This window comes from Punica granatum, chromosome 2 (genome assembly GCF_007655135.1).
Source record: "Punica granatum isolate Tunisia-2019 chromosome 2, ASM765513v2, whole genome shotgun sequence".
In the NCBI taxonomy this organism is placed as follows: Eukaryota; Viridiplantae; Streptophyta; class Magnoliopsida; order Myrtales; family Lythraceae; genus Punica; species Punica granatum.
The window spans coordinates 34,066,151-34,177,899 of NC_045128.1; the positions used below are offsets into that span (position 1 = coordinate 34,066,151).

The window sequence follows — 111,749 nt, forward strand, 5'->3', positions numbered from 1 at the left end:
TTTTCGCATAGATGGATGGACATGATGAAATTGCTAGACTACATAATAAGAGAATACTTTGATTGGTGTAGGAGCGATGTCACTGATGGAAAAAATACTAAAATAAAATTGCTGAAAAGCATCTTTCATAATCATCTATTAATACTCAATTAATACTTAAAATACATAATGAGCAAAAAGAAATTTTTTTGATATGCCGGAAAAAATCATATTACAACTTTTAATTTTAACATAAACTATATATTATTTGAAAGATTTTCACCAAATATTGTTTTCGCTTAAAATACATTTAATAAAAAAAAAGTGCACTTGAGACCTTTACTACACTCCTGAATATTGAACTCTCTCAGAGTCCATATTTGTTGCCTTCCCTACCACATGTTACCGGTGCAAGTCATTGCATCGAGAACGAGTACATAAATTTGTGTCCTTACGGTCAATTTTACACATCAGGGGTACAATTTTCACATGTAAGGATCATTTTCGCCATTTAAAATTGACTATCATATGCAATATGCATGCATGTGCCATGCCTCGAAGGCCATGGGCGATGGCCTCTCAAGGCCTTCATTTTTTATTAGCATATATACATATATAAAGAGATATTTCTTCCCGCCCGCTGTCACGAACATGTCATCGACCCTTTTGACTATCGGAAATGCGTGCATATAGTTGACTCTTCAGTAATGGAAATGCTACATATGGAAGATTACAAATCCAACATGCTATCTTCAAGTTAACCTCCGAGGGATGGCATCACCCATATATTGCATCATCATTTGTCCAATCTTCTTCTAATTTAATAATACTAGATAGCAGCCAATTTATATCCCAATTAAAATAAGCCGACCATTTAATAACAACAATAAAAAAAGACTCCAAACTTTTTAATTCTTATCTTCGTGGAAACCAGAATATTGGAGTGGTTGCTCCACAACCTTTTATATATTTCGTCATCATCCGAGAGGACAGTGAGGTATAAGCTAAAGCCAGTACCGATAACGTCTCCCAAAAGAAAAGTTCTTCCGGCACGCCGCCAAGGAGAGGATGATATAGAATGACGTTATCGATGCAAAGGTGAATTCAACGACCACCGAACCTTCCAATCCAAAGTATGCGTTCCCTTTCCTTTCCGAGAAGCGCTGCCCCGAATTTCCAGGAAGCATGTGGCTGACTTCAACTGGGCATTTTGTATGAGGAAATATTTCACTATCACCCCCGTATATGGACAAGTACGATAACAAATTAAATGAGTAAAATATCAGGGGGTCAAGCATGGAGGCTGAAACATACATGAAGACATTTGAGACCGTTTGGATTCAGAGTTAAATTTATTTTAATTTTGATTGTGAAAAAAGACAAATGAGATGTGATTATAAATTTGACTTGAGAAACGTGTGTTTTTGTTATGTAGTGTGTTGAGTTAAAATTAAAATTAAAATTTTTAAATTGAGAAATGTGTATTTTTGTTGTGTAGTGTGTTGAGTTAAAGTTAAAGTTAAAATCAATTAACTCTGAATTCAAACGGGACAGTATCTCCCTCTTTTTTTTAAAATTATTATTATTACAAAAGAGGGTTGTAGTTTAAAATAATGAAAAAAAATCTTTAATAACTAATAAAGGGCATAGATAATCTCACTAAATATTAAATCTATAACCTTTAGGTCAATAGACGAGAACGTGCGTCACTGCCCTACATTTTCTTTTAAACATTTAAATCTCCTAAATACGTTTGCTGTGCATTACGAGAAGATAAGGACACCTGTCCTTTATTTTTAATTTCTTCTATGTTTACCGTTTTTTTTCCCATTTTTAACATTTTCTCAGTAAACTTTAATTTTTTTATAATTTATGTCAATTTTTTTAATTTCTTCTCACATCCTCATAGAAAATTTCAAAGTTAACATATCTTAACTACATCTAGATTTATCTAAACATATCATATCCTGTAAAAGTGGAGTAGAATACCATTTTGATACTCAAGCGCATATTTATTTTTCTCAAAATGATACATGTGTAACATTTGTCTACATAATATTGGTGGAGAATATTTTCAATTATGATGTCTTAGGTTTTTACTGATCTTGCAATTCTTTATTCTATTTTTCTTTATTTAAGAAAAAATTATCATCATTAGATCCTTCTCTCTCTCTCTCTCTCTATATATATATATATATTTCTAGCGTTATAAGTAATAAATTTATAATATCTGTACTAATCAACAGTGTTATCAGAACCGGATCGGACGTTGAACTGGTCAAGATATGGGTTCATAGGTTCGATGGGTTCAACCGGATTCGATGGTCGGACCGCAAATTTAATTAAAAATTATATAATAAATAATTACTATAAAATCAGACCCAATTTTTTTAAAATTTTGCAAAAATAACCCCTCTCTCTCTCTCCCCGCAACTTCCTTTCTCTCCTCGTCTCTCTCTGATGTGTTCTGTCCGTCCACCCTCGATCCACTCATTTTCCCACCGCCTTGAATCACAGCAACAATCGAAGCCTCTCTGCATTAGATCATTGTAGCAAGCCTTCGATCGAAGCCTTGTTTCTTCGATTCGGCAAATGGACAATAGAAGTCACCATTCACCAGTTCAATTGAAGCTAGATCGAGAAGAGGAAGCTCGAAGCTGCAAACGATTGCATTTTAGTTGCAGAGCCACTTACCAACGTTTCAATTTTTGATGTGATTTCGATTGTCGTGAGCCAGGTCTTAGGGTCCCCAATTCCTTTACCAATTGCATCTTTATTCATTCAGCGAAAAAAATTGCATCTTTATTTATCAGTTCAGATCTAGAGGGTTCTGAATCCGCTCTGATAGATGCTATGGGGCTGTGTTCTAACGAGAGAACTTGAACAGAGGCGTAGAAGCATTGGCTTGGTGGGCGAAGAGATACTGGCCCAAGATGCCCTTCAGGTTCAATTTCTCCCGCTGAGGCCATTTTATAGAGGTGAAATTGCTGCATGGCGGATACAAAATGGAGAAAAGTTGAGATATGGTCGTTCAACAGAGACAGTGAGAGAAGGCGGGTGCTCAGGAAGCTCAAAGCTGTTGATGGTCGAAGGAGAAGAGGAAGCTCGAATCGAAGCCATTTGCAGTAGAGACTCTGCCCGATCAGTTCTAGTCTTCAACAGATTGATGCAAGCTGCTCTGCGGCAGAGACTTTCCTCTAAGGTTTCTTCTTTGAGCCTTCAGTCCAGAATCGATCGATGAAGAACAAAAGAAGACTCTAGGGTTTCAAGATTCAATTCTGCCAAATTTTGATTCGGGTTGGGGGGATTCGGGTCAGATCTCCTTTAAAAATTCTGAACCCATGCAACCGGCTGGTTGGAATGGGTTTGATGGGTTTATTTTAAAACCGGCTGGTTTTTTGGGTTCGCAGGTCTGTTTGTGCATTTTCGATTTTTAAACTAACTGGACCGGATATAGGTCCTGTTCCCGGTTCGATCGGTCGAACCAGCCGGTCCGGTCCGATTCTGATAACACTGCTAATCAATCCTAAAAAAAGAATAATTTAATAAAATTGGTTAATTTCATTAAATTTATTGATGAACTCAAGCATCAGTATATTTTGGATTAATATTGTCGAAGTAAATTTTGGTTTTGTATATTACATTTGGTACTTTATATAATAGTATAGATGTTTCGCGAAAACATTAAAGAATAATATATTTACATAGTTCCTTTCTTCTCTTTCCCTTTCTCTAACTTATTTTCTCTATTTAATCCTTCCACCTCTCAATAAAGAAAGCATAACTAAGAAATTAAATTTGTTTAAATAGATATCTACCCACTACTTAAAAATACAAATTTGCAATATTTTTAGTATTCACATTTTGTTAATATATAATCAAAGAGGGTGTAGCGCAGTACAACACGCTTTTGCTTGGTAACCAAGATGTTCCAAATTCTATACTAATTGGGACTACATGTGCCCTTTTATTAACTATTAGAATTTCTATTTTATTGTTTTATACCGACAAGCCTCCCTAATAACAAAAGAAATTTGTTAATATATAGATATATATGTAAATCTTTAATATTTCATGTGTTATATCCAATCATTGGAAGTTTTATTCAATAAACTAATGTATCGTACTTAAAACTAATTGAAATTGTTGAATTAGCTTTTGATTTTAGGGTAATTGAATATTTCATGCTTAACACAACATAATGGTGTTTAACAAAAGTAATGTAATATAACAATATTAGAAATAATACAAATATATAATATATCACTCCTGCATTGTAATCGAGCTACCATAGTGAAGCATGACCTCGCCTCTAGTACTAATGGTAATGCTCGCGTGTGGAAATTGTAAGATGAGATCCTAGTTAGGCTCCGTTTATTTCAATGAATCACTTTCCAGGAAAATGTTTTCAACAATTTTCGATATTTGGAAACACAAGAAACTGAAGAAAGTTTGGTAAATCGGGAAAACATTTTCGGTTAAGTAAAAAGACAGAACAACTTTAGAAAATGAATTCATTTCAAAATTTTGGGAGTTCATTTTCTTATCCTTCTCGTGTCTGCCCTCGCACGATCTCTATCATCTTGGGTGTGTTTGGAAAATGAAAAATGTTCAACTCTGCTCTGTTCAATTTGGTATAAGACAAAACTGGCCGCAACATTTGAAAAGCAGTGGGTCCCGCATGGGTGTGTTTGACTAGTCGTTACTAGTCCCGCATGGGTGTGTTTGCTGAAATAAGCTTCAATCGGATTTGACCGTGCCCATGTGCTGCAGCTGGGTCCCACATAAAGGGAAAATTCTCCCCTTCAGTTGTCGGGTAGTAAACAGAGTTGAACAAAGTTGAACAACTTTCATTTTCCAAACAGGCCCCAAGTCACGTCTGCTCTTTTCTCTGTCCTACTTTTCACCACAATTAATCAGATATATTTCTTTTTAAGGTTAATTGTGTTTTTTTAATAATTTTTTGAAGGTCGGGAATTTATTTTCTGTTGTCTATCAAACGGATAGAATTAATTTCCATAATATGATTTCAAACACTTGAACGTAAACTATTTTTCCTAAAGATACTTTATGAATGAATGATTTTCCCTCGCCAAACAAACGGAGCCTTAGTTCAATATCCATTGAACTTTCTAATACTAGTTAGGTAATGCACACAAAAGGGAAAAAACAAAAAAAAGAAAGACCTGTCAATTATTCAATGGAATCATAATCAACACACATCCATCATTAATAAGGAAATCCTTTTATCTTTATAGAGAGTTTCCTTCCAACTTTTATGACATGAAATCATATACCTGAGAAATAGCCGGTTATTAAGTGCATATTTTCATAAGCACGTCAATCTTTAAGTTCTAAATGGAATGCTAACTATCCCATTTAAAGCTTACCAATTATTATAGTTCTCATGGTTTTCAACTCACAATAGAATATGCAGAGTACATCTACAGTACTTAATATGCTCTATGATCACTTTTTTCCGTTTACAAGCTCCACGATCATTTTTTCTCTTGAGAAAGTGTTGTTAAGATTTAATTCTATGTAATGAAGATTCAGTGGCTATATTGGAGTAAAGGTCCTACCAACAGAAATTTCAATATACATTAATATATATCTACGACTAATATAAGTAAATTCTTATGTTATTACGCCAGGAAAATTCCAAAAATTGACCTTATTGTAAACCTATGTGTATTATTTCATTTCTTAACCAAAAATTCGACCAAAATCTATCAATGAGAAAAAACTTTTCTACATTAAATCATGTCATAGCATCAAAGATGGTATAGTGCAGTGGTGTACGCCCTCGCCTAATAACTTAAAAGTTCCTGATTCAATACTCAATGAGACTATCCGTGTCTTTTTATTAGCTATTAGAATTTATATTTCATTATTCTGGGTCTGCATAATTCCCAATGTAACCGAAAAAATCACGTATAGAAGTTGGGAAATGTATTAAAAAAGGAAAATCTATCTATAATCACAAATCGTTGCTCATGGTGGTCAAATCACTGCAATATTTTTTAATAAGCGGTGAATTCTGTTGATAAAAAACCTATTTACAAGTACATTGCATCTTAAAGAAATTTAAATTAAACAACCACCTACTATTCCACTTGTTCTCGAATCAACCCTGTTTCTTCTTCATCTTCATTTGCCATCTCACCACGTTCTCGAAGAAGCACAAGGGAGTCGAGAACAAGTGGTAGAGACCCATCCCTTCATATTCCCATGTAAGTATTTTCCTCATAACCTTGAAATCCTTATGATTTGTTTGGATCTAAAGGGAAAATGAGGCTACAAAATCCCTCTCCTCTCCTCTCTCCTCCCTTCCCCTTTCATTTCTTTCGGTCCAAACAAAGGGAGGTTATTACACTTGTTGAGGGTTAATCCCACACGAAAAAATAAAATATAAAAATATGGGTTAATAAGAGATTGTATTTCACAACTACGAACTCGAACTTTTGGATTAGAGATGAGTCCAATAGCTTATAGAGAAGTGTCAGAATTGATTATACTTTTGTGCGTTTGTGTGGGCTCACACCACACCAAATCTCTTGCTGACTTTTAGTAATCGAGCGTCTTATAAGAAAATGGATTTCACAATCTATCAGCTCGAATTTTTTAGTTAGAGATGGGTCCAATCGCTACTTTAAGATTTATGTGCATGAACCTTATGATTTTAAATACTTTTGGTTATCAGGCGAAAAGTATGAGCCACTACGTGATGCCCTCTATCTCAATAGTAGTTTATTTTGATCGCAGGGTGCAACCGATTGCACCATAGAACTTTCCATATATACTTAACACAAATTGTAAGCCTCTCGGTATTTTCCTGCTAAGAGCATGAGAAAGTCTTGTATGTAACGGGAATATTACGTGGTAATGTGACAAACCGATAGGGTTTCCCAATTCTTCTTGGTTTTAATAATATCACCAAAAAAATTACTGTTGATGGCAAAAATATATATATTTTTGTATATGATAACACAACGCGATGTGATATATATATATATATATATTTAAAAAAGCACATGAGTCCACTCGCAAATATAATATTGAGTAAAGAAGTAAATTCAATGACTTGATGAGCAAGTTGTGGACTTCATTAGATCGGTTCTCTGTTTGCTTGCTGGTCTCCCCCTCCCTACATATAGAGCAAGCAACTGGAGGACAAATACTCAAAGCTTCGAAGTTAAATAATCTCGAAGATATACTAAGACCGCAGGGAGAAAATACGATCATGCAAGACCTTTTTATACAACTGAGCTCAGCGGTCGGGGGTCTGATGATAATCATGGCCCTCTTCCGAGACCATTTCCCGCCTCAACTTCGTGACCTTCTCGAGAAATACACCAGCAAACTCGTTAGATTGTTGTATCCCTACATCGAGATCACCTTCCCTGAGTACACGGGCGAGTGGTTCAAGAAGAGTGACGTCTACACCGCCATCCAGAACTACCTAACCGAGAAGGCGACCATGAGAGCTAAGAAGCTAAAGGCTGATACCATCAAAGGCAGCCAATCCTTGATCCTAACTATGGCAGACAACGAGGAGGTCACGGACAAGTTCCAGGGCGCCAAGCTCTGGTGGTCCTCCAACAAGATAGTTCCCCGGGGCATGTCCCTGTCGTTCTATCCTGCCACGGAAGAGAGGAGGTTCTACAGGCTCACCTTCCATAAACGTCACCGGGACTTGATCACGGATACGTATATCAAGCATGTTGTGAATGAGGGGAAGGCAATCGCAATGAAGAATCGGCAGAGGAAGCTCTTCACCAATACCCCAAGCGGAAACTGGTAATGTTAAAATTTTCACATATCATGGTAATAGTCTGGTCTAAAAGCTAAATTATAAGGCTTTTATTAAAAGAATTGATTGGTTAATTGCAGGTCTGGTTACAAGTCAACCAAGTGGAACCACGTGGTTTTCGAGCACCCCGCGACCTTCGATACCCTGGCAATGGAGCCAAAGAAGAAGCAGGAGATCATGAGCGACCTAAAGAAGTTCAGCGAAGGGAAGGAATACTACAAAAAGATCGGGAAGGCCTGGAAACGAGGGTACCTCCTCTATGGCCCGCCAGGGACAGGCAAGTCCACGATGATTGCTGCTATGGCGAATTTCATGAGTTACGATGTGTACGATTTGGAGCTGACAACGGTCAAGGACAACTCGGAGTTGAGGAAGCTGCTGATTGATACTTCGGGCAAGTCCATAATTGTGATCGAGGATATTGACTGCTCACTCGACCTCACAGGACAGAGGAAGAAGGCAAAGAAGAAGAAAGAGGATGACAAGGATGAGGAAGGTAAGGACCCTGCTAAAAAGATGAAGGAGGAAGAGGAGACCAAAGAGAGCAAGGTCACTCTATCTGGACTTTTGAACTTCATCGATGGGATCTGGTCAGCCTGTGGGGGGGAGAGGATCATCATCTTCACAACTAATTTCTTCGATAAGCTTGACCCAGCACTCATCAGGAGAGGTAGGATGGACAAGCACATTGAGATGTCCTACTGCTGCCTTGAAGCTTTCAAGGTGCTTGCGAACAACTATTTGGATGTGGAGTCTCATCCTCTGTTCGGGACGATAGAGGCGATGCTGAAGGAGACAAACATGACTCCAGCTGATGTGGCGGAGAACTTGATGCCCAAGTCGAGCACAGAAACTCCAGAGACTTGCTTGAGGAGCTTGATCAATGCTCTCGAGGAGGCGAAGGAGGAAGCAGCGAGAAAGAAGGCTGAGGAGGAAGAGGAAGCGAAGAAGAAGGCCGAGGAGGAGGAAGAAGCGAAGAAGAAGTCCTAAGAAGAAGAGAAAGCGAAGGAATCGGAGGATAAAGATGCTGCAAAATCGATCGAGGAAGCCAAGGAAAATGGGTTGGTAGCAAATGGGAAATTGGAAGAAGAGAAAGTAAAAGAGTGGTATCCTTGACGGGATTCGTTAGTATTGGCATTACGTTTTCATGACATTTCATGGAATTCAAACACTTCAGAAATTTGTGGCATATCCGTACCGCGTGTAAAGTATCTTACCATGGCTTTCTCAGAAATTGCATCGTATGATTGATTTTCAGTATATACAAATTCTACATGTTAGGGTGGTTGTCGGCGTCTAAATCAACTTTTAATATGTGCGCAATCTATATTGCGCACAGAATACCAAAATCACTATCGGTAATAATATAACTTGCCCGTTTAAGATTTTGTCCATTGGAGTTAAGTCCAATCTCAGTATCTAATGAACGAGTGGACTTAAACGATTTTTTTTTGCTAATCTAGGGCGTTCACACTTCGCCCGACTAATCTCCATGGCTCTGTGAACTCCCGGCGACGCACGGAGCGGATAATCACGCCAGAAGCGCTCCGGTAACTCTAAGAAATTTTGAGCTCGGGATCGGGTGGATACTTTGTAAGATTAATATTTAATCTAATAACAATAAATTATGCAGCGGAATAAACTGACCTCCAGTCATTGCTTTGATGACGTCGATGATTTTCCACTCGTCATACGATAGACCTGCAAATAAAACCGAGAGTGTCTTCTAACTCCTAACCTCTCCGTATAGGATGTCTAGATGGAGACACATGCCATTTTAATGAAGTAGAGTTATGGACCCCTCAGAATATTATTTCCTTATATATCCTCCCATCAAAAGGATATTAACTGTAATCCACAAAATATGGAATATCTCACTCAAATAACCGAATATTTTGTAACATGAGGGCCACATAAATAAGACATTATTTCTTAATTATGTAAATACATAATATATTCTTACATTCTCCAACTTGGCCCCATGACACATATCTATGAGTGATAAACTTTATTTGGCCAAACTTGATATTCCCTGAACTGTGGAAACCTCCCACTTACCCTGAGAATGCTACACACGAACCATGGCGGTGATAACTGGTGAGAGAGTACTTCCCATCCATGTGTCACGATGTACAATACTCCCAAAATAAGCACTAAAGGGAAAATTTTGTAACTTAAAATAAGTTACATGAGTCTTACTTTATATTCCAATGAATTCAATACTTTATTTGTGCAACTGATGGGAAATATAATTCAACTTTATTCTCTAAAATAACAAAAGTAATACATAATTGTCCAAAACATATCAAGAAAAAACTACATTGCGTATAGACCCATACATCCAACATGACCAATGAACTGTTTTACGGGTAAACCTTTGGTCATTGGATCCGCAATCATAGCACCTGTATTGGTGTGTTCAATAATCACCACGCCTTTCTTGATATACTCCCTCACACTGAGGTACTTGATATCGATATGCTTACTTCTGCTGCCACTTTTGTTATTCTTAGAGAAGAACACAGCAGCTGTGTTATTACAATAGATCTGGATTGGTCTCTGTATGATATCAATAACTTGAAGACCACTTATGAAATTCTTTAACCATAGTGCTTGTGTCGCGACTTCATAGCACGTAATAAACTCTGCCTCCATAGTAGATGTAGCCACCATAGATTGCTTGATACTCCTCCAGGAAATGGCTCCTCCAGCAAGAAGAAACACATATCCTGAAGTAGACTTTATGGAATCTACACATCCGGCAAAGTCAGCATCCAAATAACCAACCACCCTCAAATGGTCGGTATGTCTGTAGGTCAATCGGTAGTCCTTGGTTCCCAGAAGATACCTCATCACTTTCTTTGCAGCAACCCAATGTTGGATCCTATGATTACTCTGGTAACGTCCTAGCAATCCAACTGCCAGACATATGTCAGGTCTCGTGCAGACCTGAGCATACATTAAACTTTCAACTGCGGATGCATATGGGATGTTCTTCATCTGCTCAAGTTCCAACTAATCCTTAGGTGACCGGTCATTATTGAATTTATCCCCTTTGATTACAGGGGTTAGAGAGGCCCGACAGTCTTTCATACCGAATCTCTGCAATATCTTATCAATGTAGGCTTTCAGAGACAGTCCTAAAGTTCTTTGTTTCCTATCTCTATGAATCTCTATGCTAATAACATAAGAGGCTTCACCTATATCCTTCATTTTAAAATTAGCAGAGAGAAACTACTTAGTCTCTTCCAGCAAACCCAAGTCATTGCTTGCAAGGAGTATGTCATCTACATATAGGACTAAGAAAATAAACTTACTCCCACTGACCTTAAAGTATATACATTGATCAACAAGGTTCTTAGAAAATCCGAATGAGGTGATGACCTTGTGAAACTTTAGATACCATTGGCGGGATGCTTGTTTTAGTTCATATATAGATTTCTTTAACTTGCACACTTTATGACTATCATCATTAAACCCTTCAGGTTGCTTCGCGTACACCTCCTCATCAAGATCCCCATTAAGAAAAGCCGTTTTCACATCCATCTGGTGTAACTCTAAGTCCATATGAGCCACCAATGCCATAATAATCCTGAGCGAGTCCTTTTTAGAAACCGGAGAGAAGGTCTCGTGGTCATCTATACCTTTCTGTTGAGTAAAACCCTTGGCGACAAGTCTAGCCTTATATCGTTCGACATTACCAGAAGCATCTCTTTTGGTTTTATATACCCATTTGCAGCCAATTGCTACCGCCCCTTCTGGTAATTCGACGAAATCTCAGACTCCATTCTTAGCCATAGAATCTAACTCATCCTTCATGGCATCTAACCAAAATGAAGAGTTATCCTCACTCATGGCCTGTGAAAACGTTGTGGGGGTCTTCCTTAGGTCCAACATCGAAGTCGGACTCCACAAAGTATACAAGATAGTCATCAGAAATAACAGGTCTCCTAGTTCTTGAGGATCTCCTTAAATCAACTTGTTTAGTGCCCTGAATAGTACAAGTTGGCTTTTCTGGTTGAGCCATAACTTCAGCAGGAGCAGTTTGTTCCTGATTTGGTTGCTCTCTATGATCGACCGATCGATTATGCTTTAATGAAACCAAAGGTATTGTAGGTACCAAAACATCTTCTTGAGTTTCTTCAAACTCAATAGTTCGAGTACCATTACTCCTACTAGGTTCAACATCCTCAAGAAACCTTGCATTATTTGATTCGACAATTCGGGGACTGTGTGAAAGGCAATAGAATTTGAAACCCTTCGAATTAACGGAGTAGCCAATGAAAAAAACCGCTAATAGTCCTTGTGTCCAATTTCTTTATGTAAGGATTATACACCCTTACTTCAGCAGGACAACCCCATATGTGTAAATGATTCAGACTAGGTTTCCAACCGCACTGGATCTCAAACGGTGTTTTAAGAACTGCCTTGATAGGAACCCTATTTAATATATACACAGCGGTCTTTAAAGCTTTACTCCATAATGACAGTGGCAACTCAGAATGGGCAATCATGCTTCTTACCATATCCATAAGCGTTCTATTCCTCCTTTCAGCAACACCATTTTGTTGTGGTGTGCCAGGCATTGTGTATTGAGAAACTATACCTTATCTTTCGAGGAATTTCGCAAATGGACCACTCATTTGTCCATTCTCTATGTACTGTCCGTAGTACTCCCAACCTCTATCAGATCTAACGATCTTAATTTTCTTATCTTTCTGTTTCTCTACTTCTGCCTTAAATGATTTGAAAGCATCAAGAGCTTCCGCCTTTTCATTTAGAAGATAGAGATACATATATTTGGAATGGTCATTGTACGGACCCGAATGTGGATTCTCGTCGGGGCCCGCATTGCGCGCTTTTGGATCGCGCGGCTTGGGAGTGTCCACCTTCCCGTGGGGACGCGTGACGGACACGCGTGAGAGAAGGAGTCGCCACTTATCATTTTACGATCCGTAGGTCGAGGGCGGATAAGTTACCCGAGTCTAGGGGTATGGAACACCTAGTTTGTCGTTAAGGCATTGATCTGTGCGGAACCGGAAAATCCGTGTTCGGGGGTTCATGTTACGTGCGGGCCTATATCCCGCACGCCCTTTCGGTACTCTGGTTTGCTAGGCTTGCATTTTGTTTTATTTACAAATATGGAGCCGGAGATGTCCTAGGAGGCCGAAACTGGATTTCTCAGATTGCTTTCTGAGTTTCTTGGGCGATCCGGAGATTACTGCGATCTCTGTTTGCTGAGATTGGGCCTCTAAGGATATGAAAAGTGCATCTGAGACCCTTAAAGCACTGCTCGAGGGGTCTAGATGAGTTGTGTGATTCATTCCGACAATTCCACATTGAGCCTTGAGAAGGCTAGCATTGTGTAAGGTAAGCATCCGGCGTCAAGTTTCCCCAAAGAGGACCTCCGGATATGGATTTTCACTGAAAATGGCCTTTTGTGCCCCTCGGAGGTTACTCGGGAAACCGTGAAGGGTTTTGCTGTCTGTTTTGCCCAATTGCGAATGTCCGCTGGAGTTTTCAGGGCAATGTAGTGTGAACTTCGTTTGCCGTAATTCCATCAGACCACTCTCCGGTTACGCTCTTCCGAAGAAGGGTATGCCCGTTTTGTCATTCGGAAGTTATTCAGAGTGTCTGTATGGCTTCTAAAATACAATATGAAGCATTGCTCGTGCTCTGTATGATTGAGGGGCATGGCCGCATCTGATATTTGGAATTAACTTTTCTTCGAAAAACCGGCATTTTTGGACTTCCACTGAAAAGTTGTCTATATACAGAAAGTTGTTCTGTATAGAGCAGATGATTTGCAAAATGCCTTTGGGGACACTTTTCATCTGTTTGGCATTGGAGTGGATTTTTGGGGTCCAATATTGGCTGTCTTCCGATGATCGAGCGAACTATCGGAAAATAGAACTGTCCGTGTGATATACTGAAAATGCCGGTTTTGGATATTGCTGAGCTCTCTAGTCACTCTATTACCCTTTGGTGACCCCTGGAGTCCTTCTGTCATATGCATGTGTCATTTGCCCGATTTTGCCGACTTGAGGATGAATAGTGATTTTCTGCTCCGTTAAGTCGTTTTTCTGTATTCTGCTCAGGTTGTGGCTTGGATCATTGCTGATATCATCGTTTGGAAAGGTGAGCCAAAATGGGGTGCTGACAGTCATCAATGAAGGAGATAAAATATCTTTGACTATTAAACAAGAAGTAGGAAATAGACCGCAGATATTAGTATGTATGATTTCGAGAAGCTCAGAACTCCTTCGAGAACCCTTGGATGTCTTGTTGGTCTGCTTTCCCTTTATGCAATCCACACAAGTCTTAAAATCGGTGTCGTCCAGAGTCTTTATGACTCCTTCTTTTACCAATCTCTTAATCCTTTCTAAAGAGATGTGTCTCAACCTCTTATGCCAAAGTAGAGAGGAATTTTCATCCACAGTATTTCTCTTAATACCAGCAATTGCATGCAAACATAAATAATTCTGCTCAAAGTCGGGATGTAAATCAACTTTAAAGAGATTATCAATCATGGTACCACTACCAATTTCAGAATTATTTCTAAAGATTATCAATTTATTCTCAAATAAAAATTTGTAGTCAAATACAACCAGTCTGGAAATAGAAATCAAGTTTCTAGAAAAGTCTGGAATGTAAAAGTCATTATTCAAGTCTAAAACATATCTCGAAGACAGAATTATCCTAAATGTCCAAACTCCAACGACTTGAGAGCTTCTCTTATTTCCTGAGTAGACGAATCTCTCACTTTCCATCGGATTCCTTAGGTTGAGAAAGCCCTGCATGGTGTTCGCAATATGGATTGAAGAACCAGAGTCAATCCACCATGTATTCTTAGGAGTTTCAACAAAAAATGATTCATGACATACTAAAGAAATTGAGATACCTCTCTTTTCAAGCCACTTCTTATATTTTGGGCAATCTTTCTTTACATGCCCATCTTTCCTGCAGTAGAAGCACTTCACCTTACTGCCATCCGTTTTGAATGGCACCTTATAATGCCTCTTCCCATGATCTTTCTTGCCCTTACCCTTCGGACGGGTAGCCAGATGGGCAACTTCAGGCTTGTCATGCTTCATCCTCTCCTCCTCTTGAACACACATGGTCAAGAGTTCTGTAATGAACCACTCTTCTTTATGTGTGTTGTAGGAGATCTTGAAAGGTCCATACTCGACTGGTAAGGAGTTGAGAATGAAGTCAACCAAGAATGGCTCAGAGATATCAATCTTCAGTGTCTTGAGTTGAGCTGCCAAGTCTCTCATTTTCGTAATGTGTGCATGCACACCCTTTGAACTGTTGAAGGTCTTGCTAGTCAATCTCTTCATCAGGGTACTTGCCAAGGCCTTATCTGATTTGGCAAATTGTTCCTTAATTGCCTTCAGAAAATACTTAGCTCTAGTCACCTCACCAACAACTCTCTGTATGCTTTTACTTACAGGAGACTTCATGAGCATGAGGCTTAAGCGGTTGAATTTCTCCCACCACTCATACTTCTCCTTGACCTCAGGCGCATCTGTATCCGTGGAGCAGGTGGCTCCTCCTCACGGAGCGCATAGTCCAGGTCAATGTACCCCAGAGTGAAAAGAACCGACTCCTCCTAGTCAGAAATATTTTGTCCATCACGTATAGGAACATAAGCAATATTTTCAAGAATAGATTGAGGAAGTGCTGCAAAGATCAATGACATCAATTAAGTGCTATGCAAAATAAGAAATAACCATATATAGTAAATTTCTCCTCCCTTTGTGAATAGGCCGCAAAAATACATGAATTTACTAGTGAGACAAGCGAATTTGATAATTACGATGAAACATTCATTAATCCTTTGGGCATAGAACAATCCCACCATAATACCAAAATTTACTTTATCAGACTAATCTAAGTCCCAAGACTAATAACTACCCTTTGGGGCAAAGCGATTAATCTCACGACTCGATTATAATTTGATACTAATAACTATATTGTAATTTAACTAAAAGTGATTTGCCTTATATAAGGTGCTTTGGCTGCTCCTATATCCTTAAAACCATACTACATAGCATCATAACCGGACCAGAAAATAATTGAACCAGTCTGAACCGGGCAGAGTTACACGAACCAGTCAAACTGGTCATTGGACCGATCAAAATGAGTCAACTGGGCTGAGTTTGACCTAATGGGCTTGAGCCCAAGCCCAGCCCAAGAGAACTAAAACTGGTGCGGGTCGAGATTGGATTGGGCGAGACCAAAAACTGAAACGGGTCAGGTTCGGGTTTCATCTTCCCGCCCGACTTCTCCTCAACCTCGAAAAACCCTAGCACCGCCAACTCCCGTGGAACCTGAGAGCCACCATGCCTGCCGATCACGGCCACCTTGAAAACGACGACGCACGCGCGTTGCTGGCCGCAACTTTCGTTGGCTAGGCTTAGGCTCAGGAGAGCGACAGTGACCGAAAAGGGGGATGGGATCGAGGAGGACCGGGGTGGCTCGGGATTGAGAATCGGCTAGGACTCCGATTGGATTGACCACCACAGACGCGGCTCGCGACTCGATCCGACTCATTGACGGCTGCGACCGAGGGCCCAAGACCTATAAGGCGTGACCCGCAACCCTCGCTTGGCCGCAACTGCATCGCCTTGACTGTGGCGTCGATGGCAGGCCACTAAACGAGGTTGCGGGTCAGGAATGGTTTTGATCTTGGGTTCGATTCCCTCTGCCCGCTCGAGCCACAGTTGGAACCACGGCCTCTATCGATTCTGGGACTAGTGTGACCCTTTGGCCGTCACTTTTGGCCGCCCTAAGGCTGACCGCGGCCACCTGAGGCCCTTAAACCCTTAATCTGACCATAATTTGCTTTAATTAACCCTAATCCGGCATGATTAAGGTCGAATTCAAATCATTTATAGAAAACAAGCAACAATTGCTATAATTGAAACCCTAATTGCAAGAATCAGATCTAATCAACCTTAATCGGCAGGAAAATCATAAACCCTAATTGCATGATAAAATCATCAAGCACGACTATAGCATCAAGCATGGCATGAAGGTTGGCTCTGATACCAACTGTAAGATTAATATTTAATCTAATAGTAATAAATTATGCAGCGGAATAAACTGACCTCCAGCCATTGCTTTGATGACGTCGATGATTTTCCACTCGTCACACGATAGACTTGTAAATAAAACTGAGAGTGTCTTCTAACTCCTAACCTCTCCGTATGGGACGTCTAGATGGAGACACAGGCCCTTTTAATGAGGCGGAACTAGGGACCCCTCAGAATATTATTTCCTTATATATCCTCCCATCAAAAGGATATTAACTGTAATACACAAGATATGAAATATCTCACTCAAATAACCGAATATTTTGTGACATGAGGGCCACATAAATAAGAGATTATTTCCTTAATTATGTAAATACATAATATATTCTTACATATTTAAATTTCTCTTTATCACTAATCCAAATCCCTTGGAGTTAGATTTAAATGGGCTGGGTAGAATATAGAGTAGCATATAAGACCGACAAATATCCTTTTTACTTTTGTTTACTAAGTTTGACTGGCTGTACACAGTAGGCAATGACCCGACAGGGGTTTTCGCTCGGCATGCACATGCATGCAATCTACCTTTCAGAAAAAAGTTACTGTCCTGGAAAAAGTATGTTACTGTCCTGGAAAAAGTTACGAGTATTTCCTATCGTAATGCGTTTTCATACGAGTGCTCTACTATCACACATTATGCCCAAGTTTTGTCGAAAACGCTTCATCACTTCTCAATGAGGCATCTCACATAATTACAGACATATTTGGGATTTTTTTTTTCCGGTGACACCACGTGATAGTTGCATCTTACTGCTGAGGACCCGAGGTTAATCTCCGGTCAATTGTTGAATTGGGCTTGCGCGAAATCTGGTCCGAACTGGCCCATTTTGAGGTGATCTGGGCTTTCATTCAAATGGACTTAGCCTGAGTTGGATTTTGAGCTTCTGGAGTCAAACCAGCCATTAGGCCCACTTGGAGTTCAGGTTCTGGGTCATTTTCCCTAGCAATATCTTTTTTATTTTTTATTTTTTATTTTTTTATAGATAAAATTCTGGAAAATATTGCTCCAACAATTTCGAAGGATGAAACAATCCTAGTGACATATGATCTAGGCCCGTAAATCTCATTTATGTGGATGCCATCAACTTTTACTTTATCCGACAACGCATAACAATTTTTTGACCAACTATATATTGGAGTGAGAATTTGTTTTTTTTCCCCTAATAAAAGAAAAAAAGAAAGTATCTACTGTCGTCCTGGTGCAATATACAATGTGTCATTTGTCCTCTCTTCTGTCAGTTATTCTTCTTCCTTTTCACAAATTGTTTGGATAGGAGGCCATGGAAAGGAGGGCCGTGTATGGGATTTTCGCATAGATTGTGGGACACGATGAAATTGCTAGACTACATAATAAGAGAATAATTTGATTGTTGCAGGAGCGATGTCACTGATGGGAAAATACTGAAATAAAATTGTCGAAAAGCATCTTTCATAATAATCTATTAATACTCGATTAATACTTAAAATACATAATAAGCAAAAGCAATTTTTTTGATATGCAAGAGAAAATCACATTACAATTGCTAATTTTAACCTAAACTATATATTACTTGAAAGATTTTCACTAAATACTGTTTTCGTTTAAAATACATTTAATAAAAAGAAAGTGCACTTGAGACTTTTGTCGTATTCCTGAATATTGAACTCTCTCAGAGTCCATATTTGTTGCCTTCCCTACCACATGTTACCGGTACAAGTTATTGCGTCGAGAACGAGTACATAAATTTGTGTCCTTACCCTCAATTTTACACATCAGGGGTACAATTTTCACATGTTAGGATCATTTCCGCCATTTAAAATTGACTATCATATGCAATATGCATGCATGTGCCATGCCTCGAAGGCCATGGGCGATGGCCTCTCAAGGCCTTCATTTTTTATTAGCATATATACATATATAAAGAGAGATTTCTTCCCGCCCGCTGTCACGAACATGTCATCGACCCTTTTGACTATCGGAAATGCGGGCATATATTTGACTCTTCAGTAATGGAAATGCTACATATGGAAGATTACAAATCCAACATGCTATCTTCAAGTTAACCTCCGAGGGATGGCATCATCATTTGTCCAATCTTCTTCTAATTTAATAATACTAGATAGCAGCCAATTTATATCCCAATTAAAATAAGCCGACCATTTAATAACAACAATAAAAAAAGACTCCAAACTTTTTAATTCTTATCTTCGTGGAAATCAGAATATTGGAGTGGTTGCTCCCCAACCTTTTATATATTTCGTCATCATCCGAGAGGACAGTGAGGTATAAGCTAAAACCAGTACCGATAACGTCTCCGAAAAGAAAAGTTCTTCCGGCACGCCGCCTAGGAGAGGATGATATAGAATGACGTTATCGATGCTAAGGTGAATTCAACGACCACCGAACCTTCCAATCCAAAGCATGCGTTCCCTTTCCTTTCCGAGAAGCGCTGCCCTGAATTTCCAGGAAGCATGTGGCTGACTTCAACTGGGCATTTGTATGAGGAAAAATTTCACTATCACCCCGAATATGGGTAAGTACGATAAAAAATTAAATGAGTAAAATATCAGGGGTCAAACATGGAGGCCGAAACATACATAAAGACATTTACATATCTCCCTCTTTTTTTTAATTATTATTATTACAAAAGAGGGTTGTAATCTAAAATAATGAAAAAGAATATTTAATAATTAATAAAGGGCACATATAATCTCACTACGTATTAAATCTGTAATTTCTAGGTCAACAGACGAGAACGTGCGTCACTGCACTATACTCTCTTCTAAACATTTAAAGGGCCGTTTGGATTCAGAGTTAAAGTTATTTTGATTTTGATTTTGATTGTGAAAAAGGACAAATGAGATGTGATTATAAATTTGACTTGGGAAACGTGTATTTTTATTGTGTAGTGTGTTGAGTTAAAATTAAAGTTAAAATTAAAGTTAAAATTAAATTTCTCTCTATCCAAACGGGGTTTAATCTCTTAAATATACTATAACTGTTGTTTGCTGTGCATTACGAGAAGATAAGGACACCTGTCCTTTATTCTTAATTTCTTCTATGTTTACCCTTTTCTTTCCCATTTTTAACATTTTCTCAGTAAACTTTAATTTTTTTTAGATTTATGTCAATTTTTTTAATTTCTTCTCACATCCTCCAAGAAAATTTCAAAGTTAACATATCTTACCTACATCTAGATTTATCTAAATATATCATATCCTGTAAAAGTGGAGTAGAATACCATTTTGATACTCACACGCATATTTATTTTTCTCAAAATAATATCATGCGTAACATTTATTTACATAATATTGGTGGAGAATATTTTCAATTATGATGTCTTAGGTTCTTATTGATCTTGCAATTCTTTATTCTATTTTTCTTTATTTAAGAAAAAATTATTGTCATTAGATCATTCCGTTTCTCTCTCTCTATATATATAGCGTCATAAGTAATAAATATCTGTACTAATCAATCCAAAAAAAAGAATAATTTAATAAAATTGGTTAATTTCATTAAATTTACCGATGAACTCAAGCATCAGTATATTTTGGATTAATATTTTCGAAGTAAATTTTGGTTTTGTATATTACATTTGGTACTTTATATAATAGTATAGATGTTTCGCGAAAACATTATAGAATAATATATTTACATAGTTCCTTTCTTCTCTTTCCCTTTCTCTAACTTATTTTCTCTATTTAATCCTTCCACCTCTCAATAAAGAAAGCATAACTAAGAAATTAAATTTGTTTAAATAGATATCTACCCACTACTTAAAAATACAAATTTGCAATATTTTTAGTATTCAAATTTTGATAATATATAATCAAAGAGGGTATAGCGCAGTACAATACGCTCTTGCTTGATAACCAGATGTTCCAAATTTTATACTAATTGGGACTACATGTGCCTTTCTATTAGCTATTAGAATTTATATTTCATTGTATTATATCGACAAGCCTCACTAATAACAAAAGAAATTCGTTAATATATAGATATATATGTAAATCTTTAATATTTCATGTGTTATATCCAATCATTGGAAGTTTTATTCAATAAACTAAAGTATCATACTTAAACTAATTGAAATAGACCGAATGTCACACACCACAGAAAACAATCGAGGAGGAAAGGTCGAATCTGCAATGACATTTATTCCTTCTACTATGCGATATGATCGTCATATAATAATTTGCTGGAAAAATAAGCAGAAAAACAGAACAAAAACCCTCTATAAACTTCTCTACTTGGGAAAATGATAGAAAAATATTAAAATTTATGCAATCGTCCTTTTTGGTTACAAAATTTATTGTCAAAAGATGTCAGTGTCAAGTACATCGATCTCACCTAATAATCATAAGTTGCAGTAACAGCAAGCATGCATGTCACTCCACTATTTATCCCATAAAATTTTTAATCGCGTAATACGAATATTGTTTCAATTAGGATCAAGTTGTTACTCTATCATGCCAAAACCACGTAAATAAAGTTCTCATTGATGCCAGCACCGAAAGTGTGTGGTAATGGCCAACGTGCAGGAAGACCCGATAATGTAAAAATTTGCCACTTCATAGTCCATCGTTGAAGGCGCAGCACAATAATAGTTGGAGTAGATGTTAGGTGTCCAAATTATATCATGTGAATGGGATGTTACATTTTGCGCGTGTACAATCAGAAGATTCATATAAGAGAATAAATAACGGAAACTGATTAGGTAAATGGTCTGACCACCTAACCGGATAGAGATTTTAGGGACATGGTTTATTTGTTTATAGAGGGTATAGCAGATTCAATCAAACGTGCTTTAAAAAGCAATTGACAACAATGTGCCCGCCATATGGAAATGCAAATTTATATATTTGTTCATGAGTAGCAGCTAATCTATATATAATGTATATAGTCTACTGCATATTTTGTTTCCTTGTATATATTATACTGTGCTATATGAATATAACATATATATTAATTAATGATAAAAGAATATAAAAAATTTCCTTAATCCATTAGTGATAACGTGGCAGCGTGAGAATTCAGCTCGAGACTCCATTTTTATTTTGATAATGTGACAGTGTGAAAATTTAATTTGAAGCTTTTTCTCCATATATATATATATATATGCTCTAAAATGCAAGACATGAAAACTCTATTTGATAACCCTTAGTTCGTGATTGAATGTAGGGCGAGTCAAGAAGTTCCAATTGCTAACCCTCAACTCATTTTCTTGACTATTAATATTTGAATATTTAAAATTTGATTCGATCATGACAATTAATTTTATATTAAAAATCGCGAATAAATATTAGAAGATTTTTCTATGAAGTTAGAAATTATTTTTAATTTTTCCATGGATATTAAAAATTCTTTTCTAAAAATATATAATATGATCTCGAGAAATTATATTATATATCAAATAATTATATGTTATCAATTTTTTTAAAGCACCTACGTAGCGCGCGGTACTTTACCTAGTTTGTGCTAATTTTCATGCTAGTCTCGTTTTGAATACCGATATCTAAGCTGATCAGCATTTTACTATGCTATCATCACAAAGAAAGGAGAATACATATGTATAGAAAATAAAAGAGAATTTAGCATGTGGCAGTAGGTAGGACAATCCCACTTAACAATATCTCCAAAAAGAAAAGCTTATGGAGCCCGGAGGATGGCGATAACAAGCACGTATGAAATTTTTTGGGACAAGCACGTATGAAAAAGCGTCAGGGTCAAGCACGCAGGCTAAGACATGACATATATTGACATATGCATATATACATATTGCGTGACATATGCATACATACATGTAGTTATACATACATACATACTTACCTGAAAGTGAAACCCACTGGCACTGGGTATTTTCCTGCCAACTGCAAATATCATTGGACGAAAACAGATACACCGCATGCTGATTCATCCTACTTAATCACACAGAGAAGATATTAATTAATTAAGTAAAATAAAATATGAATAAAAATCATGACTTGATGAGCACGCTGTAGACTTTTGATTGGCTGTCTTATTGCTTGCTTGTCCTTCTCCTCTATATATGAAGCACGCAGTAGAAGGGCAAATGCATCGGATAACTTTGAAGTTACTAATCTCGACTATTTCAGATCGCCGGGAGGAAAGATGATCATGCGAGACCTCTTAATGCACTTGAGCTCTGCGGTCGGGGGTCTGATGATAATCATGACCCTCTTCCGAGACCATTTCCCCCCTCATCTTCGTGACCTTCTCGAGAAATACACCAGCAAACTCGTTAGATTGTTGTATCCCTACATCCAGATCACTTTCCCCGAGTACACCGGGGAGCGGCTCAAGAAGAGCGACGTCTACACCGCCATCCAGAACTACCTGACCGAGAAGGCAACCACAGGAGCTAAGAAGCTTAAGGCCGATACGCTCAAAGACAGCCAATCCTTAATCCTAAGTATGGACGACAACGAGGAGGTCACAGACGAGTTCCAAGGCGCCAAGCTCTGGTGGTCCTCCAACAAGATAATTCCCAAGAGCATGTCCATGTCGTTCTATCCCGCATCGGAAGAGAGGAGGCTCTACAGGCTCGTGTTCCATAAGCACCACCGGGACCTGATCACAGGTACGTATATCAAGCATGTCATGAACGAGGGGAAGGCAATTGCGCTGAAGAATCGGCAGAGGAAGCTCTTCACCAACAACCCAAGCAACAACTGGTAGTGGTGCAAATTTTAATATATCATTATATATATAATCCGGCCAAAAGCTAATATAGAAGTTTTTAATTAAAAAAATTGATCACTTACAGGTATGGTTACAAGTTGACCAAGTGGAGCCATGTGGTTTTCGAGCACCCCGCGACGTTCGATACCCTGGCAATGGAGCCGAAGAAGAAGCAGGAGATAATGAGCGACCTCAAGAAGTTCAGTGAAGGGAAGGAGTACTACAAGAAGATTGGGAAGGCCTGGAAACGAGGGTACCTCCTCTATGGCCCGCCAGGGACGGGCAAGTCCACAATGATCGCTGCCATGGCGAATTTCATGAATTATGACGTGTATGATTTGGAGCTGACGGCAGTGAAGGACAACTCGGAGTTGAGGAAGCTGCTGATTGATACTTCGAGCAAGTCCATAATTGTGATCGAGGACATTGACTGCTCACTCGACCTCACAGGACAGAGGAAGAAGGCAAAGAAGAAGAAAGATGATGACGAGGATGATGAAGGTAAGGGTGATCCTGCTAAAAAGATGAAGGAGGAAGAGGAGACCAAAGCGAGCAAGGTCACTCTATCGGGTCTTTTGAACTTCATCGATGGGATCTGGTCAGCCTGTGGGGGGGAGAGGATCATTATCTTCACAACTAATTTCATCGATAAGCTTGACCCGGCACTTATCAGGAGAGGTAGGATGGATAAGCACATCGAGATGTCCTACTGCTGCTTCGAAGCTTTCAAGGTGCTCGCAAACAACTATTTGGATGTGGAGTCTCATACTCTGTTCGGGACGATAGAGGCGATGCTGAAGGAGACAAACATGACCCCAGCTGATGTGGCGGAGAACTTGATGCCCAAGTCGAGCACAGAAACTCCAGAGACTTGCTTGAGGAGCTTGATCAAAGCTCTCGAGGAGGCGAAGGAGGAAACAGCGAAGAAGAAGGCCGAGGAGGAGGAGGAGGAAGCGAAGAAGAAGGCCGAGGAGGAAGAGAAAGCGAAGGAATCGGAGGCTAAAGATGCTGTAAATTCGATCAAGGAAGCCAAGGAAAATGGGGTGGTAGCAAATGGGAAATTGGAAGAAGAGAAAGTAAATGTGAAAGAGAATGGTGTCGCAAACTAAAAAACAAAAGTAATAGTTGGTATGGATAATTGCGTTAGATTGGGGACGAAGGACATTAATGGAGAAACATTGTATTAGTGGATTTGATTGTTATTTGTTTGATTCCTATGATGAACTTTGTATGGAGCAAATTTCATTGTCTTCCTTTGACATGTCATAGAAAGTTTCAATTCCATGGACTTTCGTATGATGGACTTGGTATGGAGCAAATTTCATTGCTGCATATGGGTCATCTCTTACTCTGGGAAAATTCTATGACACATTGAATGTATAGTACATACATGTATTCAATGGCTGAGATTTAATCCTGAGATTTTAAAAATAAAAATTCAAAAAGTTTCAATGATTAAGATTTTAAATGTATGGTACGTATACCTCCAATTGCATGAATTGCAGACCAATCCCTTACTCTGTCTTTTACTTATCAACTTAATATAGAATTTATGAAGACTCAAGTCCGTCAATGCTCCAATTAGATTATACATTTCTAGGGAGCATCTAACGTTCTCTTCCCAAGAAAACAGGTAGGGACAAATTGAAATTCTTTGTTTATGTATTGGGTCGGTAATGGTTGGTCTATGAACAAGTTAAGATCCGTCGCATTGGCTCATCCGATCTTTGGAATTAAAGAAAGCATAAAAGTGACTGAATTCCTCACTTGTCATGTGAAGTGACTTTTATTATAATATATAGTCATATATAATGTTTTATGTGTGAAAATTATCTATACATGACTAAAATACGTAATCTATACAAGGTAACCTATAATGACAAACATTCCTAAAATACAATATATGATAAGATATGCTAAGATTTCGTATAATCTTCTCTATTACTCCCCCGCAAGGTGACCCGAGACTTCTCCACGTGAATCTTGGACCGAATGTCAGCAAAGCGAGAAGAAGATAAGTCCTTAGTAAGTGCATCAGCAAGCTAATCATCAGAGTTAATGAAGTGAGCAAAAAGTTGCTTATCCATGAAACGCTCCCGCACAAAATGATAATCAATCTCAATATGCCTGGCTCAAGCATAAAAGATAGGGTTCGCCGTAAGATAAACCGCAAAGATATTGTCACACCAAAAAGTTGGGGGATGACATTGCGAAATTTTAAGTTCCCGAAGTAGAGACTGGAGCCATAGAATCTCAGCAATGGCATTAGCAAGACTCTCGTACTCAAATTCAGTACTCTACTGCACAAATGTCCTCTGCTTTTTGGAGCTTTGAGAGACGGGATTGGAGTCAAGAAAAACAATAAAGCCACTGAAAGAGCGACGATTATCAGGATTACTAGCTCAATCAGCATCAGAGAAACCATGATCATATGATATAGAGCCTGGGCAAATATGACCATAAGTAATTGTACCCTTGAAATATCGTAGGATACATTTCACTGCCATCCACTGAGCAATAGTTGGACAATGCATGTACTGACAGACCTGATATACCGCACAGACAATGTCAGGTCTAGTGAGTGAGAGATACTGGAGATTGCCGACCACACTCCTATAGAGAGAAGGATCTTGAAATAGATCCCCAACATGCAGAGCAAGCCCGGATCCTGATGAGACTTGAGAGTTATAGGCTTGCACTCCAACATAAAAGTACGAACTACGATATCATGAATGTACTTGGACCGTGTGAGATAGAGTACAGTATCATCAGTGTGAGCCTCCATCCCAAGAAAGAAGTGAAAGGGACCGAATGAAAAGGTGCACCTAAGGTTCCCGTCAGGATGATATCATCAATATAGACAAGAAGATAGACAAGACAATTAGGTCCCTGAAAAATAAATAACGAGGGATCAGCTTTGGAATTTGAAAATCCAAGTCTCTGAAGATAAGTATTGAGACACTGGAACTAGGCTTGGGGGCTTGTTTGAGCCCATAGAGTGATCGACGGAGTTGACAAACATAATCAGAACAAGAAGCATCGATGAAACCAGGAAGTTGAGATATATAAACCTCCTCAGTAAGATGTCTATGAATAAATGCATTATTCACGTCCAGTTGTTAAATCGGCCATTGGGTGGAGACAACAATAGATAGAACTGTCCGAATAGTAATCGGTTTGATGATTGGATTAAACGTCTCTAAATAATCAACCCTTCCCTCTGATTAAAACCCTTTGTTACTAGTCGAGCCTTATAACGAGCAATAGTGCCATCGAACATTCTGTTTAATGAAGTAGACTGAAAAAACAGAACTAAGGAACAATTGTATCTGTTAATTCGCGCACGAATACCAGAAAATAATCTTCTATAACTTGTTGCTTCTACGAGTACCAGGGAATAGGCATCGAATTCGGTGATTCAATCAATGTCGAATTTGAGGAAATAGAAAATATTCTCTCGAAATTTTATTTATCCAAAAAACTCAACTCTCTTCAGCCCTAGGGCTTACATCGCTTAAATAGGAAGAAACGAAATTGCAACAAAAGAAATAAACTATTTTAGGACAGAGGAAATAAAATATTTTAGGGAATTGCAAAGAAAGAAATTTTTTTCCCTAAAATATGCAAAAACGCCTAAATAACATAAAATTGCATGTTTGAGGTCCCAAAATTTCCCATTTGGCTCCAGATGCTGTTTCCCTCGAGACAGGGTTGTCAGAACCCATTTTTCTCGAGATAACAATTTGCCACGTCTTCTGCCGCATCATTCTCCTATGGGTGGAAAGAATTCGCCATCGAATTCGCCTTAGGAGTCCAGAGATAAAATTATCCACACAAATATACACATCTTCCATACTTGACCGGAAACCGATGTCAACCCATACTCCAGAACGGATGATTGGAAAAAATTCTTATTGAAAATACTCTGCCGCAGTGATTGGTTCGATAGAAACATTTGATATCCTCGTCCTCATCTATTGATTCGAGACACAGTACTTCTCAATTTCCTACTTCAGCCTCGCTTCTCTTCTATCTTTTCTTTGCGAGTCCATCATCTTGTCGATGGCCTCCCAAACCGCATCAGCCTCCTCATCGTCCTCATCATACTTCACGGAAGCAAAGACACCCACATCATTCCTCTCAAATTCATCGAATTTCCAGTTCTTGTCATAACCCTCGTCATCTCCCTCATCATCCTCGTCGAACTCGGGCTCTCCATCGCCTCCCGCTAAAAAAAATGCATCATCAGACAGATCCTCTTCGATAAATATACTCGCGTCACCTTCAGAATAGGAATCATACTTGACATCCTCCAAGTCGGTAGTCGGATTAGGGACTCGTTTGCGCCTCGGGTCGACCTTACGTCGGGCCTCCATTAGCGCTCCCATCCTCTCGGCTAGGTGATCCACAACCACGTCCAGCCTACACTCCAGTGCCACCACCAGCAGGGTATCAATGATATGCCCGATCCTCCGATCCAGTTCGATCTCTTCCGCAACATGACGTTGATTAGCCGTTCTTTCGAGCGGCATCGCTGATCCAAAAATGAATGCGGCTCTAATACCAACTGATGCAGCATACATGCGAATAACTGTCACAGATCCGTTGATTCCGCAGAATATCGAAATTACGACATTCAATCCCTATTGATTATACGAATTTCTAGGAAATCGGCATCCAACTCGAATTGAATCCGAGAATGGGCGAAAGAGCACGGTAGCTCCAAAACTTTATTGATGATAAAAAAAAACCGTCCTTAGCTTTAGGACTTACACATCTTAAATAGGAAAAACGAAATTATAACGAAGGAAATAAAAATATTCTCTAAGATAAACTATTTCCTAAAAATTGTAAAAACGCCCAAATTACATAAAATTGCCATGTCTACTGCCGCATTATTCTTCCATGGATGGAGAGAATTCGCTCTCGAATCATCATCGTCCGAGCTATTACCTTGATCTTCACGAATAGAGAGATTAATACGCTTCTGCTGCTTTCTCACTTGTCAATTGGATGCCTTCTTCTCTTTGCGAACTCTTTCTCTTAATTCTTCGTACATAAAATTCCATACACCTCTTAGCCAATAAACACTTTCATTGAATCTTTGCTTTCTTAATTGAGTCACGTGCACTTCAACCAATTTTGGCAACTGAATAACCTCCGAAATCGGCACCGTAAGCATCCATGCATCTTTCTTTGCATTGGAAATTTCTTCATCTAGAATATCCTCAATCTGAGCACAATAATTAAAAAGTTTATCACCTCCAATATCCTTTAATCCGGATTTGTTGACAATGAACTAGGAGTGGCAATTCGTGTTGTGTCATGTTTATATGTGTCGTGTCTAAACGGGTTCGTGTCATCGAAGTCATAATCCGTACACGACATGATTATTAAACGAGTCAGGTTTTGGAAACCCATACACGACACATTTATATCCGTGTCAACCCGTTGAGACACGTTTAAACCCGTTTATCGAAACGTGTTATAATAGGTACATGTATACACAACACGATTATAAACGTTATCCGAACACGTTAACACGACTTGTTTATCCGATCAACTCGGTTACCCGGACACATTAACACGACTTGTTTATTTGATTAACTCGTTTACCCAAACAAGTTAACACGACATGTTTACACGTTAACACGGAGATTGAGATCGAGGGGAAGGGAATGTGGACGAGGAAGAGACGGGAGCTGCATCCGAGGGAGGCAGCGATGGCGAGGATGAGATCGAGCTGTGAGGCACATTGGTAGGAGTGGGAGTCGGCGAAGCGATGGGCTTTGAAGGGGAAATGGTGGTAGTGGAGTCGGCGGTGAGCTTGGGAGCAAGGGAGGGCGAGATTTGTGTCGGATTTGCGGACAATGCGAGGTGCACGGAGATGAGAGCAATGAGAGTGAAGAAGCAGAACTTTGCCATTGATGAATGAGAAGAAGGAAATCAAATCGTAGATGAGATATGAGGGAGGGTAGTAGAGAAGTAGAAGTAGAAGTGGAAGTGCGGTTGTACTGTGTTGGATTGGGTGAAGAAAGGAAAAGAAAATAGGTTAGGGACTTACGGACTTAGGAACTTAGGGTTACATAAGAATATTTTGGTAAATCCAGATACATAAACGAGTTAACGGGTTATACGATTATAGTAACACGATTAAACATGTCTAAATAAACAAGTTTAATCGTGTATAATCGGGTTACACGGGTTCAATCCGGTAAGACATGCTTATTAACCGTATTTAAATGGATTAGACCCATTTAGACCGATTATCAAAAACGTCCAACCCAAACCCGTTTAATTCCATGTCGTATTCGTGTCGTGTTATCGTATCGTGTGAAATGTTATCAGCCCTACAACAAACGTTGATTTTCCTTGATCATCAAATACAAATTATGTAACTTATTCTTAATTTTCATCTGGGTATATATCGAAAACTGGATTGGCTCATCATATGATATGTCTTCGATCCTCCAATCCAATTCGTCATCCTCCGCATCACGATATTGATTAGTCGTTCTTTGGGGCGGCATCGCTAATCCAAGAGCGAACGCGGCTCTGATACCAATTGACGCAGCGGAACTAAGGAACAATTGTAATCTGCTGATTCGCACACGAATGCCAGAAAATAATCTTCTATAACCTGTTGATTCTACGAATACCAGGGAATAGGCATCAAATTCGTTGATTCAATCAATGCCGAATTTGAAAAAATAGAGAAAATATTCTCTAGAAATTTTATTCATCCAAAAAAACTCAAATTTCTTTAGTCCTAAGGATTACATCGCTTAAATAGGAAGAAACTAAATTGCAACAGAGGAAATAAACTATTTTAGGACAAAGAAAATAAACCATTTTAGGGAATTGCAATGAAAGAAATAAACTTTTTCCTAAAATATGCAAAAACGCCTAAATAACATAAAATTGCCAGTTTGAGGCCCCAAAATTTCCCATTTGCTCCAGATGTTGTTTTCCTTGAGACAGGATCGTTAAAACATGTTTTTATCGAGATATCAATTTGCCACATTTTCTGCCGCATCATAGACCCATTTGCAGCTAACAACATTTTGTGTATGAGATGATGGGACAAGATTCCAGATATGATTTTGGAGTAATGCCAGATATTCCTCTTCCATGCCAGATATTCCTCTTCCATTGTTGCCTGCCAACTAGAGTGTTTACGGGCCTGAGCAAAGGTCTGAGGTTCTTTCAAAGTAGTAGAAATGAGAAAGCAGAAGGATGGCGAGATATAGTGAATCGACGAGGAGGTATAGTACCATCTTTAGACCGCGTTGTCATATGTGAGTGTTATGAGTGACATGTGCAACATCATTACCCGTAGTATCCTCAGCTGGAACTGCAAAATCAGTGGATCGGTCATGATTCTCAGGAGTAGAGACATGCAACTCAATAGGTAAGGTGGCGGGACCACTGGACTCATGAAATGGTATAGAAATAGAAGAGGGAATAGGAATATAAGTGATGGTGATATTTGAAGAAGAGGGAGTAGACATACCAATAGCAAGTATGGGGCTAGAGGAGGACCGACTAGTATCCACCGAGATAGGCGCATGTCATTAAATGAAAGGAATGTTCATCGAAAACAACTTGAGTAGATAGGAAGATGCGACCAGTTGTAGGATTCAGACATCGATATCCTTGATAGTAATAAGGATATCCAAGGAAGGCACAGGGTTGAGATTGAGATTTTAACTTATGGCGCGTATAAGGTCGTAAATAAGGATAGCAAAGACACCCAAATACTCGTAAGTTAGAATAATAAGGTGGACTACCATGAAGTACCTGAAAAGAAGATTTGAAACTGCATGATTTTGTAAGTAACTTGTTTATAAAGTACACTGTTGTTTCAAAGGCATAATCTCAAAATTTTGCTGGAATGGAAGAATGAGAAAGTAAGGTGAGGCCCATGTTAACCATATGATGGTATTTGCATTTACCATAACCGTTCTGTTGAGGAACATAGGTACATGAGATACGGTGAAAGATACCGTTGTTTTGCAGTTCAAACTGGAAATCTGTATAGAAAAGCTCTTTTGCACCATCTGATTGAAAATACTTGATTCTATATCCATGAAGATTTTTAATTTGAAGACGAAATGCTAAAAAAACATTGAGTACATCAGACCGAAACTTGAGAACATAAAACCAAGAGTATTTACTATAATCATCAAAGAAGTGAATACAATAATGATGACTAGTATGAGAAGTGATTGATGTAGCACATCAAATGTCAATATAAACAAGTTCAAAAGGAGATGTGGCTTTATGAATAGTAGGTGAAAAATAGTTATTTATTATTTTTTCTTCTTGACAAGTAGAACATATATGACCAATATAATCGTTATTAAGAGAATATGAAGTGCGTAATGCGCGACGAACAATGGGAAAAGATGTGTGGCCAAGACGTTGATGCCATTAGACATTGGACCCAAACATAGATAGATGACTCTGAGGATGGTTGATGTGCCTGCCTCTCTAGTGGAAATAGTAGAGTCCATTTTTCACAATGCCACGCATAAGCTCATGGGGTATGACGATCTTTCACAATGAAACAATATAGATAAAGTTAAGAGAAATAAGTATTGTTTTTGGTGAATTTAGATATAAAAATAAAATTCTTGGAAGTATGTGGAGCATAAAAAATTTGATTCAAGTGTAAAAGACGCTGAGTGAGTTTAAGAGTTGATGAACCAGAAGCAAGAACTGGAATTGATTTACCATCATCCACGAAGATGTGATCCGAGTGAAAGCTATCATCATGAAGATTGAGGTTGGATAAGTCAGATGTAACATGGTGTGTTGCCCCTGAGTCCATGTACCAGTCAGGATAAAGAAGTCCCGAAGAAACACTATGGGTCAAATGGGCTTATGCCCTAGAATACTAACAAAATGGAGCAATTTGGCCTGGGTGATTGCAAGTTTGGCAAATAACTATTGAATTGGGCTAGAAAGTAGAATTCCCAAAAAAGGGTGGGTTTCGGGCTAGATTATGTGTTGAATGGGGCTGGCCTAGAGCAAAAGACCAAGGTTACCTGAACGCTCAAATGATACTGCTCGGTTCAGTCACGGGTCCTGGGTCCGAGTGATATTGACCCAATTGATATTGCTGCCCGTAACCTCTTTGCTAGAAGCTTTCCCCAAAATTAAAATTAGGATTTAAAATCCCGCTCTGCCTGAAGCTTCCACATTGGCCTAGATCGGTATAACTCCCCAAGTGTCTAGACCCTCCTCCTCCTTTGCCATCGAAATTCTTGCTTTTACTGCCGTTATTTTTCCCCAAGCCGTTCTTTCCACCATTACCACTCTTCTGGCTGTCCGTGTAGAGGACTTTCGCGGGTCCTGCGCCAAGCAATCTCGACAGCGGAGCACCTGCAGTGGCTTTCGTCTGAGGTCCCTAAGCGTAAAGGCGACGCTTTTTAAGATTGAAAAAAAGAGATTGAAGCTCATTGGTACTCATGGTAAGCATCCGCTCTGATTGTGCTAGGACAATCGGCTCCCAATTGGGACCATGGTCCGTGTAAATTCGGTGATTGATGTCCGTCGGAGTTTTGGATTTTCCGATTTGGGCATATCGTAGAGCTTGTTCTTTCACCGTTTTGATGAATTTCGCCATTAACTGATTATCTTTTTTTGAGGTCACGCCACTACTAGTCGAGAAGGTCCTCCTGTGTGGCGGTCTGAGTGAGGAACGAGGTTGTAAGGGATGTCCACACCTCTTGCAAAGTCTTGGCAGCAAGGATGGTCACCCTATTTCCTCTGTGACTGCAAGCATCACACATGTTAGTGCAAAATTGTCTATGGATTCTCACCTTAGATAGTTAGGATTAGGTGTTGTAACTCCATCTGCTCCAGTGATGGTTTTGTTTGGTGTAATGGCTCAACCTTCAACATGGTCAAGCAATCTATAAGTAGCAAGTAAAAGTGTCATAAAACCTTTCCGGTAGAAATAGTTTCTGCATTAAGTTTGACGGGGATGGTTGGGATACTTGATGGAGTTTGAATAACGATGGATGAAGATGAAAAGGGAATGAGTGAGGAAATATTAGTGTCGGCCATGAATGTAGAAGTGAGGACGAGAGAAACTATGAGAAGGGCTGAGAAAAGACCACAAGTGAGGACCAAGAGAGATTTAGGAGCAATACGAGTATTGTTCCGATTTACTGCTTTGATGCTATAAAGAAAGTATAAAAGAATAATAATGGCTGAATACCTCACTTGTCATGTGAGGTGACTTTCATTACAATATAAAGTTATGTGTAATATTCTATGTGTGGAAATTATTTATACATGACTAAAATACGTACCCTATACAAGGTAAGCTATAATGACAAGCATTCCTAAAATACAATATATGATAAGATATGCTAAGATTTCGTATAATCTTCTCTATTAAGAATCACGTGTCCTAAAGATCCTAAAAGTTCATCTGCCATAGTTCTCCGAGAAGTTAGGAGCGAAATCTAATAGCAATCCGACAATCATATCAGAAGATCGTTGGAATTTGGTCACTGGGACGGAGCCGGCATCATCTTCGAACGCGGAAGGATGAGTATCTTCTCGAATTTTCAGTGTGTTTGATTTTAGAGTTAAGTAGAGTTGAGTTTTGATTTTAATTGAATTGTAATAATTGTGTTATTGAATTATGAAGAAAAGTGTGAAAAAGTAATAAATAGTTGAAAAAAGTAATGATTGTATTTTTGAATTGTGAAAAAAGTAATTGATAGTTGGTAGAATTTAGTATTAAAAATTGAATTGAATGGTTAAAAAAATTGAAAAAAAATGAAAAGTAATAATTTTATTATTAATTTTTGTTGTATAGTGAGTAGAGTTAAAATTAATATTAAAATTTTAAAAATATAATTATAAAATTAAATGTGACTTTAAATTCTCCATATGATTCTGAGATGTCCAAATTAGAAGCTCCCGGAAGGAGCCCTACCTTCTTAGCATGCTAAAACTGTGACGTCATTGCTGGCATAACATGCTGACAGAGATACAACGATGTCGATTGTGATTTGCCAAATCCTTTCAAGTTGACGAGGAGTCAACCTCATGTCAGAAGCCCTAATTTACTTAGCTAGGAAGGCTAGCTATCGTCATTTTACCCTCCATGCCGACACAACAAAACCTTGAAAAGACAGAACCACAGGCAAATTATTTCCATAAGCTCACAGAGGAACAACAGAGGACCCAGGAGGCAGGATATTTTCCTAGATACTTTCTTTGTAATTTATAATAACCTTCCGTTACTTGGACTCTTAGATTTCATACATGTATATTCGTTTTTGAGTAGCAGCTAATCTACATATAATGTATTTATTCTACTGCATATATTGTTTCCTTGTATATATTATATTACACTATATGAATATAATCTATATATTAAAAAAAAAGAATATAAAAAATTTCTTTAATCCATAAATAATGACGTGACGACGTAAAAACTTAACTTGAGACTCCATTTATATATTTGATGATGTGACAGTATGAAAATTCAATTTGAGACTTTGTTTTCATGTATATATATAAATATATAAAAGTTGAAATGCAAGACATGTAAACTCTATTTGATAATCTTTAGTTCGTGGTTGAACGTAGAGTGAATCTGAAAGCTCCAATTGCTAAATCTTAACTCATCTTCTCGACTATTAATATTTGAATATTTAAAATTTAATACGATCATGACAATTAATTTTATATTAAAAATCACGAACTATAAAGTATTTTTTAATTTTCAATGGATATTAAAAATTCTTTTTTAAACAAATATAATATGATCTCGAGAAATTATATTATATATCAAATAATTATATGTTATTAATTTTTTTAAAGTACCTACTTAGCGCGCGGTGCAATATCTAGTTTATGCTAATTTTTATGCTAGTCTCGTTCTGAATACCGATATCTAAACTGATCAGCATTTTACTATGCTGTTATCCCAAAGAAAGGAGAATACATATGTACAGAAAATAAAAGAGAATTTAGCATGTGGCCGTAGGTAGGACAATCCCACTAAACAATATCTCCAAAAAGAAAAGCTTATCGAGCCCGGAGGAAGGCTCGTCGAAGCGGGACAGGCCTCGTCGAAGCTGGACAAGCGCGTATGAAAATGACATTAAGTGTTAGGGTCAAGCATGTAGGCTAAAACGTTATACTGACATATGCATATATGTATATATGCATAAGTCACTGAAAGTGGAACCCACTGGCACTGGGTATTTTCCTGCCAACAGCAAATATTATTGGACGAAAACAGATACACCACATGCCGATTCATCCCACTTATTCACACAGAGAGGATATTAATTAATTAAGTAAAATAAAATATGATTAAAATCATGACTTGAGTAGACTTTTGATTGATTGTCTTATCGCTAGCTTGTCCTCTCCCTCTATCTATCTATATATATATATATATGGAGCGCGCAATAGAAGGGCAAATGCCTCGGATAACTTCGAAGTTACTAATCTCGACTATTTCAGATCGCCGGGAGGAAAGATGATCATGCGAGACCTCTTAATGCACTTGAGCTCCGCGGTCGGAGGTCTGATGATAATCTTGACCCTCTTCCAAACCCATTTCCCCCCTCATCTTCGTGACCTTCTCGAAAAATACACCAGCAAACTCGTGAGATTGTGGTATCCCTACATCCAGATCACCTTCCCCGAGTACACCGGGGAGCGGCTCAAGAAGAGCGACGTCTACATCGCCATCCAGAGCTACCTGACCGAGAAGGCGACCACGAGAGCTAAGAAGCTTAGGGCCGATACGCTCAAAGACAGCCAATCCTTAATTCTAAGTATAGACGACAACGAGGAGGTCACAGACGAGTTCCAGGGCGCCAAGCTCTGGTGGTCCTCCAACAAGATAGTTCCCAGGAGCATGTCCATGTCGTTCTATCCCGAAACGGAAGAGAGGAGGTTCTACAGGCTCACGTTCCATAAGCACCACCGGGACCTGATCACAGGTACGTATATCAAGCACGTCATGAACGAGGGGAAGACAATTGCGCTGAAGAATCGGCAAAGGAAGCTCTTCACCAACAACCCAAGCAACAACTGGTAGTGTGCAAATTTTAATATATCATGATATATATACTCCCGCCAAAAGCTAATATAGAAGTTTTTAATTAAGAAAATTGATCATTTACAGGTACGGTTACAAGTCGACCAAGTGGAGCCATGTGGTTTTCGAGCACCCTGCGACGTTCGATACCCTGGCAATGGAGCCGAAGAAGAAGCAGGAGGTCATGAGCGACCTCAAGAAGTTCAGTGAAGGGAAGGAGTACTACAAGAAGATCGGGAAGGCCTGGAAACGAGGGTACCTCCTCTATGGCCCGCCTGGGACGGGCAAGTCCACAATGATCGCTGCCATGGCGAATTTCATGAATTACGACGTGTATGATTTGGAGCTGACGACAGTGAAGGACAACTCGGAGTTGAGGAAGCTGCTGATTGATACTTCGAGCAAGTCCATAATTGTGATCGAGGACATTGACTGCTCACTTGACCTCACGGGACAGAGGAAGAAGGCAAAGAAGAAAGACGATGACGAGGATGAGAAAGGTAAGGGTGATCCTGCTAAAAAGATGAAGAAGGAAGAGGAAACCAAAGAGAGCAAGGTCACTCTATCGGGTCTTTTGAACTTCATCGATGGGATCTGGTCGGCCTGTGGCGGAGAGAGGATCATTATCTTCACGACTAATTTTGTTGATAAGCTTGACCCGGCACTTATCAGGAGAGGTAGGATGGACAAGCACATCGAGATGTCCTACTGCTGCTTCGAAGCTTTCAAGGTGCTCGCGAACAACTATCTGGATGTCGAGTCTCATCCTCTATTCGGGACGATCGAGGCGCTGCTGAAGGAAACAAACATGACACCAGCTGATGTGGCGGAGAACTTGATGCCCAAGTCGATCACGGAAACTCCGGATACTTGCTTGAGGAGCTTGATCAAAGCTCTCGAGGAGGCAAAGGAGGAAGCAGCGAGAAAGAAGGCTGAGGTGGTAGAGGAAGCGAAGAAGAAGGCCGAGGAGGAGGAGGAAGCGAAGAAGAAGGCCAAGGCCAAAGATGATGCAAAATCGATCAAGGAAGCCAAGGAAAATGGGGTGGGAGCATATGGGAAATTGGAAGAAGAGAAAGAAAATGTGAAAGAGAATGGTGTCAAAAACTAAACAAAAGTAATAGTTGGTATGAATAATTGCGTTAGATTGGGGAAGAAGGACATTAATGGAGAAACGTTGTGTTAGTGGATTCGATTGTTGTTTGTTTGATTCCTAGGATGAACTTTGTATAGAGCAAATTTCATTATCTTCCCCTTTTGTGTGATGGACTTTGTATGGAGCAAATTTCATTGCTGCATGTTGGTCATCTCTTACTCAGGGAAAATTCTATGACACATTGAATGTATAGTATCTCTATGTATTCAATGGCTGAGATTAAATTCAGAAATTTTTAAAATAAAAATTCAAAAAAATTCAACGATTAAGATTTTAAATGTATGGTACATACACCTCCAATTGCATTTATTGCGGACCAATTCCTTACTCTGTCTTTTCCTTATCAACTTCATATAGAATTTATGAAGACTCAAGTTCGTCACTGCTCCTATTAAATTATAAATTTATAGGGGGCATCTAACTTTCTTTTCCCAAGAAAATAAGTAGGGACAAATTGAAATTCTTAGGGCCTGTTTGGTTTCATAGCAATATTTTAAAATTGTGATTTTGATTTTGAATGATTGTAATTTTGACCGTTTGTTGGGAACATGTGGACCCCACATTTCAGTAAAATCGTTTGACCGAAAGTTAGGGTTTTACCCGGCCCCTACACAGCTTCTTCCTTCACGAGCATGCTCTGTTCGCCATTTCTGAGTCGGCTCCCCTCCTTCCCCCCACCCCTCTTCCTTCTTTGATCGACAACGAAGCTGTGCATCCGTAAATCTCGGTACACCCGTCAGCTTCGCGTGCAATCGTGCTCGCTCCCCCAACTGCACCCACTCCTTTCCTGTCAGTTTGAGCAGCAAACGAATTCGGCAAAATTCGGGCCCCTACCACTGCCATCTCGTAATTAAAAGGGTCGATTGCGGTTTCACGGTTCCATACCCAAATCCAAGGTAATTTCTCCGCCACATTTTGCTGCCAATCGAGTCATTGCAATTCGTTTTGTCTTCTCTGTGAGGGTTAGGGTTGCATTTCACTTCTGTGCCGTGAGTAGAGGTCACCCTGTTTTTGGCCGACTTTTGACAAGGAAATTTGAGGCGTAGTGAGTTTGAATGGTTCTGCAATTGTGCATACTTACTGTGTTGATGTGGCCAGTGTTTGTCGAAATTTTTCATAAAAATTGGGACAGTAGGCAGATGGTAATCCGAACGCTTTCTGCATTGTTGTCTGAGTTGATGTCCAAATGTGTGTTGGTCGATTTTCCTTGGGCAACTGATATTTGTGTTTGGAAAATATGGACGGTGCAATTTACTGGTGCCTGCCTGGTATCTGTTAATCAATGCCCTGAGTTGATCGCTTTTGTGGCAAAAAATTTGGGACTAATGCCTCTATCGCCAACTCTTAGAAGCTTACTGCACCCACTTCATTACATCTTGCATCAGCTGAGTTAAGGGTAGATAAAGGTTTTAGCTTTGATTTGCCTAGATACGATTGTCCTCCTGATGAAAAGAAGTAAAATCAGTTATGCTTTTGTATGAGTTAGCAGCCCAGTTGCAGCAATACGTAGTCACTTACATATTGAGAAGTTTCTGTCATGATCAGTAGTAGCAGATGCTCACTAGTTTGATATCAGTACTAGTTTGCAGCTTGTTGAAGGATCATGAACTCTGGAGCCTGTCCATGGTCTCTCTGTCTCCTTCTCTCTATCCGTGTCTGTGCTTTCTTCGGCTGTCAAGAAGTGCATAAATTTCTCTATGAAGTGTCATTTTGGTGGACTGAGTACAGTCCCGAGCCATAAGGGCCTTGTTGCTAAAAAGGAGAGTACAGTGAAAGGACTCCAGAAGAGAAATAACGTTTATGATCATATGGTGTTGATTGGAAAAGGAACTCGAAACAGAAGAAACTTTCATGAATAAATGCCCTTCACGACATCCCTTAATAACTAAATTAAGACCTTCAGATTGTACTGGCATCATTTAAATGTTCCATCATTTTGCTCTCGATGAGGTTTTTAATGCTGATGATTTCTGCAGAATTTATATGTGTAAAAACTCTGATTCTTTCTCTGCCCTGAGATTTCAATTCTTTACAAAGTCTGGGGCTCCTATAGAAAAGAGTGTATCCATCTCTTTTGTGGTGTGGCGTGCAATATTTCTATGCTTTCACATGCATTTACTAGTACTCTTCTAAGTATTTCAATGCCATAAATAGTGTTTATACTGTGTAACAGGAGGGCGGCATCGACGTAGTTACCACAATTAAGAGTGCTCGGTTCTAGCGCCGCAGGAAGACCCTCGACGACATAGCAGACTACTTGCCACCGACCTACTCTGAGTTTATAAAGCAATTTGAATCAAGCAGGTAGGTATTTTCATCGATGGAGATTCAGTATTTCTTTTTAAGTTTACATTTTGAACAACACTTTATGTTGTTAGATGGGTAATGCTCATTTCACTATTTTAACTAGTTTTGCAATTTGGTGGCTTTTGTGCCGACTTTTCTGTCGAGTTTTTATCAGGTCATCTTCCTCGCTGACTGTGTATATGTTGCCTGTGCTGCTCGATTTTTTGCTAGAGGATTTGGCACAAAAATTTCCTTCGAATGGTTGTACATCGAAATTTCTGGTGCCTTTGTTTGTTGGTTGCTGGCTGCCATTTCTGTTTCTTACGCTAAACTGCATATTATTCTTTACATTGGTTCCTTTGATTAATGATATTGTTGCTGCATTGGAACATAATGTGCTTGTGGCCTCGCTGTGGCATTCTTTACTTGCATTTATCTATCAATGCCTCTAGTCCGTAATACACTTTCAACTCATAGCTTCTACATGTCTTGCATGTATGAGGGTGTATTTGCCTAGTTAACCTTTACTGTTGTATGTGCATTATTAAGTTATCGGTACTTCTCTGCAACTGAGATGGCTCCCAAGGGTGATGGCATAGTTGAGTGGACAGACGAGCTTGAGAGTGCATTCGTTGACATTTTGGTCGATAAATTCCAAAGGACGCATACATCAAGTTGGAGAATGAAGGACTGGGAACAGATAAGTAAGGAATTGGAAGAGAAATTCCCAGGTGTGATTCTTGGCGGCGACAAGGTCAAAACAAAAGCACAAAGGATGAAGACACAATACACACAATTCACAGAGTTGATTCAGCACACAGGAGTTGGTTGGGATGGGCCGACTAACACCGTGAAAGCGAATCCTGATATTTGGGACAAGTTTATCAAGGTACTGTACCGCTTACTCTTTCTTTAAAGTTGCATATTTAACGCAAACTCGTTGTAACTAAGTATTGCATGTTTATAACATGTAGAGGAACAGTAACTTCAGGACTTTTCGGTCAAAAGGATGCAAGCATTATGAGGCCTTGAAACTGATATACAAAACATCGTCAGCAACAGGGGGACTACAAATTTCGTCAACCGACCCATCTCATAGCCCCCGATCCTATGAACGCATAGAAGAGGAATTTCTAGCATTACGGAACAGCCGTGGCAAAGAGCCTATCGATCTTGCAGAGGGATCCGGCGACAGTAATGATCCAATTGATGAAGCTGAGGAACCTGTCGTCACAGGGTCGCGGCGACGCGTGAGAAAGAGAGGTTCAAACAACAAGTCGCAGTTGCAGGAGTTGATCGACTTGTACAAGGAAAGTAAGGTGAAGAAGGACAAAGCGAAAAAATCTACCCCTCCGGAATCAAAGAAGAGCAAGTCAGTGACGAGCCCAGAGAAACCAGCACAGAACAGCATCGGAGAAGCCATGGTAATCCTCAATCAAATGAGGGGAACAATTTCTGTACGGGAGTATCTGGCCGGTATAGCACGTATTACGGAGGATGAACGATGGCGACAGGCGTTTGTTTGGATGTACGAAGAAGCTAGGCGCGAATGGTTGCACAACCTTGTTCATCCTTGAACAACCGACATTTTCTCCTCATATGTGTTTGTTACTTTCGATTTTTTCTGTTATGACATTAACCAGACCCTTATTTTCCTTTACTGTTATGTTTGAACATGATTGTCTTTGATAATGCATTGACTATGTCTTTGAAATGTTATTCCCTTCGGCAATTGTTGATATTTGTTGATAATCTATCATGTTAACGTTTGTTTATTCAGCTTGTCACCTTCAACGGAAGAGGATTATGGCAAGGTATGCGAACTCAATGCGATATGATAATTCATCCAGCGATGATGACGACAGCAGCGTAGATGATTTGCCCGTCTTTTTGGCAATCCACGATGCAATGTCTGAACAGCAAGTCCCCCGTGCACGTCCTTGTAGAACGTCGGCACTACGAGGCAGTGAGTACATTAACGAAGTGCTTTCAAATGACACAAGATGTTACGAGAATTTCAGGATGGACCCTCACGTATTTCATAATTTGTGCGACACATTAAGAGCAAACTGTGGCATTCGAAATACAAGGAAAGGTATGACCGTCGAGGAGATGCTTGGAATGTTCTTATTGGTAGTTGCACATAGCACTCGATATGCCGTTGTTGCCGAACGCTTTCAGCATTCTAAGGAGACGGTCTCACAAGCATTCAATTTAATACTTCAAGGACTTCATTCGTTAGTGCCAACGTACATAAGACCGAGGAACGTTGAGGAGCAGCCAGAAATTCGCGGATGCCGACAATGGTATCCATTTTTTAAGGTAATTATCATACAGCTGTCGAAATTAACTTCTATTCTTCTATTACATGTACTGTAATTCGTATCGATTTTTATTATTACTGCAGCATTGCATCGGGGCAATTGATGGGACTCATGTTAAATCTATTATGCCAGCTTCGGTGAGAGGCGCGTATCACGATCGAAACGGTGACATAACGCAAAATGTTCTTGCTGTTTGTTCCCATCAAATGATATTCACTTATGTCATGACCGGATGGGAGGGTTCGGCACACGACTCTAGAATTCTTGCTGATGCCGCAACGTTACCGACATTCCCTGCACCACAAGACGGTAAGTTGTTACTTTCCATATACCATGTTCCCTTGTTAAGCTCTTCTGTATTTCGATAAACATATGGAACATCATATATATACATTATTTGTACATGTCTGCACGCAGAACAATATTATGTAGTTGATGCGGGCTTCCCAAATGTTCCCGGTTATTTGGCCCCTTATAAAGGACAACGGTATCACCGCAGTGACTTCAATAAGGACAATCCTCCAACGACGATGGAAGAGTTGTTTAATCAGCGTCACGCATCCGTTCGTAACGTAATAGAACGGTGCTTCGGTGTCGTGAAGAACAGATTTGGAATATTGCGGGAAATGTCAAATTTCAGACCGCGTCGTCAAGGACAAATTGCGCTTGCCTGCTTTATGTTGCATAATTTCATTCGGATCAATAGTTATCGCGATAGCTTATTTGAGGAGTATGGTGATGCGTGGCAATATTATGATGAATTTCGTAATCCGCCTCAACAAAATGGAATCCGAAATGATATTGACATGAGCAGTAGGGAGATGGATATAGTACGTGACCGTATTGTATATCAAATTTGGCACGTTGAAAGAGGACGAGCCTATTAGTTTGTACAAGAACGGGTGGAGTTGAGAATTAATAGTAATGAAATTGTATTATAAAGGAGTGAAATGTAATGGTTATGTGTGGGTCCCACCTTTATTGACTTTTGATGTGTTGTTTTGTTTTGTAGTGGGTAGAGTTGAGTTAAAATTGTGATTTTAAGATTGTATCCTAAAACCAAACACCACCTCAGAGTCCGTTTGTTTTTTAAAATTTTTTTAATTCAACTCAATTCAATTCAATTCAACTCCACTTATCTTCAATTCAACAACTTAAATCATTACTTTTAAAATTTTTTAATTTTTTTAATCATTCAATTTAATTTTTAATATTAAATTCTCTCAACTATTCATTATTTTTTCATAGTTCAACAACACAATCATTACTTAATCATTACTTCCTCTCAATTATTTATTACTTTTTCACACTTTTTCTCATAATTCAACAATACAATCATTACAAACCAATTAAAACCAAAATTCAACTCAACTCAACTCTAAATTCAAACACACTATTAAATTGAGTAGATGAATTTTCTCTTAAATTCGGTTTGTTACCCTGTGTATATGATCCCATTTAATCTTTTTTTTTTATATGTATTGATTTTTCCACTATTGACATACGTAAGTAGAAAATATATCCTCACATAAACATCTCAATTCCCAACTACATATATTCATTTAATCAAAAATAAAAATGATACAATTAAGTAGAAGATACATGCTTACATAAACATCTCTCAACTATATATTTTCACATCAAATTCAATGGGACGGAAAGGTCATGCTTACCTCTGCTCATGTTTGCACTTCAGATTGTAGTTCTCCTCTAAAAAATCGACACTCTATGCCTCATATTAATTACCCATGTCATTCATGCTATATATATATATATATATATATATATATAACCCGCACTATTATTGGAGATATATTGATTCATATTAAAATCGCGAAATTGTATATTTGCACATGGATATATAAAATTTATATATGCACACGTATATAAATTGAAATGGCAGCTTATTGTATGGAAATTTTGAGATACTAAGCTCATTACTTTATATTACTTTCTACCTAGATAGTTTCTTTGTAATTTATAGTAACGTCGCTTTACTCACTCTCTGAATATTTAGATTTCATACGTGTATATTCGTTCTTGCGTAGCAGTTAATATATATAGAATGTATATAGTCTACTGTATATTTTGTTTCCTTGTATATATTATGTTGTGTTATATGTATTTAATCTATATATTAATGATAAAAGAACATACTTTTTTTCTTAATTCATAAGTGATAACGTGACAGCATGAGAATTTAGCCGACACTCCATTTATATTTTTGATGATACGGCAGGGTGAAAAATTAATTTGAGACTTTGTTTTTAGATATATGTATATATATATATGCTGAAACGCAAGACATGGAAACTATATTTGATAGGGCCAGCAATATTTGACACGACACGGAGTTAAACGGATTCATGTTGGGCATTTTTGGTATTTGGTCTAAATGGATCTAACTCGTTTAGACACGATTAACAAGCGTGTCTTACGGGGTTAAACCCCTGTAACCTGATTATACACGATTAAATCTGTTTATTTAGACGTGTTTAATCGTGTTATTTAATTGCGTAACCTGTTAACTCGTTTATCTAACTGAATTTATCAAAATACCCTTCCACTCATCGTAATTTTGAATGGTTAACCGGGTTGGATAAGCAGGTCATGTATAAACAGGTTATGTTAACGTGTCCGGATAACCGGGTATAATTGTGTCGTGTATGGATACGTGTACCTATTATAACACGTTTCGATAAACAGGTTTAAACCTGTCGTGTACAGGTTGATACGGATTTAAACGTGTCGTGTTCGTGTATATGAAACCTGACCCATTTAATAATCGTGTCGTGTACGGATACTAACTTCAATGACACGAACTCGTTTAGACACGACACGATACGAATTGCCACCCTTACTATTTGATAACCCTTAGTCGGTAGTTGAATGTAGCGCGAGTCTAGAAGCTTCAATTGCTAACCCTCAACTCATCTTTTTGGCTTTAAATATTTGAAAATTTAAAATTTGATAAGATCATGACAATTAATTTTATATTAAAAATTGCGAATAAATATTAGAATATTTTCTATAAAGTTAGAAAGTATTTTAAATTTTTCAATGGATATTAAAAATTCATTTCTAAAAAAATATAATATGATCTCAAGAAATTATATTATATATCAAATAATTATATATTATTAATTTTTTTAAAAATACCTACGTAGCGCGCTGTACTATACCTAGTTTATGCTAATTTTCATGCTAGTCTCGTTCTGAATACTGATATCTAAGCTGATCAGCATTTTACTATGCTATTATCTCAAAGAAAGGAGAATACATATGTATAGAAAATAAAAGAGAATTTAGCATGTGGCAGTAGGTAGGACAAACCCAATTAACAATTATCTCCAAAAGGAAAAGCATATGCAGCCCGGAGGAAGGCGATAACAATACAGCCTCGTCCAAGGCAAAAAAAAAAAAAGAGAGAGTTGTGACGGACATCAACTGGGCATTTGCATATCAATTTGGACAAGCATGAAGGCTAAAACACGACATATATTGGCTTATGCATATATACATATTGTGTTTCTTATGCATACATACATGTAATTATATATACATACATATTTACCTGAAAGTGGAACCCACTGGCACTGGGTATTTTCCTGCCAACAGCAAATATCATTGGACGAAAACAGATACACCGCATGCTGATTCATCCTACTTAATCACACAGAGAAGATATTAATTAATTAAGTAAAATAAAATATGAATAAAAATCATGACTTGATGAGCACGAAGTAGACTTTTGATTGGTTGTCTTATTGCTTGCTTGTCCTTCTCCTCTATATATGGAGCACGCAGTAGAAGGGCAAATGCCTCGGATAAGTTACTAATCTCGACTATTTTTTAGATCGCCGGGAGGAAAGATGATCAGGCGAGACCTCTTAATGCCCTTGAGCTCCTCGGTTGGGGGTCTGATGATAATCGCGACCCTCTTCCGTAACCATATCCCCCTTCATCTTCGTAACCTTCTCGAGAAATACACCCGCAAACTCTTTAGATTGTTGTCTCCCTACATCCAGATCACTTTCCCCGAGCACACCGGGGAGCGGCTCAAGAAGAGCGACGTCTACACCGCCATCCAGAACTACCTGATCAAGAAGGCAACCACGGGAGCTAAGAAGCTTAAGGCCGATACGCTCAAAGACAACCAATCCTTAATCCTAAGTATGGATGACAACGAGGAGGTCACAGACGAGTTCCAAGGCGCCAACCTTTGGTGGTCCTCCAACAAGATAGTTTCCCGGGGCATGTCCCTGTCGATCTATCCTTCCACGGAAGAGAAGAGGTTCTACAGGCTCACCTTCCATAAACGTCACCGGGACTTGATTACAGATACGTATATCAAGCATGTCATGAACGACGGGAAGGCAATAGCGCTGAAGAATCGGCAGAGGAAGCTCTTCACCAACAACCCAAGCCATAACTGGTAGTGTGCAAATTTTAATATATCATGATATATACAGTCCGGCCAAAAGCCAATATAGAAGTTTTTAATTAAGAAAATTGATCACTTGCAGGTATAGGTATAAGTCGACCAAGTGGAGCCATGTGGTTTTCGAGCACCCCGCAACGTTCGATACCCTGGCAATGGAGCCGAAGAAGAAGCAGGAGATCGTGAGCGACCTTGAGAAGTTCAGTGAAGGGAAGGAGTACTACAAGAAGATCGGGAAGGCCTGGAAACGAGGGTACCTCCTCTATGGCCCGCCTGGGACGGGCAAGTCCACAATGATCGCTGCCATGGCGAATTTCATGAATTACGACGTGTATGATTTGGAGCTGACGACAGTGAAGGACAACTCAGAGTTGAGGAGGCTGCTGATTGATACTTCGAGCAAGTCCATAATTGTGATCGAGGACATTGACTGCTCACTCGACCTCACAGGACAGAGGAAGAAGGCAAAGAAGAAAGACGATGACGAGAATGAGGAAGGTAAGGGTGATCCTACTAAAAAGATGAAGAAGGAAGAGGAAACCAAAGAGAGCAAGGTCACTCTATCAGGTCTTTTGAACTTCATCGATGGGATCTGGTCGGCCTGTGGCGGAGAGAGGATCATTATCTTCACGACTAATTTCGTCGATAAGCTTGACCCGGCACTTATCAGGAAAGGTAGGATGGACAAGCACATCGAGATGTCCTACTGCTGCTTCGAAGCTTTCAAGGTGCTCGCGAACAACTATTTGGATGTCGAGTCTCATCCTCTATTCGGCACGATCGAGGCAATGCTGAAGGAAACAAACATGACACCAGCTGATGTGGCGGAGAACTTGATGCCCAAGTCGAGCATGGAAACTCCGGATACTTGCCTGAGGAGCCTGATTGAAGCTCTCGAGGAAGTGAAGGAGGAAGCAGCGAGAAAGAAGGCCGAGGAGGAAGAGGAAGCGAAGAAGAAGGCCGAGGAGGAGGAGGAAGCGAAGAAGAAGGCCGAGGCTAAAGATGCTGCAAAATCGATCGAGGAAGCCAAGGAAAATGGGGTGGGAGCAAATGGGAAATTGGAAGAAGAGAAAGTAAATATGAAAGAGAATGGTGTCACAAACTAAACAAAAGTAATAGTTGGTATGAATAATTGCGTTAGATTGGGGAAGAAGGACATTAGTGGAGAAACATTGTGTTAGTGGATTTGATAGGGGTTTGTTTGAATCCTATGATGAACTTTGTATGGAGCAAATTTCATTGTCTTCCTTTGACATGTCATAGAAAGTTTCAATTCCATGAACTTTTGTATGATGGACTTTGTACGGAGCAAATTTCATTGCTGCGTATGGGTCATCTCTTACTCTGGGAAAATTCTATGACACATCGAATGTTGTAGTCCATACACGCATTCAACGGCTGAGATTTAATCCTGAAATTTTAAAAATAAAATTCAAAAAATTTCAGTGATTAAGATTTTTATAAATGTATGGTACATATACCTCTAATTGCATGTATTGCAGACCAATCCCTTACTCTTGTCTTTTCCTTATCAACTTAATATAGAATTTATGAAGACTCAAGTTCGTCAATGCTCCAATTAAATTATAAATTTCTAGGGAACATCTGACGTTCTTTTTCCAAGAAAACAAGTGGGGACAAATTGAAATTCTTTGTTTATGTATTAGGTCGGTAGCTGGGAAGTCACTATCCCTGACATCATTGTACATCCAATCGTCGTCGGTAATGGTCGGTCTATGAACAAGTTAAGATCAGTTGCATTGACTCGTCCGATCTTCAGAATCATTTGTCCCAAAGATCCCAAAAGTTAGAATGGATTTGAATTGAGAGTAGAGTTGAGTTGAGTTTTGATTTTAATTGGGTTGTAATGATTATATGGTTGAATTATGAGAAAAATTGTGAAAAAATAATAAATAATTGAGAGAAAATAATGATTAAGTAATGATTGTGTTGTTAAATTGTGAAAAATTAATGAATAGTTGAGAGAATTTAATATTAAAAATTGAATTAAATGGTTAAAAAAAATTTAAAATAAAAAAAGTAATGATTGTGATGTTGAATTGAAGATAAGTGGAGTTGAATAGAGTTAAATATTTTTCCGAAAACAAATACACTCAGTTTTCTGAGAAGTTAAGAGCAAAATCTGATGGCAGTCTGAGAACCATATCAAAATATTATTGGATTTTGGTCACTGGGACGGAGCCGGCATCATCTTCGAATGCGGAGGGATGAGTATCTTCTCCATTCTCGGATTTAAATTCTCCATATGATTCTGAGTTGTCCAAATTAAAAGCTCCGGGAAGGAGTCTTGGACTGTTGGCATGCTAAAACTGTGACGTCACTGCTGGCCAACGATGTCGATTGTGATTTGGCAAATCCTCAGTGGACAAGGAGACAACCACATGTCACAAGCCCTAATTTACTTAGCTAGGAAGGCTAGCTATCGTCATTTTATCCTCCATGTCGACTCCACAAGACTTTAAAAAGACAGAACCATATGCCAATTATTTCCATAGGCTCATATTTTTATTAACACTTCTTCGGAATCTTTTTCTTAAGCACGTGTCGAGGCTAATAATACTACGACGTCATTGGTCCGACATGCTTTCTTCAAGTTTACCTCTTTATGGCGGGATTCACATTACGTCATCATTGGTCCTATAAATAAACCAGAAATAAAAACATCTCGAAGCAGTCTTCGTCCAATTTAATAATACTAACGGCCAATCCATATCCCAATAATTGTCTACCTCAAACTGCAATTAAACAAAAACATAAACATCTCAATTCTCAATTACATATATTCATATATTCAAAAATAAAATTGACACAATTAAGTAGAAGATACATGCTTATATAAACATCTCAACTATATATTTTCACAGCAAATTCAATGGGAAAGAAGTCATGCTTACCTCTACTCACGTTGCGCTTCAGATTATAATTCTCCTCTAAAAGATTGGCATACTATGCCTCATATTAATTACCCATGCCATTCATGCTATATAATAACCGCACTATTATTGGGGATATATTGATTCATATTAAAATCGGGAAACTGTATATATGCACGTGGATATATAAAATTTATATACGCACACGTATATAAATTGAAATGGCGACTTATTGTATGGAAATTCTGAGATACTAATCTCATTGCTTTATATTACTTCCTACCTACATAGTTTCTTTGTAATTTATAATAACGTTCTTTACTCGAACTCTGAGAATATTTAGATTTCAAACGTGTATATTCATTCTTGAGTAGCAGCCAATCTATATATAAGGTATATAGTCTACCATATATTTTGTTTCCTCGTAAGAAAACAGATACACCGCATGTTGATTCATCCGACTTGATGAATACGCAACTAGAATTCTGATGGATTGTCTTGTTGCTTGCTTATCCTCTCCCTCTATACATGGAGCACGCAATAGAAGAGCAAGTGCCTCGGATATCTTCGAAGTTACTATTCTCGACTATTTCAGATTGCCGGGAGGAAAGATGATCATGCGAGACCTCTTAATGCACTTGAGCTCCACGGTTGGTGGTCTGATGATAATTGTGACCCTCTTCCAAAACAATTTCCCCCCTCATCTTGGTGACCTTCTCCAGAAATACACCAGCAAACTCGTTAGATTGTTGTATCCCTACATCCAGATCACTTTCCCCGAGTACACCGGGGAGCGGCTCAAGAAGAGTGACGTCTACACTGCCATCCAGAACTACCTGACCGAGAAGGCAACCACGGGAGCTAAGAAGCTTAGGGCCGATACGCTCAAAGACAGCCAATCCTTAGTCCTAAGTATGGACGACAACGAGGAGGTCACAGACGAGTTCCAAGGCACCAAGCTCTGGTGGTCGTCCAACAAGATAATTCCCTGCAGCATGTCCATGTCGGTCTATCCTGCCACGGAAGAGAGGAGGTTCTACAGGCTGATGTTCCATAAGCACCACCGGGACCTGATCACAGGTACGTATATCAAGCACGTCATGAGTGAGGGGAAGGCAATTGCACTGAAGAATCGGCAGAGGAAGCTCTACACCAACAACCCAAGCGACAACTGGTAGTGTGCAAATTTTAATATATCATGATATATACAGTCCGGCCAAAAGCTAATATAGAAGTTTTTAATGAGGAAAATTGATCGCTTACAGGTATGGTTACAAGTCGAACAAATGGAGCCATGTGGTTTTCGAGCATCCCGCGACGTTCGATACCCTGGCAATGGAGCCGAAGAAGAAGCAGGAGATCATGAGCGACCTCAAGAAGTTCAGTGAAGGGAAGGAGTACTACAAGAAGATCGGGAAGGCCTGGAAACGAGGGTACCTCCTCTATGGCCCGCCTGGGACGGGCAAGTCCACAATGATCGCTGCCATGGCGAATTTCATGAATTACGACGTGTATGATTTGGAGCTGACGGCAGTGAAGGACAACTTGGAGTTGAGGAAGCTGCTGATTGATACTTCGAGCAAGTCCATAATTGTGATCGAGGACATTGACTGCTCACTCGACCTCACTGGACAGAGGAAGAAGGAAAAGAAGAAAGACGATGACGAGGATGAGGAAGGGAAGGGTGATCCTGCTAAAAAGATGAAGGAGGAAGAGGAAACCAAAGCGAGCAAGGTCACTCTATCCGGACTTTTGAACTTCATCGATGGGATCTGGTCAGCCTGTGGGGGGGAGAGGATCATTATCTTCACAACTAATTTCATCGATAAGCTTGACCCGGCACTTATCAGGAGAGGTAGGATGGACAAGCACATCGAGATGTCCTACTGCTTCTTCGAAGCTTTCAAGGTGCTAGCGTACAACTATTTGGATGTGGAGTCTCATCCTCTGTTCGGGACGATAGAGGCGATGCTGAAGGAGACAAACATGACTCCAGCTGATGTGGCGGAGAACTTGATGCCCAAGTCGAGCACAGAAACTCCAGAGACTTGCTTGAGGAGCTTGATCAAAGCTCTCGAGGAGGCAAAGGAGGAAGCAGCGAGAAAGAAGGCTGAGGAGGAAGAGGAAGCGAAGAAGAAGGCCGAGGAGGAGGAGGAGGAAGCGAAGAAGGCTGAGGAGGAAGAGAAAGCGAAGGAATCGGAGGCTAAACATGCTGCAAAATCGATCGAGGAAGCCAAGGAAAATGGGTTGGTAGCAAATGGGAAATTGGAAGAAGAGAAAGTAAATGTGAAAGGGAATGGTGTCACAAACTAAAAAACAAAAGTAATAGTTGGTATGGATAATTGCGTTAGATTGGGGACGAAGGATATTAATGGAGAAACATTGTATTAGTGGATTTGATTGTTATTTGTTTGAATCCTATGATGAACTTTGTATGGAGCAAATTCCATTGTCTTCCTTTGACATGTCATGGAAAGTTTCAATTCCATGAACTTTTGTATGATGGACTTTGTAAGGAGCAAATTTCATGGCTGCATATGGGTCATCTCTTACTCTGGGAAAATTCTATGACACACTGAATGTATAGTACATACATGTCTTTTCGTTATCAACTTAATATAGAATTTATGACGACTCAAGTTCGTCAATGCTCCAATTAAATTATAAATTTCTAGGGAGCATCTGACGTTCTTTTTCCAAGAAAACAGGTAGGGACAAATTGAAATTCTTTGCTTATGTATTAGGTCGGTACTGGGATGTCACTATCCCTGACGTCATTATACATCCAGTCGTCGTTGGTAATTGTCGGTCTATGAACAGGTTAAGAATCTGTTGCATTGACTCGGCCGGTCTTCAAAATCATGTGTCCAAAAGATTCCAAAAGTTCATTTGCCGTAATTCTCTGAGAAGTTAGGAGCGAAATCTGATGGCAATACGACAATCATATCAGAAGATCGTTCGAATTTGGTAACTGGAACAGAGTCGGCATCATCTTCGAACGCGGAGGGATGAGTATCTTCTCGGATTTAAATTCTCCATATGATTCTGAGTTGTCCAAATAACAAGCTCCAGGAAGGAGTCCCGATTCTTAGCATGCTAGAGCTGTGACGTCACCGCTGGCCTAAGATGCTGATAGAGATACAACGATGTCGATTGTGATTTGCCAAATCCTTTCAGTGGACAAGGAGACAACCACGTCGCAAAATTTACTTAGCTAGGAAGGCTAGCTATCGTCGCTTTATCCTCCATGCCGACTCCACAAAACCTTAAAAAGACAGAACTGCAAACCAATTATTTCCATACGCTAACGTGGGAGAAACAGAGGACCCAGGATATTTTCCTAGAGGCCGAGCATTGCCTTTCTCCGCAAAGTGTAAAAGGTAATCGAAGGATCAATTAGGAGCCAAGCGACGAGACCAAAACATGGATCCTAAAATCATGTTTGCCAACCTGGGATCGGTGCTGGCGAGCGCGATGTTCCTCTGGGCAGTTTTCCAGCAGTACTTCCCAACACACCACATCCGTGGGCAAATCGAGAAGTACTCCCAGCGGGCGTTCAATTTCTTCTACCCGTACGTCCAGGTCACGTTCAACGAGCACACGGGGGAGAGGTTCATGAGGAGTGAGGCCTACTCGGCCATCGAGAACTACCTCAGCATCAAGTCCTCCACCCAGGCGAAGCGGCTAAAAGCTGATATAGGGAAGAACAACCAGTCCCTCGTCCTGAGCATGGACGACTACGAAGAGGTTGCTGATGAGTTCCGAGGGCTCAGGCTGTGGTGGGCTTTCGGGAAGAATGTGTCCAAGCCACAGGCATTTTCTTTCTTCTCCCACACAGATGAGAAACGGTAATATATATTATCTTGTTCGATATACATACACTGCTAGTGCTATGCTCAATATTAGTTAGGATTCCGGTAATGAGTCATGGTTAACCGGAAATAGAATTAATACACTCCCGCTTATTTCGTTACTTTGTTTGCACACATCCAACTTAGATTTCACCTGAGGAAAGCATCACAACTAAATTAAAATAAAAGAGGACGTAGAGCAGCGGCGCATGTTCTTGCTTATGATTTAAAGATCACATGTTTGTTATCAGTATCTAGTGGGATTTCTCTTGCCCTTTATTAGTTGCCTTGAGCCTTTCTTTGTTTAGAATAATTGCAGTCCAAGTCACTATTACGGCGTTCAAGTTAATCCGTCTTTAGCACTATCAATCTGTCTAACAGGTACTATAAGCTCACATTCCACAAGAAACATAGAGATGTCATCCTAGGGCCCTACTTGAACCACGTCTTGAAAGAAGGGAAGGCGATGAAGGTCCGAAACCAGCAGCGGAGACTATTCACCAACAATGGCTCGTCCTGGAGCCATGTGGTCTTTGAGCACCCGGCAACATTCCAGACCCTCGCGATGGAGCCCGAGAGAAAGAAGGAAATCATGGACGACCTGATTGAATTCAGCAAGGCGGAGGACTTCTACGCAAGGACCGGTCGAGCCTGGAAGCGCGGATACCTCCTCTACGGCCCGCCTGGGACGGGCAAGTCCACAATGATTGCTGCCATGGCGAACCTTTTAGGCTATGATCTGTATGATTTGGAACTTATGGCGGTGAAGGACAACACGGAGCTGAGGAAGCTCCTGATCGAGACGTCGAGCAAGTCCATAATCGTGATCGAGGACATTGATTGCTCACTCGACCTGACAGGTCAGAGGAAGGAGAAGCCAAAGGAAAAGGACGAGGATGAGAAGAACCCAATGAATAAGCTAGCAACGGACGACCGGGAGGCGAAGCCCAGCAAGGTTACACTATCAGGCCTCCTGAATTTTATCGATGGCCTTTGGTCAGCCTGTCGCGGGGAGAGACTGATAGTCTTCACGACGAATCACGTGGATAAACTCGACTCAGCTCTTATCCGAAAAGGCCGAATGGATAAACACATTGAGTTGTCTTATTGCGGGTTCGAAGCATTCAAGGTGCTCGTGAAGAACTACTTGGGGATCGAATCACACAGTCTGTTCGGGACTATCGAGGCATTGTTGGCGGAAACAAACATGAGTCCAGCCGATGTAGCGGAGCATTTGATACCGAAAGCCAAGTCCCGTAACATCGAGAACCACTTGAAGAGCCTGATCCGCGCTCTAGAACAGGCCAAAGGGGGAGCAACGCTGAAGAATGACCAGTCGGCGAAAGAAGCAATCAAGGATCAATGACAGGGACCATTCGAGTACAGCCCACCTGCCAACTGCCCAAATGTTCTAACAAGGTTATTGAGATGACTGGGCCTGCAGCATCGGTCCTTGTCATTAAATTGGCCAGTAGGATGTGTCCGAAATCCAAAAGATTGACCAGCAGGGTGATGAAACCACCATGCCATACATATGATTAATTTGGAACTAATTTTATATATTAGCGAGATCGCACTATCCAGCGAATATTTATGTGAGAATTAGAAATTCTCCTCAAAATTGCGTGGCATGTGCACGTTTACTTTATGTGGAGGGCAGGAAATGAAAAACTCCATGCCCATGCCCATGGTGAAGAGCCTAAGGCTCGACTGCCTGCTCGGGGCGTCAATGCTGTTCTGTGATTTGTTTTTAGTTTGTTAAAAGTGCTGTTGGTACTTTTATTTTGGGGCTTGTTTGCTCTTTTGTGATTTTCGGCCTTGAGCCTTCCGCTGATGTTGGATTGGGTCCCCTTCGGCTTTGTATTTGGGTTTATTCGTTATCAATAAAGAGCATGACCCCCCCCCCCCCCCCCCCCAAACAAAAAAAAAAAAGAAAAAAAAAGAAATTCATGGGGTGCACAATCGGGAGCGGGAGGGACCACCGCACAGATATGAGGCTGCTCAGGTTGCAGTCTCATGACAATTTCTCAATCTCCATGCGCATAACGTATTATAGTTACGAAAACACAGGAGCTCAACTTTGGACGTCGAATATATTGAGATAGGTTATCCCATATGAAAAAATTGAGAAAGAAATTATAAATTTATATGAAGTTTGAGTCTAATAATCTATTAATTTAAGCTTTTAGATTGTAGATGGCTCAAGTCCGTATAGGTCTAGTGAGTATTTCACAAAATACATGGTTTTAGTATTCGATACACGATTACTCTATTTGGTTAAGTAATTGGATTTTATAATTTTAACTCTAACTTTAACTTTACCTACTACATAATAAAAATTAACTCTTCAAAGTAAAAATATGGAGTCCATACATAAATTCACATATATCTCTATTATATTTAATTCAATTTTTAATATTAAATTTTCTCAACTTGTCATTATTTTTTCGTATAATTCAACAACGCAATTATTACAATTCAATTAAAATCAAAACTGAACTCAACTTTAATTCTAAAACCAAACACATCACTCTATATATCTTGGTTTGCTGGGGGTTGTGTGAGATTGTCACCGACAAGTGACAGGCCCTAGCAGCTATGCATAATAGAAAGCAGGTCAATGCATGCATATCTAGGTCAGCTTGTTTTAATTGATGTGTGAAATTTATGAGTTCTATGTGAACGAAAGACTGTCTGCTCGATTGAATCCAAATTGATCAAAAAAGCATGCTTTTTATAGTCAAACAAGGTCCTCCAATGATACTTGTTTTGTTTCAATCATTTGGTTTTGTTAATTTTAGGAGACCTCGACATAACAAAAAAGTAAGAAGAGAATCATTAATGTGAAAATTGGAAGAGGGTGTAGCATGATAAAATATGCTATCACCTATTGATTTAGAAGTCACATTTAATATATCGTGAAATCATCTATCTATTTATTAATAATTTAATATTTCTCTTTTATTGTATTAAATTTTGGGAGTCATTTATAATCGAAAATTGAAAGTTGAAGGTTCTCTAGAAGGGGTAAGTTCCATGAATGAAGTAATTTTTGGTACTTTGAATGCCTACTTGAAAAAGATCGCACTTTCTGATATTCAACATCGGATATTGGAAAATTCTATAAAAATTATTCAAATAATACCTTCATCTATCAACCGGTTTGTAAGTTATAATGTTTTTGCAACCGTATTTATACTTATTTGATATGTTTTTATCATATTATTCTTCACTTATAGTAATCTTGGTAAATCTGCTGTACGCGCTTGTAATCTTTTTCTTGATCATTTAATTTAATTATGTACTCGTGTTTGTCGTTAATGAATATTCACTGATTGTTGTGAAAAAAACAAAGTTAAAAAAAGAAAGTAAATTACAATAGAAGGATTCCATTTTTCAAGTTTAGGTATCGGCATACAAATTTTAGCCAGGTAGACCAATAAATCAATTTCAGTACAGTAAAGTTGCGTTTTGAGCGAAACGTCTCTAATCTTGACCTAACTAAATTACATCATGGAATGCCCGTAGGGAAAGGATATGTGAATAGTAAATTAATCTCATATTGAGGTTCAATTTCGATCGAGATGCACCTTTGTAATGTTTGATATTTTTTGCAATAAACTCGGGCTTCAGCCCATAATTCACCGAAAAAACGGGACTATATATCATGGAAAAATAAGCAAAGTGCCCGCTCGGTGAAATTCAGCTAATTTTTCCAGCCAATTCAGGTCATGTACCCCTCACATGCCTCTTTGAAAGGGCAAAATGGTCTTCCAATATCATTTTCCACAGAAAAAAAAATAAATAAATTAGGGGACGAAGGGTGTGTTTGTGGTTTATTTGTCGGTGTAGTGCTGATGGGAAAGAACTGTACAGAGTTAGAGTTAACCCTGCAAAAGAAGGCCTGTCTTCTTTCTCATATTCGGTGTTTAGATTCTAATGAAATTTATGGTTAGGGATTTTGCCCCCAGATTTCATCACGCCACTACCCTCCCTCTTAATCAATCTCTTCACTCAGGGGAAGTGCAAGCAATCAAGTCATAATTCAGTCAACAATATCTTACAGAGTATACTTCCAGACATCAGAAAGCACAACAACGGGAGAGATGGAGGGAGGACTCCCCGTTCTTGTTCGGCAGTGTCCTTGTCTGGAGCAGGGAGGGGTCCGTCGAAGTGGTGCTTTGAACGGAGGATGTGGTGGGAGGTCTGCAGTCGGTGGAGGGCGGAGAGGTGGAGAGAGGGGTCTGGGAACTTCGAACGGAGGATGGGGTGGGAGGTCTGCAGTCGGTGGAGGGCAGAGAGGAGGAGGGAGGGGTCAGCGATTTACTGAGTAGGAGGGTGCGGACGGCGACGCCGGTGCCAACGAGGACGTCCTTGCACCAGCTGTGCTTAGACCGCACAGTCATGGACTCTCAAGCCCGTTTAGGGCTCACGTTTCCCCTAGTTTAATTTTTTTCTTTTTCTGTGAAAGGAAGAAGATGAGTGTGGAAGACTGCCCTTTCAAAGAGGCATGTGAGGTGCACATGACACGAATTGACCGGAAAAATGACCAGAATTCCACCAAGTGGGCACTTTGCTTATTTTCCGATGAACTTGTGGGTAAAGCGAAAAAATTTAACGGCCAAGGGTAGAGCTAACTTGCCCCCTTAGGACAGGGGGCAAATTACTTTTTCCTCTATATTTAATTACATCATCTGGTACTAGCAATAGTTAGTTAAGATTTCCCGGAGGTTTTTGCATATTAATTATGACCCTATCCTATTTATGATCCGTCAATTTTTGTGATAATTATGCCCATTTTTGGTCTAAATTTAAGAATGTTCAATTAATCAATGTCTTAATCATCTAGCCTCAGTTGGCAGACATCACTCTCTGATGAGAGAGAATGCACTCAAAATTAAGGTTAGAGTTGACCAAGGAAAACCCCTGAAAAAAATTCAGTTATCTCATACAACAGCTGCTTCATTGGTTTAGATCATTTGACACGAACAATATGAATGGCGATGGCAAATTAACCTAGCTCGAGATAACGAGGATGCGTTACTGATCATAAAATTTCTGATCCGGAAAGAGGTATCAAGAGAGAAATATTTACATAGGTACACGTCTTTGAGTTGCATCAGCTAGCTATAAAATCTTTGTTACCGGATGCAGTCATCCTTGATTCCTCGCTCAGATGGTTCCGGCAAGAGGTTTTATCTTCTTTCTCGGACTGGTGAGCACAGGTCTTCGATGTACTGATTGTTTATGGAGCTGCTTCAAGTCCATGGCAGGTCACATACATTAAAGAAGGGGGCCTTCAGGAGTCGAAATTTGATGTGTCACCGCATCCCAAACAGAGTCATCCTCGATCAACAATGTCGAATACTGCATACAAACGAAAACAGAGGATGGAGAGTTAGCTACAAAAGTTTGATGGACATAAATCCTTGGCATGGAACTTTGTATAAAGAAGGAAGGAAGGTGGATATATTCGATATATAATCATTGAATCTAATAGAGGAATATCGTGATTATATTCAGCTTCGGCTTTAGAATCGAGTGACAGCAGAGGGATGGCACCTGTGGGGAGGCTTTTCCTCCTGCCACGGATTTCACCGGGCGGAGCAGCCATAATGGTGCAGGTGCCATCTCTCCTGCGACGAGAGGCCCTCAGCCCCTTTATCGATGTTAGTTGATACGAAGCTCTTCGATCCTCCATGTCCATGGGGCTTCGTTGCTCCGTCTGTGAATATGTCTGTATATATAGAGACGTCGCCCTCTCATTAGTTATGAGCTGGAACTAATTCTATGTTGAATGAAGAAGTCTGATTCTGTGCCCTCGTGCTCGACGAGGTCAATATTCTCCCTTCAGACACCAAGTTGATTGGTTTTGGTTCACATTAATATTCTCCTTTCCAACTTGGATTAGTCAGAATCAATTTAAATTCGGATACTGAGTGGTCCACACCAAAAAAATATTATACTTTTTTCGGTGTACACCCTAGTATCTGGAGTCCCAATTGGACTCTGACTAATCTAGTCGAACTATGTCAGCCTACTAAAAAGTAAAACTCTCTCAACGTGAATTTTCTCTATTTATAAGACTCAAACCCAAGACATTGTTTAAGTGGAACAAGTGCCAAACTGCTTGAACCAAGCCACGCTGGTATAAAAAAAATTCTGCTTTGAGAGACAAGGAAACCTTATTTATATGATTTTTTTGGGTGTGAATCCTGGTGTCCAGAAACCCAATTGAATCTCAACTAATCCAGTCGAACCGAATCAGTTCACTAAGAGGTAAAACTCTTCCAGTGTGGATTTTCTGCATTTATAAAGACTCAAACTCGAGAACCTAATTAAGCGGAATAAACGTCAAACCGCTTGAAGTAACCCACGTTGGTTATATTGATGATTTTAAGTAATAAAACATAAGACTTGTTAATTAATGTTTCATTCATGATCTCTTTTATCCTCAGAAATTAGGTCCGTGGGTATGAGACATCATGGGCATAGGCAACAACTTCTTAGTCATTAATTAATTGAATCACAAATTGTAATTATGTGTTATAGTTTTTCTATATGATAATTCCAAAAAAAAAGGTCTTCTAAATAAATTTAATGAAATGATGAATATTAATAAGTTCTGATGGATCTTTTGGTAGATTATAAGTCCGTGGGTACGAGACCAAGAATCAGTTGATCATGGTCAAGTTCTACATTAAAGTCTAATTTCATGATTTCCCTTTTTGTTTGGTTCTTTTATATTTCATTTGTCTTGCTAAGCAAAATGATTGCCTTGATCCATCCAGTTTAACCTCATATATATATATATATATATATATAATTTTATAAGCTCTTACACATTATTCAAATGTAAATAATAAATTGCTTTCAACGGGAAGAAGATTCTGAGAAGGACCTCGGTAATTAAGGGGAAGACTAATTAGTCGACTTCTTAGGTCTCTCCTGGGATGGAGCTGGGGTCTTCACCATAACATAACAGGTCAATATTTCAAAGAATTATTCCGCCTTGAAAAGACAAGATTAAAAGATTCTCCCAATACCCAAATACTTATTTTGTTAAATGGTCAAATCACGAGATGTTCACAATCTATTTATTAAGTCTAAGTCTGACTATTTATTAAATTGACTATGGTATCACAGGATAAACAGTACAGTGCAATTCGAATCTCAAGTAAAGTGCAATTTACCAAAGACGGCACTTTATGATTAAAAATTGGCATTAACTAATATGAAAATTAAAATGTCCGGGGAATATTATGATGAGAAAGTCATCCTGAAAATCGCCGGGAACCTTCAAATTAATTAAATCCTAATTAAATACTTAACCTTCGGCGCAAGAAATTATTACGTATGATGGTTCTTTCTTCCTCTTCATTTCGTGGATGTGCAATTTACGTTGATTGACGAGAGTTGTTAATTCTAATGATTACTAATCTACGGTGCACAATATTGCAACAATGACACTAATCCTCCAAACAGAGCGATATTAACCATTATTGAATGCAATCATCAGCCAGAATATGAATTGGTACAGGCGATTCGACACTTATTTTCCTTAAATAAGATTTCAGATTCGAGTCTTATGAATGAAGAAAATTCAACCTGAAAAAGTTTTACCTCTTAGGGAACCAATACAGTTTGAATTGGATTGATCGAAATTTTCAAAAATCAAGATAAACACGGAAAAAAAAGACGTCATCAGCCGTGATCATCGACATCGTAAAACGCTGGTCCGTGGTCCAAAAATCATCATATCATCAATTCGAGCCCTCTTGACCTTCTAGTAAAAGGAAAAACAACAATCTATATATCATTACAATGATGACTAATAATATCTTGTTCTATCAACTTTTGACCCAAAATGTCAGAAACAGAAACAGTTAAGAAGTTGGCAAGCGTGGTCTACAGCCAGGCTTCGTGGAAGCCAAGGATGAATATGTATATGATCATAATATAGACATATATGTAGATTTCTAACCTCGTTCAACATGTAAATTTCCCATTTACTTGTTATCACCGAAAGAATTCTACCGGAAGGGATGGATCAGTTTCAGAGCAATTTACTCGAAATATCCCATGTTCACACATTGTGAGGGGGCAGACAGCCACTTACAATGGTCTCACACCTGATTATAGTTTCACTATATAAGTATAGAGGGGTAGAGGCACCATAAGATGTATAGCAATATATTTGTATAACAATATATTTGAATATGTTCGAAAGAGGAGAGGCCGATCGTGTATCATCAAATTGCATAGGGGTTGAGAGAGTCATGTCGCAGGAGAGATGGCACGCATGCAACGCAGTATTGTCGACTCGGATATATATGCCGGGGGTCGGTGGTGACAGAGCCATGGTGCGCGCCATCCTCCTGTGACACGATTCCCTTGCAAACCTCGACGTCCGTTGTCATGTGCCTACAAGAGCCTACTGTCGTCCTGCAAATACTATTCCTCGCGCTGTGGTGAGAATTTAATCAGCTTTTGTTTAACTGTTCCTCTCTTTATAAGCATATTTTTCCTCTATCTATTGTTAATTTGCAGTCTCGACTTTAAGCCTGGTGGGATAGAATTCTACCAACGCGAGCTGAAAACCTGCCATGGGGCCATGAGGCACAGGTACAGCTAAATTTATCGATTTTCAATGTGAGACGATATAAAATAACCTTAATTATTCCAGTGGTTTTTACATTCTCTTTTCACATTTTACTCTCTTTTCCATTCAACCTTCATCTTTAAATTTTTTCGGATATCTGAAAATTCAATGGGTCCCGACTAATTAAGAGTTCAAGCTGAATCGGCTCAATAAGAGATAAAACTCTTCAAAATCATGATTTTTTTCACCCAAAGTTTCGATGGATTGGAGCAGGCGGTCCAGGTGCTACGAATACTTTTGGACTTAAGCCCAACCCACCACTCCATGCAAGTATATCAAACATTTTTGGACATATAGCACGAGTTGGGTTCACGCTACGTAAAGGATGCAATTGATGTGTGGTTTGGCAGTAATGCGGATAAAAAGAAAATTTTACTGGAATAAGATTGCTATATATATATATATATTTCTTTGATATGAATTAAAGTATTTGGAGACACTAATTTGACCCCAAACTGAAACAGAAAGAAAAATAAACATCAAAGGGCTGTTGATGTCACAATATCGATGGTAGAAGGTCGCTATTACAGCAGATCATACGTGGGAGAGACATTGATGCCAATTACTATACTGAATTAAATTAATTGATCGACAACTTTATATCAGTAGATGAAAGGTTTTATTTCATATAGCTGGAATATAGTAAAATGTGACGACATATATCATTTTGAGACGTATGGCAAGCGACATAAGGCAATTGCATGAGAATATCGATCGAGGTAGAAAAAAAGACTATCCACGAGACAAGTGAAGATGAGATTGCACAACACACCGAGCATTATTGACAAGAATATTGCAGAATAACTAACTAACTAGACATTCCTGATCAATTCTTTACTCGAATCTTTTATTCCGATCGATCTGCAGTTGCACCATGATACTGGCAAACCATAACATGAGAAATGTACCAACATTTCTAATGGAAAACCCTATCCAGGAAGAACTAAAGAATGAACGGATAAATGTGTTCATTTGATAAACCAAATCCCACACCGATCTGCGTATACTTTCTACTCAATTTTCTGTCGAAAAACATCCGCTGGTTTTTACTTCTATGCAGCTGATGCGCAGTACGTATAGTATCCAGGGACTGTCAATTATGATGAAATTGCAGAAAATGACATGAATCTATCCATCTACTCTACCCTTGAAAGCTTGATCGATAACTTGGGTGAAAATTTGCACTTTGTAACCAATCCCTATTACTGCCTCTGAACACGGTGTAATTCATGCGACCATGAAATCGTACGTCTTTTCAGTGGACGCGATGGTTCATCATCATGGTGCTTAGTTTCCATTAATATCAGAGTGCGTAGTTTCCATTAATGGACGCGATGGTTCATCTTCATGGTTCGCAATTTCTTTCTCTAACGCTCTTGGAAGTTGTTGGGCTACGGCGTACCTTTGGTCACTCTGGATGAGAGGATTTTGATTGCCAAGATTTCTTTCGGTGTATCGTGGCCATTCATCGATCACTGGATCAAGATTGGAACGGTGGGTCCGTTCATTGACCATCGAAGCCTCAAGATTGCATCGGTGCGGCTGTTCATTGACCACTGAAGATTCTCGATCTTGATTGCGTGACTGTTGATTCACCATCGATGATTTCATGATCTCCAGAGATGCTGCGGCATCTGATTGAATCACAGTGTCATGACCATGAGTGTACTCCACCCAAAAATTCGAAGGCAAGGATAGAGGGTGACATCGATGATCATGATCATCCGGCTGCTCAGACAATCTCCTAAAGGAAGCGATCCAGGAGTTGATCGCCTTCAGCTCTTGCTCAGCCCTGGCCACCTGCTGCTGGAGTTTTATTAAAGCCCCATAGCACCCGTAAACCGAGTCCTCAGCATGCCTGTTCACCTCATATATAATGGAGGTCATGGTGTCCTCGTACTGCTCGGGTTGGACCTTCGCCATTAGCTTCTTCAAATTGGCCACGCCAAACAGTCGGATTGCGTTTCGGTACAATTCAGGTTGGTCGACTGGGAAGTACGGCCGGAACGGGCAGTCCTGTGGGCACCTTTTTCTCTGGTGGTGGCAAAGACCACAGGCTCGGCCTTTTACCATTCTTTTACCCATACCGTTACTTCACGAGACTGCAAGCAAAGCGAAAAGATAAACGAAGTAAGAACCTTGATGGGGAGTTCCTCCTTTTAATTTTTCCTTCTTGTTTTGTAGTGTCAGAAAACTTGATTAATTCTCTCCATTTTCAGTGATATAATAAGAAATATTCTCAGTCTATTGATTAGTTATATGTTGGTACTCCAGAACTGTTTCAACCGTCGGTGATTTTGGTTTCTCTACTGCTATGACTTTATATAGGTAATGACTTCTTGATTACTAAGTTCAAATCTTCATCTTGACTGAAAAATTAATCTTTTCAAGTGATTTAATGGCTGATATCACAAGACTGTTGTTACTAATTTTTTTTTTCGATTGTATGAGTAATAAGCCACGGCATGCCTGACAAAAGAACTCTTAAAGCAAATTTTATTAGATACAATGTGATTTTTTACTTTATAGATATAGGAACATATGGTGATATATAGTTGATGATTTAGGATGTGTTTGTTTCAAGTTAATCAAATAAGTGCTTATAAGTTAATTACCAATTAGTTATAAGAGAAAACAAATAGAAGAAAGAGAAAAAGATGAGAGGTCAATGTCTAAATTATATATTAATCATTAAATTAAAAATTACTCAATAAATATATTTGACTTAATAAAATAAGTCATTTTTCACTTATTGATACTTTTGCTCTTAATTCCTCACAAAATATATTCTCATCCTTATCATTTCCCTCCACTTCTTATACATTTCTCATATTAATTAATTAAATGTTTAGTTTTTAATCACTTAATTTATCAAACAATGCCATAATAGTGATAAACATAAGCATGTTTAATGCCTAAAGGGAACGATCATATGCGCGAAGCTGCATGTGAAAATTCGATATGTAATAATTTTCAGCAAAAAAAAAAGAGCGTTAAGCAATATCATTCCCATTACTATAAGTATGAATTTTGGGAACGACACTCATTAGAGGAGGAAACTGGAATTTTTTTTTGTAATAGCAAAAACATTTCCTATAATTAAAAAATTATTAAATTTGAAAATCAAATATCACCTATATACGGTTTATTACAATCTTTTTTTTTTTTGCTGAATCGGTTTATTACAATCATAATCAACTGTGCGCAATCAAATGACTTTTTCCTACCAAAAGAAAAAACAGTCAAATGACTTTTAGGGGCATTTATTTGACGTAAAGTTCAAAGTTTACAAGAAAAATTGGAATTTTGCAGCATAGTTTACAGCAATTTGGTTGTAAGCTAAACATTATAGTTCTTTTCTCGAATTATAATTTAATAATTGTGACCAATAAATACTTTCCATTTGAATCACATGAAATTCCTAGATTGTAACGAGATTACTAACATGGGGCCCTCATCTTATCTCCATGGAAGAAGAATTTAAAGCAGTAGAGCTTAACGATAAGTTTCAATGCAGAGGTCGGCATGATCGGGGTGACCCATCTCAATTATTCAAATATCTTAATTTGAGAGTTCAGTGCCAAAAAGTAAATAATAAGTGAGAGTCTCGTTTTAGAAAGGTTTGAATCTCTAGGCTTTTTCCACAAGAATCGAAATGTCGGGACATTTTTTACAATTACCTATAATTCTTATAGGTGGAATTTCATTCCCTTCGGTAAGTACTTTGGCCATAAAGGTCCAGCAGAGAAAAGAAAAAAGAAATAAAGGTGCTCGGAAAATAGAATCTTTAATTTTTGGTTAATTAAGAACAAGTAAAACCTCACTAAATCAAGATCTTAGGACCTGTTTGGCTCGAGACATAGAAACATAACAGAAACGGAATCCAAATGAGCTGGAATTAGATGGATTTCGAAACGAAAAAATTAATTTTTCTTTTTTACATTTGGTTTAATAAGGAATTGAAATTCAATTTTATTTTTTGTTTGGTTCATTGTTTATGGAATCGGATTCAATTTTAAATATTTGATGATCATTTGTAATATTTCAGATGAACAACCAAGAAGTATGCATGTGACTCAATAATTATTCATATAACATATATAAAGAATGCAAAAAAATTAACAAGTATCCATGCGGCTAAATAATTAATTTATAAAACATATATAAAGAACTCTTTCACCGAAAAAGATCTAAAAAATAAATGTATCAAACTTATTCAATAACACTATGATCTTGTTCATTGACCGTTGACAAGATTTTCTTTTCAATAATTAGTTGAATTTTTAATCCATAATTTTCTAAAAACAGAATAAAATAAAATTTATTTTGATTCTCCATTTCTCATTCCCAGAATGATAAATCTCTCACAATGTTGATTTTTAATATTTACAAAAACTTAAATCCGGGATTCTCCCCTTATTTTACATGAACCAAGTGGGGCCTTAGTTTCAATAGTATTTAGCTCAAGAAATCCATGAGTCTATACAAGCTTTTTTATTCCATATATACGGCTAAAAGCCCACATAATATAAGGTCCCTAAGGATCAGTTATTATCTGTATCGTTTGATCATACTTTTTATGATATTGCGTGGTATCCAAGTGACAAGTTTATAATTATTGATTTTGTTTCAAACTTAAACGAACTCGAGCTCATCCGAGCCTATATGAGTCAGAACTTTTATATTTCACTAGGTTGGGTCTTGTCAAGCCCAAGGCCGAACTCACGAGCCAAGCTCGAGTTTGGATATATAGGCTCGACCAACCCCAAGCCCAATCCCGAATTGACGAGCTAATAAACAAGCCAAGCTCGACCCTTCTAGATTTAAGCTTGGCTCAGCTCGTTTACCCTCCTAGACTTCCTTGTTCAATGTTACAAGCCTAATCAATTAATGTTATAATATCTACCGCTATAAAATAATCTCACTCTCTCCACCTTTATTCATTTGTGCCTTCTTCTCCATTGCTTTATATCAGTACACCTTTAAAAGGATAGAAATGCTTTCTTGCTCAACAAAAGTGAGAATTGCAATATGATAAATCTAAATCTTGGAATTCAATAGGTTCTTGACCTTCAATATTAATATTAGATCAAGTGCAAGTATTTTTCTCTCTCTCTCCCTTTTTTTTTTTTTTTTTTCTTTTGGAGCTGTGTTTTACTTTTCCATCTGCATATATATAGTCATTGCTATATATGTAATGAGGCATCATGAATCGATGTGGATTTTCACGCAGATGATCTCTTTTGTAATGGTTTCGATTAAGAAGAACTCTACACCTTCACTTTCATGGTTCATTATCGTCTTTAAATCAATAGCACTAAAACGACATAGATAGATTACAAGAAAGGAAAATAATTATTAGGGTATCATTTTGCGAAAATTTCCCTCAATTATTTAATTCGTCAAGTCTAATGCATTAATTGTGCTGACAATGGTTCTGGGTCACTTCTATCTCTGTTGGAATCTGAAAAATCGTACTAGTTTCGGCTATAAAATTGGATCGATTGTTTTTTATGGTCGGAAACAATGAGCTAGTTCATTTATTAAACAATTCAGGATGGAATATATTACTTCGACGTATATTCCTAAACTTGCTTCAAGAATGGATACATTGGGAGCCAAATACACCCTGGACTAATCGTATAATTAAAATAAACCAGACACATGTAATTAGTATATTTTATTATTTAATTAAAATGAATTAACTTTTAAAGATGTAGTTATTATTATATACTTTAGTTTTGGATAATGTTTAAATTACATATGAATAGAAAATATTAAATTGACGTGTATTCCCCACTAAAAATCTTTTTTTAGCTAATAAAGTACTTTATTTATATGAAATTAATATTAAATTTATACTTTTTGTGAAGAAGAATAGTAAAATCAGGTTCGATAAATTTTTTAAACTAAAATTAGCGTAAATAATTTATTTTTTTATGATAAAAGAATTTAAAGTTAACATCGTGATTGTAAAAAAAAAAAAATTTTAAGTATGAAACTTAATATTCTATCATAAAGGAATATGGTACTTGTTGAAAAACAAAATACTTTCATCATAAACAGATCCATTCTCAATGTAAAATTTTATGTTATGCTCGAACGAGCATTACTAATACTTACATTATTAACATTAATATGAATATTATTAATTATTTTTTAGTGAGATCACAACTATTCTCAATTTATTAGATGAATCTACGGAATTACAACTCGCCTAAAAAATTTTAAATAAATGATCCTCGTCGAAATTATCTGACTTTAAAAAGAAACCTTAAATTTCAATTGCAAAATGTTCAGAAAAAGAAAATATCCTTAACCTCTTATCGTAAGATAATATATATTTATTATTTTCCTTGATATATATTTTATCAAAATTTTGGATTTTAACAAATTCTTCGAGCATATTAAGTTATTTTTTGTTAGGAGAAATTGCCGAGACTTCTCTACCTCATCTTTGTATTGCTTAATTTACGTTTTATTTAGACTTCAACATGTTTATCCACCAAAAAGAAGTCATTAATAAAATTTCTTATTGTAAAACAACTATAATAACTAAATATCAAATGGTAATTATGCAACCTATTCTATAATCAAATTAAATTTCCATTGGATCCTCAATAGCAGATGCATAAACGTTATCCTCCCGATATATGTCCTCTCTTTTCATATACAAATATGAAAATCGGTCGTGTAAATGGGTACCCCTAAAGATCGATAGGTTAATATGCATATCCTTTTACTTTGGCTAAATAAGCTTGAAAATCATAATTAAATTCGTCCAAAATAGATCATTGACTTGATTAATTGCAATTTAAGCTCACCTGCGATGGGCTAACCATAGGCACAAAGCATGATGCTTAATATATGCTACTAAGGCCGCGAATTTTCTCCAATTTAGCTCCCATTTATTGAATATTATTATTATCCCCAAATGAAAATAATAATATTCACAATTTTTTTGGTTGAATGTACTTTTCCACATTCCAAGACCCAAGAAAATGACAGACGGCAACTACGGGGCAAGAGGAGCACGACCTGGGGGCCCCACACAGCGTATGCGCCTCCCCACGTCCTCGTGCCTATGCCTATCCCCTGGTGGTGAACTTCATCATAAACCCGGTGCATAGACCCACTAGGGCGCCACATCTACTGGGACCCGCTTTACCGATCTGGGCTCACATGCACCTGGTCTAGCACAAAAAATACAATTTGTATATTCCGGAATCTTATGATACTATATCTGGGCCTTTATCAACTCCCCTTCATTCGTTCAGCGTATAAATACAAGCCCCGGCTCGCTCTGGCCATTTGCTCCGGTCGTCCTCTTCGCCCGGGCTCGAGCTGATATCTCCCTCTCCCTCTCTCTCTCTCTCTCTCTCTCTCTCTCTCTCTGGCAATTCGGTTGTGCTGCTGCTTTTTCGAGTCGGCGACCCGCGTTTTTGCTTGGGTGAACCGCGTCCTCCACGTGACTCTCGCTTCTCGCGGCGATTTGATGCTCCGTGAAGCTATCTCCTCTCTCCGCTCGCCAGCTGTGACCCGGCGGTTTTGATCCTGTGCTGCTTCCCGTGCCGCGCGGATTTGACATTCCCGCGGGCTTCTATACGGTTTTCCTGCTGCGAGCGTTGAGGTCTCGCCCTGACAGTGAGGGAAATGGAGAGGAAGATAACGATTGGTGTATGTGTACTGGAAAAGAAGGTGAAATGTGGCTCCGAGGTTTCGTTTCTTATCGCTTCACTCAGCTAATATTGTGCCGAAATAGAGCTCATGTTCATGACGGAGATTTGTTCGCGTGAATCAACGGCTTGTTCACGTGATTTTTGCAGGCTTTTTCTGCTCCGATGGGACAGATACTTGACAGGCTGCAGGCATTCGGTGAATTTGAGGTGAATATCTTGACTCGTTCGATCGGTCGGGTTGGGTTGTGTCTCTGTGATGTGGATGGCTGAGTTGCTTGATCAGATGATTAGCCTCCGTACTTGATTCTTCCTGTTTGATGGGATCACTTCGTAAATGCGGCTGATTCTGTTGCAAAAGCGTATGAGAAGATCCAGTGTGCTCGATAGCCAGAATATCGAGTTTAGAGTTACGTACTTATGCATGTAGTTCGCTTAAGGAGCGGCATCTGAGCATCAATCCTAGCAAAGTGCTATTAAAAGTATTCTGAGGGAATATGCTGTTTGGATTCCATTCTTATTCTGGACAAAGAGTAGTCTTTGGTCTTTTGCTTTCCTTGATCAGAAAGTTCCGCATAAAGACTGTCTCTCTGAGGTTTCGACGATTGATATTGCCTTTTCTTCTTATGAATCTTCACTCCTTACGTTGTAGGTAGTGATATTTGGAGACAAGGTTATTCTTGAAGATCCAGTAGAGAGGTATAGTATTACAGTGATGTTGAACTGGTTAACGTTGGACTCTGCAATAGCCATATTCAATATATGAACATGGCCACTGCTTGAAGTTTCTACATTTTTTGTAAATAACTAAATCACTTACGGTTGTGTGCTGGGCTGGCAATCCCACTGTACTCATTTGTTTTGAACCCAAAATGCCGCTGGATGCTATTTTTATTTTCTGCCTAAGCAGCATCTTTTCAAATGTTCCGGATGAGCCTGGAGAAAAGAAATAGAAGGAAATACCCTGTTAATTTGAATGGGATGCTGTAAGGTTGTCAAATGCAGAGCTAGGTTGCACTAAGCAGAAGACTTCATCGTACTTGCTGCAAACCTCCGTTCAATAAGATTATAATTACAGTAGTGATAGATGTAATACAATACCATTGTATCTCCTTTCTTAAGCTCATACATGAATGAAGTTTTTGATACATCTAACTCGTCACGACCTGCATGTTCCAGCTGGCCAACATGCGATTGCTTGATTGCATTCTATTCCAATGGGTATCCCCTTGAAAAGGCAGAGGCATATGCAGCTTTGAGAAAGTAAGTCTTTTACTTCTTAAAAGAAGGGGAAAAGGCAGAAACCCATTCCTGTAATTTTCAAACCAAATAGTTTTTTTTTTTTGGGTAAAGCTTCAAACCAAATAGTTACCGATACACACAACTAGTAAACACCACTCTGTAATAAACCCTTGGCTAACACATTGTTCAAATTCTTGTCATTTCTAATTTCTTTCCTGATGTTGCCGTTTCAAAAGTATTTATTTCAACCCAACTGAAAAAATAGATGTATCCAGTAACATGTCGCTTTCATATCCATTGTCCCTTAACTTAATAATTATATGGCATCACCCCAGGTTCTGCCTTCTTATGTGCAAGGACCAACATGCTGGTTAACTTCTTAGGTTACTACTTTTAATATTATCATTGTTGACTGAATCCTGTCATTCAGGCCTTTCTTAATTAATGAATTGGAACAACAGCACCTTCTTCATGATCGAAGGAAAGTATACGAGGTAAGTTCAAACACTTTTTACTAATGTATGATTTTCCTAAGGCATTAGTCAACATGCATTGAAGAAACACTTATTAAAATACGAAAAGAATGAGTTTATGAAAATTACTGTTGTCTAGACTATGGGAACTTGAGAGATACCTGTAATGCTTCTGATGAGGGGAAACAGATAGGAGAAGGGAATTTGAGTTAATGGATTTCCCGAAAATCTGACAGTTGTCATAGTCAAAGGTTGTATCAGCTGATTTTGTTCCTCTCTAAAAAGAAAGGTCTTAGTGCCCAGACTGGGCATCCAAAAGTTCATAGTATACTCGACATTTTATAACTGTCACTATATATTCAAATAATTTATGGTGAGATAAGGAAGAGCGATCAGGAATCATGGAAGCATCATCTGATACGCTCTTAGGTTTATGCCAAAATATTGGAAAAATTAACGTTGACCAATCATCAAAATGTGGTCCTTGTTGATGATACAACTGAAAATCTGAATATGAGACATTAACATCTAATGAGTTGTCTGAATTTTTTGCATGATAAGATGAAATCAAAACATGTAAAAACTGCCACAATCTGGTAAGTTGTGCAATCTTATATCATTTGTTAATCAGCCTTTGGACTGGTCAGTTCGTTTTTAGTCAATGGTGTCTGGTGTCTTATAGAACTTGAAACTTTAAGATATCTACCTTGAAATGGCTGTTTCTATTCAGAATGTGTTAGGAAAATATTAATGGCAGTACATTCAGTGGGTCATTGCCAAGTTTGGGCATCACAACCTTTGGGGCATTTGCTTGCTTACATTCAATTTAGGTAAAATGTGTAGAAATTTAAGCGCTTATCATTCAGCCACCATTAAGCTGTCTTTTCCTATCAATGCCATCTAACAAATTACTTTGTTGATTTTAGCGTCTCGAAATATTTGGAATTCCTGTTCCAAGATATGCTTTGGTTAATAGGGAAGTACCGAATCAAGAATTGGATTATTTTGTTGAGGAAGAAGATTACGTTGAGGTTCATGGTAATCGGTTTTGGAAGCCATTCGTGGAGAAGCCTGTTGATGGTAAGTCAACCCTAAGATTATGCCACTACCAGTCTACGTTGAAGGTGATCACTTTGGACAGTCATTCCTATTAGTCCTAGGTGGAGCATTTCTTTTTATTGTATAATTGCATTCCTATTACTGTCTTGGGTTCTTAAATTGTGCTTACCCGTTTTATGATGTTGTCTTACGTCTGAACTTTGGGAAGCCTAAAAACAGTTTCCCATGAATTATAACAAAATTACTCTTCTCTGTGGTAAATATACTCTGTCCTTGGCTGGGTGAAAACTTTTTCTTTGTAAATTATCTTCTGACTGAGTTGCTATCAATTTGGTATGTGGGATTATGTTTGTTGACTTCTAAATAATTATAGTTTAGCACCTTGAATATCGATACCTGCACACTTAATATTTGAACAATTCTCTTCCACATATTGCTTTTGTAGGTGATAATCATAGTATAATGATATATTATCCAAGTTCAGCAGGTGGTGGTATGAAGGAATTATTCAGGAAGGTCAGATTTTACTTTTATCCCCCTTATATTATGGGAGTATATAGAAAATCATTTTTGTGGGAATGATAAAAGATCCATTTATGTTAATTTAGGTTGGAAATCGTTCAAGTGAGTTCCATCCAGAGGTTAGACGGGTTAGGCGTGAAGGCTCATACATATACGAGGAATTCATGCCTACTGGAGGAACAGATGTGAAGGTTGTCCAGCTGAATTGATAAAATTTTCTGTGATTTGATTGTTCATATGAAGTGCTGAGAAAAATCATTTTGTCCATAATTTTTTGCATATACTCTTGCTTCATGGCAAGACTCCTTGGGAAGTTAGACCCTGGCCTAAAAAATTTCGAGAAGCCCATAAGTCGTCTAATTTTGTGCCTCTGGGTGAATCCCATCTGAGTGATATGAAACATTAAACGAGGGGCAGGGAGGCAAAAGCTGAGTTTAGCTGCCATGTCTCAATTTTCTCTTAAGCCACTTTACAGGCTCGCAAGATTTCTGGTGCAAGTTATTTTGTTTAGCCAACTATGTTAGATGCCGGTATCAAGTATGTCTTTTACCACCTTCTCATTCTGAGAATCTTGTGTATCTCCTCTTGATAGTAGAAGGTTTAGACATAATATTATGCACCACATTATGTCTTTCAATTGTTTGTAGATCTCATGTTTGCCAATATGTGCTTTTGAATTTCGAGTAATCACTTGGACATTTGATTAAATCATTATAGGTGTATACTGTTGGTCCTGAATATGCTCATGCTGAAGCAAGGAAGTCACCGGTTGTAGACGGCGTTGTTATGAGAAACCCTGATGGCAAGGAAGTAAGTATTACATGCAAAATCTTTGTCATTAGACCATCCATCTAGGTGCTGTGCTAGTCCCTCTTGCATTGACTTTCCTTTTATGGAATCCCATGCTTTAGATTACTCATTCAAAAAAAAAAAAAAGTAATGGAAGATTCAATTTGGTTACAGGTAAGGTATCCTGTGCTACTGACCCCTGCTGAGAAGCAAATGGCAAGAGAAGTATGCATTGCTTTTAGGCAATCGGTATGGCATATGGATTCTTCTGAGGATTTTACATTGAGAGAGAGCAATATCTTGCAATTAATGCCATAACTTTGCATCCTTCTCTGTTCTATTATCATATTCTGTCAGGATTTTTATCATCTGGAGCAACAAATATTGTGCTTCCAGTATAGTTGCTTTTGATGTGTTTGTACTTTTTCCTTTCTATAGAATGCTAAGATTAGAGTTTCTCCTTGCATCTGGTTTTATGACCCTTCTTAAGTAAATTTCATGATTTCAAAATGAATCTTAACAAAGGAGTTCTTGTATATATTTTTCCAAAAGAGAGATCCGTTAATAAGCTGTTCTTTTCTAGATTCTCTCAGTCAATGTCTTTTAAAAACGAAGTCTTCTCTTCTGTCTAGATTAGTACGATATGGCTTATGATCAGATTATGTTAATTGGTGGATCAAAAGGTGCCACTGTATTTTATGACTGCATCACTGAGAATTGATGTTAAATGATTCCAAAGGCTACAGGTCTTTTGCTTCCTGGTTAAAATATCATTATTGAATCAACTATCAATGGCTTTCCAGGTTTGTGGGTTTGATCTCTTGCGCTCTGAAGGACGCTCATATGTTTGCGATGTGAATGGATGGAGTTTCGTAAAAAACTCTTACAAGTAAGTTTGTTGGTTCTCCGAGTTTGTAACTTTTCTTTCCAGCTGCAAGTTTTCCCTGCAACTGAGATTGGCAGTTTTGTACCAATATAGGCTTCACGTGAAACTCTGCTGAACTGATAATGCTCTTTAGCAATCCCATCAGAGCTTTCCTGTGGTGTATGCTTGCTCCTTCCTATTCTAATTGGGATTGCAATGATCTCACTTTTTTGTAAAGAACAGATATTACGATGACGCTGCTTGTGTTTTAAGGAAGATGTTTCTGGAGGCAAAAGCCCCCCATCTTTCTTCGACAATTCCACCAGTACTACCTTGGAAGATCAATGAACCAGTTCAGCCTTCTGAGGGACTGACACGTCAGGGAAGTGGTATAATTGGGACATTCGGTCAAGCTGAAGAGCTACGCTGTGTTATTGCTATTATTCGGCAGTAAGTCGTATTCCAGTAGGCCTACTATTTTGAAGATGGGATCTATTTTTTCTACTCATGTCAATGTTTAATATGCGCAGTGGTGATAGAACTCCTAAACAGAAAGTAAAGCTTAAAGTCACTGAGGAAAAGCTGCTGAACTTGATGTTGAAGTACAACGGGGGGAGGCCTAGATCCGAGGTGTCAATTTTCATAGATGACTCCTTTGTCATGGTCATCTTTGTTTTAAACTGTTGATTGATTGGAAACTTTTTGTTGGTTGACTTTGTTATAGACAAAGCTTAAAAGTGCCGTCCAGCTTCAAGATTTACTGGATGCAACAAGAATCCTAGTGCCTCGAGCCAGGTATCAATAATCCGAAGTTTCCATCTCTGAAGCTTGTTCGGCTTGGACTCTCTCTCATATTTGCGTCCTGATTATCAGTTTCCACTATATCTATATTCAATCATGAATATGTCTGATGGGGTTGGTGAATAATATACCCCTGTTTCACAATAGGTCAGATGCAATTCACTATTGGATGGTGAATAATCATTATTATCAGTTTCCACTATCTCTATATTCACTCTCTGATAGTGCTGTATTGTTCTTCTTTTGTTGCGCTGATATTTCTTTTGTTTTTTTCAATATATAGTGATAGTTCTGCACGATTTACTATTTTCTTCTGTGATTACAAGCCAGGAATTCTAATTTTCCTGGCTTGAAAAGATTTTCTATTCCACTTACTTTTCCACTTCATTAAGTTGTAAGCACTTCAATATATCATGGATTGCTTGTTTGTTCTCATGTATTTACCCCTAAATTTCACCTCTCTCTGTTCATACTGAATTATGTAGTGTCTCTTCAGTATGCTTCCAGATGGATGTCTTGCTTTAATGCTTTAACTGCCTGAATTTTTTCTTATGGGACATTGATTCTTTGCTTCGTTTATACTTCAGCTGGCCATATTTCATTCTTTACTAGTTCTTGTGCCATAGCAATGAGTCTGTGATCTGTATTTTCCAGAAATTTCTGAATAGTAGTAATTGGAAAGAGTGGGGAATGTCTTTTGAACTAACTATGTTATTTGCATTATTCAGATCTGATCGTGAAAGCGATAGTGAGGCAGAAGACATAGAACATGCTGAGAAGCTTCGTCAAGTCAAAGCAGTATTAGAAGAGGTTGTGTTGTTAGCTAGTGTATTGCACAATATCTTGTTCTCAACTTTTATGAAGAAATACATATTATGCATCACGGATTTCAGTGGCATGAATACTTTATCAATTACTATTTTTCTTATCCATGTAGAGATTTGCATTACCGTAACTTTAGAGATACCATGCATCCCTTTGCTGGATCTATCTGTTGGTTGATGATGATGCCCTTTTCCACTTTTTCTGTCCAATTCAATTTTAAGATAAAATTTTAAGTGCTTATTCTAGCTCTTTGTGCGCTAGGTCATTGTTTTTGTAGTTGAATAGATTATCATATGAAAAACGTCGAAGCAAGTTTCAAATATTTCTTTCTATCAGACTTGTGATTAAAATTATGTTGTGGTTATGTCTTGCACAATGACCTCTAATTCTTGTTCTTAGCAAAGCGATGAGATTGTCTGCTCATGTTGATCAGTTAGACAAGATCTCTGGCAGACATACTAGTTTTTCTGCTTTGACATTGATGATTTGTTATGTCAATAGACTAGTTACAGCTTGCTTAACTTACGTTGGCCATACTTCTTCAATTGAGTGGTTTTGACTCATTTAGATAAAACATCCCCTGTGCTTTGTATGCTTGTCTATGTAGGGCGGACATTTTTCAGGTATTTATAGGAAGGTTCAATTGAAACCTCTGAAATGGATCAAAGTTGCAAAAGCCAATGGTGAGGGGGAAGAAGAGCGGCCCGTTGAAGCTCTCATGGTTCTTAAATATGGGGGTGTCCTTACACATGCTGGCAGAAAACAGGTTTGCATTATTCTGTCTATCCCATACATCTATATACTGTTTTCTTCTGTCTAAATATTAGGACTCTCACAGCTCAGTGCCTTTGAGAAAGTTTTCCTTTTTTCTTCTGGGTGAAAGTACCAGAAATTGGTGTCATTGCAATTGAACTTATTCTATATGTGCTTTATAAGACTTATTACCTATATTGAACCAAAACTTTTCGAACTATGTACAGGCAGAAGAACTTGGTAGATATTTCCGGAATAATATGTACCCAGGTCATCATTTGATCATTGTCTTTTTGAAGCCAATACTATGCAGTCACAGATCCTCATGAACTTTTATCCATTTTCTCAGGAGAAGGTACCGGTTTGCTCCGCCTACATAGTACATATCGTCATGATCTGAAAATTTACAGCTCTGATGAGGGTCGAGTGCAGGTATAGCTTTGCTAGGACAATATTGTTTTGGCTTGTATATAGCTCTCTGATGTGGTTCTATGGAATGGAAACTTCTTTGAATTCAAGATTTTGGTTCCGCAACCTTAGAGCGATTTTCATCTGCAGATGTCTGCCGCTGCATTTGCAAAGGGACTACTTGATTTGGAAGGGCAATTAACCCCTATTCTGGTTGGTAATTTGTTCATGAGAGAATTTGAGAGTTTGCTGTGGAATCTGTGTATGACTTCCTGAGTGATCTTTTTGAAGGTTTCCCTTGTTAGTAAGGATTCCTCAATGTTGGATGGACTTGATAGCGCCAGTATCGAGATAGAAGCAGCTAAGGTCTCTAGTTTCTCTTGTTCATTCTTTTGCACTTGCATTTGATTTGAAGCGTGAAATCAAAGAGCCACCTTGCCCATTTTTGGGATACTTTGCTTGGGAGATAATGTAAGAATGTGTCTTGCATCTTCTTTACTAAGCAGGCTATGTTGAATGAGATCATAACTTTGGGTGCGAAGATAGGCCATTGCATTGGGTCCTCAGATTGCCCCTGGATGGCTGATGGAGCTGGGCTTCCTGATAATGCATCAGATCTTCTACCTAAATTAGTAAGTCTCATATATGGCTGTACCAATCGGCTACTACTTCGGGGGAGTAGCAAGAAGCTTTAAGTAAATGGTTACAGGAAATGGTTTGCTTTACCATGGCTCATTTACCTCTTAATGGCACTGGCTCAATTCAGTCCTTTCCATTTCTTTTAACTCCCTTATTTTAGCAATTGTCACTCTTAGGGGGTCGGACGCCATATTGAAGCTTTCACTATGATGCCACAGGAGAACTTATCCGGCTTTTCTAGCTTTAACATTTCATCTGAGAAAACTAAATCTCATTGTTGATCAAACCCAACTTTTCTTGAGCAATCAACAAAAATGCATTTCCAGATAAGGTTTTTCTTTTTTCTTTTTTTTTGCCCCCCTTTATGGAAGTTAATAAATGGTCTTTGAAGCTTTGCATAAAACATTAGTTTGCAAGTCATCGTTTACTTTGTTTGCCTCATGAACAGGTTGAGTTGACCAAAAAGGTGACTGAACAAGTAAAACTACTAGCAATGGAGGAAGATGAGAAACTCACAGAGACAAATGTCTATGATGTAATTCCTCCCTATGATCAAGCAAAAGCTCTTGGTAAGACCAACATCGATGTTGATCGCATTGCTGCTGGATTACCGTGTGGCAGTGAGGGATTTCTATTGATGTTTGCACGTTGGAGAAAACTTGAAAGGGATTTATACAATGAACGCAAAGAGTGAGTAATCTCTTCTTAATGACTAACACTTTTCAGTTTCTAAGTATTATTACATCAATATTTTTTTTCCCTGATTATGTCATGTTGAACTTTAGTTAGCCTTTTATATCTTTGCTTATGTCGTTTTCTTATCTTTTGTGTATGCGCTTGGAGTTTGAAACTAGATGGGCTCTTGACATCAGTTTTCATGATGAGTGGAAATAACTATGATCATACATGTGTAGCACATGGACATTATATCGCTATCATAATCCAGTGATTTGGTTGACATCTGAACACTTGCAGGCGGTTTGATATAACACAAATACCGGATGTTTATGACTCATGCAAGTATGTCATTCTATCCCATATATTAGTTGCTTCCCGCATTTGGCTTTTGGTTAGACAGCTCGTACTTGTGCTAGTAATAGGAATTATGCCACTGGTTATTCGCTCTCTTGATTTCAACTCGAGTTGAAGGTTTATTTGTTTTGCCTACTTCTATTCAGGAAAGCCCTTTTTTTCTGGTGGCTACTTTATTTAGACTAGTTCATCTCATGTTGTATGAAATAATGTCAAAAAGAAAGAAGAAAGGGCCTGATGAACCGATAATTCATTAATAATAAATGGCAGAATTTCTCTGAAAACTTTGTGAAATATAGAACTCTAAATATCTGGTATTTAAAGGCTAGTGGATGTATGATCCCCAGCTTGAAACTCCATTCAAGATGCTGTTAACTTATCTTCTTCATCGTACTTTATTAGATTTTCTCAAGGCCTTAGCAAGCTTGGTTAATATGACCTGTGGTATCTTGAATCTTGATTAAAATAATTGAACTCTTACAGAACGAAGGGATCATGTTGTTTTTGTTCCTGCTAAGTTTTATATCATTGTTAGCAGATTCAGTCAGATTACAGAGACCAATATCACACACACATGGGTTACAAGAATTTATTTCTACTCTCAGTATCATTTGTAGGTTTACTTCCTTTGTTGCTCGACAGGTATGATCTTTTGCATAATGCACACCTTAATCTTGATGGATTGGATGAGCTCTTCAAAGTCGCTCAGGTATAAACTCAATCTACTAAAACAATAATTGCAGGAAAGAATATGTATATCTATTTGCATATAAGCATTGGTTCATCAGCTGTTTCTGACTAATTGCTGCTATTCATGTGAGAAATAACATAACTTTCTTCTTTATGTATAAATTCCCTGTTCATATCTTTGTTCTCCTGTGACTTGTATATCCTTCAATATGGAAATTTCTCCTCTCAGGCAAGGGAATTAACTGCCTAGATACTTCCTAGATAGATTATTGAAAAAGTGACACCATGCCATGACATTTTAAGCTGTAAATTGTATAGCTTGAGCTACTTTGTAATGGGTATGCCATCTACATTCTCTTATTGCAGCTACTTGCAGATGGTGTAATACCCAATGAATATGGTATCAACCCAAAGCAGAAGTTGAAAATTGGCTCTAAGGTTAAGACTATTTTCACGTTTCTTTATTTCCATTTGTGTTAATGGATTATAATTTGATACCATGCTACATACTTACAGAGTGGCAAATAATATAATTCTCAGTAATACGGCATCCAAAATGAAAGTGGGTCGAATATTATTAAGATTATGAATACTATGTTTTTTGCTTCTGTAACCAAACAACCCTTTCCTCCGTGATCATTTGTCTGCACACGGCAATGAAGTGCCAAGGTTGCAGCAAATAGGAGTGGCCCATTTAGCAGATGGATGTTTGGTGATATTGCCTAACACTAGGAATCTTCTTGTTTCCCTTACCACATCACTGTGAGGAGAATCATTGAAGTTTCTCTCTCTAACCTAGAGAAACAAGGATATTGGTTATAATTAGACACCCCTACAACAGCGAACCTGGTGCGTCATCTGAGTATGGAAAGTAAACTGGAGTATTTTTGTAGTGCAATGGTCTTACAGGAGGATGAATTAGAATCTAAGCTTTTTATTAGTGAAGTTTGTGAATATCTAGTTTTATCGTTCTTCTGTGTTGACATGGAAATTCCACATTGTGCATATCAGGACAGCAAGTATTATTTTAGATTCTGAATGTTCTCCACCTTGCCTTTTATTGACAATTGCCTGTGTTTCATTGTTCTAATTGCAGATTGCTCGGCGATTGTTGGGGAAGATTTTAATTGATCTTCGAAATACTCGTGAAGAGGCAATCTATGTTGCAGGTCTTAAGAGCAAGCAAGAACAACAGTCAAAACTGAGTGATGCAGAAAAGGATGAATCAGATGATCCTTTAAAACATCACACATGTTATGAAGAGTTCCGGAGATGTAGCTCTAATGGCGAGAAGGCGCTGGATCAGGATGATGAGGATGATAGAGAAACCAAATATCGTTTGGATCCAAAGTAATTATAAAGCCTGTTATCTGAATCTTTCCGATATGCCAAATAAGGTCATCTAACCCTTACCCTGTTGCTTCTACTAGGTATGCAAATGTCAGGACTCCAGACCGTCATGTCCGCACTCGGCTTTACTTCACATCAGTGAGTTCAATCGGCTACCTCAATAATTACAGCTCACATCGGGCATTTGGCACAGGCTACTTAGATTTGCTGCTCTCTATTAGAGTACAATTGCTAGATAATTGAAATATATCAACTTGGATTTTCTTCATAATCATCATAGTGCAAGATCCCATTTCATATAGTTGGTCATGTATATTTCATTGTACCTTATATATGGAATCACATGCTTACAGAATTCTTCCAATTCTTTCATGGTGGATGTTTTCACAAGTTGCTCAGAAAGAAATGGATTTATTTGTTTGCTTGAATTCTGAACAAGAGAAGTTCTTAGTATGGTGGAAGAACCACGAATGTTTCATCGTGCAATTTTTTGTCTCATGCTCATAGTATATGGCATATGAAGTTTCATTAGTCTTATCTCAAAAAATGTATATTCATTGTTGCATGTGACAAGCTCCCAATTTGTCAGTTCTGTCTCAACGTTGTCATGGATGACAGGAATCTCATATCCATTCCCTGATGAATGTTCTCCGATACTGCAACTTGGACGACTCTCTTCAGGGGGAGGACAGCCTTGTCTGCCATAGTGGTCTGGAGCGATTGTACAAGACAAAGGAGCTGGACTACATGAGTTACATTGTCTTGAGAATGTTTGAGAACACAGAGGTTTGTGGGTCTTATTCATCTGTTTCCTTGACAGTACGTGTCCTAAAGCAAACTAGCAAAGCATTGTTGGACATAATATATATATATATATATAGTGCACTTGGTAGCAAACTATACGGTGAGTTGGGATTGCATTGTGAATATTGCAAAATTCTGCAGGTGGCTTTGGAGGATCCGAAAAGGTTCCGGATGGAGATGACCTTTAGCCGTGGTGCTGATTTATCCCCACTAGAGGTGATGGAACTAAGGAACTTGCGCGTGATTTGAGAAAGTGCAATTCCTCCCCACCCAACCCCCCCCCCCCCCCCCCCCCCCCCCCCCCCCCCCCCCCCCCCCCTCCCCAATTCTCTGTTTTCTTTTGGAGCTAAAACATGATATTGTTTGTTGGTTCTTGCTTTTCCGCAGATGAACGACAGTGAGGCTGCTTCGTTACACCAGGAGCACACGCTTCCGATAATGGGTCCAGAAAGGCTGCAAGAAGTAGGATCATATCTGACGCTGGAGAAGATGGAGAAGATGGTACGCCCATTCGCGATGCCAGCAGAGGATTTCCCTCCACCGTCAACCCCTCAGGGATTCTCGGGTTACTTCTCCAAGAGCGCTGCTGTTCTTGAGCGATTGGTAAATCTTTGGCCTTTCAATAAGCACGGCTACGCCAATGGAGGTAAGAAGTAGAGATTTTTTGAGATTTTTTGATGTAAGTAGGAATAATACTACGTCCACAGAGTTAAGTCCTTTCAGAAGAAATTTTGGCATCACTCGCGAACGGCATACGAATTCGATTTCTTATTGTTTCCTTTGTGGGCGGTTTCAAAAATCTGACTCGAGAACTGCTTTACGAGCAAAATCATGCTTTCCCTGTGAATCACCGGACAGAGGTACACTGTGGACATTGCATGTATTGAGGTAAAAGCCCAACTTTTGTGGTATGGGTTACTCTGGAAACATGTGGAAACTCGATCTCACTGATCAACTTGACTATATTACTTCCAAGTTCTTTTGGACAATATAACTCTGTTGGCGACTGTTATCCGCGAAGGATGTGCGGCTGGCTCCAGTGATCACGAACCAAATACATACCCGTCGTTAATGGGATGGGCTGCTTGTTAAATGTGGCAGGGCTCCTATCGGGCTTCCGTCCTACTAGGGAAAGCAACATCGCCGAGTTAACATGAGCGAGTGAGTTGTCGTTTAAGCATGTGAGCTCGATGGCTGATGCCGCTGCAATGGACAAGAAGACGACGACCAAGGACGGCGATGCCACAGCGAGGACTAGTAACAATAATGGCAATGATATTAAGAGCCAAGTGAAAAGGATAAAGAAGGGGCTCGAGAGGACGAGACCGGCGAGCATTAGGATACAGCCTATGGTGAACGTCCCGATCTGCACGCCAGTCAGCAGGGGCGGTGCTCTGCCTCCCCTGTTTCGATCACTGCCTCCTGTTAATTTTTTTTGTAGTTCCCTTTTAATTTTTGATGTTTTTCTGCATGTTGGAATTTTTTTTAATCATTTTTAGATGAAAGTTGGTTACGGAAGATCAGAAAAAATCTAGACATGTACATGCTGACTTTTGTTCATCTCATGAAATCTATAACATGATTGATTTCGTTTCCATTCTCTCTTCTCGCAATCACTTCCTCGATTTTCCATTTTCAGCAGTCTGTAAGTGTTAAGCACGTCCAGAAATGCTCGTCATTTCAATCGAGAAATGACGAGTCGAATGAGGTTCCATGAATGTTCCTTACCACTTAGCACCTCGCCGAGCAAATATAAAATCATGGTGTAGATATTCCAACAATTATTAAAGACAACCCTACCGCGTCACAAGGATCTCACAGAACATAAAATAAATGAAAGAACTAAGTTTAAAACCTTTATTATTATTATTTTATGCGATCTTTAAATAAGATATAACACAATAATTGTTGTTGGTCTGGAGCAGAGTGTTCGCAGGACATTATAAATGACCCTATTGTGTAATAATCTAGTATATATTTACGGACATATGATAAAAACCAGAACAGTTATGGAGGACTCATCTTCGAGATTACGGATATTGGAACTTTGACTTGCTTGAATTTATAATAGATTCTTCAGGAAAAGGCGAAGCAGAACGTCTTCGCTCCCTTACTATGAGCAGGATGGTTGGACCACCGTGCTTGAAAGTTGAGATGCTGAAACGATTAGCATAAATCCTGACAAGAGAAACAACCCGACTACCGGTTAAAATACCGAGCATGCAGTCTACAGAATGAATGGACCCGACCTCACTCGCCAACTGAACACGAGGGAAAGTCTCGCTTTCTGACCTTACGCTTCAAGAAATTATCGGTTCAATTGCCAGCTATGATTGTCTGCCTACTCCTCTGTTAGGCACTCAAATCTAGTTCTGCCAATAGCAGCGAGGATCCTCTCCCTGAGGCAATTCGAGTGGCAGCGTCTCGGTGCCTGATGGTGCTCATACAGATCCAAATCCCGAGCCTATGCTGCCAGATCAGATCGGGGAAGATGTCAGTACAACTGAGCCATCTTTGGATAAAAGTGCTAGTGATGCTGCTCGGTCAACGTTGGTGAGGAGGCTCAGCATTGTGGCCCTCTGATCTCCTCATAGTCGAATTTCTGGCTGACTACGTCTCATGTCAAAACTATTTTCAAGCATTGAAGTTATCTACCGTATATTACATGTTTGGCTGGTGTTTTATTTAGTATTGCGAGTTTAGCAGAACCAGTCCATTGTGTCTTGGTGTTAAGTCCATAAGCAGCATCACTCAATCTTTGCACGAGTTCTTTTGTATTGCTCTTTCTTGGGTAACCTTTGTCATTACCGCATCTTCTGTTATCCTCTTTTTTTTTTTCTTTTTGCGGTGAGGGTGTTATGTCACTCTACCGTAATTCTCACTTTTATGTTATCTTTGAAAATAAAATAACGAAGTTGTGTTTCGTATGTTTTCTAATTATCTATTTTCATAGTGGGATGACTTCATACCCCCTAATGGACGAAGATATAAAGCTTGGAGGAAGAAGATACTTCGAGGACTGGTGTGGACAGGTAAATGTATCTTAATGTTGAAGATACAGGAGAAAATTATCTGCATTTGCTGTGTGATCATCTTCACTACCATACGTATATTTTCCTTTTTCGTAATATAGATTTGGCCAGGAAATTGGAAGCTTATACGCAGCAGTTACAGTCATATTTTCGAACAAAGAAAATATGATGCCTAGGGAAAGGGTCATTACTTGTACTTCTCCATTCGTTGGATTGTACTATATTCTGATGGTTAGCGTATGTGCAGGTTGATCGAAAGACAAGTGGAGGAATACAATTCGGTAAATGCCTGAGAAGCTGGAATCTCCAGTTTATCTTCGGTTGTTGGACCACCTCAAAGGTGTGACGGAGGGAGGCACCATCAAACTCTGGAGAAAGAATCCAGAGAAAACACAGTCATCAAGGGATCTCTTGACCACTCAATGTGTAAGGCACTGACAAATAAATTCACGGCGTGGCCGGTCAGACCCATGGCTGATAAGATAGGCACTTTCTGCAACTGAGAAATATAGAAAACCAGAGAACGAGAGGACTACCCAAGCCTTGGCCATTGGGCACTGGTACCTTGTGCTGTAGTCTTTTTTTTCCCCCTCTTTTGATAAGTGTTATGTAGTCATTCCTAGCAACAAACTGTAGGTAAACCAGAAATTGCTTTACTTAGAGCTTAGGCGATGCCTAGCAACAAACTGTAAGTATACTGCTCGTACAAACTTCTTGGCTTAATTGACTACGAAAGATCACAACTGCAGCTACACGATAACTGATCAGCAGAAATACAAAGAACAAAAGACTTATTTGCCGACGAAACACATGAGAGACGCTCTCACTTGCTTGCAGTGCACTTGCTAGTCTTCATAGATGAACCGTCTCCTCACTTCAGACTTCTTTTATCTCTGAATATCAGATATGAGATTTTAGTAGTGAGTACATTTCCGGCGACTGGAAATATCTTAAGCTCTTAATGCATCCATGTAAAGAAGAGAAAACGCCTATGGTTGCAATCACATTTATGTCCAAAGGCCCCTGGGATCAGTCGAGACTTTGAGATACTGGACAAACCAAGCTTTTAAAATGAATAAATTCCAATTTCAATGCACATTACCCAGATCTACATCACGAAGATTTAACTATGGATGCTTTCAATACATGGTCAGGCATCCGCAATAACTCGTAGAGTAAATATCAGTGCAAGTCTTAAACTACACACGGAATGCAAAAATAGCTTGGTTTTAGACCACTGGGCCTTCACTGTGATTTTTCCCGAACTAAGAAGATTTCAAACTTCAAACTTTATAGTTGAGCTAAACTAAGAAGCCATGAGTATGACATTTTAAAGGTTTATTGCAGCAGAGAAAGCCCCCAATGAGAAAAGTTTATAACCAAAAAACTGGAAAAGGATTTAAAAAAAAAAAGCAGCAGTACTCGAAGGTACCTTTGCAATAGCTATCGTTGCAAGTGCTTCTCATTGTTGGATCTTGTCAGTTGTCATCTGCAACATGCCCCGAAGGGTCGGTATAAGATCAAAACTGCTAAGGATTTGGCAATGGCGCTGGGGGGAGTGATGAAGAGGCAAAGACTCACCTGATTGGATTCATTTTGCGTTTTCGGGTAACTTTTGGCAGCTTAATCTCTACCATCACCAGCAATTGGGAGATAATTTTGTCTGACCAAAGAAAGAAGGACCGCCTCCAAGAATGCTTGAAGTATAATGAGCAACAAACTCCCAAGAATCCTGTGGCAAAGCCCGGTGCAATGCCTGCATATAACCAAAGAGCATAGGACTCGTCTTTACCTTCTGAAACATCACCATGCTGCTTGTGAATATCGTTAGATTGGCCATGATTTCCCGAGCAATTCTTTGAAAGTGGAGGTCCGCAGAGTGCATCATTACCAAGATATGATTCATTTGTAAATGTACTCAGCTGGGCACTAGAGGGAATGGGACCGGACAATTGATTAAACGAAAGGTTCAAGTAACTCAGGAAGTTTAATTCAGATAAGCTCCGTGGTATGGGGCCTGAGAGTTGGTTGATGGACAAATCAAGGGACTCCAGCTTCTTTAGATTGGCAATCTCTGGAGGGATTCTTCCCCAGAGATCATTCTGTGACAGGTTCAGATTTTCAAGGTTGCAGAGCCGTGTCAACTCGGGCGGAATATCTCCATTTAATATGTTGTTTGAAAGGTCAATGGAGAAAAGATACTGGATTGCGCTGGTGTATACTTGGGTTATGCTCTTCATTTGAACCTCAACTCCTAACGAAGAAGACATGCTTGTCTCGGGAAGGTACTTTGGATCGGACATGGTGGTTAAGTTGTCAAAGCAAAGGGGGATGCTTCCAGAAAGGTTGTTGTGCGCAAGGTTTAAAACTCGAAGGTATCCGAGTTTGCATATGCTCATGGGAATCTCCCCATAGAAGGAATTAAACTGAAGATTCAACACCCTGAGCTGAACCATGCGACCAATCCAGGAGGGGATTCGACCAGCCAATTTATTTCGACTCAGATCAAGCACATTAAGATAAGTCATAGTGCTTAAGCATTTGGGGATACTCCCACTGAAGGCATTGCCGTGTAGCCCCAGAAAGGACATATCTTTCATAGAGCATAAGAATGTTGGAACCAGGCCACTGAACTGGTTGTTCCCCAAGTTTATTGCTTGCAGTTGACGTAACCTTTTCCAACACTTCATATTGCACAAAGAAATTTCTCCACTCAACTCATTGCTAGACAGATCCAGGAGCTCGATGTTAAAAGAGATGTTGTAAAACCAATCAGGGATGATACCTGATATGCTTGCATTGGACAAATCCAGGTAACCGATGTTCCTCTGTGCTCGAAGCCATGTGGGAAATTGAGGCCCAACTTTGCAGTTTGACATGCGAATGGTATAGAGTTGAAATGGAGCAACCACTTTTGGGTTAATCTTGACCGCCAACTCATTTGACGAAATGTCCAAATGAGTCAAGCTCGTGAGATTAGCCAAGTGAAGTTCGGTCACCACTCTTTCCAAGAGATTGTTGGACAAGTCTAATTCAACTAGATTTGACAGCAGCCCGATGCTTTTTGGGATTCTACCCGTCAATTTATTGTGCCCAAGATCCAAGCATTTCAAAGAGGATAGCTGAGGCAGAGACTCTGGAATTGGACCCTCGATTGAGTTTCCCCAAAGGTCAATATACTCTAGGTTTGACAGCTGCCCGATGTTTTCTGGGATTCTACCCGTCAATTTGTTGACCTTGAGATCCAATTGCTTCAAAGAGGATAGTTGAAACAGAGACTCTGGAATTGGACCCACGATTGAGTTTTTCGAAAGGTCAATAAACTCGAGATTCGACAGCTGCCCGATGCTTTCTGGGATTCCCGTCAATTTGTTGTCCGAAAGGCCAATATACTCTAGATTCTTGAAGTACCCAATTTCATCCCCCAAACGACCGCTGATTTTATTCTCCTCGAGATCTAAATATCTCAACGTATTCTGGAGGCAGCTGAAAGGATTGCCTAATGCAGCAGAAATATCTCTAGTCAAGTCGTTACGTCCCAATTTCAACGCAACCAGGTGGCAGAGATTGCTGAGATTCTTCGGCAGCTCACCTCTCATGGAATTATGTCGGAGACCAAGGAAGGCGAGCTGTTTGTTATTATTGATGATCTCAGTGGGAAAGGAGACGGCTCCTCCAGCAAAACTAGAAGAGAGATCGAGGTGTGTGATGGAGCTTAAATTGAGCAACCAATTAGGAATGACGGAGCCTAAATTATTACCACTCAGATCAAGAAATTCCAGCGAAGTACTGAAATTCACTTGCAAGGCTGCTGGATCAACCTTTGGAAGGTGACAGTCTGCTAATCCCAAGAATTGAAGAGAAGAAAGCATGGTCATTGACTGCAACCAGCCTTGGGCATTCCTGACGGAGATGCCAGACAAGTCGAGGTGCTTCAAGGAAGGAAGATCCGATGCCCATTCAAGGTTATTGACTTGAAGATAAAAGTCATTGAGATCAAGATACTGCAGATTGGAGAGGTTCCCGAGGCGAAGGGGAATGTCCTCAGCGAAGCATGCACGGGAGAGGTTAAGATACACCAAATTAGAGAGTGAGCCTAGGAACTCTGGAATTTTTGTGTATGAAAAGTTGTTCCAGCTCAGGTCGAGGTAATTCAAATGCTGTAGCTCGATTAGAGAAGGATTTATGTGACCTGTCAAAGTGCAGTTCCCGTGCTCCAAATATGGGTCGAGCGGTTCATCACTATAGTAGGTGGACACAACACATGGACTTCGAAGGTTGAGCTTCAGGATGCGGCCCGTCCGTTTGCTGCATCTGACTCCCTTCCAGAGTTAAGTCACATGATGACTTAAAATATCTGTAAGACTTTTTCGTAGGCAAAAGTGCCATTGTTTGATATAGTACGTACCATCCCGACTTCAAGTTCACGGCATGAATTCAATCATCACTAGCAGCCAAGAAGGACAGACTTCTTCTCAGGGGTCTAATAATGTCTCCTTTAAATTTGTGTGGCAGAGAATGTATCTGAGTTAGTCTTCTTTCGTTGATGATTCTCCCCAAACTCCGTGTCTTGTGGGTGGTGGAAGAGATTGTGAACCCCATAGATCAACCTTATCGTTGGGGGTGTTTAATTTGTCCTAAACTTGAAGAAGAACTGCATAACGTTCAAATTGACAGAAAGAAAACTTTGGAGGACTGACTAACTGTAAACTTGTTCACGTCCTAAAATCAATTGTGTGGCAGCATCACAAGTCAATCACTAGCATCCAAGAAGGAAAGACTTCATAAGGTCTAGTCTTCTTTATAGATGACATGCTCAATCAAACGACCTAATGATCCATCGGATGATCCACCCTCCATCACAGTCGTCTGGCTCATTTTGCTCATCTCCTTGACCTTTCTTCTCACATCACCATCACCTTCCATCAGAGCCCGAACCCCTCTCTCTACCTCCTCGGCTCGCACCAGATCGCTGCCCTCCCTGTAATCCAACCTGATCTCTACTGCTAATCCTAGTTCCCTCACCATCTCAAACGCATTCATTTGCTGCTCCGCATAGACTGGCCACGTGGCGATTGGGACCCCGTGCCACAGGCTCTCGAGAATCGAGTTCCAGCCGCAATGGGAGACGAACCCTCCTATTGCCGGATGTGCCAATACTGTCACCTGCGGGACCCATCCACACACTAGACCAATCTCAGCTGTCCGCTCCAGGAAGTCCTTAGATAATACATCATTGAAGTTCGAGTAATCAGTTGGAAGGTGGATTTTGCCTTTTGGTGGTTCTCGCAAGGACCATAAGAACCGCTGCCCCGACTGTTCCAGTCCGGCTGCAATCTCTCTCACCTGCGGCACACTGAGGCTCCCCATGCTCCCGAAGCACAGGAACACAACCCTCGACCGCGGCTGCTGGTCAAGCCACTGCATTATCGCCACTTGTTGGGCCCGGTTCGGGTGCCACTGGATTGGTCCATTGAGGTCGAGAACTGGCCCGATTGCATATACCGGCGGAGATAGGCTCCTCAACAATGAGCTGAGCGCAAAGGGTTCAAGTTCTTGGAACGTATTTATGACAATACCCTCCAGTTCTCTGTATCTGCACCAAATATCATAATTAAAACATTAGCAATCCAACAAAATTTCGGATATCCTCGGATTCAGTCCCTCCCCCGACCACATAAGAGTCCTATAATTTCATAAGCTGCCCCTAAAAGGAGAGGATAAAAGAGATTCTATAGGACAGGACATATACCTGCGAGCATGGTGGATGAGCCACGTGTGCCCATCTCTACCCTTAAGAACAGCCGACGGCAAAACTCCCTTAGGCACTTTGTTGACGAAACCCGGGATGGACAACTCAGTGTCATAGGCCGACTCCCCCGAATCGGACCCCGTCTGGCCCTCCGACTCCGACAGGTGGACCATGAACCCGAGAAAACTCGCTGGAGAAGCGAAGAAGAGGTAGCAGGGGATGCTGAGCTCATCAGCTACATCGGCCAGGGGAGTACAGAACATGTCCACGAACAAGGCGGCGACTCGGGGTGACTCGGCCCCGAGATTCGCCAGGGCCTGCTTCACGAGGGGCTTGAGCTTCTGTATGTAGACGGAGATGTAGCCGATGGATGACAGGAACTGGTCCGGCGTCGGCGGGTCCACAGCGGGGAGGTGGACGAAGCGGACGCCGGGGATAGCTGTGGCGGCGCATGATTGCACATAGGCGGAGACTATGGGACGCTGGGGCAGGGTGACGATGAGTATGGCGGCAGACAGTCGGGGGTCTCGGCTGGTGAGGCGGACGGCGAACTCGACGATAGGGACGAGGTTTCCGACTGCGGGGTTTGAGATGAATGCCAACTGGGCTTTCGCCATTGGTCTGAAGGCCGATAATATTCGCCCCAGGGTTAGTAATCCTATCGTTCGGCTTTTTTCCACCAAACTATCTTCATGTCCCAAAAGTTCAATGGGCGAGTGCGAAAATTTAATTTGAACCTGACCGACTCATTAAGCATTAATATTTTTTAAGCATAATTTTTTTTTTCATTTATAAAAATTAAATCTAAGATCTAAGAGTAAGTGCGAAATCATTTGAATCAAGCTATATTGATATCGATCACTTTTTTTACCGTCATCAATCATTTGAAAGGAAAAGAAAAAAAAAACTCAGGCGGTATGTGTAACAGAAAACTTATATAACACATAGATTTGAAATCTATATCGCGGTCCGTCCATTCTTCTTTATGTTGTTGTGGCAGAGAATGTCTTCACATCAATCCCTTTTCTTCTTTTTTATGATTCTCCCTAAACTCCGTGCCTTGTGGGGTGGAGGGAATTGTGAACCCCTAATTATGTTACGTAAAACTTTAGCTAGCCTTTTATATCTTTGCTTATGTGGTTTTCTCATCTTTTGTGTATGCGCTTGGAGTTTGAAATTACATGAGCTCTTGATATCAATTTCATGATGAGCGGAGATAACTATGATCATACATGTTTAGTATATGGACATTATATCGTTATCATAATCCAATGATTTGGTTGACATCTGAACGCTTGCAGGCGATTTGATATAACACAATTATCGGATGTTTATGGCTCATGCAAGTATGCCATTCTATCTCATATATTAGTTGCTTCCTGCATTTGACTTTTAGTTAGACAGGTCATACTTGTGCTAGTAATGGAAATTATGCCCTGGTTAACCGCTCTCTTGATTTCAACTCGATCTCGTGTAGTTATTGATTAAATTAGAAGACTCTAGTTTTTGTAGTGTATGCACAAATCGGGTGGATAAGGAACCTTTCCCTCATAAACCAAGAGGCCACTTTTAAATAACTTCGCATATGTTTCTCCTCCCAAGGAAAAATAATGAAAGGGAAAATAAAGAAAAGTTATATAATTAGGTTAATGCGCATATATGGTAAGCGAGTCTTTTTATTTTTATTTTTATTTTTGCAAATATTGAAGGTTAAGTCTCGTAAACTAACATAAATTCGTTCGAGTAATTTGATACTTGTTCCTTTATTAAACGAGATCTCGAGGTTAAGTTTTGTGAAAAAAAAAAGTAAAATAATTGAGAGAGTTTTATCTTCACAGTTTAAACTGGATTAGTAAGAGGAATTAGACATGATTTTAAGTTTTAAAAAACTAATCTTATTTTTAAAAAAAAAAGTAGCGGTAGCTTTTCTATTATTTGGAAAAAAAATTTAAGTAATGGATGAAAATGATTCTAGGGAATGTTGGGGAAGGTAGTAGGGGTCTATAGAGAAAAGTGAAGTCATACTTTTGGGGTTATGGTTTCAAAGCATTAGAAAGGGGAATGTATTCTTCCCATCATGAAACAAAAGAATCACTATATAGTATAGCCCCCCCCCCCCCCCCCCCCCCCCCCCATTATTATAATTGTGATACTACGCGAATAATTATGCATTTCATATCGTAAGTAATAAACTAAATTTTATCCATATGGCCAGCATTTATGGTTTCATCGATCCTGTTGAGATTTTTATATGTGGAAATTCAACTGCACGCTTGTAGCCTTGTCCTTCTCGTTCTTTTATTCTCTTCGATCAACCCTATTCACCTTGGCTTTGTCCCACGTTCAACTTAAAAGTTTAAAAATATTTGCTTGGGATTGGAGAAATTAATTGAACCAAATGATAAAAATATTTGGAATTTAAGGAAGGAAAAAGAAAAGTAAAATGGCAAGGCTCTTGGTTTACGATCTCCTGGTTTACAAACCTGGCAACATAGTCTACAGTGTACTTCAGTATCCAAAAGACTAATGAATCATGATTAATTCAGTTCGAGTCGAGTCGATTTACTAAGAGATAAAACTCTCTAAATCAATGATTTTTTTTATCACAAGATTCAAACTTAAAACCTTAATTAAAAAAAAAAGTGCTAATATGTTTGAATCAAGTCTTTTTGGTACTCACCAAACATATTCTAGCTGGAAATATGCTTTTTGGACAATTTTATCCGCTTACATTGATTGTACTAGATGTTTGGAGTTTGCATTCTGGCCGGAAAGGTCGTAGTTTGGTAATTTCAAGCTTACTCTTATATAATTTGATAATGTCAAATTTCGAGATTCGAATCCGTTCTCCGACTTTGTCTCAACAAGTATTTGCTAGAAATGTGTAATTCGGGTCTAACTTGTAAATGACTCGTACATTTACTAGCTTATGAGAATTATACTAGGGCTTCCATGGGACTGCATTAATTGGTTTAATGCTTTTGTTAGTTAGTTCAGTCCTTTGATATGTACACACGGTCAAACAAGCTAAGGCTTATGAATGTACTCGTGATTCTTCTAAAGCTGATGGTCTCTTTCTTTTCACTTTGCTTGATGCCCATTTTATGCTGCTCATCAGTATTGTCACCTTTTTGCCAGGGAAAAAGATATATGGATGGGCTTATGGTTATATATGGAATCCCCTAAATTTGTTAATATTCCATTAACACACTTCGAGATTTGAGTAATTATGAAGTCATCCACTCCACATTTCTCCAAGCTCATCATGTGCTAATGCATGCCTTCGATTTGTGTAATTAATTATGAATAAGCCTTATACATTTTTTAAATTTTTTTACATAAGAGAGGCCGGCTTCATCAATTTTAGTGATCATGATTGCTAAAATTACATGCTCTCCCTTTTGAAAATGCGAACACGGTCTCATTTTGCTTCCAAACGATTTCATGTCTGTCAGAAGCATGCAACAACATTAATCATATCACAGTACAACAATGCTATATTATCTTACATAGTCTCAGAACAGGACCCCTTTTACATATATAGTATATAATTTGATATTGTTGTTCTTAGGTCTCTGTTCTCTATTTTGCCTCTTTGAAAACCACATGCACATGGATCTGTTGGACCGTGCAATGATGCCAAGAGAAAGAAACTACAGAAGCCTTTTGAGCTCCGGCTTTCGATATCTGAATCGGGAAAGAGAAAGCAATGTATACTGAGCTTCGAGATTACATTTTTCGGATCAGATGTCCCCAACTTGCTCCCCAAACACACCAAATTTACCTTTGCAATTTCTTGATCTTCAGTTGATTTTTCTGCCCGATCGAAGCCAGTACATTAATGAGCCATTAATGGACTCGAAAAGAGCAGCAAACTACAAATTGCAATTTATAGATTAATTAATACTTTGGCACTCAAAAAGAGAAATTGACAGAGAAAAATTAAAGCGGGTGCACAAACAAATTCTGCTCCATGTTACAGCTGATCCCTTCTGATTCCAGCTGGGGTAAGAGTCCCTTTAACTTTTACATTTTACCCACCTCTCTCGTGAAGGATTAATGTAGAACAATTAGTAAAACATTATTATCTCTTTGTACTTCTGCACGCATGAAAAATGCTTCCCTTCCCTATACTTTATCAAGACTTTACAGTTCAAAAGCCGCATGATTTCTAAGTTACAATAAAATTTGCTTCTTTTGTTCAATCTGCGCTCTTCTTCGTTTAATTTTACCTACAATGTAAGAGTTTGAAATCCCTACATCATAGTTAAAATCAAGCTGATATCCGAGAGCGAATAATTTCACCTTTAATAATTAATATAGACTAGGAATACCCATGATATTATTGGAAAGATGAGCAAGGGTTTCGAATTCTCTGGCTAGCTCTGTGCGTCAATTTCAAGGCTAGAGGGAGAGAAGTTGAGATGAGAGATGAGAATGGTAATGTAGACAAGGGAAGGGAAATTGTTGGCGATTGGTAGTGTCATTATTCTCATAAACAGTTACCTATTGAGTTGGGCTTGTCCCCGAAACGTCCTGAGCTATGTCCCTCGTATGGAGGAGAAGTCCAAAGATGTCTTTGGACAAGGACAACATTAGATTGGATTTATAACCCAAAAACCAAAAAACAAAAAAAAAAAAAAGGAACAAAGACAGAATAGCTAGCTAGCTTCTGCTGCTTAATTAGCTTATATAGCTTATATAGCTTAGGGGGGGCTCTCCTTCGTCTGCTCTTCATCTTCTCTGCGTGGATTCTTGCATCTTAATTGCTACCCTATAAGTGTGTCATTAGGATTCGCCAAATGTACCTCTCATGCCCCATAAATGGCAACTTATTGAGAGTTGTGGGATCCAGCCGAATTTGGCACACATGGGGCATCAAATCAACCCCCTCTATTACCTCGACCAATATACTTCAATCACAGCTTGCTAAAACAACGACGTAGAATTTACTCATCGATTCCATTAATCATGATGGGAAGCCCATCCGCATTTCGCAGCAACAACTCTACATATATTAAGTGCTCATGAAGGGCCAAAGATATTGCCCGCGACATGTATACTTTCTACTATGAGCCCCCAAGTGGGTTACCAATATGTGAAGGTAATGGGAGCAACGATGTGACTGATACAACAACATGTATAAGCTATGTATTGAGGATGGCGAAGAAAACATGGGTGTTAAGACTCCGAATGAAGGTACGAATTTTACTATACATGCGGTGATTATCTCGGGTTATTACTAATTATCATTTGGGAGTAAGACAGGACGACCATCATGAGGGGAGGGAGTATTTTCAAAAGCATGTGCTCATTGCGGATAAAGACTTCCAAGATAATGGGCATAAACTAGCTAGGGCCCAAGTGGTGTGCAACCATGCACAAATCATTCCCCCTACTTCCTCCCCTTTGCTTCATAAGAAGGTAAAATTAGAAAAAAATCATCAAAGGACAACGGCAGAAAATAAAAAATAAAAAATAAAAACAAATTATCTTTTCTTGTCATTTTTTTTTTATTCATTGGGGGGAAGTGTGTTGTGTCCCCATCATCGTTGCTAAGAACTCAAAATTATTACACATTGATTACATATCAATTCCTTGTTACCGCGAAAAGGAACATGCTTTGTGTGAGTAACTCGTTTGTACTTGAAAGAGTAACCTTATAAACTCTCAACGAATCATCTTCTGTATAGGCGAAAATTCAATCATTTCAAACTGTTATTTTTCGACAATTGAGGGGGAAAAAAATAATGAAGATATATATCGTGACAATAAAAGATAAATGTCTGCATCAAAAGGCACCCCCACGACAAAGAAAACTTTCACTATCATTCAAACATTACATGCATTCACTCCCCTAAAAAGCAAAAGTGGATCAGGAATCGAAAGGCACAAAGTACTTTCACATCCCTCCTCCCCTTTAATCATCATCCCACCCAGTGCTTTTCTGTCAAAAGCCACAAAGGGCTGTCAAGAGCCGGAATTGAAAGGGAAGATAATATTGACCAAGAGAAGATTTGGTCAGAAAAGCTTGGCTTTGTTATTCAGAAAATACAGTATGTATATACTCAAGGTTAATGAAATAAAGGAAAGAATAATCTACGGCTAAAACTAAGGCAATCCTAGTAAAGTATGTAAAGATATATACATATTTACAATAGGAATAAAATCTTCTCATAATACTCCCCCTCAAGTTGGAGAATGACGATTACGAATTCCCAACTTGCTGAGGAGAAGACAAAATTGATCACGTCCTAGTGCCTTAGTGAAGATATCTATCAATTGAAAACGCGTAGACACATGGGATGTTTCGATAGCTCCAGAGCGCAGATGTTGCCGAATGAAGTGGCAATCTATCTCAATGTGTTTTGTTCGCTCGTGAAAAACAAGGTTGGAGGCGATGTGAATAGCCGCTTGATTGTCATAGAATAAACGCATCGGGCCTGCATGATAAATGCCAAGAGAATTGAGTAGACAACGAAGCCATAGTAGTTCACTGACAGTAGCTACCATAGCTCGATATTCGGCCTCGACAGAAGATTTGGAAACCATCGTTTGCTTTTTGGTCTTCCAAGAGATGGTGCTACCTCCCAAAGTGATGAAATATCCAATCAAAGACCTTCGAGTCATGGGACAACTAGCCCAATCCGCATCACAGTAAGCTGTTAAAGACAGAGATATCGGCCAAAGAAAAATTCATTGTCCTGGAGATTGTTTGAGATAACGAAGCACTCGCATGGCAGCGTCCCACTGTCCTTGACGAGGATCTTGCAAGAACTGGGATAGAATATGAACAGGATAACAAAGTTCAGGCCTGGTGATGGTGAGATACAAAAGGCGACCAATGAGACGGTGATACTGTCTTGGATCAGAAATTGGATCACCACTGTCTTGAGATAACTGGTGTTGTTGTTCCATGGGAAAATATGCAGGTTGAGATCCCAACATGCCAGCCTAAGTTAGAATATCTAGAGCATACTTCCGCTGATTGAGGAAGAGACCGGAACTGCTGCTGATAATCTCTATTCCCAAAAAATAGACAAAGGACCTAGATCCTTAATATGGAAGCACTGATGAAGGTAATTCTTAAAGCAAGCACATGAGACAGAGTTGTTAGTCACGAGGATCATATCATCCACATAAACCAGGACGGCTAGAAATATACCAGCATGAGAGTAGGTGAAAAGAGAATAATCAGCCTCGGACTGTTGAAAACCATACTGAATGAGAGCTGTAGCAAACTTGGAATACCAATTGCGAGAAGCCCGACGAAGACCATATAGGGACTTCCGTAGTCGGCAAACTTGATTAGTGTGAGCTGAGCGAAAACCAGGAGGTAGTGACATGTAAACTTCCTCATTTAAGTCGCCATGGAGAAAAGCATTGTTAACATCAAGTTGATGCATCTCCCACTGCTTAGCAATAGCAATAGTCCATAGACAACGTACGGTTACCAGTTTTGCCACTGGAGCGAAGGTCTCGTGGAAATCGACGTCCTCGATTTGCGTGAAACCCTTGGCCACGAGTCGAGCTTGGTAACGTTCGATAGTACCATCTGCCCGTCGTTTAATCTTGAAAACCCATTTGCAGCCAATGGGTTTCTTTCCGGGAGGAAGTGACTGGAGAACCCAAGTACCGTTATCCTCAAGAGCACAAATTTCATCGGCCATGAGAGATGCCATCGTGGATCCTTAGCTGCTTGTGAGTAAGTTCTGGGCTCCGTGTCAGAATCAATAGCAACAAGAAAGGATAATTATGTGACATCAATGTCAGAATATGTAAGAAAATGCTCTAGAGGGTGAGACGTACCTGGAGAGTGCGATGGAGTGGGTGATTTGATTGGAGGGGTTGGGGGGGAGTATAATCAAGATATCGAGCAGTGTGAGAAACAAAATCTTTGAGCCAACTTGGCTGACGGATATTCCGGGAGGCCTTAGTACGGGCAATACTTTCTTCGTTCGGGTCGGTAGAAGAAGGAGCCGGGGCCGGAGCAATTAAAGGTCCAGCAGAAATGGGGGGGTTCGGTGCAACAGTGACAAGTGGAGAAGCAGGAGAAATAGGCTGAGGGGAAGGAGATGGGCGACTGGGCTCAGCTGAGGAGAATTGGGCCGAACGAGGCTGAGGCCCAGTGTCGCGTAGTCCGCCATCCAGACTAGGCTCACCGTGTGGGATTTCATCCGGACTGGGCTCAATGGGCCTGATTGATACGCCCTGGATCAGATTTGGGATAGTCATGCCAAAATTCTCCCCCTGAAACGCTGGGCCGACTGTATTAAGGAAATAGATGCCGGTAGTAATTGACTCAGTAGGTTGCTCTCTGCTGAATGGAAAATCGGCCTCATTGAAACGCACATCCCGAGAAATGAAAGTCTGGTGACTTTCCAAGTCATAAACGCGCCAACCTTTCTTTCCAAAAGGGTATCCAATGAAGATGCACTTTCTCGATCTTGGCCTAAATTTATCTTTGACACGAGGATCATGATGTGCATAGCATAGACACCCAAAAACACGAATATGTTGATAATCCGATTTTTTACGAAAAAGAAGCTCAAATGGTGTCTTGCCTGATAGGACGCTCAAAGGTATAAGGTTGATGAGATGAGCCGCCGCTGAAATACATTTTCCCAAAAATGCAATGGGAAGTGAAGCTTGGAACATTAAGGCCTGAGTTACGTTCAGAATATGACGATGCTTACATTTGACTCGCCCATTTTGTTGAGGCGTGTCCGTACATGAAGTGCGATGGATGATCCCATTGTCGGAAAAATAGTCTTGAATAACTCGACTCATAAATTCCGATCCATTGTCACTGCGCATTGTTTTCACCGTCCGATCACAATGGTTTCTAATCATCTTACAAAAATTAATTAGGAAGCCTTGTACCTCTGACTTTTCCTGCAAAAGGTAAACCCACACACCGCGGCTATAATCATCCACAATTGTCAGGAAGTATCGTGCACCAGAAATGGATGAGACCTTATAAGGTCCCCATATGTCACAATGAACCAATTAGAACGGAAAAGATGCTTTATTTGTACTATTTGAAAAATTTGAATGTGTCTGTTTTGCCCGGCAACAAATGGCACATAATGGTTTTATTATCTGACAAATGCATAAAAACAGAATTATTCTTGAACTGAATGCGAGGAGAAGGATGACCCAACCGCTTGTGCCAAATGCCTTCACTATCTGCTTTCATTGTCCGTAATTTTTGAATCGATGAAGACACTCGCCGTAGAAAGCTAGACCCCCCGTGAAGTTCACCCATTCCAATCATACTCCCCAAGGTGCGATCCTGGATCAAGCAAAAATCAGTGGTGTAGTGTACACTACCAGTAAGTTCCCGAACTAATTGGGCCACGGACAATAAATTGCAATTAAAATTCGGCACATATAGGACATTATGAAGCACTAAATTATCTCCAAAAGACACCTTGCCCATAAAAGTAGCTTGAGTCGCTCCATTCGAAACATGAATAATCGGACCATCAATAGGAGTGACATCAAACAAATTATCCAAACTACTAGTCATGTGTCGTGAAGCTCCTGGATCAATAATCCAATCAATTTTTGAAGTAGTGGGCACATAATTCTCACCACTTAATCGATTAATCTCACCGTCATCACGTGAGATCATTGAGACCAGCTGTTGCAACTAGGCCTCGGACAAATGGGCCAATTTGCTGAGGTCCGCGGGCTGCTCGGCATGGGCCTGGGCCGCCGTGTAATTGTTAGGGCTTGAATTAAAAGACTGGTTGGGCCTCCACTGCCCATGATTGTATTAGGCCGATCGTGATTGTGACGGGCCAGACTGATATGGGCCTTCATAATGAATTTGCCCGAAAACTCCTCCCTGTTGCTGCGGATGAACTGAGGATGAGGATGACTGTGCCCTGCTTCCTCCCGGCCGAGACTACATCGAGAAATTTCCTTTCGAGTTTCTTTGATTCGCCTGCTCGGAGCTCGGGTGGCCATGAAGTTGATAGCAGGTGGCCCGATGGTGCCCGTTTCGTCCGTAGTAGTCGCAAAAAGGAAGACCACGCGGCTTGGAATCGCCCCTGTTCTTTGAGCCGAAATTAGGGTAAGAAACTCCCCCTGCATCATTAGCAGTTTTAGCTGCGAAACCGATTACTTCTGCATTTGATTCCCTGCCCTGAGCGATTTGTCTCTGCGTTTAATCATAAGCCGCCATGGAGTGCGCCCGATTCGCATTCGGCAGATGGTCCATGCTCAGAATTTGGGACCGGATGGTTGAGAGTTCGGGATTGAGCCCGATAAGAAATTGATGCACTTTCTCTTTCTCTTTATGAGCTGCAAGTTGGGCTCCGGAATTGCAAGTACAGGGCGGCAGATCAAGGTATAAATCCAGTTCATTCCATAGACTTTTCAATTTCGAATAGTATTCAGAAATCGATCTTTTCTCCTGTCTGAGAAGGCATATATCAGTTTTAAGTTGATGAACTCTTGACTCATTACCTTGAGAAAAGCATTCCCTAAGATCGTCCTAGAGTATTTTCGCGTTCTTTGCTCCTACTACTGAATTCTGCAATTCTTCGTCCAGATGGTTGAAAATCCATGAGACAAGCATTGAGTTGCAGTTCACCCATTGATCATGGTAAAGCTCTCCCTTTGCTAGCGGTATGACTTTACCTTCGATAAATCCCAGTTTGTTTTTGGCTTGAAGTGCTGTTTGCATAGCTTGGGACCATGTATTATAATTCCTGCCATTCAATTTACAGGAAATTAGTTGTGTTCCTGGGCCATCTGAAGGAGCAAGAACATAGGCCGGTGGCAAGCTTCCAGAGGAATTATTGATGTCAGTGTTCTTAGACATCTCAACGGCTTAGGAGATTGAGTAGTTGGGAGAGGACACCCAGCATAGAGTTGCTGGCAAGATGAAGCTCGACAAACAAGTCGACAGATGGGATTAATCGTCCTCAAGACCGGTGTTTTGATACCATGTCAAGAGCCGGAATTGAAAGGGAAGATAATATTGACCAAGAGAAGATTTGGCCAAAAAAGCTTGGCTTTGTTATTCAGAAAATACGGTATGTATACATTGAAGGCTGATGAAATAAAGGAAAGAATAATCTACGGCTAAAACTAAGGCAATCCTAGTAAAGTATGTAAAGATATATACATATTTATAATAGGAATAAAATCTTCCCATAATAAGGGCATTCCTGTCCCAAACTTTTTTTTCTTTTGAAAATAAAAATTCATCTTTTGGTCTCAACCAATTAAAAACGAAAAAAGTAGTTTTGTCCTCTAATTTTGCGTTACTTTTTCTAAATTATATATTCATATAAAATAAATAATATATACATACATGATACACTGCATATAGTATAAGACTTTTTTCATTTTCAAGCCACCCACCTCATTAGCCCATTGTCCATTTAAGAGACAATGGATTATAATTGTTGCAGTCGCTGAGTTTGTGTTAACACTAATTTAATTGCCTCACACATAAATATACGCTTAAAATTAAATTAATAAAGACAATAAATCAATAATCTACCAGAATTGCCCTTTACATGATCACTTGGGCCCCAGCAGATGGGAAAGTCCATGGGCCTACGGATCGGTTGTGGGGGCCCATGTAATCTTGATCCCACGGGAACCTCAGTCCGTACAGAGAAGGACAGACACTATATTTTTTTCCCTCTTTTGCATCAATATATATTGATATAAATAAAAATCTTGGAATTATATATTTATGGAAAAAGGGGCCCTAATTGCTGAAAAAAACTCTTGCTTTTGACCAGTACTTGAGGCTCAATGATGGCAAAGTTTATTAAGCGATTCATTTATGTCCTCTCTCTTTTTTCCTTCTGATGGGTAATTATGTCTTGCGATAATGGTTGAAAGCAACTCATCGCAAAGCCATTGAATCAATCCCAGAAAAATCTATACGAAAAAAAAAAATGTCGTGTGATCCAAATTGGGCCGGGAAAGCATCGCCGTAGATGCCATTTTGACGATACAACGGGATTGAATCTCGCTTAAAGGGACCAAAGGAGCACCCGAACTATATAATTGTGCCTTTGGGCGGTGGATGATGGGTTCCCGAAGTTCAATCGTGGGTCGAAAATTTGACACACCATTTTCGTTAAAAGCGCAGAGGACAGAGGTCTTCACTTACGCTTTAAAATGTCATTGGAGATGATAAAAGCAAGTGTTGTATTCTTTGGACCAATATTGCATGCACGACTATCCATTCTGAAACAAAAATGCTTTAGCTTTGTTTGATGAATGGACAGAATACCAAAATCTCGAGTTCCTATAGGATGGTGATTGACGTCCATCCTTAATTCCCTCCATCCATGATTTAAGGAGCCGTGAATTCTCTCTTTTATATATGTCACTGCAATCGACGATATAACTCTCTGAAACATGTTGACAGTTATTAATATTGAGGTGTCAATCTCACATCAAAATATTAAACTATGAATCCATAGATCTATCAGACATTCGGTAATAATATAACTTGCCAGTATAAGATTTTGTCCATTGGAGTTGAGTCCAATCTCAGTATCTAATGAACGAGTGGATTTAAATGAGCTTTTTTTTTTTTACTAATTCGGGGCGTTCAGGCTTCACCCGACTAATTCTCGAGGTTCCGTGAACTTGTTGGTGACGTACGGAGCGGATAATCACGCTAGAAGTGCTCCTGTAACTCTAAGGGGTTTTGAACTCGAAATCAAGTGAATAGTTAAGTTTCTCTTTATTATTAAGTTTGACTGGCTGTACACTGTAGGCAATGACCCGACGGGGGTTTTCGCTCGTCCATGCACATGCATGCAATCTACCTTTCGGATGGAGACGCATGCAAGGGGACATTTTCTTTCTTTCCATGTTCCAAACTCTGCCAATAATTTCCAATTCTTTTCCCATTTTTTTTCTTTTTAAATTTCTTCTTTGCAGTCTAAGATGAGTAAAGGAGGAAAATATTCTCATTTTTTAATTTTTTTTCCCTTATCATATGGAGATTCTTCCTAATTATATCAATTTTTACTGGAATTAATATATATATATATATATATTAATATTACGAAAAAGTTACGAATATTTGCTACGGTAATGCGTTTTCATATGAGTGCTCTAATATCGCACGATATGCCCAAGTTTTGTCGAAAACGCTTCATCACTTCTCAACGAGGCAACTCACATAATTACAGACATATTTGGGATTTTTTTTTCTGGTGACAACACGTGGTGGTAGCAACTTACTGATGAGGACCTGAGGTGAATCTCCGGTCAACTGTTGAATTGGGCTTGCGCTAAATCTGGTCCAAACTGGTCCTTTGAGGTGATGTTGGCTTTCAGTCAAATGGACTTAGCCTGAGTTGGATTTTTGACGGGCCGTTTGGATTCAGAGTTAATTCAGAGTTAAAGTTAGTTTAATTTTGATTTTGATTTTGATTGTGGAAAAGGACAAATGAGATGTAGTTATAAATTTTACTTGGGAAACGTGTGTTTTTATTGTGTAGTGTGTTGAGTTAAAGTTAAAGTTAAAATTAAAATTAAATTCTTTGAAAACAAACGGGTCTTGCTTCTGGAGTCAAACCAGCCATTAGGCCCACTTGGAAAATATTGCTCCAGCAATTTCGAAGGATGAAACAGTCTCTAGTGACATATGATCTAGGCCCGTAAATCATTTATGTGGATGCCATCAACTTTTACTTTATCCGACAACTTGGAACAATTTTTTGACCAACTATTTATTGGAGTGAGAATTTGATTTTTTTTTTCTTAATAAAAAGAAAAAAGAAAGTATCTACTGTCGTCCTGGTGCCATATACAATATGGCAATTGTCCTCTCTTCTGTCATTTATTCTTCTTCCTTTTCACTAATTGTTTGGATAGGAGGCCATGGAAAGGAGGGCAGTGTATGAGATTTTCGCATAGATTGTGGGACATGATGAAATTGCTAGACTACATAATAAGAGAATAATTTGATTGGTGCAGGAGCGATGTCACTTATGGGAAAATACTGAAATAAAATTGTCGAAAAGTATCTTTCATAATTATCTATTAATACTCGATTAATACTTAAAATACATAATAAGCAAAATCAATTTTTTTTTATATGCAGGAGAAAATCACATTACAACCGCTAATTTTAACCTAAATTATATACTACTTGAAATATTTTCATCAAATACTATTTTCGCTTAAAATACATTTAATAAAAAGAAAGTGTACTTGATACCTTTACTGCTCTCCTGAATATTGAACTCTCTCAGAGTCCATATGTGTTGCCTTCCCTACCACATGTTATCGGTACAAGTTATTGCGTCGAGAATGAGTATATAAATTTGTGTCCTTACGCTCAATTTTACACATCGGGGGTACAATTTTCACATGTAAGGATCATTTTCGCCATTTAAAATTGGCTATCATATGCAATATGCATGCACGTGCCATGCCTCGAAGGCCATGGGCGATGGCCTCTCAAGGCCTTCAGTTTTGATTGGCATATATACACATACATATAAAGAGATATTTCTTCCCGCCCGCTGTCACGAACATGTCATGGACCCTTGAGACTATCGGGAATGCATGCATATATTTGACTCTTCAGTAATGGATACATATGGAAGAGTACGAATCCAACATGCTATCTTCAAGTTAACCTCCGATGGATGGCATCACCCATATATTGCATCATCATTTGTCCAATCTTCTTCTAATTTAATAATACTACGTACCAGCCAATTTATATCCCAATTAAAATAAGCCGACCATTTAATATCAACAATTAAAAAAGACTACAAACTTTTTAATTCTTATCTTCATGCAAACCAGAATATTGGTGTGGTTGCTTCCACAGCCTTTTATATATTTTTGTTATCATCCGGGAGAACAGAGCGGTATAAGCTAAAGCCAGTACCGATAATGTCTCCGAAAAGAAAAGTTCTTCCGGCACGCCGCCAAGGAGAGAATGAAATAGAATGACGTCCCGATGCAAAAGGTGAATTCAACGACCACAGAATCTTCCAATTCAAGCCTGCGTTCCCTTTCTGAGAAGCGCTGCCCTTAATTTCCAGGAAGCATGCGGCTGACTTCAACTAGGGTGTGTGTGGAAAAATTTCACTATCACCCCTGAATATGGATAAGTACGATAATAAAAAATAGTAAATGACTAAAATATCAGGGTCACGCATCGACGCTGAAACATACATGAACACATTTACATCTCTCTCCCTCTTTTTTATTACGAAGGAGGTACGAGACTTAAAATAATGAAAATAACTGATAAAGAAGTACGAGTAGTCCTACTAGATATTAAATATGTGACATCTAGATCAATAAGTAAGGGTATGCGTCACTACACTACATTCTCTTTTAGTATATTACTGTTGTTTGTGCATTACAAGGAGATAAGGACACCTATCCTTTATTTTTAATTTCTTCTATTTTTACCCTTTTCTTTCCCCTTTTTAACATTTTCTCAATAAACTTTTTTTTTGTCCATTATTTTGATTTCTTCTCATATCCTCCAAGAAAATTTCAAAGTTAACATATCTTAGCTAGATCTGGATTTAACTAAACATATCATATCCTGTAAAAATAGAGTAGAATACCATTTTAATACTCACACACATATTTATTTTTCTCAAAATGATATCATGCGTAACTTTTATTTGCATAATATTAGCAGATAATGTTTTCAATTATCATGTCTCTGGTTCTAACTGATCTTGCAATTCTTCCTTCTATTTTTCTTTATTTAAGAAAATTTTATTATCATTAGATCCTTCTCTCTACATGTATATTTTTATAACATCATAAGTAACAAATTTATAATATCTTTACTAATCAATCCTAAAAAAAGAATAATTTTATAAAATTGGTTAATTTCATTCAATTTATCGATGAACTCAAGCATCTATATATTTTAAATTAATATTGTCGAAGTAAATTTTGGTTTTGTATATTACATTTGGTACTTTATATAATAGTATAGATGTTTTGCAAAAACACTATAGAATATATATTTACATGGTTCCTTTCTTCTCTATTCCGTTTTTCTAACTTATTTTCTCTATTTAATCCTTCCACCTCTCAATAAAGAAAGCATAACTAAGAAATTAAATTTGTTTAATAGATATCCACCCAATACTTAAAAATATAAATTTGCAATATTTTTAGTATTCAAATTTTGTTAATATATAATTAAAGAGGGTGTAGTGCAGTAGCGCATTCTCTTGCTTGGTAACCAAGAGGTTCCAAGTTCTATACTCATTGGGACTACGTATGTCCCTTTATTAGCTATTATGATTTATATTTCATCGTACTATATTGATAGGCCTATCTAATAACAAAAAAAAAATCGTTAATATATATATATATATATATATATGTAAATCTTTAATATCATGTGTTCTATCCAATCATTGGAAGTTTTATTCAATAAACTAATGTATCATACTTAAAACTAATTGAAATTGTTGAATTAGCTTTTAGTTTTAGGGTAATTGAATATTTCATGCTTAACACAACATAATGGTGTTTAACAAAAGCAATGTAATATAATAATATTAGAAATAATACAAATATATAATATACCACTCTTGCATTGTAATCGGGCTGGCGAAGTACGACCTCGTCTCTAGTACTAACTGTAATGCTCGCGTGTGGAAATTATAAGATAAGATCCTAATTAGGCTCCGTTTATTTCAATGAAATCACTTTCCAGGAAAATGATTTCAACAATTTTCGATTTTTGGAAACATAAGAAACTTTGATAAATCGGGAAAACATTTTCGGTTAAAGTACAAAGACAGAACAACTTTAAGAAAATGAATTCATTACAATAGAATATGCAGAGTACATTTATATTACTTAATATGCTCTACGATCACTTTTTTCCGATTACAAGCTCTATGATCACTTTTTCTCTTGAGAAAGTGTTGTTAAGATTTAATTCTATGTAATCAAGATTCAGTGTCTATATTGGAGTAAAGGTCCTACCAACAGAAATTTCAATATACATAAATATATATCTACGACTAATATAAGTAAATTCTCATGTTATTACCCAGGGAAATTCCCAAAATTGACCTTATTGTAAACCTATGCGTATTATTTCTTAACAAAAAATTCAGCCAGAATCTATCGATGAGAAAAAAAAAAAACTTTTCTACATTAAATCACGTCATAAAAATGGTATAGCGCAGTGATACATATTATCTCATGATAACTTAAAGGTTTCTGGTTCAATACTCAATGTGACTATTTTTGCCATTTTATTTGCTATTAAGATTTGTATTTTATTGTTTTAGGCCCATAAACCTCCTTATATTACCGGAAAAAAAAACACGTCATAGAAGTTGGCAAACGTATTAAAGAAGGAAAAACTATCTATAATCACAAATAGCTGCTCTTGGTCGTCAAATCACTGTAAATTTTTTTTAATAAGCGGTGAATTCTATTGATAAAAAAACTATTTACAACTACATCGCATCATAGAGAAATTTAAATTAAATAACCACCTACTATTCCTACTGTTCTCGAACCAATCCTGTTTCTTCTTCATCTTCATCCGCCATCTCACCACCTTCTCGAAGAAGCACAAGTGAGTCGAGAACAAATGGTAGAGACCCGTCCCTTCATATTCCCATGTAAGTATTTTCCTCATAACCTTGAAACCCTTATGGTTTGTTAGGATCTAAAGGGAAAATGAGGCAACAAAATCCCTCTCCTCTCCCTCCCTTCCCTTCTGTCAAGATTCGAGATTGGATAGAAAAGCTTGTCACTGTTATTCATTTCATCTGGTATGTATGCAATTCAGTCCTGATCAATAAAAGGAAAATAAGATCTATGACTAAAAATAGGCTATCCTAAATATAGTATAAATGGATATGTACATAAATACAATAGGAAGAAAATCATTCCATAATACTCCCCATCAAGTTGGAGAATGAGGATTCCGAATCCCAACTTGCTGAGAAGAAAATGAAATTGGCCACGCCCAAGTGCCTTGGTAAATATGTTTGCCAATTGAAAATGCGTAGACACATGAGATGTCTCGACAGCTCCAGAGCATAGATGTTGCCTGATGAAATGACAATCTATTTCTATGTGTTTAGTGCGCTCATGGAAAACTGGATTGGAGGCAATGTGGAGGGCTGCTTGGTTGTCACAGAACAAGCGCATGGGACAGTCATGAGAAACGCCAAGGGATCGGAGGAGGGAATGGAGCAATAAAAGTTCACTAATGGTTGCTGCCATGGCTCGATATTCGGCTTCGGCTGAGGATTTGGAGACCGTCATTTGCTTCTTAGTCTTCCAAAAGATGGGACTGCCGCCTAAAGTAATGAAATACCCAGTTAAAGACCGCCTAGTCATAGGACAATTAGCTCAATCGGCATCACAATAAGCCGTCAAGGACAGAGAGGTCGGTCGAAGAAATATACCTTGTCCTAGAGATTGCTTGAGATAGCGAAATACTCGCATGACAGCGTCCCAATGGTCTTGACGATGATCCTATAGGAATTGTGATAAAATATGAACGGGATAAGCAAGTTTAGGCCTGGTGATTGTAAGATATAGTAGACGACCGATAAGACGATGATACAATCCTGGATCGGGAATGGGGTCGCCACTATCTTGAGATAACTGATGCTGTTGTTCCATAGGAAAGTGAGCAGGCCGAGAACCCAGCATACCGGGTTCAGTAAGAATATCCAAAGTATACTTACATTGATTGAGAAAAAGGCCGGAATCGTTGTGGATAATCTCTATCCCAAGAAAGTATGATAATGGGCCAAGATCCTTAATATGGAAGCATTGATGAAGATAATCCTTAAAATAAGCACAAGAGAGAGGATCATTAGTCACGAGAATCATATCATCCACATAAACGAGGACAACAAGAAATACAACTCCTTGAGAGAAGGTGAATAAAGAGTGGTCGGCCTCCAACTGCCGAAAACCATAGTGAATGAGAACCATGGCAAATTTAGAGTACCAATTGCGGGAGGCTTGACGAAGGCCATATAAAAATTTTCGCTACCGGCAAACTTGACCAGCAGTTCCCGAACGAAAACCGGGAGGAAGGGACATGTAAACTTCTTCATCCAAGTCCCCGTGGAGAAAGGCATTGTGAACATCAACTTGATGCATTTCTCATCCCTTAGCAACAGCAACAGTCAATAAACAACGTACTATGACTAGTTTCGCTACTGGAGTAAAAGTTTCATGAAAATCAACCCCTTCAATCTGGGTGAATCCTTTCGCCACGAGTCGAGTTTTATATCACTCTACAGTACCATCCGCCCGTCTTTTAATTTTGAAAACCCATTTACATCCAATGGGTTTCTTCCCATGTGGGAGTGACTGTACGACCCAAGTACCGTTATCCTCAAGAGCACGAATTTCTTCCGCCATAGCAAGGCGCCATCGTGGATCTTTAGCAGCTTCAGAATAATTTCTTGGCTTTGTGTCGGAATCAATGGCGGCAAGAAACGACAATTGTGTCACATTGATATTCGAATAAGTAAGATAGTGCTCAAGAGGATGAGACGTACCGGGAGAATGCAATGGAGCGAGTGATTGAGTGGGGGAGGGAGAGTCAAAACAACGAGCAGTGTGAGAGACAAAATCATTAAGCCATCTCGGTGTACGAATATTCCGTGGAGCCTTAGAAAGAGCAATGCTTTTCGCTGGTGGCTCAGGATTATTCGGTCCGGTAGTAGTTGTCGGGTCGAGCACAAAATGGTTCGGATCCGAACAGGGATGAGGAATGGGCTCAGCAGAAAAAGAAGTAGGTTGGGCTGGAATAAGCCCAGTTGATGTCGGATCGGACGGGGCAACAGAGGAATCGGGTCGAGTAGATGAGCGAGGCCGACTGGGCTCAGCTAAAGGGACTTGGGCCGGACGAAGCCCAATTGTAGTAGGATTTAGCTTAGCTGAACTGGGAGCCACAGTTTGGGTCGGAGGCGAGCCAAACGGGCTGAATTGCTCCCCCTAAGTGGTTGGGCCTGAAGTATCTAAGAAACGAAAACCGGTATTAATCGAGTAAGTGGGTTTGTCCTCGCTAAATGGAAATTTAGTCTCATAGAATCGTACATCCCTAGAAACAAAAAAGTTCACGATTCTCCAAGTCATTAACTCGCCAGCCTTTCTTCCCAAATGGATATCCAATAAAAACGCACTTTCTTGAACGTGGCCCAAACGAGGGCTATAATGTGCATAGCAGAGACAACAAAAAATACGGATATGCTGATAATCCGGTTTCTTACGAAAAAGTAGCTCAAATGGTGTTTTACCTGATAAGATGCTCGAAGGGGTGAGATTAATGAGATGTGTCGTAGTAGAAATACACTTCCCCTAGAAATCAATAGGAAAAGAGGCTTGAAACATTAAAGCCCGAGCTACATTCAGAATGTAACGGTGCTTGCGTTCGACCCACTCATTTTGCTGAGGCATGTCTATGCATGAAGTTTGATGGATGATCCCATTGTCGGAGAAATAATCCTGAACAACTCGGCTCATGAATTCCGAGCCATTGCCACTTCGCGCTGTTTTCACCGTTCAGTTGAATTGATTCTTAACCAACTTGCAGAAATTGATCAAGAAAACTTGCGCCTCTGACTTATCGCGTAGAAGATAAACCCACACACCGCGGCTAAAATCATCCACAATTGACAAGAAATACCGAGCACCAGTAATGGAAGAAACCTTATAAGGTCCCCATATATCACAATGTATCAATTGGAATGGAAAAGAATCTTTATTTGAGCTTATTTGAAAACTGGAG

The 111,749-nt window shown here is 39.1% G+C and overlaps 11 protein-coding genes and 1 long non-coding RNA gene across 15 annotated transcripts; 9 read left to right on the forward strand and 3 right to left on the reverse strand.

The window, feature by feature from the left end:
- The first annotated feature begins 7,158 nt into the window (after nucleotides 1–7,158).
- On the forward strand, nucleotides 7,159–9,144 carry LOC116195000 (AAA-ATPase ASD, mitochondrial-like). Its single transcript, XM_031523945.1, has 2 exons — nucleotides 7,159–7,779; nucleotides 7,873–9,144. The coding sequence occupies exons 1-2, from the start codon at nucleotides 7,223–7,225 to the stop codon at nucleotides 8,780–8,782; spliced, it is 1,467 nt and encodes a 488-aa protein (XP_031379805.1). The 5' UTR covers nucleotides 7,159–7,222; the 3' UTR covers nucleotides 8,783–9,144.
- Nucleotides 9,145–22,903: 13,759 nt separating this feature from the next.
- Nucleotides 22,904–24,979, forward strand: LOC116194222 (AAA-ATPase ASD, mitochondrial-like). The gene is made up of 2 exons (XM_031522981.1): nucleotides 22,904–23,565; nucleotides 23,658–24,979. The coding sequence occupies exons 1-2, from the start codon at nucleotides 23,003–23,005 to the stop codon at nucleotides 24,679–24,681; spliced, it is 1,587 nt and encodes a 528-aa protein (XP_031378841.1). The 5' UTR covers nucleotides 22,904–23,002; the 3' UTR covers nucleotides 24,682–24,979.
- An 11,032-nt stretch (nucleotides 24,980–36,011) lies between these two features.
- On the forward strand, nucleotides 36,012–38,078 carry LOC116197933 (AAA-ATPase ASD, mitochondrial-like). Its single transcript, XM_031528215.1, has 2 exons — nucleotides 36,012–36,652; nucleotides 36,744–38,078. The coding sequence occupies exons 1-2, from the start codon at nucleotides 36,090–36,092 to the stop codon at nucleotides 37,762–37,764; spliced, it is 1,584 nt and encodes a 527-aa protein (XP_031384075.1). The 5' UTR covers nucleotides 36,012–36,089; the 3' UTR covers nucleotides 37,765–38,078.
- Nucleotides 38,079–38,261: 183 nt separating this feature from the next.
- Nucleotides 38,262–41,735, forward strand: LOC116197934. The gene is made up of 4 exons (XM_031528216.1): nucleotides 38,262–38,705; nucleotides 39,983–40,113; nucleotides 40,645–40,984; nucleotides 41,070–41,735. Exons 3-4 carry the CDS (start codon nucleotides 40,670–40,672, stop codon nucleotides 41,670–41,672), a joined length of 918 nt encoding a protein of 305 aa, XP_031384076.1. The 5' UTR covers nucleotides 38,262–38,705; nucleotides 39,983–40,113; nucleotides 40,645–40,669; the 3' UTR covers nucleotides 41,673–41,735.
- Nucleotides 41,736–46,162: 4,427 nt separating this feature from the next.
- Nucleotides 46,163–48,142, forward strand: LOC116197916 (AAA-ATPase ASD, mitochondrial-like). The gene is made up of 2 exons (XM_031528193.1): nucleotides 46,163–46,854; nucleotides 46,946–48,142. The coding sequence occupies exons 1-2, from the start codon at nucleotides 46,292–46,294 to the stop codon at nucleotides 47,964–47,966; spliced, it is 1,584 nt and encodes a 527-aa protein (XP_031384053.1). The 5' UTR covers nucleotides 46,163–46,291; the 3' UTR covers nucleotides 47,967–48,142.
- A 1,967-nt stretch (nucleotides 48,143–50,109) lies between these two features.
- Nucleotides 50,110–52,224, forward strand: LOC116194718 (AAA-ATPase ASD, mitochondrial-like). Its single transcript, XM_031523606.1, has 2 exons — nucleotides 50,110–50,928; nucleotides 51,020–52,224. Exons 1-2 carry the CDS (start codon nucleotides 50,243–50,245, stop codon nucleotides 52,065–52,067), a joined length of 1,734 nt encoding a protein of 577 aa, XP_031379466.1. The 5' UTR covers nucleotides 50,110–50,242; the 3' UTR covers nucleotides 52,068–52,224.
- An 807-nt stretch (nucleotides 52,225–53,031) lies between these two features.
- Nucleotides 53,032–55,464, forward strand: LOC116198098 (AAA-ATPase At3g28580-like). 2 transcript variants are annotated; one of them, XM_031528437.1, is made up of 2 exons: nucleotides 53,032–53,602; nucleotides 53,966–55,464. In XM_031528437.1, exons 1-2 carry the CDS (start codon nucleotides 53,178–53,180, stop codon nucleotides 54,969–54,971), a joined length of 1,431 nt encoding a protein of 476 aa, XP_031384297.1. In that variant the 5' UTR covers nucleotides 53,032–53,177; the 3' UTR covers nucleotides 54,972–55,464. The 2 variants fall into 2 exon arrangements, with proteins under 2 accessions (XP_031384297.1, XP_031384298.1); XM_031528438.1 differs by having other exon boundaries at nucleotides 53,033–53,602; nucleotides 53,987–55,464.
- Nucleotides 55,465–63,554: 8,090 nt separating this feature from the next.
- On the reverse strand, nucleotides 63,555–64,352 carry LOC116193900 (LOB domain-containing protein 7-like). The gene has a single exon (XM_031522643.1). It carries the CDS (start codon nucleotides 64,350–64,352, stop codon nucleotides 63,555–63,557), a length of 798 nt encoding a protein of 265 aa, XP_031378503.1.
- A 5,194-nt stretch (nucleotides 64,353–69,546) lies between these two features.
- LOC116196113 (inositol hexakisphosphate and diphosphoinositol-pentakisphosphate kinase VIP2-like) lies at nucleotides 69,547–83,795 on the forward strand. Of its 3 annotated transcripts, none has more exons than XM_031525670.1 (31): nucleotides 69,547–69,983; nucleotides 70,094–70,153; nucleotides 70,596–70,642; nucleotides 71,123–71,206; nucleotides 71,616–71,679; nucleotides 72,585–72,738; nucleotides 73,163–73,233; nucleotides 73,326–73,430; nucleotides 73,957–74,049; nucleotides 74,203–74,277; nucleotides 74,832–74,917; nucleotides 75,137–75,343; nucleotides 75,424–75,523; nucleotides 75,618–75,688; nucleotides 76,423–76,504; nucleotides 77,127–77,285; nucleotides 77,500–77,542; nucleotides 77,622–77,704; nucleotides 77,831–77,893; nucleotides 77,972–78,046; nucleotides 78,187–78,312; nucleotides 78,768–79,009; nucleotides 79,295–79,339; nucleotides 79,994–80,060; nucleotides 80,408–80,479; nucleotides 81,138–81,391; nucleotides 81,472–81,529; nucleotides 82,010–82,177; nucleotides 82,337–82,411; nucleotides 82,583–82,841; nucleotides 83,297–83,795. In XM_031525670.1, exons 1-31 carry the CDS (start codon nucleotides 69,921–69,923, stop codon nucleotides 83,350–83,352), a joined length of 3,207 nt encoding a protein of 1,068 aa, XP_031381530.1. In that variant the 5' UTR covers nucleotides 69,547–69,920; the 3' UTR covers nucleotides 83,353–83,795. The 3 variants fall into 3 exon arrangements, with proteins under 3 accessions (XP_031381530.1, XP_031381531.1, XP_031381532.1); XM_031525671.1 differs by having other exon boundaries at nucleotides 69,547–69,965; XM_031525672.1 differs by having other exon boundaries at nucleotides 69,547–69,965; nucleotides 72,635–72,738.
- A 2,063-nt stretch (nucleotides 83,796–85,858) lies between these two features.
- On the reverse strand, nucleotides 85,859–89,710 carry LOC116195948 (receptor-like protein EIX1). Its single transcript, XM_031525399.1, has 3 exons — nucleotides 86,809–89,710; nucleotides 86,660–86,716; nucleotides 85,859–86,120 (listed from the first exon to the last, which is right to left on the reverse strand). The coding sequence occupies exons 1-2, from the start codon at nucleotides 89,103–89,105 to the stop codon at nucleotides 86,713–86,715; spliced, it is 2,301 nt and encodes a 766-aa protein (XP_031381259.1). The 5' UTR covers nucleotides 89,106–89,710; the 3' UTR covers nucleotides 85,859–86,120; nucleotides 86,660–86,712.
- A 203-nt stretch (nucleotides 89,711–89,913) lies between these two features.
- LOC116195949 (UDP-glycosyltransferase 43-like) lies at nucleotides 89,914–91,760 on the reverse strand. Its single transcript, XM_031525400.1, has 2 exons — nucleotides 90,980–91,760; nucleotides 89,914–90,823 (listed from the first exon to the last, which is right to left on the reverse strand). Exons 1-2 carry the CDS (start codon nucleotides 91,594–91,596, stop codon nucleotides 90,019–90,021), a joined length of 1,422 nt encoding a protein of 473 aa, XP_031381260.1. The 5' UTR covers nucleotides 91,597–91,760; the 3' UTR covers nucleotides 89,914–90,018.
- On the forward strand, nucleotides 91,492–92,441 carry LOC116195951. Its single transcript, XR_004154743.1, has 2 exons — nucleotides 91,492–91,627; nucleotides 92,281–92,441. It is a non-coding gene; the product is annotated as an uncharacterized LOC116195951 (long non-coding RNA).
- The last annotated feature ends 19,308 nt before the right edge of the window (nucleotides 92,442–111,749 follow it).

Bases quoted from the DNA above. Each gene is read 5' to 3' on its own strand.
- LOC116195948 (XM_031525399.1), bottom strand. From the start codon at position 89,105: ATGACCATGCTTTCTTCTCTTCAATTCTTGGGATTAGCAGACTGTCAC.
- LOC116193900 (XM_031522643.1), bottom strand. From the start codon at position 64,352: ATGGGTAAAAGAATGGTAAAAGGCCGAGCCTGTGGTCTTTGCCACCAC.
- LOC116194222 (XM_031522981.1), top strand. From the start codon at position 23,003: ATGATCATGCGAGACCTCTTAATGCACTTGAGCTCTGCGGTCGGGGGT. The intron at 23,566-23,657 runs GTAGTGGTGCAA...GATCACTTACAG, and splicing joins AACAACCCAAGCAACAACTG to GTATGGTTACAAGTTGACCA.
- LOC116197933 (XM_031528215.1), top strand. From the start codon at position 36,090: ATGATCATGCGAGACCTCTTAATGCACTTGAGCTCCGCGGTCGGAGGT. The intron at 36,653-36,743 runs GTAGTGTGCAAA...GATCATTTACAG, and splicing joins AACAACCCAAGCAACAACTG to GTACGGTTACAAGTCGACCA.
- LOC116196113 (XM_031525670.1), top strand. From the start codon at position 69,921: ATGGAGAGGAAGATAACGATTGGTGTATGTGTACTGGAAAAGAAGGTG. The intron at 74,278-74,831 runs GTATGGCATATG...ATGGCTTTCCAG, and splicing joins GCATTGCTTTTAGGCAATCG to GTTTGTGGGTTTGATCTCTT. The intron at 82,178-82,336 runs GTTTGTGGGTCT...AAAATTCTGCAG, and splicing joins GAATGTTTGAGAACACAGAG to GTGGCTTTGGAGGATCCGAA.
- LOC116195000 (XM_031523945.1), top strand. From the start codon at position 7,223: ATGCAAGACCTTTTTATACAACTGAGCTCAGCGGTCGGGGGTCTGATG. The intron at 7,780-7,872 runs GTAATGTTAAAA...GGTTAATTGCAG, and splicing joins AATACCCCAAGCGGAAACTG to GTCTGGTTACAAGTCAACCA.
- LOC116195949 (XM_031525400.1), bottom strand. From the start codon at position 91,596: ATGGCGAAAGCCCAGTTGGCATTCATCTCAAACCCCGCAGTCGGAAAC. The intron at 90,824-90,979 runs GTATATGTCCTG...TATTTGGTGCAG, and splicing joins CTCATCCACCATGCTCGCAG to ATACAGAGAACTGGAGGGTA.
- LOC116194718 (XM_031523606.1), top strand. From the start codon at position 50,243: ATGGATTGTCTTGTTGCTTGCTTATCCTCTCCCTCTATACATGGAGCA. The intron at 50,929-51,019 runs GTAGTGTGCAAA...GATCGCTTACAG, and splicing joins AACAACCCAAGCGACAACTG to GTATGGTTACAAGTCGAACA.
- LOC116198098 (XM_031528437.1), top strand. From the start codon at position 53,178: ATGGATCCTAAAATCATGTTTGCCAACCTGGGATCGGTGCTGGCGAGC. The intron at 53,603-53,965 runs GTAATATATATT...ATCCGTCTTTAG, and splicing joins TCCCACACAGATGAGAAACG to CACTATCAATCTGTCTAACA.
- LOC116197916 (XM_031528193.1), top strand. From the start codon at position 46,292: ATGATCAGGCGAGACCTCTTAATGCCCTTGAGCTCCTCGGTTGGGGGT. The intron at 46,855-46,945 runs GTAGTGTGCAAA...GATCACTTGCAG, and splicing joins AACAACCCAAGCCATAACTG to GTATAGGTATAAGTCGACCA.
- LOC116197934 (XM_031528216.1), top strand. From the start codon at position 40,670: ATGGCTCCCAAGGGTGATGGCATAGTTGAGTGGACAGACGAGCTTGAG. The intron at 40,985-41,069 runs GTACTGTACCGC...TATAACATGTAG, and splicing joins TTTGGGACAAGTTTATCAAG to AGGAACAGTAACTTCAGGAC.